The 144179-nt window shown below is 36.4% G+C and overlaps 2 protein-coding genes and 1 pseudogene across 3 annotated transcripts; 2 read left to right on the top strand and 1 right to left on the bottom strand.

Moving 5' to 3' along the window:
* Positions 1 to 38985: 38985 nt before the first annotated feature.
* On the top strand, positions 38986 to 132235 carry DENND4C (DENN domain containing 4C). 2 transcript variants are annotated; one of them, XM_045562557.1, is made up of 33 exons: positions 38986 to 39372; positions 55220 to 55541; positions 62943 to 63195; positions 63971 to 64040; positions 65805 to 65974; positions 70084 to 70322; positions 71831 to 71897; positions 73072 to 73130; positions 74000 to 74144; positions 77485 to 77660; positions 84792 to 84892; positions 85224 to 85442; positions 89597 to 89742; positions 91492 to 91527; positions 91615 to 91745; positions 93096 to 93228; positions 95551 to 95757; positions 97421 to 97549; positions 98683 to 98827; positions 99108 to 99254; positions 103995 to 104117; positions 104963 to 105109; positions 108532 to 109700; positions 112111 to 112282; positions 112953 to 113062; positions 113367 to 113542; positions 117519 to 117701; positions 118827 to 119022; positions 121522 to 121767; positions 122854 to 122971; positions 128671 to 128821; positions 130309 to 130373; positions 131094 to 132235. In XM_045562557.1, the coding sequence occupies exons 2-33, from the start codon at positions 55237 to 55239 to the stop codon at positions 131228 to 131230; spliced, it is 5871 nt and encodes a 1956-aa protein (XP_045418513.1). In that variant the 5' UTR covers positions 38986 to 39372; positions 55220 to 55236; the 3' UTR covers positions 131231 to 132235. The 2 variants fall into 2 exon arrangements, with proteins under 2 accessions (XP_045418513.1, XP_045418514.1); XM_045562558.1 differs by lacking the exon at positions 99108 to 99254.
* Positions 119722 to 120095, top strand: LOC123645980 (annotated as a pseudogene).
* A 2536-nt stretch (positions 132236 to 134771) lies between the features above and the next one.
* Positions 134772 to 138563, bottom strand: RPS6 (ribosomal protein S6). The gene is made up of 6 exons (XM_045562556.1): positions 138472 to 138563; positions 137750 to 137881; positions 136965 to 137175; positions 136628 to 136774; positions 134986 to 135143; positions 134772 to 134905 (listed from the first exon to the last, which is right to left on the bottom strand). Exons 1-6 carry the CDS (start codon positions 138475 to 138477, stop codon positions 134810 to 134812), a joined length of 750 nt encoding a protein of 249 aa, XP_045418512.1. The 5' UTR covers positions 138478 to 138563; the 3' UTR covers positions 134772 to 134809.
* Positions 138564 to 144179: the final 5616 nt, after the last annotated feature.

The following is a 144179-nucleotide window of genomic DNA, read 5'->3' as shown; positions in this document are numbered from 1 at the left end:
GTACAGTGGCACGATCATAGCTCACTGCAGCCTCAAACTCATAGGCTCAAGGGATCTTCCTGTCTCAGCCTCCTGAGTAATTGGGACTACAGGCGCGAGCCACCACACCTGGCTTCACACCTCATTCTTTTTAATAACTGCATGGTATATCACAAGATGCACCATAATTTAACCATTTCCTGTATGATAGACATTTAAATTGTTTCCAACTAAACAAACGTCTTTATCATATATTCTTTCATATATGTATAAAAACTTATATAGGAGAAATCCTGGAAAATACTTTCCAAAGTATCAATTTATATTCCCATCTGGTTCATATCTGAGTCATGGCACCAAGAGAAAAATCATTATTTATTTTTAAAATAAATATTAACAAACTCCCACCAACTGTATGTAGAGCACCTATTCTCAAGCACTTACATCAACATCAGCTATAATCAATTCTTTTCATTTTTGCTACCTGATAATTGGAAAACACCCCAAGACCCTTTCTATCTTAAGTGATCAAGGAAGATTTCACCAAAAAAGATAATATTAAATTGGGCTTTACAGGTAGGCAATACAAACAGAAATATTCAATGAAGGGAAATTTTATGGCATATTTGAAGAAAGATGAGAGACCAGTGAGCTAAAAAAGGCAGGTAAAGTGAAGCTCTATGAGTAAGACTGAGAAGGTAGATTGAGGCCAGGTATTATTAATACAAGGCCTGGACTACTAGACAAATGAATTGAACATGCAGACAGTGAAATCCTGTTGAAGTTTTTGAACATAGGAACAACAGAATGACACACTGAAAGCAATATTTTAGGAAAAACTGTTAAAGAGAAACTCCCACCACTTGACAAGCCTGGCCACTCTTCTGTACTGTACTTCTGTACTTGGGATGAAGCAGCTGTGGTAAAGCATAGCCAATGCTTGATCTAATGAATTACCATTTTAGCCAAGAATAAGCGCCAGAATACATCAGTGACAAAATGAAAAGATTCACAACAATGTTTTAAAACAAAATTTAATTCCTGATGAATTTACTTTATGCAATTTTGGGAAAGAGGTCAAAGAATTTGATTTATGTACCTATTAGTGTGGTAAATTACAAAATGCCTATTTTACCTCTTACCACTTTTGCACTCTTCTGACCTCCATACAATTTGCATTTCTGACACATGAATACCAGGTGTAAGCTGGTAGAAGCCCAGTAAAAAAACAAAACAAAACAACAAACTTCCTCTCTGTAATGCTTGTTTGTGTGAAAATGCAATGAAGTTTATATTTTTTAATGGAGTCCTATGGAAGTATTGTTCCTATTAGATGGCTTGTTTGTGGAGATGTTAGCCAATATTGCGTTCGGGCTGGGTGCGGTGGCTCATGCCTATAATCCCAGCATTTTGGGAAACCTTTGCAGAAGGATTGCTTGAGGCCAGAAGTTTGAGCCCAGATTGGGCAACATAGTGAGACTAGGTCTCTACAAAAAAAAAAAAAAAAAAAAATTAGCTGAGCATGGTGGCCTGCTGCCTGTAGTCCCAGTTACTCGGGAGGCTGAGGTCGAACGATGGCTTGAGCCTAGGAGTTAGAGGCTATAGTGAGCTATGATCACACCGCAGCACTCCAGCCTGGGCGACAGAATTTTAAAAAATGTATACACTATCTTAAGACAAGCACTGAATATACTAAAGCTAAATGCGGGCTAGTTAGAGAACTCACTTATGTCTTTACATTGTAAAATTATTTTAGGTCTTTGTGAGATAGTTTGAAGAGCAGCTATCAAATGGTACTTCTAGCACCAGCCTCCAGTACATTAAACAAGAGATATCCTGGTGTACTCCCAGATCAATTTGCATTAGAATCACTGTAGGTGTTTTTACAAATGTAGGTTCCTAGGCCCTGCATCACTTCATTAGGAAAGAAGGGGGATTTGTGTTTTTAACAAGCTTTGTGAAGGAATCTTTAGCATGCTGCTCCATTGCTTTCTAAAATCAGCCCTGTTTCCCACACCCATACAATCAAGAGAGAATACTGATGTTTCTTTAGCTCCTACCTACTCTTTCCTGTACAGTGACCATATAACATTATCAGAAATGGCATTTGGGGCCCTTTTGTTATGACAAAGGGGTTCATTTGTTGTTCTGTGGCAAACGTATCTAAAAAAAGGCATTTTGGCAGGGAGGGGGAATGGAGAGGTGGAGGACAGGGGAGGCATAAATAATACTCCTCCTCTACCCCAGGACTCTCTCCTTTGCATTGTGTTACCAATGATTCTGATTTAGCTGAGTTAATTTGGTGCACAAAAATAATCTTGTTAAAAACACAGATTAGCCCGGTGCACCTGTAGTCCCAGCTAGTGGGGAAGTTGAGGTGAGAGGATGTCTTCAGCCCAGGAGTTCAAGGGTGCAGTGAGCTATAATTGTGCTACTGCACTCCAGCCTGGGCAACAAAGCAAGACCCTATCTCAAAAAAAAAAAAAGAGAAAGAAAAGGCTGGATCGGTGGCCGACACCTGTAATCTTAGTGCTTTGGGAGACCAAGGCAGGAGGATCACTTGGGGTAAGGAGTTTGAGACCAGCCTGAGCAAAATAGGGAGACCCTCCCCCAAAGCACTGTGCCCCCCCCTACAAAAAATAGAAAAATTACTTGGGTGTGCTGTCACGTGCTTGTAGTCCTAGCTATTGGGAGGCTGAGGTGAGAGGATCGCTTTGAGTCAGGAAGTTTGAGGCTACACACAGTGAGCTACTATCACGCCACTGCACTCTACCCAGGCAACAGAGCAAGACCCTGTCTCAAAAAATAAATAAATAAAACACAGTTTACTGGGTCCTTCCGTAGAGATAATGATATCTTTTTTTTTTTTTTTTTTTGAGACAGAGTCTCACTCTGTTGCCCAGGCTAGAGTGCCGTGGTGTCAGCCTAGTTCATAGCAACCTCAAACTCCTGGGCTCAAGCAATCCTCCTGCCTCAGCCTCCCAAGTAGCTGGGACTACAGGCATGTGGCACTATGCCTGGCTAATTTTTTCTATATATATTTTTAGTCGTCCATATAATTTCTTTCTATTTTTAGTAGAGACGAGGGTCTCGCTCTTGCTCAGGCTGGTCTCGAACTCCTGAGCTCAAACAATCCACCTGCCTCAGCCTCCCAGAGTGCTAGGGTTATAGGCATGAGCCACCGCACCCGGCCCGAGATAATGATATCTTAATCTAGGTGATTCAAATATAGGTAGCCCTCAGAACACACTGTGGAAAACAATGACAAACCTAGTGAAGAAAATCTCCAAGAAACTGTGAAGATGTGTGGTCTCTTTTAAAAATCTAAATACTGGTTACTGACTATTGACAGCTTCATTTTCCCAACAATTGAAAATGTTCCCTGCTGGAAGGAATTGATTCATTTTGGAAAGAGTGTGTTCAGTAATCTCTGAAGCATGGAAACATTTTTTCCATTCTTGGTGTGCAAACAGATTGTTGGCCTTCAGTGAGGCAGGCCCAGACAAAATCTCAGTAGGCCCTTCCAACAGCATTTCTCCACAGATGAAATTAGGTCAAGGAGAAAATTCAGAGCAGTCTCAGGAAAGAAAAAAAAAATCCCTGAAATGCAACAGAAAGCTGGGGTGGGGAGACATCCCACCTGCTTTGTTTGCTCTGGTAAAGGCTGGTGGCTTGTCACATGAACCTCAGGCCTTCCTGTTCTCCGCAGCTGCCTTCTGAGTCACTGTGGGCTGCAGGGGAGGGCCCTCTGTCATCAGGGAACATAACAACCCTATGACTCTTAGGTGAGGCCACTGTGCCAAGCCAATTTAAAAACTAAAGAGCAATTGCATAGCTGCTGATTCTCATTTATTTTAAGAAAGTCTTTCATCTGTTTTTGTCTACAACTGCAAATTAGCAGAAGACACAAAAAATAAGCTAGTAAGTGGAATTCACATCTGGTAAGTGAGAACTGGTGCCAGTCCTATTAGTCACTAAGATCAGGGTGGAGTGTACTAGCAGGGTAAAACATTAAACCAAAAGCAATACTTCCTTGTAACAGTTGGGAGTTGCCTACGAGATCTTTAAATTGAAAATCTAGAGTAGGCAAATACTATAGTTAGAAAAACCAATGCTTACTTTTCTGTTTCCATTGTCCTCAACTGTTGCAGAATATTGTTGGGTATATTATACTCTGTGAATTAAGATTTCTCTATTAAATAGGTTTAAGTTGTAAGGAAGCTTCTCAAAATTTTAAAGCTTTCAGTATTTTTTTTTAAACTAGTCAAGTACAACAGTGATAAGGGGACAAAGATAAAGCTATCAAGTCTTTTCAACTGAGACATTCAAGAACCACTCTAAGTATGAGAAACAACACTGAGGTTTGATTCATTTGAACTTGGATGCTGGCTGTACTCCTTAACCCAATGCCTGGATGCAAGAGGTGCTCAATCAAAACTTAACTGATTTTGTGATCAACTTATTAGTTGTAGAATAGAGTTATAATGATTAACTTCTCTGAGCTTTTACTTTCCCTTCTGCAATCAGGGGGAAACCTTTTCTGTCTACCTTATAGGATGTTTGTGAGGATCAAATGAAATAATGTGTATTGAAATTTTGCTTTCTTGTATCAGAAAAATGCACTGAATATCTTTGAAGGGATATATTAGCAAAAGGGACTAGTGGTCATCTCTGGGTAGGGGAACAGACCTTGGTCATGGCTGGCCAAAAGATTTCCTTTTCACTGTATATACAGTACTTTTTACCATATAGGAAAAAGGTAGATGAAAGAATAGTGTGAAATTTAGCCTTAAATAAAATTTTCATAAAAACACAAAGCATGTTATTTCACTTACATTCAGATCTGTTGACTGCAACACCTTGTAACAGAGTCTAGGTGTGTTCTAAATGAGAATTAAAATTAAACAGTAGAAAGCTGCATACCTGTTAGGATCACATTTATCTGATGAAAGTCAATATCTTTAAACTATGTCATACAATGGAAACATTAGTTCAGAGACACTTGAAAAGACAAGATGGAATGAACAGGATGGAATTCCTATACTGCACTGGAATCTGATATAATACTTGTAAAACTAAACATTTTTTTATACTGGGAAAATCTGAAGTGCAGGAAAAGCAAGACTACTATGAATAACTTAACCTAATAGAAAATATATCATAAGCTTATTATGTACTGATAAATTTCACTCATTTAACATTTTAATATACCTACAACCTCTTTTTTAATTAAAGCTTTGAAATTGGGATGGGTTCACCGAAAACAGAACTATAGCAGAGAATTGCATTTGAAATAAACAGATCCTCACCTGGATATTACAACAGTATGGCAATAACTGCCCTATAACCTTTTAAAAAACAAATCTGGGCTGGGCTTGGTGGCTCACGCCTGTAATTCTAGCACTTTGGGAGGCCGAGGCAGGAGGATTGCTTGAGCTCAGGAGTTCTGGGCTTCAGTGAGTGATGATTGCACCACTGCACTCCAGCCTGGTGACAGAGTGAGACCCTGTCTCTTAAAAATATATAAATAAATAAACAAAAAATCTGAGTAGAAGTGATGGTGAAATCTCTCCTTAAGTTCCTCTTTCTCAATAAACTGTAATTCAGCAAACATGAAACTTCAGTTACCCAGAAAAGGATTGGGTAATAAACGTGTTAATCATAGGCTGGATAGTCATCAGCACTGTCCAAAGAATACTCACCCCTTCAGTAATTCAAAAGAAAATGAAGAAGCAGAAATTCAGGACTTGTTTCCCCATTACCAAAACACGAGAATGTCCATAACCATTATTGAGCATTAATCATTTGAAGATCTCCTTCCTGTTAACCTCAAGAGATTTTCATGTTTCTTCCTCGCTGTCAGGAGATTAGCCTTCTGCCCTGGCCCTGTGCCTATAGTCATAAGTTGATCTTATCCTTAAAACTTAAAAACCCTAGTTTTTATTTTGAAACAAGAACAATGAGGGATACAGCGTGATCTTTGCAAAATCATAGAATTTTGAGCTGAAAGAAACTTAATTTATCTTAAGTAGTTTTTTTTTTTAGCAGAACTATTTTATTCAAACAAAAATATAAGAAGTAAGACAAAAGCTAGACAGCTTTGTTGGAAGGAGCATAGGAATTTGAGGCCTCCCTGCTGGTCTCCCCATCTCTTCCCTGCAGTCCCTCAGGGGAGCCCTAGAGCTCCACAGCACGACTTAAACCATTGAGTTATTCTAACCTTCTCATTTCACAGATTGGTAAAACTGAGACCCAGAGGTATTAAGGGACTTTCTGAGTTCATTGTAAATTTATAGCAGCTTCAGGACCTCTTGTTCATTGTTGTATCTACAGTCATAACAACAAACATTTATTAAATGATTTATTTGGGCTAAGCACTGCTCTACGTGTTTCACTTGCAGTATCTCACTTTTATTCCTTACAATAACCCTTGGAGGTATAGTTACAGCAGAGATCAATGTGATTGATAAGAAAAGTGAGAAGATAGGTAAATAACCCAAGGTCACACGGTCACCATGTTGTCTTCTTAGGCTTCAGTTGTTTCATCTGCAAGAAGGAGCTGGACAAGATAACGTCTGAAGTTGCATGCTAGTGTGCACCTCTAAAATTCTGTGGCCATGATTGCAAGTTGTGAGACTGGTTCTTCCACTATGAATTATTCCTTTAGAACCAATTACACTCTTCTGAGACTCTTAACTATTTGAGTTCTACAAAGGGACATTTTAAGATGCAATTGTTTCAATTTACCAATCAGGGGAGTCTAATAACCTTCTACCTGTGAGCAAGTACTACCATTGATCCAATATTTGTTGATGTAGTAAATGGTATTGTAGGGAATCAGAATATGCCAACCCAAATATACCACTTTGTTATGTTGAGCTGAAGACAATTGAGAAATAGCAGGTGCAAAATAAGCTCTTGGCCCTCCTCTATTTGGCTAAGAGCAGGACATAAATTTCTATTTGTAAAATGTCGTCCTTTCCTCTCCAGGAAAAGAAAAACAACTCTTAATTGTTCTAAACTCTTACCAGCCCAGGCTCTTAGCCCAGGGATCAGACATGACACTGAGAGAGAAATCTACATAGCTAACTTTACTACAATAATCCTATCTTCTATAAATTTATCCCCATATATCTACCTTCCTATAGTTTGCTGCCCCTAAAAGCTTAAACTCCTTTTCCTTTATCTTGTTACTTCTCCACAAATATATTGTTCTTTCTTAAGATGCTAAATAAGTTCCAGGTTTTAACTACCCCTTTGGGTTACTCATCTCTGAGTTTCTCCTGTGTGTAAGTATGCTGCATATATTAATAAAGTCTGTTTTTCTCTTGTTAATCTTTTGTCAGTTTGATTTCCAGGGTCCCAGCTGGAGAACCTAGGAGGGGAGAGGGAAAGGGCTTTTTCTTCCCTTCCCTATAGTTTTATGGTGGTATGTTGTTTTGGTCTTGGTCTTTGAGGTCAGAAAACTATGAAGTGGGTGGTGGGAAAATGTAGAGAAAAAGGCTTCCTTTGAGAAGATTATTCAGCAGAATTAGCAAAAAGATGAGGAATAGCAAAAAGTAGCAAAAGGATGAGTAGCAAAAAGTAAATGGAGTTTAAGAACGGGCAAATGGTAGCAACAGCAGATAATGACTGAGGTAATGTGATAATAGCAAATTTAGAACAATTTCTTATTATGTAAATGGACATAATTCCATTAAGAATAGGCAAAATTTTGCTTTTCAGTCGCCTTGACTAAAAACGTACCTTGGTGCATGAAATACAAAATTTATTACCCCAATAATTGTAGAGGCATTGTGATGACCTTGTAAAGAAGAAAGCAATATTTTTATAAAGATAACCAGTTCTTGAACTCTGACCAATGTATTATACATAGAGATTATTTCAACTGACATCAAAGTAGCATGACTCTTTAATCTTCCTTATTTTGTTGTTTCAAATAACATTTAAACTCACAGATAGTTCGCTACTTCCCTTGGTTTGGATTTCCTGAACACAGGGTTAGATTTCTTATCTCTCTGTGTATACATGCCAACCTAAAGAATAGGTTTTTGTACTGGAAGAATAAAATTACCATGATTTTAAAAATTGACTTCCTAATTCTGTTCTAAGGCTGGGTGCGGTGGCTCACGCCTTTAATCCTAGCACTCTGGGAGGCCGAGGCAGGAGGGTCGCTTGAGGTCTGGAGTTTGAGACCAGCCTGAGCAAAAGCAAGACCCTGTCTTTTTAAAACATTTCTGTTCTGCCTCTGAGTTTTTTTCTCCCTCCCAGCCGCATCCTCTCCTCCACTCACAGTGTAGCCTTTGCTCCAGTAATACCCAGTTTCTTTTCTTTTTTCTTTTCTTTTTTTTTTTAAGTACCTAGTTTCTTATAGTTTCCCAAAACACTATGTCCCATCTCTGTTAACTTGGCACATGCTGTTCCCTCTCCCTGGGACACCTTCTTCTTCCTACTCCCCACCCTATAGGCCTGGCTAACTCCTATTCACCCTCCAGAGCTCAGCTCAATGAACAGTCACTTCCTCTTGGAAACTTTGCTATTATAAAACCACAGTAAATATCTCTGTACATATCTTTTTTTTTTCCTTGCATGTATCTTTGCACACATTCCTGACTGTGCTCTTAGTGGAAATGATTAGAAGTGGAGTTACCGTGACAAAGATTATTCACATTTGCAAGGATGCTAATCCACATAAAAGCACTTTCTTGAAAGAGTTAGGAGTGCTAAAATGCTTATGAAGTCAAACAGTTCCCAACTTGCAAATCAGCACAAACAAGTGGCTTTTTCTGCTTCATTCTCCTTGCCCCTAAGCCCTTGCGCTGCTGAGACCCTTTCCTTTTCATAAATGCCCCTGCTCTTTTCCTGGCGGAGCCTGTACAGATCTGTGCTAGAAATCTCCCCTTCTGCCCCTTCGTCACCCTGGAGTTGTCCACCTGCCTCACCCACCTCCTACCACTCATGATGGACAGAAGCTCCAAGCTGTAGAATATACGATTAAAGGAGCCAAATGGTCAGATGTCAGGAGCTTCCAACAAAAATAACTCAACGCTTTTTAAAAAGTGTGTTTTTTTCTTGTTTGTTGGTTTTTTGTTTCTTGAGACAGCCTCACTCCCTCGTCCTGGGTAGAGTGCAGTGGAGTCACCATAACTCACAGCAATCTCAAACTCCTGGGCTCAAGCTATCCTCCTGCCCCAGCCTCCGGAGTAGCTGATAGTACACGGGCACGACACCATGCCCAGCTAATTTTTTTTTCTATTTTTCAGTAGAGACAGGGGTCTCACTCTTGCTCAGGCTGGTCTCAAACTCCTGATCTCAAGCTATTCTCCTGCCTCAGCCTCCCAGAGTGCTAGGATTACAAGCGTGAGCCACTATGCCCAGCCACAACAAATTTAGTTTAAAGATTTTAATTGGCTTTTATTTGCAATTCCAGAATCAGGCAACACCTCATTCTATGAAATATGAAATAGAATGAGTGTTCCAATGAGCTGAGCATTGCAGGTTGATTTTATATACAGAGAAGGGCTAAGGAGAGCAGAAACAAAACAAAAAGCAGATTGGTCATTTCAAAGTTGTTTTTCTTATAAAGATTAAAGCAGAGTAGACTTTCTTATCATGCAGGCTAAAACGGGTTTGTTTGGGAATTTGGCTATTATCTTTCTTTCTGTCTTTCTATCTCCTGATTTCTGAGAAGTTCAGATAAAGATCTTCTGTGGCATGAAACTTTACCATGATTAACACCATTTTTGGTTTGGTTCACTGGGCTAAGGGCTCAGCAATGGCCAAAGCAATGGCCTCCAATAAATTTTATTTAACATATAGAACATAACCAAAATATAAATTTTTGCTTGCAAGGACACCATTAAGAAAATGAAAAGACAAACCACAGAATGGGAAAAAATATACACAAATCATATACCTGATAAGGGTGTTCTTTATATATTCTAGATATATAAATGATGAGAATGTGGAAAAATTAGAACTCTTATAGGCCGGAGGATTGCTTGAGGTCAGGAGCAAGACTGAGCAAGAGCAAGACCCCATCTCTACTAAAAGTAGAAAAAATTAGCTGGCTGTGGTGGTGCCTGACTGCAGTCCCAGCTACTCTGGAGGGAGGCTGAGGCAGGAGGATCACTTGAGCCCAGGAGGGTGAGGTTTCAGTGAGTTATGATGATGCCATAGTACTCTAGCTGGGGCAACAGAGTAAGACTCAGTCCCAATTAAAAGAAAAAAAAGAAAAAGAAAAAGAAAAAAGAAATCTTATACATTGCCAGAGGGAATGTACAATAGTACAGCTTCTATAGAAAACAGTTTGGTGGTTACTTCAAAAGTTAAGCATATATCACTTAGTTGGGTTGATGGTTTTAAAAAAAATAGTTAAACATAGCATTACCATATGACTCAGAAATTCTACTCCCAGGTATATACACAGAAGAATTGAAAACAAGTATTCAGGTCATGTAGTGGCTCATGCCTGTAATCCCAGCACTTTGGGAGGCTGAGGCAGGAGGCATGCTTGAGGCCAGAAGTTCAAGACCAGCTAAAACTTGAAAACATTATGCTATGTGAAAGAAGCCAGACACAAAAAGCCACATATTAGTATGATTCCATTTAAATGAAATATCCAGAATAAGCAATCCGTAAATACAGGAAATAGATTAGTGATTGCCAGGGGCTGGGGAAAGTGGAATGGGGAGTGACTACTTATGGGTATAGGGTTTCTTTTTGGAGTGATGGCAACATTCTGGATTTAGATAGTGGTGATGGTTGCACAACTCAGTGAATACACTAAAAGCCATTGAATTGTGTAGCTTATTTTTTATTTTTTTTATAGAGACAGCGGTCTCACTCTTGCTCATGCTGGTCTTGAACTCCCGAGCTCAAGTAATCCTCCTGCCACAGCCTCCCAGAGTGCTAGGATTACAGGCGTGAGCCACCATGCCCGGCCCTGAATTGTATAGTTTAAATTGGTGAGTTATTAAATACATAGTATATAAATTATATCTCAATAAAGCTCTTAAATTTACCAAGGCTTGGAGGAAAATTAGTCAATGACTGCATATAATTTCCAATGTAAGTTTTGGAAAAGTATCATGAAAATATAACAAAGGTTGGATAAGATAATGCAGGTCCTATGTTTCTAAATGTAAGTCTTATTTTCATAGCATGAGTTCCTGCATAAGATAAAATGAGTATTTAAATATTGTATTTAAGATTTAGGCCGGGTGAGGTGGCTCACACCTGTAATCCTAGCACTTTGGGAGGCCGAGGCAAGAGCATTGCTTGAGGCCAGGAGATCAAGACCAGCTTGAGCAACACAGCTGAGATACTGTTTCTACCAAAAAAATAAAAAAATAAAAAATTAGATGGGAGTGGTGACATGCACCTGTAGTCCCAGCTTCTTGGGAGGCTGAGGCAGGAGGATCAATTATGCCTAAGAGTTTGAGGTTGCAGTGAACTATGATGAGGCCACTGCCCTCTAGCTCAGGCAACACAGTGAGACCCTGACTCAAAAAACAAAACAAAAATATTGCATTTAAATGTTCTAAGTGTCAGACTTCCTTTCCTTAGCTTTTCCACGATGTAGAATTTTAGCTCTTGCTCAAACTCTGCAATTAAAATGAAAATAGAAAAATGTGACTCTCTTAAACTATAGATATTTAATTAAGACTAATTTGCAGGCATCGTGGTAAAATAAAATGGTTAAAACATTTTTATAGATATAAAACTCATTGTTCAAATGAAATCTAAGTTGGAAGTCTAGTGTGTGAAACAGATGAAAATGTTATGAATGGAGGTGCTTTGAGTTATGGAGGAAGGAAGCCTTTGCCTCCACCCCTCCAGACAAAAACCACTCAGCGAGGGCAGGTCTATGCAGCTCCTTACTGTTTGCTGGAGCACAGTGTGAAAGCTCTGGGGGACTCAGCATCTTCTTCTGTCCCAAATTGTGTAGTCTTTGGTGAGGTAAAGAAACTCCATGGGCCCCTAACAGAAAATTCCTATCTGTGAGATGAAGGAGGTGGAGAACAACTCCTTGAAAGCCCCTCCTAGGGTCAAAGTCTACAATTCTCTGGCCCTGAAACAGCTAAAATAAAGGCTAGCAGCTACTGGCTTCTCAAATGTTTACCAATCATCCCAGAGCTTAAGGAATTGGAACAAAGATCAAAACAAGCCCTGGGCTATCACCACCTTTCCCAAACCTACAAAATAAACAGCAAACCAGTGGATAAAAATGGAGAGTAGGGATGAGGCTTATGTCAAGGTGAATGGTTTGAACAAAGGGCAGCTGGTTTCCACTGATCTTTCTTATCTCTTAGATAAAGACAGTGAATGGGCCATAAATACAAACAAAGAATCTGGTTGCCGGGTATCTGGGAAAGAGGGAGGAGGGGCAGTATTTCACTCCCTGGGGGAGGGGAGCAGCGCCTCAAGCAGCAGCACAGAATGTCCTGAGATGGGAAACTGGCCGTGGGTCAGGCAGCTGTGGGTCAGGTGAACACTCTCACTCAGTCCCCAGAACTGGAAACCTGTTGAAGAGCTGGGGGGTGGGTGGAGCAGAAATTCTGCTGGCCAAGGTGCTGCCGGGGTGTGGAGAGGTTGAACTGAATGAGGGACACGACAGCACTCCTCACACAGAACACCTGACGGAGCCAGCCAAAATACTCCTGATCCCATGAAGTTAGTAGACATCTGCATTGGTAGCTCCTGTGAGTTTATTAGAAATGCAGAATCTCAGGTTTAACCCACACCTACTGAATCATAATCTGCATTTTAACAAGATCCCTGGTGACTGTGCATGAAAGCTTGGGTGTGGCTGGAATATTATCTTCACAAAGACATCAACCTCACTGGCTGTACCTAGTGAAAGGGGAAACCCCTGTACACTCAAGCCACTGTATCTATGAGTTCCACTAATTTTAATAAAGAAGGAGCTAACAGCTAAAAAGCAATTCAGGGGCTGGGCCCGGTGGCTCACACCTGTAATCCTAGCACTCTGGGAGGCCGCGGTGGGAGAATTACTTGAGGTCAGGAGTTCGAGATCAGCAAGAGCGAGACTCATCTCTACAAAACATTTTTTTAAAAATTAGCCAGGCATGGTGGTACACACCTGTAGTCCCTGCTACTCAGGAGGCTGAGGCAGGAGGATTGCTTGAGTCCAGAAGTCGGAGGTTGCAGTGAGCTATGATGATGCCACTGCACTCTAGCCTGGGTGACAGACTGAATAGAGTAAAACCCTGTATTAAAAAAAAAAAAAAAGCCCTTCATGTTAAAAATGATAAAATCATCCTTCAATCCTGGGAAAAATCAATATAAGCATAGATTAATTCTAACTAATCCTGGTATGTAATAGGTAAGAATGGTAATAGGTAAACAAGCCCCTCTACGTGAATCCTGCCACGGTAGGCCTGTACGATACTGGAAAAATAAGAAGTTTATTTTTGGCCCTTTCAAGATTTTGTTTTTTACTTTTAAAAATATTTTAGTGTAATATCTGATACATACAAAAGAATGTGTTACAAAATATAATATAGAATAAACACTATTCATAAGAACAAGAACATTATCAATATCAGGATTTACTTCCTTTTGAGATCGTATCTTACACCAATTTGCTAAGGGGTCTGGCTTCTAGCTACCTAACATTAATGTAAAAGCTTTGAAAAATACATATTCAATAAGGTACTACATGATAATGGCTTTAGATTTTTTACCATCCTAGGGTGTATAGAAATTTTTATAGAATTTTTTCTGATAATAAATGTGTATATGCTCATTGTAGAAAATTTTGAAAATAGGGATAAGTATGAGGAAAATAAAAATTACCAGTAATAATCCCTCTACGTCCAGATAGTTACTGTTAACATTTAAAAATACACACACACACACACACACACACACACACACACACACACGAATACATTTTCACGGCTATCTTGAATTCCTTTTATGACACAAAGATATAAGTCCCTAATAGTGGAATTTCAGGCATTGTGGCAGGCTGGTGGGAAATTAATTAATTAATTGATTATATATTTTTAAAGGCAAGGTCTCGCTCTGTCACCCAGGCTGGGATGCTGTGGCAGGACCATAGCTTACTGAAACCTCAAACTCCTGGCCTCAAGTGATCCTCCCACCTTGGCCTCCCTAAACCCTGGGATTGTAAGTATAAACCACCGCACTGACACGTAGGAAATTTATTTGGGATTAAGGTCTTCTCAAATTGTAGCAAACAAACTATTTGCAATTCCAGAAAGACAGCATTATATTGATACTCCCAGATAGTCAGATATTAGGTAACCCAAATAGCCCCAGGCCCATGATGTGGGTGTTAATAATTTGACATTATAATTCAAACAAGTTGGCATCAAATTCATATACTCACAATAAGATTTTACAAGAGCATACAGCCAAATTCATGTTAAGTAAGCATAGGCCTGATGCCTCATGCATTCACATGCCCACAAATAAGCATGTGCCTAGACTGACAGGTAGTGAAAGAAGCAGGAAAGGTGAACAGTGAGACACCAGAACAGAACTAAGGCAGAGGGAAACATTAGTGCCTCCTGCTAAACTATTCGTGAACCAGACAAAACCATGCTGGTCAGTGTGTCTGTATCTGGAGTGCAAATGAGGAGATGAGCATTCAACGAAAGACAGATTTCAAGTGTGTATCACAGAAATGTCTTAGTTCAGCACTGGCAACCAGTCTAGCAGGTTCTTCTTGTACCCTTGGGGGAAAAGCCTGTACAAACAGATAACTCTTGTACAAAGTCTTTTCAATTAACAAATTCACATTTTCATGTAAGGACCCTCCACCTAAGAAAAGTCTTATCAAGAGATGAAGAATGATGCTTTTCTAGCTGAGCTAATATTTCCTCTGTAGTTTTAGTCTCTAGGACTTGAGAAATAATATCTCAGTTTAAAAGGTGTGTGGGTGGAGCTTGGGGGTGTCAAGTTCAGGAATTTGAATTAAATACAAGCCCAGGATGGAACAAAAGTGAAAAAAAAACATGTGACAGATAGGATCCGAAATGTGAAGAACCAAATAAGCTAAAATCAGAATGCAAAGCTAGGCTCACAAATCAAGTTGCTCAGGAAGAAAAGGCCAATAGTAAGATTCAGAATACAAAGAGTACAGGAAGACTGGTGTCAAACAGTAAAGCTCCTCTATATTTTTCTAAAGAGGGCTAAAAATGTAAACAGTCTCCTACGTGAGTGAATCCAGCAAGCCTGGCTGGGAGATGAGGTCATTTCATTTCTCGTTTGGTCAGAAGTTCATGTTTGTCAGCCAACCTTGACTACACAGGATGTGATAGATTAAATCAGCCAGTATAGGTATTTGGCAAACAATACTAAGCCAGTAAATTAGTACATGTTACATTTGTTTAAATTGTTATATTGAGGAGGAATTCCTGAGAATCAATTTTTAGCTATGATGACTATAGGTAGAAAAGATTGTGTAACTTACTTGGAAGTCATCACTTGTAGATTCATCAAAGAATTACCATTTGTATGCTATGACAAGCTATTGCCAAAAATCTAACAATAATAGCCCAACTTGCAAAGCCACTTGCACATTAATCATGTGCTTAATAGTTTTGCAGGTTTGATGTTCCTATTACAGCTTTGTGTTTCAAGTTCAGCATTCTGGTGAGTGTTTATCCCTTTAGGTTTCATAGCTATAAATTTAGGATCCAAACAACTGGACTTCACGGGTAGGAATTGTCTTTTAATTCTAAGAGTGGTGAAAAAATTTTTTTAAAAAGGAGTAGGAATGGTTAAATAAGAGGTAGATGAAAACATTTTTACCTTCCTCTTCTTTCTAATATAAAAATACACATAGGGCTATTGCTAAACACCATGTTTAAATGATACCTATATCAGGCAAAATTTTATTGAAAACACACACATAGGCTAAATATGATACTTTTTCTACTTTTCAAATACATCTTGGTTTTCTTCACAGGCTGAATAGGAAGGCTTCTTTGAAAAGGTCTCCTGTCAAGATAGTACCCATACATCATACCAAAATTCCTTTGGTAACATGAGCTCAATGAAGTTCTTCTCTATTTTAATCAAGTCCAGACTATTTTCTTTTTCTTTTTTTCTTTTGAGACAGGATCTTCCTCTCTTGCCCAGGCTGGAGTACAGTGGCATCATCATAGGTCACTGCAATCACCAACTCCTGGGCTCAAGCCCACAGGTGTGTGCCACCACACCAAGATAATTGTTCTATTTTTTGTAGAGACAGGGGTCTCGCTATCTTGCTCAGGCTAGTTTCAAACTCCTAGCCTCAAATAATCCTCCTGTCTCGGCTTCCCAAAGTGCTGGGATTACAGACTTGAGTCACTGCACTCGGTCCAGACTATTCTCGCGCTACACAAAATTGCTTTAAGAGTTAATTTAGTTTTCTTAGTTTTTTAAATTTGGTTTTCTTTGTTACCCCCCCACCTAGATTAGCTAAAGGTCCTTATCAGTATCTTCTGACTGCTTTGTTCTCTTTCCACTTGGCATCAGAATAAAGAGATGATAGTCACAAAAACACATCCTTATATTGACAGATCCACAGGGAATCATTAGCTATTCTTTTCTTAAAAAAAAGCAACCTCACTCAGCAGTAGAAATCCAGCTGTTCCGTGTTTGCTTTTGCTCCTTCACAGTCTACTTCTGATAGACTGTCTTATTTTTTCACTTATACCAAAACATACTCTTCATTTAAACATTTTATAGCTTTTATTAGATGATTATAATATGTATTTGGGTCTACAGTTAAGCAAATTGAAGAAAATAAATTATTCATGACCTCACCAACCTTCATGGTGGTTGTCTGCACATCTGTGTGTGCATATGAATATTCACACAGATTTTAAAGGTCATCTTCTGGTGCATATTATTTTTTACCCTGCACTTTTATATATAAAAATATATTTTTTGGCCAGGAGTGGCGGCTCACGCCTGTAATCCTAGCACTCTGGGAGGCCGAGGCAGGAGGATTGCCCGAGGTCAGGCGTTCGAGACCAGCCTGAGCAAGAGCGAGACCCCATCTCTACTAAAAATAGAAAGAAATTAGCTAGACAACTAAAAATATATAGAAAAAATTAGCCAGGCATGGTGGTGCATGCCTATACTCCCAGCTACTCAGGAGGCTGAGGCAGAAGGATTGCTTAAGCCCAGGAGTTTGAGGTTGCTGTGAGCAGGGCTGACGCCATGGCACTCTAGCCTGGGCAACAGAGTGAGACTCTGTCTCCAAAAAGAAATAAAAAATAAATAAATAAATAATAAAAATACATCTTTCAACAACATAATTTTTAATATGATGCATAGCAGTCCATCTTATGATGCATAGCAGTCCTACAATTAAGTTATTGAATATTTGCTATTTTTAACTATTATAAATAATCTTGTAATGACTTTAAAAATTAACTAAGATGTAGCCTTGGTTACTTTTTAGCTAAAATTTCTACAAATGTTTTTGTGGAGGTTTTTTTTTTTTTTTTTTTGAGACAAGGTCTTGCTCTGTTGCCTGGATTAGAGTGCACTGATGGCATCATAGCTCACTACAACCTCAAACTCCTGGGCTCAAGGGATCCTCCTGCCTCAGCTTCCTGAGAAGCTGGGACTATACATGCACGCCACCACACCCAGCCACTGTAATTTTTTCTATTTTTTGTACAGACAGGGATCTTGCTGTGTTGTTCAAGCTAATCTTAAACTCCTGCCTTCAATTGATCCTCTCTCCTTGGCCACCCAAAGTGCTAGGATTACAGGTGTGAAGCACCACGCCCAGCCAAATTTCTACAAATGTATTAAAATATTTGTTGGATAAGAAGGTACACATAGTTTTTAGGCATTTAATAAATACTGTCAAATTACCCTACTGAAAGTACGTATCAATTAACACTTCTACCTGTAGTTTATAAAAGTCTCCTTAACACCAACACCTCCTTTTTTCATTCTTTTCCCCCCTTTGCTAATCAGCTGAATGAAAGGCAATATTTTATTGTTTTAATTTTTTCTCTCCCTATTACTAGTAAATGCAAATATATTTCCCTATATTTGCCATTTTGTATTTCATCTGAATTTTGGGGTCATGATTTTGTCCATTTTTCTTATGTAAATATCACATTTTATATAATTTCTCATGTAAGTGTGCTATTTGTATTTTTATTGATTTGAAAGAGCCATTTATATATACTAAAAACTGTTAACTTTCATATATTTATTATAACTTTTTATGTAATAAAGTCTCCCAAACTGGAAAAATCCAAAATATCCATTAAGGGCTTGATTAAATACATTGTCATTCATTTATATAATAGAATGTACAAGGCATATGTTAGAAAGAGTGAGGTAGATCTGTAAGTGCTGATGAGAAAAAAATGTCCACTATAAACTGTTTTGGTTTTTGTTAGTTTTGTTTTTTTTAGAGATGGTGTCTTATACTGTCACCCAGGCTTGAGTGCAGTGGTGTGATCATCAAAGCTCACTGCAGCTTCAAACTCCTGGGCTCAAGCAATCCTCCCACCTTAGCCTCCCAAGTAGCTGGGAACACAGGCATGTGCCACCGCACTCAGCTAATTTTTAAATTTTTTGTAGAGATGATGTTGCTCAGGCTGCTCTCAACTCCTGGCCTCAAGTGATCCTTGTGCTTCGGCCTCTCCAAGTGCTGGGATTACAGATGTGAGCCACCATGACCTACCAACACTATTTAATTAAGCTCCATCTTTCCCCAATTTTGTCTTATTGTAAACTATAATTTGTGTCCTAAATCTGCTTCTGAGTTATATATTCTGTTCCTCTGATCTGTCTTCCTAGTTGGACACTTGTTTTAATTTTCAAACTTTCAGTAGATTTTAATGTCTGCTAGGTAAACCAGATTAAAAGATAATCTATGGTCTGAATATTTATGATACATATAATGGAAAAGGGGCAAATATTCCTACTATGTCAAGAATTCCATTAAGATGCTTGTAGCTGCAAGTATCAGAAACTTATCTCAAATGGTTTTAAAAATAAGGAATTTTACTGGCTCACAAAAATGCAAGTATAGAGGTGGGTAAGGCTTTAGGTTCTATTTCATTGGTCTTTGGGTCCATTACCTGTGGTTTTCTCTGTTCTTTCCCCACATAAACTGGCTTTGTCTTCAGAGATTGGCTTCCCTCATTATAGCAAGATGGCTTCCGGCAGCCAGTAGAGGATATTGGCTCCCAAACCCTTCCTTTCACTCTAATTGTGCCAACTTAGGTAATTTACCTAACCCTGGACCAAAAACTGTGTCCAGAGTTAATGTTTTGGTGATAATGATTTCTAGCATGAATTATTCCTTGGCAAGAGATGGGATTTCTACAGGACTGACCATTCAGTCCCTGTCCTGTGTTACTTTCCTATAGAATTCTTACATCTTGGATCCTTATACTTAGGACACAGCTCTTATTCCATGCAGTACTTTTGTAAGAATTCTCTAGTATGCAGAAATAATCTCTCATTGTGACTTACCTCACTTATAAGTCTACAGAAGAGACAAAATATGGCCTAGCTGCATGATAGAGCTTCTTTATTTTACTATAATATTTTGATAACAGTTTTATTTCTATGGCTAAATTATACCAGTGTGATCTAGAGACATGAAGAAAACAGATACATTTATTGACAATTTCCTTTTATATATGGTAGCCAATGTCTAAAAAGCATATCCTTACTTAAAGGTCCAAGCTGAAGGCGCTTCAATTAATATTGGCAACATATTATAATTCTGAATCCTGAGTTACTATTAAATAAAATTTACTCAGTGTATTACTTGAAATTTACTTGTGGAAAAAAAATAACACTAGACTGACAGAAACCAACTGTCTTAGTCCATTCAGGCTGCTATAGCAAAAAACCATGTAGCTTATAAACAACAGAAATTTATTTTTCACAATTGTAGAGGCCGGGAAGTTCAAGACCATGGCACCAGGTTCAGTGCCTGGTAAAGGCCCACTTCCTGGTTCAAAGAATGGCCTCTTCTCGCTGTGTCTTCACATGGCAGAAGGGGCCAGTGAGTTCTCTTGGGCCTCTTTTATAAGGACACTAATGCCATTCATGAAATCTCTGCCCTCATGACCTAGTCACCTCCAAAAGGCCTTTTAATATCATCATTTTGGGATTAAGTTTCAACATACAAATTTCAGGGGGCACACAAACATTCAGACTATAGCACTACCTTATTAAAAAAATTTTAATTATAGAATATTTTGTGCAATGGCATAATTTTTGCTATATTCAATAACCTGGAGCTAACAAACTGCTACCTAATAATGACCTGCAAGAGAAAAAGGAAGTGTCTTTATATACCAAAACACTGAGTCTACGTAAATCCAGATAAAATAAATGAGGATAGTGCTATCAAAGGTGCTCTGGGTATAATACTCTTAAGTAACATTTTTTATTTTTATTTTTTTAGAGATTGGCTCTCTGTCTTTTGCCTGGCTGCAGTACAGTGGCCCCATTACAGCTTAATGTAGCCTTGAACTTCTGGGCTCAATCCATCCTCCTCCCTTAGCCTTACGAATAGATTGGACTATAGGCATGCACCACCATACCTGGGTCTCTTGGGTAATAAAAGGCAAAAAGCTATGTTATGGTATTGTTGAGTTTAGTTTTTTTCTGATAGATCTGAATGTACTATTTGAATAGGCTCATAATGAATGATCTGTGATCAGGACATATTGAGGATTTTCTTACATGTAAAAATACACTAGTCAGGACTAACAAAAATGTGCTATACTATTCATTTTTTACTGAAATGACAACTAATAATATTTCTTTCTTTTTTTTTTTTTTTGAGGCAGAGTCCCACCCTGTCACACTGATTGGCCTAGCTCACAGCAACCTCAAACTCCTGGGCTCAAGTGATCCTCCTGCCTCAGCCTTCCAAGTAGCTGGGACTACAGGCATGCACCACCATGCCTGGCTTAATTTTCTCTGTATATTTTTAGTTGTCCAGCTAATTTCTTTCTATTTTTTTAGTAGAGACAGGGGGTCTCGCTCTTGCTCAGGCTGGTCTCGAACTCCTGAGCTCAAACAATCCGCCCTCCTCAGCCTCCCAGAGTGCTAGGATTACAGGTGTGAGCCACGGCACCTGGCCTAATAATATTTCTAATTCAAGTAAGGAGTGGCAATTCTCGGTATACAAACTTTGGGGTAGACAGGGTCACTGGAGGTCATCTGCTGAAAATCCCTGCTTTTACACAAAATGCATCAAAGTTTCCTGTGACCTTCTCTTGGCAGTTTCTTCTGCCAGTGTTTGGCCACTTTATAGGAGAATGTTCCTTCTTAGGAGACCAATAGCCAATGCTCTAGCGTCAGATAGACCTTGGATCAAATTTAGGCTGAAGGGCTCTGTGGTTTGAGCAAGTTATTTACTCTCTCTTAATTCCAGATTCTTTATCTATAAAATTGAGGAAATAAAAGTACCTACACCCCATAGGATTCTTTTGAGTCTTGACTGAGTTAATATATATAATGTAATTATCAAATCTCCTGGCAGCTATTATAATTAATTATTGCTTATCAGTTTTTTGTTTTCTAATGAATTAACTAATTATTTTTAGAGACAGGATCTCCCTGTGCTGCCCTGGATGGAGTGCAGTGGCTATTCACGGGCACCTCATAGCTCATTTAAACCTCAAGCTCCTGGGCTCAAGCGATCCTCCAGCCTCAGCCTCCAGACTAGCTGAGACTACAGGCGCACACCACCATGCCCGGCTAGGAATTTATATTTTTTAAAAAAATTCAGCAAGCTCAACATACAAGTAAAAGTCGTTCTAACACTTTTTTCTTTTTTCACTTTTAATTGGGTAAAAATGCAACTGGCAGCAGAGACGTTGTAGTGGAGAGGGACGGCAGGGAAAGCTAGGTATGAAATAATGTTCTGGCTATGAATTAGGTCTTAAGTAATCAAGTAACTGGGCAAGCTACCACCAGTCCCAACTCCGGTCTCTTGGAATCCTCTTCCAGCTTTTAACTAAGTGTCTTGTAGGCTCCAAGAGTTAGGAGAGTGGTGTAAATAGAATTTCTGGAGAAATTTGCCTTCTTCTTTTAGTTTCTTAGCTAATTGATCCTCATTAGGAGCTATTAGCACATCCAAAGAGGATTAAAAATAGCGATTAAACTTGGTGACTACAGTAAACACAAATGCAATTTCCCTTTGACAAGCTCAAAAAAAAAAAAACCCTCTAATAATCCTTAATGAAGGCAGCAGGCAGCAGTAAATAAACTATTAAATTGAGAATTAACATATCATTCAAGTCAGTTAAGACAGAATTTGCTAACTTGCTGGTCTCTTTTAGGCATTAGTTGTTCAAAGATTCCTGCTATAAGGCCGGGCGCGGTGGCTCACGCCTGTAATCCTAGCTCTGGGAGGCCGAGGCGGGTGGATTGCTCAAGGTCAGGAGTTCGAGACCAGCCTGAGCAAGAGTGAGACCTCCGTCTCTACTAAAGATAGAAAGAAATTATCTGGCCAACTAAAAATATATATACAAAAAATTAGCCGGGCATGGTGGCTCATGCCTGTAGTCCCAGCTACTCGGGAGGCTGAGGCAGTAGGATCGCTTAAGCCCAGGAGTCTGAGGTTGCTGTGAGCTAGGCTGACGCCACGGCACTCACTCTAGCCCGGGCAACAAAGTGAGACTCTGTCTCCAAAAAAAAAAAAAAAAAACAAAGATTCCTGCTATCATAGAAGAATTCATACTTAATACTTAATGCTCTGGACCCAACTCAAAGTACTTTCTTACATGGATTGCACAAGGAAGAAATATGGATAATAACAGTCCCAGAGATTTCAGATATGCTCAGACATATATGCAGCATTGGAGACAGGGGCCAACTGGGGTCTACCTGCATTAGGGTTTCAGTAATCCCAAGGATGGAACAATGACCAGAAACATGGAGGCTGACAGTTAGTGGAGAGAACATACTCCTAAAACTTCCCCCTTAATTTTTTTTTTCTAAGGGACAGGGTCTCACTATGCTGCCCAGGCTGGACTCCAACTCCTGGGCTCAGCGATGCTCCCACCTCAGCCTCCCAAGTAGTTGGGACTACAGGTGCAAGCCACAGTGCCCAGCTTCCCTTAATTATTTGTTTGATTCACCAACAAATATCCACGGAGTATTACTACTATTCTAGGTACCAGGGATACTATAGTGAATAAAATAAAATGCTTGCCCCTTCTGGAGCTTACATGCTAGTAGGGGAGATATATAATAAACTCATATTAATAAATAAGTAGATAATAAATGTCAGAATATGGGTAGAATTTAAAACAGGCCAGATGGTAAAGAGTAATGAGAGTGCTCTTTTAGGTAGGGTTGGAAGGGAAGTGCTCTCTGAGAAGGTGATATTTGAAAGAGACCGGAATGAAGGTAGCCATGGAAGCTACCTGGGAGAAAAGCATTCTGGGTAGAGGGATGAGAATGACAAGGTGGCCATGTGGCTGGAATGCACTGAGCAACGAAGAAGGGTAAGAAATGATGCAACATGCTAGACTCGGAAAATGCTCGCCTGCAGGGGAGAGGGTTCATTCAACTTTTGGAATAGCATCCATGCCATACTATGCCTTGATCCAGAGAAAACTGTTCCAAGTGCCCTGGGAGAAAGGGATTGTAAAAAAGAAACTGTAATAAATGGTAGAACCATATCAGTAATCACTGGAGATGAAAAGAAAAAAGCAGCTATGCATTCGAACCTAATTTTACACAACTCAATACAAATGGAGGGAAGCTGTTTTCCCCATTCTAGTATGGGAACAGGCAGAGTGAGTCAGAACAACTACCACTATACAGTGGCAGGGGACATCAACAAACCAACCTGGGGCTGAGATAGGCCAGAAATTAGAGCAGAAACAAATTCAAATTTGCAAATTGGATAAAAAGATGGTCTTTCTGGTTTTTTTGAGACAGAGTCTCATTCTGTCGCCCAGGCTAGAGTGCTGTGGCGTCAGCCTAGCTCACAGCAACCTCAAACTCCTGGGCTCAAGCAATCCTTCTGCCTCAGTCTCCCAAGTAGCTGGGACTACAGGCATGTGCCACCATGCCCAGCTAATTTTCTCTATATATTTTTAGTTGTCCAGATAATTTCTTTCTATTTTTAGTAGAGACAAGGTCTCACTCTTGCTCAGGCTGGTCTCGAACTCTTGAGCTCGTACGATCCCCCTGCCTCGGCCTCCCAGGGTGCTAGGATTACAGGCATGAGCCACTACGCCTGGCCAAGAGTGTCGCTTTTATTTAAAAATACACATGATACAATTTTATAAGCCACATAAATAGAGGGAAGCTATCTGCAGCTGAGATGCCAGTGGTTTTGCTATTGCCTTGGGATGGAGAGTTTACACATTTACTCTTTCAATAACTATTTATTGAGAGCCTATTGGCCAGATATTCTGCCTAGGTGCCAGAATAAAAATAATTAACATTGTGTTCTGCACTGTGCAGAGATGGCACATAGATTATTTTATTTAAATCTTATAAAAATTCTAATAATTCTTACAATAGCAATAATAATACATTGGTACTATTACTATTCCTATTTAACTGATGTAAATACCAAGGCTTAGAAGAGATGACACAGCAGATGGTGGAGCTGGGATTTAAATACAGGCAGTGTTATGAGTTGCTGTCTTGTTCTTGCTGTGGTATCCCTGTTGTACTCCAAGGTTATTATTGTCTAATGAAGCTTGGGCTAAATGTGGTTTGTTCCACTGACCTTGTATTCATTGCCATCCAGGCCAAAGAGCCCACTTACCAGTGTCCTTTTCAATTCTGCGTTGAGAGCAGTGGCAGGGACAACCATTCTTGCCATATCACTGAGCCATTCATTTACTTGATATGTATTTTGTTCCTTTTCTATATGTCAATCATATTCTTGCCCTTAATCCCAGACCTCAGTTAGGGAGAAGTGTGTGAGAAAGAGAAATGGCCAGGTTGTTGGAGGGAGTTGTGAGGGAGAATATCTAACTGCAGATGGCAGCAACGTGGGCAGGGAGAGATGGGAGGCAGTGTTAGCAAGGGGAGGAAGGGCAGTGAGGTAGTCATACAAATGCCTAATGAACAACTACTCTGTTCCAGCCAGTTTATTTGGTTTTTATTTGCTCTTTCAAAAATACTGCAAGCTTAGTACTTGGCCTGAGAAGTTAAGTAAACTTGCCCAAGTCCAAGCTGGTAAGTTGCAGAGCCAGAATATGACCTCAAGTCTGAAGTGTCACAAAGGTTAAACCATTATGACTGTCATTACTCGAAAAGGTAAAGATATCTATGAAGGACGTATATTGCCATTTTTGCTAAATGCCACCTTGCCAGGCAGGAAAATTAATCTCACAGAAAGCAATGTAGCTTAATTCTAGTAGATGGTCTAAAACTTAGTATTTTTCTTTTTTTAAAAAAGAAAAACTTAGAGATAAGGTCTCATTCATGTCACCCAGGCTGGAATGCAGTGGCCATCACAGCTCATTGCAGCCTCGAACTCCGGGGCTCAACTGATCCTCCCACCTCAGCCTCCCAAGTAGCTGGGACTGCAGGGACGTGCCACGATGTCTAGCTATTAATAAGTTTTTTGGTAATTTTCTTTTTTAGAGACAAGGGTCTATGTAGCCCAGACCGGTCTCCAACTCCTGGTCTTAAGGATCCTCCCCCTTCAGACAGGCACAAGCCACCACACCCAGCTATAATTTGGTGTTTTAATATAAAGGAGAGGGTAACAAACTTTAGGACACTTGATGAGGAAAATTTCACTTTAAATCCAAATTTATGTCGATTATGGTTAAAAACTATATTAGCAAGAAATGTGTTTAAACAGGGCTGCTGCCAGCAGGACAAATAAAGACTTCAGATAATTCTGTTTTGTTATTGAGTGCTATCTCTCAACCTTGTAATATTCTTAGGACATAATATCGCACAACAATAATTTCAGATCAAGAACTTATTCCAGGAAGGATTCCCTCTCCTATAAAGCACGGTAATAGGTTAGTTCTAGGAAACATGACAATCTCCTAGATATCTATGAAATAACAGTAACACATTATTTCCTCCCAAATCAACTTTATATATAACTACTTAAATAGAAATCTCAATATGATCAGTGGTACAGGTTACAGGTGATTCTCAAGTAACTGCTTCTTCAGTTTATGTTACCAAAATTAAAACAAAACAAAAATTTAGGCATTTTTTCAGAAATCTAGTCTTTGTGAATTGTTAACACATTTGTTTGTTAAATTTCCTAGAAATTTGGCTTTATTGAACAGTATTTTGTTGATCTGAATAACATTTTATTCTTTTTATCAAATAATCTTCACAAAGCATTGATCTTGCTAAAAATAGAAATGGCAATTCATTGTAATTATTATTAGGAATATTTTCATCAGAATTCCCACCTTCTCTCCAGCTAATCAGTTTCATCTATGCTTCAAGAATCAGTCCAAATCCCATTCCTTGATGCCTTCTCAGAGGACTCTAGCCCAGTGGTTCTCAAACTCATTTGTCCATGCAAATCACTTGTGAGCTTTAAAAAATACTGATGCTGTGTCCCATCCCAAAAAATTGTGATTTAATTGGTATAGGATGTGGCTTTAGACTTTTTAAAAAATCCCCAAATGACCCTAATGTACAATGAAGTTTGAGAAATACTGTTGTAGCCTTTACTTTTTTCTTACTTCTTCCACTGCATTCAGAGTCAGGACCACACAACCCATAACTGTTTTATGCTTCTTAAGTTTTGTTTTTCAAGTTGCAATTTAAGTTCCTTAAGCTTAGAGATGAGCATATTTTATGATTTTAACTTCTAGCGTGTCCAGCATGGTGTAGACAATAAATGTTTGTCTTGACAGTATGTAAGGCAGCTCAGGTAAACTCAGTTAAAAAAAAAATCATGGGTAGTGTTAGTTTTCTATTGCTGCTGTAACAAATTACCAAAAACCTAACAGCTTAAACAACGCAAATTTATTATTTTGTCATTCTGTAGGATAGAAGGCTGACAAATGTCCCATTGGGCTAAGACCAAGGTGTCAGTAGGGTTGTGTTCATCCTGCAGGCTCTAGGGGAGGATCCACTTTCTTGCCCTTCCAGCTCCTGGAGGCTGCCACACTCTTTGCCTCAGGACCTCCTTCTCCCACCTCCAGAGCCAGCAACATTGCATCTTTCTAACCACTCTCCCATTGTCACACCTCCCTCTGACTCCTTTTGTCTCCCTATTCCACTTTTAAGATCTCCGTCTATCGGGCCCATCTGGATAATCCAGGATAATCTCCTAAAGTCATCTGATGAGCAACCTTTATCCATTTGCAATCTTAATTCTCCTTTGTCTTGAAATCTAACATATTCACAGATTCTGTGGACTAGAGAGTGGGCATCTGGGGTGGAAGGAAGCAATATTATTTTGTCTACCACATGATTATTTGTAGAGTTTGAAAAATATTTAAAAGTGTAAGGCAGAAAATGGAAATCATCTGCACTTTCAAAATCCAAGAAACACACACACACACACACACACACACATATACAACTGTGATGGCACCAGGATGAAAAAGTTCTAGAGAGGGGTGGTGGTGATAGTTGTGCAACAGTGTGAATGTACTTAATGCCACAGGACTGTAAACTTAAAAATGGTTAAAATGGTAAATTTTGTTATGTATATTTCACTACCATTAAAAAAATCTGTGATGACACTATATTCACATTTTTGTGACCTGCCTTTTTTTCCCATTTAATATTTTCTGATCTCATTTTCTTCTGAAACATTATTTTTAAATAGTTACACACCCTATTCTATCATATGGATATATTATTATTTAAGCAGTACCATGGTATTGAACATTTGTTGTTTTTAATTTTTTACTTTCAGAGGTCATAGGTTCTAATAGTTTTATGATTCCTCATTATTATATGAAATTTATTGAATGTAATATGCTTCCAGTGAATCTTTTATTTAAAATAGTGAACATCTAAAACTAGACTATACTCCTTTAAATATTATACAGTATTACATTTCCTTAATTTGTTATGCCAATTTTCTAGACCATGACTATAGTAAAAGGTCCCACTACAAGACATTGATAAACTCACTTCTAATATTAGAATGAAGATGCTGTCATAAATCCTGGCTTTGATTGCAAATATCCCATTTATGAAATATGTACCTCACATTTCCTAACATGTAGACAGCCTGTGAAGCAGGTGCCCTTTCAGACGCCAGTATTAGTAGCGCTAGCATTTGCTGACATACTTTCCCTACATAGTCAAATTACTTGTGATGATGTTAAGATGTTCAACCTCAGCTGGGAATATGAATGTTGGGTGATTCAAATTTTTTGCTTCTCTGTCCATGTTCAAGAAAGACTACGAAAGTGTCCCAAGTATTTGATTTTTGGGTTACAAATAAATTTTAGAAAGTAAGCGAATTCACAAATATAAAATCCATGAATACTAAGAATCAACTGTATATTCAGCTCCTGTTCCTATAACTAACACACAATAAACGATCAATAAATATTTGTCCAATGAAAAGCAGAACCAACTTTGTGGTTCACTTCAGGCAAAAGGCAAACAGCATGGCTTCTTATTTGAAGTACTAAATTCACTTTTGGCTTTATTTTCTTTACCAGCTGCCCTGATTTCTTCATTTATTTATTTTACATCTCATTTCATCTAGCTGTATGTAATTTTGTAAGACACCTTAAATGCTTTGTGGATAAAGGAGAGGCATAAATAAATAAATGCACTGATGGCTGTCAGAAAGGAACTGGTAAAGAAGATGGAAATAGTCATCAAAACAGAGGCTGGTCTTATTGATGATTTTATTTCACAAGAGGCACTGTATTTTGTGATCATCAAATTGATGAAAAAGTGGGCCGAGGATCTTGAAATGGCCTCTCATGCTCTCACTTCTAACTCAGGATAGGCATAGGCCTTCTTTTCAAAGCTCTTTGTTCAACTTGGTCACAATTACCACAAAGGTTGATATGTGAAAGGAAGAACACAACTAAAGGGAAGGTTAACCTTAGCTGGAAGCAAAAGCTGGAAGCCCATGCCAGGCCCATGTTCTTGTGGGGGACATGTGGTTTTCTGGCAACTATAGCTGTTGGAAGTGGTAACTGATGTGCAACTCTGAATGGAGACAACTGGGGAGAGGGTATGAGGTGTCATTTGCTGTAAATATGCAGTTACTTGATTAATTCATTCACTTGTATTTGTTTTTTTTTTTTTTTTTTTTTTTTTTAGAGAAAGGGTCTTGTTCTGTCACCCAGGCTGGAGTGCAGTGGCCAGATCATAGCTCGCTGCAGCCTAGAACTCCTGGGCTCAAGCAGTCCTCCTGCCTCAGCCTCCTAAAATGCTGAGATTACAGGTGTGAGCCACTGTGTTGGGCCCACTTGTAAATAATGAGTATCTTCTATGTGCCAGATTGTTGTGGGAACCAGTGAATAAGACCAGATTCCAACCTGCAGAGAGATTACATAAGGGGAAGTGGTGGTTTCTGCCCAGTCCCTCCAACTGTGGGACTTCTGCCCAGTCCCTCCGAAGTTATCAGTGCTAAGACTTTCCCTTTTATGCCATCATGGCCCCTCTGGATGTCAAAGTTACCCTGGCCTGTACCCTGGAAAACTAAAAAGGGGCAGCTGTTTATATGGACAAGGTGGTTCAAGACTCAGGACACAGGCTTACATTCTTTTAGTCAAGAGCCATAGCTGAGGCTTAGGGGGTGGGTGGTTGGTGGGGGAGGCTCCCAACGCTTAAAAAAAAAATAGAGTCCCCGTTATGTGCAAGTAGCTGTCAATGGAAGGACCACACCCCTCAATGACCAGACACACAGCTAGGTTGTGACTTGACTTCACATGACTTCATGTTGTGCACCACTGAATGGCAATCAATGGTCTGCAGGCAGTGACTGTGTGGCTCCCTGGCACTGGTCTCTGAAGCCTTCCCTGTCTTGCCAAACGTCCCCCTCCTCAATTCCCAGTGGTCCAGGTGATGCCCTTTTGGTGCCACCTTTTATGAGGGTGCAGTGATCTCCCTCTCTACTTATAATAGCTATATTAAGATAATTCACATACTATACAACAGATCCATTTATAGTGTACAATCCAATGGTTTTTAGTTTATTAACTGAGTTGTGCAGCCACGAGGGGTAGTTCTTTTTAAGCCCACTGTTACAGAGTAAACTCTGCCCCATTTCCCCTTCTTTAGGGCTTTTCCTGATAAAAATTCTGCTTCTGTCAGGCAATGTGGATGTTTCTTGACTCACTGGGGGCGGGGGGGAATCACGTACAAGGAAATGAAGAAAAGAAAAGCACAGAAATGAACACTTCAAAAATTTTACTATACTTATATAGTATTAATGAATAAATAGCTTCAGATTGTACTAAGTGCTGTGAAGGAAAGAGCAAGAAATGGTAGTGAGAAATGAAGGGCTGCGTGGTGAAGAAAGTGCTCAGGAAAGACATCTCTGAGGAGGTGATTTTTTTTTTTTTTTTTTTTTTGAGACAGAGTCTCACTTTGTTGCCTGGGCTAGAGTGAGTGCCATGGTGTCAGCCTAGCTCACAGCAACCTCAAACTCCTGGGCTTAAGCGATCCTCCTGCCTCAGCCTCCTGAGTAGCTGGGACTACAGGCATGCGCCACCATGCCCGGCTAATTTTTTCTATGTTTATTTTTAGTTGTCCAGATAATTTTTATTTCTATTTTTAGTAGAGATGGGGTCTCACTCAGGCTGGTCTCGAACTCCTGACCTCGAGCAATCCACCCGCCTTGGCCTCCCAGAGGGCTGGGATTACAGGCATGAGCCACCGTGCCCGGCCTATGAGGAGGCGATTTTGAGCTGAGACTTGAGGAGAATGAACCAGTCACAGAAAGAGTCCCAGGAAAAGGCCTTGAGTCAGAAATGAACTTGGGTGTTAGTGGTAGAGGAACTGCCAGAAAGTCCGTATGTCTGGTATATAGTGAGAAGAGGGGAAGAGTGTGCCTTAAGGATGGAGAAGTAGGCAGGGCCAAGTCATGTGGGGCCGTCAAAGCCATATTAAAGCACTGGGATTTATTTCAGGTGATACAGGAAAACTTTGAGGGTTTTAAGTAAGGGAGTAACATGATTTGATATATGTGTTGAAAATATCAATCTGGTTGCTATATTGGAAATGGATTAGAGGAGGGCAAGCTTGGAAGTAGGCTGCCCAGTTACGGGGCTACTGTCGGGGGCCATTCAAGACATGTCAGCGGAGAATGTCCATGTTCTTAGGACACCCAATTAGAAGAAATTAACAGTTTTGCTAATAACAAATATTGTGAAAGGTCAATATTGTAATGTCTACTTTTTATTTTAAATAAAAAATTTACTGAGAGATAATTCACGTATCATAAAATTCACCCTTTAAAGTCTAAATATTTGGTATATTCATGAAGTTGTACAACCGTCACCACAATCAATTTTAAGACATTTTCTTAACTCCAGAAAGAAACCCCATACCCACTAGCAGTCACTCCCCATTTCCTCCTTCCCCAAGCTTTGGCAACCTTGAATCTACTTTCTGATTGTATGTATTTGCCCATTCTGGACATTTCGTAAGGTTGAATCATACAGTATGTGGCTTTCTGTGATTGGCTTCTTTCCCTTGGCATGATGGTTTGAAGGTTCATTTACAATGTAATATCCATCAATATTTCATTCCTTCTTATAGATTTATTCTTGTATGGATATACCACATGTTGTTTATATATTCATCAGTTAACAGACCTTTGGATTAATTTCTCATTTTGGCTATTATAAATCATACAGTTACAAACATTGATTTAGATATTTTTGTGTGGACATTATGTTCTGAATTCTCTTGGGTATATATACAGGAGTAAAATTTCCGGGTCATATGGTAATTTTATAATACATTTAGGCTGGGTGCAGTGGCTCATGCCTGTAATCCTAGCACTCTGGGAGGCTGAGGTGGGAGGATCACTTGAGGTCAGGAGTTCGAGACCAGCCTGAGCAAGAGTGAGACTGTCTCTACTAAACATACATATATACATATATATATATATATGATATATATTTAACATTTTGAGGAACTCCTAAACCATTTTCCAAAGTAACTGCACCAACCTCTGTGGAAAGCAATATGGAGATACCTTAAACAGATACAACTAGACCTACCATTTGATCCAGCAATCCCATTATTGGGCATCTACCCAAAAGAACAAAAGACATTCTATAAAAAAGACATCTGCACCCGAATGTTTATAGCAGCACAATTCACAATTGCAAAGATGTGGAAACAACCCAAGTGCCCATCAATACATGAGTGGATTAATAAAATGTGGTATATGTATACCATGGAGTATTACTCAGCTATAAGAAACAAAGGTGATATAGCACCTCTTGTATTTTCCTGGATAGAGTTGGAACCCATTCTACTAAGTGAAGTATCCCAAGAATGGAAAAATAAGCACCACATGTACTCATCATCAAATTAGTTTCACTGATCATCACCTAAGAGCACATTTAGGAATAACATTGATCAGGTGTCGGGCAGATGTGGGTGGGGGAGCGGATGGGTGTATACATACATAATGAGTGCGATGCGCACTGTCTAGGGGATGGACACGTTTGAAACTCTGACTGGGGGGGGGCGGGGGGCAAGGGCAATATACGTAACCTAAACTTTTGTACCCCCACGATATGGTGAAATAATAATAATAATGATAAAAAAACAAACAAACAAACAAAAAACAAAGTAACTGCACCATTTTACATTTCCAGCAGCAGTGCTTGAGGGTTCAGATTTCTCCATATTCTCACCAACACTAGCCAGTTTTCATTGTTTTTTTCACTATAGCCATCCTAGTAGATGTGAAGTGGTATCTGATTTGCATTTCACTAATGATGTTGAGCATCTTTTCATGTGCTTATTGGCCTTTTATATATCTTCTTTGGAGAAATGTCTACTCAAATCTTTTGCCCATTTTTAGATTGGGGCATTTGTCTTTTTGAGTTGTAAGAGTTTTTTAAATATATTATGGGTACCTGTCTGTTAGGCCTGGTTTTGTAATCAAATCCAAGACACTGAATATTGTACCAGAAATGCTCCTCCCCTTCAAAAAATAGGTTGGTGGCTTAAATTAGGGTGGTGGCAATGAAAATAAAGAAAAGTTAAAGGTTTTCGGATTTGTTTAGGAGGTATAACACAAAAGATTTCCTGATAGGATGAACAGAGAGGGAGTAGGAACAAATGGGAGGAATCAAGAATAACCCTTCAAAAAAATAATAACCCTTAGATTTTTTTTCTTCTTTTTTCTTGAGCAGATGATTGTACCAGATCCTGAAATGGAGTAGCTTAAAAAGTAATAGTTTTTTGGGGGGAGGTACAAGGCAGGTAAGGGAGAGAATTAAGAGTTGTACTTTGAACATGTAAAATGTGAGATGCTATTTAGACACTGGAGGCAGTGGATGACTGAATCTGTAGCTCAGGGAAATTTGGGACTAGACAAGTTAATTTGAGAGTGAATAACCCATGGATTGTACTAACACCATTGAGATGAATGAATTCATGGAAGGGTAAAGAAGAGGTTGAACCTAGAACAACCAAAAAAGGTTGAAATAGTTCTATTTTACTACTGATCCATTTTAGAGATAACTTTAATACTCATTTCAGTTCATTTCTTCCTTTTCTGTGTGAAAAAAACCATAAAACTAGGGGAAATTTTGAATAGATGTTAAAGCGTATTTAGCACTAGATTCCAATTCTTTTTTTGTCAGGGCATATAAAACAACACTTAGCCTACTGAACTCAGACTGAATATAAACTGGAAATTGCGTATTACTTTTGAGATTGTTAGGCAGTCTCTGATTCTTATGTATCAAATGGAGTCTTTGATCTGATTAATGAACCATCTGTTTTTAGAGGGTAAAACTTCAAAAGAAAGGGTCCCTAAACTACATTCTCTGAAACATGGAGGAAGCTAAAAAAAAGTTAGGACCAAGGCAGCAATGTTCTAGTCTAACAATCAGAGATGTGTGGCAATCTAAAAGCCAGCAGGCAAGAGTATCCAAGGGAATAGAACCATGAGTGCAAAAGCATGACAGGGGACAAAACATCAATATTTCTAGGTTCTTTGTCATAAGAAATTAATATGAATGAACATATGAGCAAGGCACAAGTGGCATATGACTGGAGGCTGAGATGGGAAAATTGCTTGAGCCCTCCAGTTGAGGCCAGCCTGGGCAATATAGTGAGGTTCTACTGGACTACTGTACTATAATACTACTTTTGTTTATGTATTATTGCTTTTATTGTTTTCTATAACATGTTTTTAAAATTAATCTTTGAAATAAAAAACATTTATTTCTGGATCTATAATCAGTACAATTTGCTATGATGTGAGGAATACTAGGACTGAGGCCCAGAAAAAGGAGTTCAGAGGAATTAAGAGTCAAGCTTGAGTCAGGATAGGCAACAGTCCTCTAAGGTGCGAAACTAAGAACATATCTAGCTGTCACGGATGGATATGGACAAGTGCCAGTTAGGGAGATCGGCCATATTTGGAGATAAGTGCTAAAACAGTGCTCAAGTTAGCACAGGCACTAATCCCCAATAGTGGAGAAAGACTGAGAGCAGAGGGACTATTCCATCCACTTATTAATACAATACTATAGGGAGCCCATAAAAGTCAGCTATGGGCAGCAGGTCTTATGTCTCAGATACTCACATAGACTATCTTCCTGCTCAACCCCTCTGCCCATCAGTCCTTTCTCTGTTTTCCTCCTTCTGCTAACCCCATCTGTTCTTTATGACCTATTAGGACATTGTTCTCAGGATCACTTACTCTCCCCCAACTCAAAATGAGGAGCCTTGTTCCAGTCCTTCTCACTCCTAGCCCAGCTGTGTTTGGTCAGTAGGCTTAGAAAAGAAAGCTGGATAAAGAATGTGCTGAGTAACTCTAAGAGACTCTAGATGAGCCCACTCTGATAAAGCTGAGACAGAGCCCTGAGCCAGATAAGATATGGAAAGGGAGCACAAAGGAAAGAATGTGCTAACACTCCCTGTGGAGAGTGCGGTACACTGGGTCATTTAGATATCATATTAATAAAGCAGATCTAGTGTCTCATGATTTTATTTTAGTTAAAACTGTTTCTAAAACAGTGGCTAAGAGTTCCTATATGTATGGGGCACTGGCCCTTCAAATACTGTTTTCCAAAACTAAGAGCGGGGGACCAGAACCAAATAACCTACCAGTCTATAACATGCAGATTACACATCACAAAGTAGAGACCAGGCTTGGATTTTCATGCGGTGGAGGCTGTCCTAGGAAAATAAGAGTGGGAGACTCAATAAACTTTGTTGGGCCCTAATTTCTTCATCTTTCAAATGAGCTAATTAGAATAGACGATCTCTAAATATTCCCCTCAGTTCCAAACTTATGAAATACTGAAAAAAAAAAACAACTTTTTTATTATGGAAAATTTTAAAAGACATAAAAAGTAAAGAACAATGTAAGGAACTCTCAAGTACCAATCACTCCACTTCAACATATGTCCAATCTTTTTTATCTAAATCCCTACTTATGCCCCACACTTCCCCACTGCTATGTATTATTTTGAAACAAATCCAAGACATTATGTGAAGTACATTCTAAAAAATTCTTGGATCAGAGGTACTTGATATATAACGTATCAGATAAAATCGGTCCACTTTTCCTGGATACCTTATCTTACTGCAATTGCAAACACTATCATTAAGGTATTAAAGTAAGCTTGGATCAGCATTATGGGATGCTAACTGATATGTAGAATGAACCCAGCCATATTCACTGGAATATGCCTTTAATGAGCACTTGCTACTTTCCAGCTACTGTTGTGTTGTATTAGTTATCTATTGCTGTGTAACAAATTACCCCAAAATTTTGCTAGAAAGAAGAAACACTTATTATCTCATAATTTCTGTGAGTAAAGAATCCAGGAATGGCTTAGCTGGGTAATTCTGGCTCAGGGTCTGTCAGGAAGCTGCAATCAAGGTGTTGGCTGGGGCTGAAGTCATTTTAAGTCTCAATTTGGGGAGGATCTACTTCCAAACTCATTGATGGGGCTGCCTAATGACATGGTAGCTGGCTTCCCCAACAGTAATCCAAGAGGATGAGAGAGAGAATCCACGACTGAAGCTGCAGTCTTCTATAATCTCATTTTGTTAGAGACATCTCATTGCTTTTGATGTATTCTGCATGTTAGAAGCCTCTCAATAAGTCAACCTCACACTCAACAGGAGGGCATGAACACCAGGCAGCAGGGCTTGCTGTAAATCATACTGAGAAGCTGCCTATGACATGTGCTGAGTACTGATTATTTTATTTTATTTTTTTTTTAATTTTTAATTTCTTTTGAGACAGAGTCTCACTCTGTTGCCCTGGCATCAGCCTAGCTCACTGCAACCTCAAACTCTTAGGCTCAAGCGATCCTCCTGCCTCAGCCTCCCGAGCAGCTGGGACTATAGGCATGCACCACAATGCACAGCTGATTTTTCTATTTTTAGTAGAGACAGGGTCTCGCTCTTGGTCAGGTTGGTCCTCCCTCCTCGGCCTCCTAGAGTGCTAGGATTACAGGCGTGAGCCACCATGCCCAGCCCTGAATATTGATTATTTTTTGAGAGACTACCATATATGGTTTACTCTGCTAGGTTCTAGGCATCTGGAAGAGAACATGACATGTGAACACACATAGGTAATATAGGTTACCCCTGCACTCACAGGCAATGTTTAGAAATTTTGAAAAGAAAAAACAGAAAGATGAAAATGATATAGCATGCTACAGCACCAAAGTTGGCTACCTAAAATATCTTGTGTAAGAACATTTTCAACATTTCCATTCAACTCCTTTGCATTGCAGATACACAGAAATCTGCAGTGACCATGCCTAGTCAGAAAGCAGCAAGAAACTGCTTTTTGCTAGAATATCTGTATTCCCCTCTTCAATGGGCTGATTCTTCCTATGCATTCTTGTATCTGCTATGTAGGCTCAACAGAAACTGTGGTACTATAATGATTACAGCAATTATGTTGTTATTGGGCTCTCCAGCTCCCTTCCCACTTTTTAGACAGTCAAATATTTATATATTAAAATTAAAATGAACTTTTTTCAGTCCTGAGCCCCTAACAGTGCAGTTGAGAAGGGGGCTGAATCAAGAACCCCCAGACCTAAGAACTGCTACCTCAAATGAAAAAGTAGGCCCAACACACACAAGTTCATTCTTGAGATTCTGGGTGGAAATGGCAATGAAAATCTATGGCAAATCTAGGGAACAATTAAAATAAAAATTTAAAGTAAAATTAAATTAAAAATTAAGTAAAATTAATTTTCTCACAATGAAAATAGTGAGAAAAATTAAATAAATTCTCAAATCCCACATAGTAAAGTAAGAAAACTCAATCAAGTGGAAGATGTACACTGACTTCATCCATTTTTCATTTCTGTGAGGGCAAAACAAAAACCTAAGAAAAAAAAAACTGAGAAAAGAGGAATAAACTCTCAATTTCTGAGTGTTAATAAGAGGTACCTATTAAGAAATCTTGCCTATATTAAATAAATTTTTTTTTTTGAGACAGAGTCTCACTCTGTTGCCTGGGCTAGAGTGCGTGCCATGGCGTCAGCCTAGCTCACAGCAACCTCAAACTCCTGGGCTTAAGCGATCCTCCTGCCTCAGCCTCCCGAGTAGCTGGGACTACAGGCATGCGCCACCATGCCCGGCTAATTTTTTCTATATATTTTGAGTCGTCTGGCTGATTTCTTTTCTATTTTTAGTAGAGACAGAGTCTCGCTCTTGCTCAGGCTGGTCTTGAACTCCTGAGCTCAAACGATCCTCCTGCCTTGGCCTCCCAGAATGCTAGGATTACAGGCGTGAGCCACCGCGCCCGGCCTATATTAAATAATTTTAAGCTAATAATTAATTTGCATTTTGGGAAGAAAGAATAAGTCCACAAACTAAATTTCAAAGTATTAGATCCTTTTTAAAACTTCTGCTGTCCAGATTGTCAGGTCAAATTGACAACCGTGCATTTATGACCCACGTTCAATCTCACACTTTTTAGCAAAATTACAGATTTAATAAGCAGAGAGTAATTCTCAGGAAAATGATCATTATGTATGCGAATACTCACCGGATATGCACAAATCTTACCAGTTCTAATTCTGACCTGCCACGGAATCTGTGAAAGTCATTCGCCAAGTTTTTTTTCCAAGGAGGTAAAGTTCTCTTAATTTATTTCAAACCATTTGCTTCTTCCTGAACAACTAGTTTTTATTCTTTCTCACTTACTGTGATAACTTAAAAACGTCCAAAAACATCTTGCAAAATTTGCATTACAGCAAAACGACCCTGCAGGCATCTGTGTCGATAAGGAGGCTACCCTTAGAAGGAGAGGGTACTGATTATCTAAATGAGCGATTTCCACATTTGGAATCCCATCCGAAATCTCTGCAGAAGCAGCGAAAGCGAGCGCGGCCAATGACTCACAGAAGGCGCTGTAGCCAAGGGCTTCGGGGAGCGCCCGCCCGCGGGTCTCTCCGGGGCCTCACAGCCGCCAAGTCGTGCGTGGGAATTCTAACTCCCACTCTGGGAAGGAAAGGTAACGTTCCTCCCGACACACTCCTCAGTGACCTTCAGCACTCGGCCTCACTTTCTCAGTCTCTCAAGACCCCAGAGGGGCAGCCGCCACCTGCCTGAGGCCAAGGCAATAACCCCACACGAAGAGCCAGAGCCCCGCAGGACGGGGTGCAAAGCAGCGCCCTGAGCGCTTCTTCCCAGCTCTGTTTCTGCTCCACCCGCCACGCGAACGACCAAGCAGGGATCGCAGGCCGGGGGCTGAGCCCCGACGGGGTCGCGCGGCGGTGGGGGGAACGGAGCCGAGGCCGCGCGGCGGCGGCCGTCCCCGGGGCGGAGCTTGGGGACGCCCCGCCCCCTTCCCCACCCCTCCCCCACGCCCTTTTCCATCCGCCCCCGCAGTAGGAAAGGGAGAGGGAGGAGGGAAGGAAAGTGCTGTTCTGTGGAAAGGGGCGGAAGGAGGGGGAGGAAAAAAGGGAACAGAAACATGGCGGTCAGCTGTCGGGACGGCGGCGCGGCGGGCAGCTCCTAGGATACCTGCCGCCCGCGCCGCACCGCGCCGCAGCCCCGAGAGCCGAGGCGCCGGCGCGGGCTAGCGCTCCGGGCCGTTACCCCGGCTGCAGGCGGCGCCCCTCAGGACCCGGCCCGAAAGGCGGCGCAGGCGCAGATCGGGCGGTAGCGGCGGCTGCTGCCGGAGCAAGTCCCCTTCCCTGCCCCGCCAGGGCGCCCAGGCCGCGGACTGGCGCTTGCATGCCCCAGGAGGGAGCCGTGTCGGGGTGGCGCTGACGGAGGAGCCGGCGGCAGGTGAGGCTGCGCGCGGCGCGGGGCACTTCGCGGAGAAGCCCTGCGCGGTCCCTTTGCTGGGGCCCGCGCTCCGGGGCGGGGAGGGTGCCGGGCAGGTAGCAAGCAACAGGGAGGGCAGAGTTCCCGGTGGCCGGCCTGTGGGGGTCGTGCAGGAGGCGGAGAGTGGCGGGGACTGGCATTCCCGGCCTAGTTTCTCCGCGGTTTCCGGGGGCGGGGAGACCCCGGAGCCTGCGGTATGTGCTGGGGCAGAAGCTGCTCCTGGAAGGGCCTCCACGCGCCGCCTCCTGGGCCCGAGAACCACTTTCGTGCTAGCGCGAGGGGTCTGGGCCCTGGGGACCGCCTGGGTAGGAGTAGGGTGGGGAGGGCGCGGGATCGGGGGTTCCCTGGGGGGGGCAGGGGCTGAGAGGGCGGAGAGCTGGGGTCGGGAGTGGGGAAGCGTCTCGGGAGAGGTCGGGGGACCAAGGGCCTCGGAGGACTGCGCGGGGAGAAGAGAGGACCTGGGCAGGTGTCGCAGGTGAATTGAGGACATTTCCTCCTTTGCCTTACGGTGGCCAATCCTACGGGCTTCTTTGTCGGGGATGACTTTTAGGAAGGCTGGTTGTTTTCAACTCCAGAGTGACTAAAGAGACATAAAACCAACTAATGAGACCCTAGTGCTGACTCTTGCAAAGAGCTGCAACTTCTTTTGCTTTGAGGATGCTGTCATGTCTTTTTTCCTCCTTTTTGTTTTCTTCATAGGCCTTTTCCCTCCCGAAGACCGAAGACCGTGCTTAATCAGAACAAATAAGGAATGACCCAGTTTTTTTAAATAGTACCCCCTCCTCCTCCCATTATGTGTTTGTTTCACACGGGAAAATTCAGGACAGTTACCGCAGTTATTTGAGCAAGTGTAAGGGAAAGTGTCATCTGCAGTAGTGAATGAACCCTTAGCTGTCTCTGTACTCCTGCCTCCGAGAGATTGTCAAGCTTTGTAGCCCCAGAAGTTGACCTCTTGGGCCTACTTAATTGTGTGCAAACCCCTGTTGAGACTCATTCTTCCCAGAACCCAATTTACCCTTGAGTAGGTCTTCCCTCCCAGTCTGGGTATAATAGGAAAGGGGAGGATGTTAGTGCTAAGTTTTCAATAAATATTTGATTTGAGGTGATCATGTGTATTAAGCTATCTGAAATGCAGAGTGTTGTATGATTTTTCTGTGTTCACGCGATAAGAGCAAAATTAGTTGCACAAGGAAAACCTTATCTCTGAGCATTAAATGATACCTATTCTTGATCACTATAATCATGAAAAAAACCCTTATATTTTCTGCCCTGTTCTTTGTATTACTGTTAAAAGAGTTGGTAAATTGCTTTGTTTTGGTGTAAGACTGGGAACTCAGCAATGAACTTAAATTTGTATTCATGAACATAATCTGCCTTTATATAGGCTTACTTTGACTCATTTTTCTGGTAAGGGCAAAGGGTTTTCTGCCACTCAGTCCACACTTTCCCTTCATTGGTATCTTTGCAACCATTTTGCAAAGTAGTTGATGAGTTTGGGGTCTAATCTTTTGTATTATCTATTTTAGTGAACTTGATCATATGTTAGTTGACTTTGGCCAACTTGTATAGTGTACAGTACTGCTTTAGACTTTTTGAGTTGGGTAATGGAAAAGCTATGGTGTTAGAAATATTGAAGTTGTATATTGAAGTAATTTACTCCTGTATAATTTGTAAATGAGTGCATTCTGTTTTTGAGAGTAAATACAGTATTTTGTAGTATAAACTTGAGCTTTTAGTTGAAGAAATTGGCAGTAGAATTGTGTGGAGACTGTTCTTAAAATGCAAATATTTTACATTACAAGGATGTGTAGGCTGTAACAATTCATGGTGCCAGACTTGAAAGGTTATTTGATTGAGGTCCTCTCTGTAAAGAAACATGTTGAGGATATCTGCAATAAAAGCTAATTTGTAGCTATACACTAGAGATTTTGCATAATAAATAATAACTCAATAAGACACGTTTGCTCTTTATGTATCTGCCAGTTAGGACCAAAACGTCTCATATTTTCATTAGAATTTCCTGCCAAGACAAATACTGATTTTGCATTGGCTTTGCTGCTCAATTCGGAAGTAAGGTTTCAGTCTTATGTTTGCATCTTAAGTACAGGTTGTAAAAGTAAAAAAGAAAGCTGCTGAGTCAGTTGGCAGGTTGTTTCATTTGGTCTTTCTGATTTGCAAAATGGGATTTCTGTCATAATTTGAATTTTGAATGTAATATGCTTGCTGAAGCTTAGATAATAAGGGCAAATAAGCTTTTCCTAATACATCAGTTAAGATGTTATCTTCTTTAGGCTGGTATCACAAATTGTACCTCCTCTTTCAGATTTGTCAGTTTGTCAGATAGACTTGTAATGGAATGCCTCGCTGGAATGGGAAATTCCTTTATAAGAGTTAAAACTTGGAGAAAGAATTTCACATAGTACTGCTGGTATGAAACAGGTCTTTAGCATCAGATTGTAGGAATTTCAAAATGAGGTAATTTTATTACTTGAAATTTAAAACAGTATTTTTGTGGGAAGAAATTAGTTTATAAACTTGAAAACATTTTCTACATGTATAAGTATATGGGTATGATAGAGCTTAATGTGGTATTTGAAATTTTTTTATTACAAAAATACAACATGATTAAAAGCAAAATTTTTAATTATTCCCACATACCTAACATTTACATTTTCCTGTATTCTGATCCTATTATACTTGTATAATATAGTAATTAGTATTAAATACTGATCGTATCTATACTTGTGTGTAATTTTGTGGTTAATGTTCATATAATTGTCTTTTTAAACTTAACATGTTTTCCCTGGTGCTGCATATTACTGTCATTTCATGGCTTTTTAGTAGTCCAAAATTTTTTTGCCATCAATTTTGGTTTGTCTCCTTAAATCCTTATGATTATATTAAAGCTGTGCGTTTCTGACAGTGCTACGTTAACTATTGTGTTCTTAGTGTATCCTATCAGAAGGCTTGTAATATCAATTTGACTTATTAGTGATGTTTACTTTGATTACTTGGTTAAAGTACTGGCTACCAGATTTCTGTAGTAATACATCTTATCCCTTTGCAATTATTAGTATCTCCAGAGAAATAATTGGAGATTGTATAAATATCCTGTTCTACAGCAAACTTCCATCCAGTGGTTTTAATATCCTTTGATAATTCTTGCTTGAATCTGAATACTACGATGACTGTAAAATGATTATTTTCTATCATTCCTCTACTTTTTTTTTTTTTTTTTGAGACAGAGTCTTGCTGTTGCCCTGGGTAGAGTGCAGTGGCATCATCATAGCTCACTGCATGCAACCTTGAAGTCCTGGGCTCAAACCATCCTCCTGCCTCAGCCCCCCAAGTTGCTGGAACTATAGACATGTGCCACCCGGCTAATTTTTTCTATTTTTGATTGAGATGGGGTCTTGCTCTTGTTAGGCTGGTCTCCAACTCCTGAGCTCAAGCAATCTTCCTACCTCGGCCTCACAGATTGCTAGGATTACAGGTGTGAACCACTGTGCCTGGCCACATTCCTCTGCATTTATTAGTTGGCATTCTATTGTGAAGAGCTTTCCCTTCCTTCTCTGTCCTTCATTCATTTGTTTAATTTTATCATATTGGTGTAGACTCAAGGCTTTAAAAAATCAGTTTACTATAATCCATTATTGTCATTCAATTTGACGTAGAAATTGTCCATAGTTTGACCAGTGGCAGACTGTTCAAGCTAGTTCCTGTGTTGTTTTGTTAGGACCCCATTAGTCTTTGAGCAATACTTTTTATTTTCTTATGTCAGATTTCTAGATGTATTTTCCTTGCCCGGCCCTGGAATTGCTGTTTTTCTAAGTAGCTCTGGTGCCTGTGGAATTGAGAAACAAAGACTTAGATGCTAGATATATTTGTTGCTGTTTGGGTGAGTGACATTGCCTCTGTGGTGTTTTTTAGCAGACAGAACTAGGAGACACACACACACACACACACACACACACACGCGCGCGCGCGCGCGCGCGCGCGCGCGCGCGCGCGCATATACACAATACATTTTTAACAAGCTTTGTTGAGAAATAATTCACGTACCGCACAATTCACTCATAATGTAAATCATATACTTCATGGGTTTTCACTGTTGTCACAGAATGCTCAGCCACACCATAATCAATATTTTGACCACTTGCCTAGGAGTGGATTTGCCTATTCCGGACATTTCATGTAAGCGGAACCATACTATATGTGGTCTTTGTGATTGACTTCTTCCACTTAGTATAATGTTTTCAAGATTCATCCATGTTGTAGCATATATCAGTACTTAATTCCTTTTTATTGTTGAATGATGTTTCATTTTATGGATATACCACATTTATCCATTCATCAGTTGATAGACATATGGGATGTTTCCATTTTTTGGCTATTATCAATAATGTTCACACACAAAATTTTCATTCCTGAATAATTTTAGATTTACAGAAAAGTTAAAAAGATAGTTGAGAGAGTTTCTGTATTCCTGTATGGTTAACATTTTATATTACTGTGGTATATTTGTCAAAACTGAGAAATCCACATTGGTACATTGCTGTTAACTGAAGTCCAGACTTTATTTTAATTTCACAAGTTTTTATATTAACGTGCTTTTTCTGTTCTAGGATCCAACTCAGGGTACCATATTGCGTTTTAGTATGTATGTGTCTTAAAATCATGGGTTCATATTGATACTGCTGATTCCATTCTTGTCTATAGATGCTTTCTTACCTACTCTCGTCTCTTATTTGTATCCCTTTTCTTACAGTAAGAACTCTGGTTTCCAACAGTTGTTCAGTCATAGAGTACATACTTAATAATTTCAGAATTACTGTATCCATACCACTATAAAAAGCAAGCCTTCTAAGTAAAGGTCAAGATTTTCTTTTTTTCAATTCTTTATGTTAGAGTACTGTGTTCAAAAGTTATTTGGATTAGTTCTTTTTTCATTCCCTTCTGTGTCGTTATATTATCAGTTTAATGTATAGTTAGGTTCATTTGCTCACATATCTTTTAGTGGTGAAGATAGACATTTAACCAGCCCAGCATATTTTTTTCTGGAGTTTAGAAGCTGTTCTCCAGACTTTTAACTGCTAGAGTGAATATACCCTGCTTATGTGTTTTGTTTGGACTTCTTAGTATTATATTTAAGAATTATTAATTAGTTGCCAATATTTTAAAACTTGGTTATTTACATGAAAATCTTGATTTCTGGCTTCTCTTAAAAAGACAGAAAGGAAGTTGTGATTTTTTTTCTAGTTTGTTTGGCAGCTGATTGGATGGATCCTACTAGTAGTGACTGTCTGCATTCTCTCTAGTTCCCACGACTCTTAATATCCTTCCTGACCTTCTTTAGGCATATGTGTTTGCAACCCTTCTTTACAACCCTCCTTTACAAAATTTTCAATGGTGGGTACCACAGTAGAGAATTACATTGCTTTGTGTACTGAAAGAGGAACTGATTTTATCTGAAATGATTTCAGGTTTGTAGTTCCATGACCCAGCCAGTCTAACTGATCTTGATCATGTTTTCTAAAGGGAACCACCAAGCCCCTATTTTAAATTGCTTAAATGTAGCAAATAACTCTGATAAAACTGTATTTTCTTTGTGGTTTAACGAAGTACATTGTTCATTTAGCACAGTTTGAGACAGCAGGGAACACACAGATATTTTTGAAGCTTTAAAAAAATTTTTTTGTTACAATGAGAGGAATTGTGTAAACTACATTTAGTCTTAAAGATTGAAGTTAATAACGTTTTGTTGATAGTAATGGAATTTATTTATTAGAATGCATACTGTTGTAAATTGTAAGGTGACATACAATTGATTCTGAAGGATTATCTTAGCTGTAGTTGGAAAATGAATTTTAATTATTAAACTACGTATCTAAATTGATTTTTATAAGTAATTTTATTTTAATTTTTCTTCAGAAGCTTTTTAATACAAAGTATTGATAAGGGTGTAGAGAAAAGGGAAAAGGGTACAAGAATTGTACATTGTTGGTGGGTATGTAAGTTGGTGTACTCGTTATGCAAAACAGTATGGAGGTTCCTCAGAAAGTTAAAAATAGAACTACTCTACAATTCAGCAATCCCATTTCCAGGTACATATCCAAAGGAAATGAAATCAGTATCTTGAAGAGATATCTGCACCCACATGTTTATTGCAGCATTATTCACAGTAGCCAAGATACGGAAACAGCCTTAATGTCCAGCAAGAGATGAATGGATAAAGAAAACACACACACACACACACACACACACACACACACACACGCACACACACACAGAGTGGACTATTACTCAGCCATAAAAAGAAGGAAATCCTGTCATTTGTGACAACATGTATGAACCTGGAGGACATTATGCTAAGTGAAATAAGCCAGAGATAGAAAGATAATACTCATAATCTTATATATGGAATCTAAAAAGTTGAACTCATACAAGTAAAGTGTACAAGGGTGGTTGCCAGAGCCTGGGGCGAGGGGGAGTTAGGGGAAATGAGGGTTGGTTAAAGAGTACAAACTTTCATTTATAAGATGAATTCAGGGCAGAGGGTGAGAGGGTGGGCGTGGGATAAAAACTTATCTGTTAGGTACAATGAACACTGTTATGATGATGGGCACACCAAAAGCCTTGACTTAAGCATTATACAAGCCATCTATGTAACAAAAACACTTGTACCCCGTTAATTAATATTTTGAAATTAAAAACAAAAAAAAAAGAAAAAGAAATGAAAACACATGTCTGAACAAAGAGTTAACTCAAATGTTCATAAAAGTTGTATTCATACTGGCCAAAAACTGGAAGAAAGCCAAATGTCTATCAACTGGTGAATGCTGCAGTCCCCAGCCACCGGGCTGCAGACTGGTACTGGTCCGTGTGTGGCCTGTTAGGAACGGGGCCACACAGCAGGAGGTGAGTGGAGGGCTAGCGGAGCAAAGCTTCATCTGTATTTATAGCTGCTCAACATCGCTTGCATCACCACGTGAGCTCTGCCTCCCCACCCCGCCCATGGAAAAATTGTCTTCCATGAAACTGGTTGCTGGTGCCAAAAATGTTGGGGACCACTGGGTGAATGGATAAACAAATGGTGATAATAGCATGCAATTGAATGTTCTTCAGCAATAAGAAAGAACTAACTACAGTTATACATAATAACATGGATGAATCTCAAAAGCATTATACCAAGTATGAGATGCTAGACACAAAAGAATGTATACTGTATGATTCCACTTAAATGGAATTCTAGAAGAGGCAAAACTATAGTGATAGAAGAAAAGATGAGTGGTTGCCAGAGCCACGACTGCAAGGGAACATGAGGAAATTTGATGATGGAAAGGACAGCAATGGGGATGTTCTATATCGTGATTGTAGTGGGTGCTTAAACAACTGTTTGTCAAAACTCAAAACTGTATTAGGTCATTAAATATGAAGTGTCCAATTTTGAATCAATAGTTTATTATATCTCAAACAAGAAGCAGTACAGTCACATAATCAAAGTATGTATCTAAACTATTGACACAGTTTTGTCATCTTAATGGTAGCTTGTTTATGCCAGCAGTGAAGAAGCCTGGAGAGCAAGTGGCAATGAAATAGAGACAGGAATTTTTCACAGCTTGTTGAGAATTGAGTATTTTTTCTTGTAAGTAGTCCAAAGTTTGGAAGAAGTGGTAGTCAGTTAGTGTAAGGTCTGGTGAACACGGTGGTTGACAGTTTAGTTTCTAAGTCCAGTCTCTGTACTTTGAACAGTGTTGTTTGTGCAACATGTGGTCAGGCATTGTCTTGCAAGAGAATTGGCCTATCTCTATTGATTAGGCTTGGCTGTTTAATTGCAAGCATCCTCATCATTTCATCTAATTGGTTGTAGTAGGCATCTGCTGTAATCGACTAACTAGGTTTTATGAAGCTGTAGTGGATAATACCAGTGCTGGACCACCACATAGACACCATTAACTTTTTCTGATGAATATTTGGTTTTGGACTGTGTTTCAGCACTTTATCCAGTCATTGTGCCAAATGCTTGTGATTCTCAAAAAGAATCTGTTTTTTATCACACATAACAATAAGGTGTAGAAATGGTTTGCCTTTATGTTCTGACAGCAAAGAAAGGCAAGCTTCCAGACAATTTTTCTTTTGACATTTGTTTAATTTATGTAGTAGCTATCTATCCAGCTTTTTCCCCTGTTTTACCTAGTCTAATATTGTTAGAATAGTATTGTCAAACTTTGTTGTTAGTTTATGCTTCGGTTGAGATGAATTAACTTCCAGTACAGTTTTTAATTTATCATTACCCACCTTGGTCTCAGGTCATCCATGTGGCTCACTTTTAAGATTAAAATTACCAGAATGGAACTTTTTAAACCGTCAACGTACTGTGTGTTCATTAGCCATATCCTTTCCAAACACTTAGTTGCTATTTTGAGCTGTCTGTGTTGTATTGTTTTATGATGGAGCTCATATTTGAAAATAATACGAATTTTTGATTTATCTGTGGTTGTACAAAATTATTCCAAAAAAATTTGAAAGATAATCACAAATCAAAATGTGTGTTTGAAAGAATGGGGATATACCTTTACCATAAAAATAAAACAAGAAGTGTCAAAGTGAAATGTCACAGATATTAGCAGTCAAACTTATTACTTATGGAAATCGGACATTTCATACTTAATAATAACCTACTATAATTAAAATTGGTGAATTTTACTGTATGTAATAAATAATACATCAATAAAGTTGATTTTTAGATCTTCAGTCTAATGTTCTCCCAACTGAGCTATTTCGGCTAAAGTTGATTTTTAAAAAGAGAAAAAGATGAATTTAAATTCTGGGAATGGTACTGTACAGCATGGTGACTATAGTTAATTAATAATACTGTATTGTTTACTTGAAATTTGATAAGAGAACAGATTTAAAGTATTCTTACTCCTTGCCCCACAAATGGTAATTATGGGTGGTAATGGATGTGTTAATTAGTTTGACTGTCGTAATCAGTACATAATGTGTATATATACCAAATCATCACATTGTATACCTTGAATATATTCAATTTCTGTCAGTTAAATGGTTTTTTTTTTTTTTTTTTTGGCTGTACTGTTTATTCTGAATTTTTTTTAAATGTTTTAAAATTAGAAAAACCATCAAGTGCTATTACCTGTTCATCACTAATGTTTACAATCAACATTTTCATATATTTAGGTAAATCTAAAGACATACATACATTTTGTATGAGAGGAAAGTATTAATAAAATCAATTTGAAAATTTTAAAAAAGCTTTTGTTTAATATAGACTTATTTTTATCAGAGATAAAGAAGGATAATTTTTTACCATCATTTCATAATGATAAAGGGGTTGGTTGATTGAAAGCACGTTACAATCCTTAATGTTTATGCCCTTAATAACAGAGCTTCAAAATATATAAAGCAAAAGTGATAGATTGAAAGGAGAAAAAGACAAATCCACAATCACAGTCAGAGTTTTTTTTTTTTTTTTTTTTTAAGAGGCTCTGTTGCTCAGGCTTGAGTGCAATGGCATGATCATAGCTCACAGTAACCTCGAATTCCTGAGCAATCTTCTTGTCTCAGCCTTCTGAGTAGCTGGAATACAGGAGTGTGCCACCCATCTGGCTAATTTTTAAAAAACTTTTCTGTAGAGACAGGGTCTCATCATTGCCCAGGCTGGTTTTGAACTCCTGGCCTCAAGTGATACTCCCTTGTTGGCCTCCCAAAGTGCTGGGATTACAGGCATGAGCCATTGCACCCGGCCCTATAGTCAGAGATTTCAATGCCATTTTCTTACTAGTTGATAGGACAAGTGGAGAGAAAGTCAGGAAGGGTGTAGTGGTCTTGAACAACTCCCAGCTAATTTTTGTATTTTTTTTTAGAGTCGTGGTCTCTCTCTGTTGCTCAGGCTGGTTTCAAACTCCTGACCTTAAGTGATCCTCCCACCTCAGCCTCTCAAAGTGCTGGGATTACAAGCATGAGCCACCATGCCCAGCCAGGAATTGAATTTATAGTTAAAAATCTACCCACAAAGGAAAGTCCAGGCTCAGATGATTTCACAGGTGAATTCTGTCAAACATTTAGGGAGGAAATAATACCAGTTCTATATAAACTCTTCCAGAAAATTAAAGTGGAGGAAATTCTTCCCAACTCATTCTATGACGCTAGCATTATCTTGCTACAGACCAGTATTCCTCAGTAACATATATAAAATCTCAAACAAAATTGTAGCAAATAGAATTCAGGAATATATTAAAAGGATACTATATCATGACCCAGATGGTGTTTATGTCAGGAATTCAGGGTTGGTTTATAACTTGAAAATAAGTGTTATTCACTGTATTACCAAATGGAAAAAGAAAAACTGTATGGGCCAGGCGCAGTGGCTCATGCATGTAATTCTAGCACTCTGGGAGGCCGAGGCAGGCGGATTGTTTGAGCTCAGGAGTTTGAGACCAGCCTGAGCAAGAGTGAGACCCCCGTCTCTACTAAAAATAGAAAGAAATGATCTGGACAACTAAAAATATATAGGAAAAATTAGCCGGGCATGGTGGCACATGCTTGTAGTCCCAGCTACTCGGGAGGCTGAGGCAGTAGGATTGCTTGAGCCTAGGAGTTTGAGGTTGTTGTGAGCAAGGCTGACGCCACGGCACTCTAGCCTGGGCAACAGAGTGAGACTCTTGTCTCAAAAAACAAAAACAAAACAAAACAAAAAACAAAAAACTGTATGATTTCAGTAGATACACAAAAAAGTGTTTGATAAAATCCAACATCCATTCCTCATTAAAAAAAAAAAGTCTCAGAATACAAAAGAACTTCCTCAACCTGATAAACAGCATCTATGACAAACCTACAGGTAACATAATTTACTGGTGAAGGGCTGAATGCTTTCCCCATAAGATCTAGAACAAAACAAAGTTGTCCAACTCTCACCATATCTCTCTTTGTCTTTTCTGATCAAATAAATGTGTATTAAAACTACCTCCCTACACCAGTTTTACTCTACCAAATTAAACATAATTACAATTACAACCCTTATTGGGACCACAGATACATTATTTTGTTATGGTAAATCTGTGTATTTGTTTCAAAAGGCAAGAAGGTAACATGTAAGAAGGTTATACAGGAAGCATGTAAGAATGGTCATACAGGCAACATGTAAGAATGGCTATACAGGCATTTATGTATTCTGATCTAGAAAGCTGACTCCAGGAATTTAAAACTCAGCAGAAACCCAAATGTTTAATATGGAGAGATACTTACTGATGTATTCTTTAAAAAAAATTGTGGATGGAGCTGGAGCCCATTCTTCAAAGTGAAGTATCACAAGAATGGAAAAACAAGCACCACATGTACTCACCACTAAATCGGTACTAATTGATCGACACTTAATGTGCACATATGGAAGCATTCATTGGATGTCGGGCAGGTGGGAGGGAGGTAGAGGGGATGGGTAAATTCACACCTAATGGCTTCAGTGCACATCGTCTGGGGGATAGGCACGCTTGTAGTTCTGACTCAGGCAGTGCAAAGACAGTTTATGTAACCAAACTGTACCCCTGTAATATTCTGAAATTAAAAAATAAATTAAAAAAAATTGTGGTAAAATATTCCTATTATTTTAACCATTTGTAAGTGTGTAATTCACTGGCACTAAATGCATTGACAGTGTTGTGTAACCATTGCCACTATTTATACCCCAGACTTTTCTATTGTCCTCAACATAAACTCTGTATGCATTAAACAACTTCCCATTTCTTCCTCTCTGCAGCCCCTGGCAACTGCTGTTTACTTTCTGTCTTCATGAATTTTTTTTTTTTTTTTTTTTGGAGACCGTACAGTGGCGTTATCCTAACTAACTGCAACCTCAAACTCCTGGGCTCAAGTGATCCTCCTGCCTCAGCCTCCAGAGTAGCTAGGACCATAGGCACGTACCACCATGGGCACACACCACCATGACCAGCTAATTATTTCTGTTTTTGATAGAGATGGGGTCTCGCTCTTGCACAGGCTGGTCTCAAACTTCTGAGCTCAAGTGATCCTCCTTCCTTTGCCTCCCAGAGTGCTAGGATTACAAGCATGAACCACCTTGCCCAGCCTGTCTTCATGAATTTGACTACCCTAGGGTAGAATTATACAGTATTTGTCTTTTTGTGACTGGCTTATTTCATTTAGCATAATGCCCTCAAGGTTTATCCATGTTGTAGCATGTATCATAATTTTATTCCTTCCCAAGGCTGAATAATATTCTATTGTATGTTAATATTACATTTATCTATTCATCTGTTGATGGACACTTGGGTTGTTGTCACCTTTTCTTTTTTCTTTTCTTTCTTTTTTTTTGTGGTCTAGGTGAGTTAGGTGTTGTCACCTTTTGACTACTGTGAATAGTGTTGCCGAGACTACTGTTGAACATCTTTTGATGTGCCTATTATTGGTTTTGGTCACCATTTCTCTCGAACATTGTAGTGGATGTTCTAGCCAGTCCAATAAGGCAAGAAAAAGAATTAAAAGGCATCTTTATTGGAAAGAAAGAAAAAAATTCTTTATTCATCAACACATTATTATCTATATAGAAAGTCTAATGGAACCTACAAAAACAGCTCTAGAACTAATAAGTGACATTAGAAAGATTGCATTATGTAAGATCAATATATAAAAATCAATTGTATTTCTATATAGTAGCAATGAACAATTAGAAATTGAATTAAAAAGAAAACTATGTCATTTACAATAGTGTTTAAATTATTAAGTACTTAGTGATAAATCTGGCCAAAGATGTGAAAGACTTGTATGCTGCAAAGTATAAAACACTCCTGAGAAAATTTTTAAAAGCTGTAAATAAATGCAGAGAGAAAACCTTGTTCATGGGTTAGAAGACTCAATATTGCTAAGATGTCAAACCTCCTTAAATTGACCTATAGAGTCAAAGCAATCCTATTTAAAAATCATTGTAGCCTTTGTTTTTGGTAAAAATTGACAAGTGGATTCTCAAATGCTTATTGAAATGCAAAGGACCTAATACAGTCAAAAGTTTTGAGAAAGAACATAGCTGAAAGCTTACACTGCCTGATTTCAGAATTTATCATAAAGCTACAGTAGTCAAAGCCATGTAATAGTACTGGCGTAAGACAAATAGATCAATGAAACAGAGAATCCAGAAATAAATTGGATTGGCACATATTATGCAGCTGATTTTTAAAAATTTATTTGATTTTATATTTTGAGATGGGATCTTGATATGTGGCCCAGGATGGTCTTGAACTCCTGGGCTCAAGTGATCCTCCTGAGTAGCTGGGATTACAGGCATGCCACTACACCCAGGTAGCCAATTGATTTTTGAGCAAATGTATGAAGACAATACAGTACAGAAAGGATAGTGTTTTCAATAAATGTGCTGGAAAAATTGGGTATCCATATGTAAAAAATGAATCTTGATTCACACCTCACACCATATATAAAAATTAACTCAAAATGGACCATAGACCTAAATGTAAACATAAAATTATAAAACATTTAGAAGAAAACATGGGAGAAAACCTTTGTGACCTTGGATTAGACAATGATTTCTTAAATACGACACCACCAGCATGATCCATAAAAGAACAGATTGATAAACTGGAATATATCAAAAATAAAAAACTTCTCCTTTTCAATAGACACTGTAAGAGAATCAAAGGACAAGTCACATACTAGGAGAAATATTTGCAAAGCATATGCCTGATATGACTTGTTTCCAGAATACACAAAGAACTCTCAAAACTCAATAACAAGAAAACAAACAACTCAGTTAAAAAATGAGACAAAAGACACAAACAGAAACATCACCAAAGAAGATATATAGATAGAAAATAAGTACCTAACAGGATATTCAACATCATTAATCATTAGAAAAATGCAAATTAAAACCACAGTTTGATATCCCTATATACCTAGTAAAATGTCTAAACGGAAAAGACTTACCTAATAAAGTGTCGAAAAGGATGTGGGACAATTGGACCTCTCATATACCTACTGGTGCGAATGTAACATGTTTTTTTCTTATTATTTTATTTTATTTTTTTATTAATTTTTTCCCCTAGGGAATGTAAGATGATACATTCACTTTAGAAAACTATTTGGCAGTTTTTTAGAACTATATATACCTACTAGATAGTCCAATCATTCCATTATAGGAATTTACCCAAGATAAGTGAAAGCCTTTGTCCATAAAGGCTTATACATGGGTGTTCATGGCAGCTTTATTCGTAATATCTTCAAACTGGAAATGACCCAAATGTCTATTAATATAGATGAATGAATAAATGTATTGTGGTATATTCACACAGTGGAATACTACTCTGTAATCAAAGGCAATAAACTACTAATAAAAGCAACAGCATGGATGAATCTCAAAGTAATTATGAGTGAAAGAAGCCAGACAAAAGAATACATACTGTATGATGTATAAATTAGAGAAATTATAGTGACAGAAAATAGATCACTTGTTGCCTGGGGAGGAGAGATAAGGAAGAGGTACAAGAAAATTTCTGCCAGGTGTGGTGGCTCACACGTATAATCATAGCACTCTGGGAGGCCGAGGCAAGACCCTGTCTCTACTAAAAAATAGAAAAAAAGAATTAGGTGGGCAACTAAAAATAGAAAAAATTAGCTGAGCGTGGTGGCATGTGCTTGTAGTCCCAGCTATTTGGGAGGCTGAGGCAAGAGGATCGCTTGAGCCCAAGAGTTTGAGGTTGCTGTGAAGTAGACTGATGCCATGGCACTCTAGCCTGGGCGACAGCGAGACCCCATCTCAAGAAAAAAAAAAAAGAAAAGAAAATTTTGACTGTTTTTTTTTTTTTTTTTTTTTTTTTGAGACCGTCTCACTCTGTTGCCCGGGCTAGAGTGCCGTGGCATCAGCCTAGCTCACAGCAACCTCAAACTCCTGGGCTCAGGTGATCCTTCTGCCTCAGGCCTCCCGAGTAGCTGGGACTACAGGCATGCGCTACCATGCCCGGCTGATTTTTTCTGTATATATTTAGTTGTCCAGCTAATTTCTTTCTATTTTTTTATTAGAGACGGGGTCTCACTCTTGCTCAGGCTGGTCTCGAACTCCTGAGCTCAGATGATCCACCCACCTCGGCCTCCCAGAGTGCTAGGATTACAGGCGTGAGCCACTGCGCCCGGCCAAAAATTTTGACAGTTGAGGGATGTGTTCACTATCTTGATTGTGGTAATAATGGTTTCACAAGTGTATACATTTGTGAAAACTCAACAAATTGTACACTTTAAATATGTGTTTTATTGTGAATAAATTATAACTCAATAAAGTTGTTTTTAAAACAAATATTTAAATCTTTAGATGCTTAATTTTTTTTCCTTTTTTCTTTTTTGTTTTTCTGTTCTCTATTTGGAATAGAAGATTAATTTTATTTTTAGAAGTATTGAGTTTAAAGGTAATAGACATATTCACTCTGTTTATATTCTCTAGGTTTCTGCCATGTAGCATCTAAGTCACTTAATGTGTATTTTATATACGTTTTTTCTTCTTTGGTTGTAGTTTCTTATGTTCTACCTGATAATTATATATGAAATATTTAATGATTCCTAGTTGTGTTGCAAATGAATTGATGCTGTTAATTTGTACTTTGTATTAGGTAAAAGCTGAAAGGATAAAAGCAGTGTCCTTCTCAGAATGACAATTTGATTGTAAATCCAACTGGGAAGTGTGCTGGTTGGTCATTGTTAACGCAAGGATATTATAATTTTAGTGAGTCGGGATGAAGTATTTTATTTAATTGATATCTTTTTCTCCCCTCTCTTCTAGGAAATAAAATAGCAGCCATGATAGAAGACAAAGGACTGAGAGTGACAGACTACTTTGTCGTGGCAGGTCTCACTGATACATCTACTCTTTTGGATCAAGAAATAAATCGTTTAGATACTAAGTCAACTGGGCCTAAAGCTCCAATTACAGATATTGCAGTTATTATCAAATCAGCTGGGGAGACAGTACCTGAAGGTTACACCTGTGTTGAAGCCACTCCATCAGCTCTCCAAGCAAACTTGAACTATGGAAGTCTGAAAAGCCCAGAACTTTACCTCTGTTATAAGAGAGGGAGAGATAAACCACCCCTTACAGATATTGGGTATGGTAACTTATTTTCTTTTGCTATCTTGAAGGGAATAGAACTTATTTAAAGTTCATGGGAGTAGAAATTTGAAATCCTTGATAGTTTTATTATTATTTGTTACTATAGGATCAAGTATAGTAATGTATTACATTTCAGTGTCCACCCTTACTGAATTTCTCTGCATTGTACTTGAATTGTTAGATTATTTCCTTACAAAAGAATATTGAAATCAAGGCACTTAGACCCTGAAATGTTATTACATTTCTGTTGTACTTAACAGATAAGCTTATTAAACATGAAAGAACAAGAAGCTATAATAAAAGATACTATAATTTTAAGGTGCTGGATTATATTAATGTAATGAGTTTTTTGTGAAGCCCTGAACTCATTTAACAAAGGAGCAGTCCTGTTTTAAATACAATTGTGCTGTATGGTTTTTAATGCTGGGAGGAGGGTGTTTATAGCTCAGGAGTGTAGTTTTGTTTTTATAGATGCATAATAGATGTGCATAGTTTTAGGATACATGTGTTAATTTAATACATTCATATAATTTGTAAAGATCAAATCAGTGTACTTGGGATATTCATCATCTTAAATATTTGTCTTTTCTTTATGTTTAAACCATTTGAATTCTACTCTTCTATTTTAAAACAAAATAGATTATTATGAACTGTAGTCACCCTACTAAAAACTAGGTCTTGTTTCTTCTATCAAACCATGTTCATACCCATTAGTCAACTTCTCTTCATTCTCTCAGCCCCTCCAGCCTTCCTGGCCTTGGGTAACCACCTACTGGGTACTCTCTATCTTCACGAGATCCACTTTTCTAGCTCCCACATATGAATGAATAAGAACATGCAATATTTGTCTTTCTGTGCTTGGCTTATTTCACTTGACATAATGACCTCTAGTTCCATCCATTTTGCTGCAAATGACAGGATTTCATTGTTTTTGCGGCTGAATAATATTTCATTGTGTATATACCACATTTTTACATTTTTTTCTTTATCCATTCATCTGTTGATTGATTGGCGCTTAGGTTGATTCCGTATAATTTTAACTGAGGTGAAATGATATCTCGTAGTTTTTTTTTTTTTTTGAAACAGAGTCTCACTCTGTTGCCTGGGCTAGAGTGCCATGGAGTCAGCCTAGCTCACAGCAACCTCAAACTCCTGGGCTTAAGTGATCCTACTGCCTCAGCCTCCCAAGTAGCTGGGACTACAGGCATGCGCCACCATGCCCGGCTAATTTTTTCTGTATATATTTTTAGTTGTCCATATAATTTCTTTCTATTTTTAGTTGAGATGGGGTCTCGCTCTTGCTCAGGCTGGTCTCAAACTCCTGAGCTCAAGTGATCCGCCTGCCTTGGCCTCCCAGAGTGCTAGGATTACAGGGGTGAGCCACGGCGCCCTGCTCTCTCTTCTATTCTTAATTAGTTTAGCCAAAGATTTATTGATTTTGTTTATCTTTTCAAAATACCAACTTTTTGTTTCATTAATCTTCTGTGTTTTTTGGTCCCAATTTCATTTACTTCTGCTCTGATTTTTATTTCTTTCCTTCTGCTAATTTTGGGTTTGGTTTGTGCTTTTTATTTTTTTGGTTTTACTTTAAGTCTTTCTACTTTTTTGATATTATAGACTGCTTTTGTTATATTCTGTAGATTTTGGTATGTTGCATTTCCATTTTTATTTGTTTCAGGAAAATTTTTAATTTCCTTCTTAATTTCTTCATTGGCCCATTGGCCATTCAAGAGCATATTGTTTAACTTGTGCACGTGTGTTTTCCAGAGCTCCTCTTCTTATTGATTTCTAGTTGTATTACATTGTGGCCAGAAAAGATACTTGTTATGATTTCTACATTTTTGAATTTGTTCAGACTTGTTTTGTGGCCTAAGATATGGTCTGTTCTGGAGAATATTCTGTGTGCTGATGAAAAAGAATGTGTATTCTGTAACATTTTGGTGAAATGTTCTATAAATGTCAGGCCTAGTAGATGTAGTGTGTAGTTTAACTCCAATGTTTCTTTGTTGATTTTTATCTGGATGATCTATCCATTGAGAGTGGGATGGTACAAGTCCCATACTATTATTACATTGCAATCTTTCTCTCCCTTAGATCTATTAATGTTTGTTTTATATACTTTGGAGCTTCAGTGTTGTGTGCATAGATATTTATAATTGTTATATCCTCTTCCTGAATTGAACCCTTTATTAGTATACCGTGACTTACTTTGTCTCTTCTTAAAGTCTTTGATTTGTAGTCTGTTTTATCTGATGTAAGTATGGGTACTTCTGTTCTTTTTTTGCTTTCCAGTTGCATTGAATATCTTTTTCTATCCCTTCACATTCAGTCTTTGTGTGTCTTTATAAGTGAAGTGGGTTTCCTGTAGGCAGCATGTAGTTGTTTCTTATTTATTTATCCATTTAGCCACTCTGTGCCTTTTCATTGGAGAATTAAGTCCATTTATTTTCAATTTTATTATTGATAAGTAAGGATTTACTATTGCTATTTTTCTCTTGTTTTCCTGTTGTTTTGTAACTCCTCTCTTTCTTACTTCCTTTTTAATGTTATCCTCCTTTGTGGTTAAGTGATTTTCTCTGATAGTATGTTTTAATTTGTTTCTTTTTATTTTTAGTGAATCTTTTATAGGTTTCTGTGTTGTGGTTACCATGAGGCTTATAGAAAATATCTTCTAGATATAACCAATTATTTAAAGAGATGACACCTTATCTTAGATTCCAAAGAATAGAATAGAAACAAAGAAAAAACAAAAAATGCTACACTTTAACTCTCTCTCTCCCCTACATTTTGACTTTTAGTTGTCTCAATTTATATGCTTAGTTGTCTCAATTTGTATGCTTTTATTTACCGATCTGTTAACTGGTTGCTGTAGCTGTTAATTGTTTTTGATAGATTTGTCTTTTAGGCTAAATACTAGGGTTATGAGTGGATTGCACACCACAATTACAGTATTAGAGTTTTCTGGGTTTGTCTGTATATTTAATTTTACCAGTGTGTTTTATACTTTTAATTTTTTTTTTTTTTGCATGTTAGTGCTTTTTTGTTTTTTTTTCAGATTGAAGAACTCCTTTTAGCATTCCTTGTAAGACATGTCTGATGGTAGTAAATTCTCTCAGCTTTTGTTTGTTTGGGAAAGACTTTATCTCTCCTTCATATTTGAAGGATAACTTTGCTAGATACAGTATTCTTGGATGACAGTTTTTCCTTCTCACTCCACCCCACCTTTTAGCAATTTGAAAATGTTCCACTCCCTCCTGGCCTATATGATTTCTGTTGAGAAGTCTGTTGCCAGATGAATTGGAACTCTTTTATATGTTTTCTTGCTTCTTTTTCTTGCTGCTTTTAGGATCCTCTCTTTGTTCTTGACCTTTGAGAGTTTTATATTCTCTTGGGGTAGTCTTATGTGGGTTAGATCTGTTAGGTATTCTAAGCCCTTCTTGTACCTAGATATTTATATCTTTCTTAAATTTTGGAAAGTTTCTGTTATTTCATTGAATAAGCTTTCTACCCCTTGCTTTCGCTCAACTACCTCTTAAACACCAAAATTCTTAGATTAGGTCTTTTGAGGTAATTTTTAATATAGGTGATCTTTGTTGCTTTTCATTCTTTTTTCTCTTCTGACTGTATTTTCAAATATCCTATCTTTTATCTCATTGATTCTTTCCTTTGATCTATTCTGCTATTGAGAGCCTCTGATAAATTTTTCAGTTCAGCAAATGTATTTTTCAGTTCCAAGATTTCTGTTTCTTTTTATTATTTTAATCTCTTTGTTAAATTTCTCTGATAAATTTCTGAATTGCTTTTCTGTGTTATCTTGGAGATCACTGAGTTTACATAAAGCTTATATTTTGACTCTTGGTCAGAGAGCTCACCACATCACTGTCTCATTGGGATCAATTACTGATTTGGGAAGATCATGGTTCTCTGTTTGCTGCTGTTTCTTGTGGATGTACATCTATGCCTTTTCACTGAAGGATGAGTTATTTATTCCAGTCTTCTCTGTCTGATTTTCTTGTTTTGTTTTGTTTTTTTTTATTGGATATATTTGCTTAGAGGTTCTTTACCTCTAAGTCACTGCCTCCTTTTTGGCTCTAGGTGGCACCTTAAGTCCAGATTAGCCTTGGCTCTAGTAAATAATCAGAGTACTGCTCTTCCAAAACGAGTGAAGTCTCAAAGGGGATATCCCGGCAGTGTGAGAAAGCTGGCTAGGGGTTTGTGCCCAAGGGGTGGGTAGGACAAGCGATCTACCTGCATTGGCCTCCCAGTGGCTTCCATTTAAAGTCACCAGCTGCTTTAGCTCCTATCAAGAAAATTAGCCTGTACTTTTGAAGCTTTGAAGGCAGCAGTTGACTTCTTAACTATGAAATCTTAGGTGGCATCTTCTTCCAACAGAAGGCTGTTTCATGTACATTGAAATTCTTTTGTTTAGTGTAGCCCCATTCATTAATTATCTTAGCTAGATCTTGTGGATAATTTGCTGCAGCTTATATCAACACTTGCTACTTCACGTTGTATTTTTATGTTACAGGGAAGTCTACTTTCATTAAACCTCATGAACCACCTTGTTACCTTCCAATTTTTCTTCTGCAGCTTCCTCACCTGTTTCATTCTTCATAGGATTGAAAAGAATTAGGTCCTTGCTCTGTTTTAGGCTTCGGCTTAAGGGAATGTTGTAGCTGGTTTGATCTTCTATCCAGACTACTCTATCTATATCAGCAATAAGGTTGTTTCTCGTTTTTATTATTCATGTGTTCTCACTGCAATGGCACTTTTCATTTTCTTCAATAACTTTTCCTTTGCATTCAGAACTTGGCTAAGTGTTTGGTGCAGGAGACCTAGCTTTCAGCCTGTCTTGGCTTTTGACATGCCTTCTTTACTAAGCTTAATCATTTCTAGCTTTTGATTTCAAGTGGAATATCTGAGACTCTTCCTTTCACTGGAACATTTAGAGGCCATTGTAGGGTTGTTGATTGGCCTAATTTCAATATTGTTGAATCTCAGGGAATAGGGAGGCCCAAGGAGAGGGAGAGGGAGAGAGACCAAGATGAAGGAATGGCCAGTCAGTGGAGCAGTCAGTATACACATTCATGGATTAAATTGGTTTATTTGGGTATAGTTCATGATGCCCTAAAACAATGAGAATAGTAATACAAAGATCACTGATTACAAGTCACCATGATAGATACAATAATAACAAAAACATCTGAAATATTGTTAGAATTACCAAAACGTGGCATAGAGATATGAAGTGAGCACATGCTGTTGGTAAAATGGTGCCAATAGACTTGCTTGGTGTAGGGTTGGCACAAACCTTCTATTTGTAAAAAATGCAATGTCTGGGAAGCACGGTAAAGCAAAGTACACCGAAACAAGGTATGCCTGTATGTAACTAGGAGTAGAATTTCTGGGTTAAATGGAGACTGTGTGTTTTATTTTTTTATTTACTTTTTTTTTGAGATTGAGTCTCACTCTGTCTCCTGGGCTAGAGTGCCATGGTGTCAGCCTAGTTCACAGCAACCTCAAACTCCTGGGCTCAAGCGATTCTCCTGCCTCAGCCTCCCAAGTAGCTGAGATTACAGGTGCATGCCACCATGCCCAGCTAATTTTTCAGTTTTTAGTAGAGACGGGGTCTTGCTCTTGCTCAGGCTGGTCTTGAACTCCTGGGTTTAAGCGATTCTCCTGCCTCAGCCTTCCAGAGGGCTAGGATTAGAGGCATGAGCCGCTGCCTGGCCGAAACTGTTTTACTCTTTGAGGAATTGTCAAACTGTATTTCTAAAGTGGTTGATTTCCACAAGTAATGTTGTGAGGATTCCAATTTCTCCACATCCTCACCCCAACTTTCACTATTATGTGTCTTTTTGATTATAGCCATCATAGTGGATGTGAAGTAGTATCTCATTGTGGTTTTGATGTCCACTTCCATGATGGCTAATATGTTCAAAATCTTTTCATGTGCTTTTGGCTATTTGTATGTCTTCTTTGAACAAGTGTCTATTCAGATTCTTTGTGCCTAATTTTAAAAAACAAGAATGTTTTATTTTTAAATAATTTTAGTTTTACATAAGAGTTGCACAGTTTGTATAGAGAGTTCCCTTATATCCTTCACCTAGCCGTGTGCCCATTTTTAAATTGTATTATCTTTTTATGTTGTGTTACAAGAGTGCTTTACATATTCTGGAAAGAATTCCCTAATTAGATAATGATTTGCAAATATTTTCTCATAGTATATGGGTTGTCTTTTCACTTTCTTCATAGTATCAGTTGTATCATGGAACTTTTTAATTTTGATGAAGTCCAGTTTATTTTTTCTTTTGTCGCTTGTGCTTTTGGTGTCATATCTAAGAAGGCTTTGTCTAACTCAAGGTCAAAAAGATTTATTCCTGTTTTTTTTTCCCAAGAGTATTTTAGTTTTAGTTCTTATATTTAATTGTTTGATCTATTTTGAGTGTGGTATGTAGTATAAGGAAGAGGTCCAACTTCATGCTTTTGCCTGTGGATATACAGTTTTTCCAGCACCATTTGTTGAAAAGACTATTCTTTCCAATTGAATTGCCTTGGCACTCATCAGAATCAATTGAGTGTGAATGTAAGGGCTTAATTTTGGACTCTTCATTCTGTTTTGTTGATCTCTGTGTTTATCCTTATGCCAGCATAACATTGTACTGATTACTGTAAATTTATAGTAAGTTTTGAAGTAGGAAAGTGTGAGTTCTCCAACTTTCTTTTTCTTTTCCTTTTCCTAGAATGCTTTGGCTCTACTGGGTCCTATGCATTTTCATATGAACTCACAAATCAGGTTGTTAGTTTCTTAAAAAAAAAAAAAAAAAAAGAAAGCAGCTGGAAGTTAGATAGGAATTGTATTGACTTTGTAGATCTATTCGGGTAATATTGCCATCTTACCAAATATTGTCTTTTTCTCTATGAGCATGAGATGTTTTGGCTCCTAGCACTTTAGTTTCTTTAAATAATGTTTTATAGTTTTTTTGGTTAAAGGTAAAAATCTTACAGAAATTATGAAGGAAATTTTAGTGAAAACATCATAATATTTGATGAAACTTCTAGGAATTGTCCTGAGAATGTTTTTGGTATTGTCCCTTTCTTTTTTCATGTTTCTTGTAATAAACAACAAAAAAATCAAGTTGTTCAATCCTATATACCTCTTAAAGTATACTTCAGTTTTTGAAATAGTTCAGAGATTTATAGTTCCCAAAGTTAATAATTTTAAGTTTGGATTGTAATTAAGATTTGGGAAGCAATTAATAGACCCTATTTTTTTTCATTCAGCTAGAGCCTACTCAGAACAGATTTTTTTTATTTGTTTGTTTTAAGAAGAAAACTAGCATTAATCTGAAATGTATGTATGTATATATCTATTTCTCCCCTCCCTGCCATGCAGAGTTTTATATGAAGGGAAAGAACGGCTCATTCCAGGATGTGAAGTGATCCAAGCCACGCCCTATGGTCGTTGTGCCAATGTCAACAATAGTTCAACTACTTCACAAAGAATCTTTATCACTTATCGAAGGGCTCCTGTAATTCGACCCCAGAATTCCTTGGCTGTAACTGATATCTGTGTTATTGTAACCAGTAAAGGAGAAACACCTCCTCATACCTTTTGCAAAGTTGACAAAAACTTAAATTGTGGGATGGTAAGAATAAAGCTTTTTCATTTTCAAAATTTCATACGAAAGCAAGAGGGGGCTACTTTTTGGATTCCTGTTTACTGTAATTTACTCTCATTTTATATTTTTGTGATTCTTGTTTTTATTATTTTTACCTCTCAAATTTTCATGATTTATAATAATTTTTAACATCCTATCTGATGGTTTACCATAATTTCATCCAGAGAAAGGATACTTTAAGTCAGGGAGTTTTATTTATTTATTTATTTATTTTGGCAAATTCTAATATTGTCTGTTACTTTTTTTTTTTTTTTTTAGAGACAGGGTCTCATTCTGTCACCCAGGCTAGAGTGCAGTGGTGCACTGCAGCCTCCAGCTTCTGGGCTCAAGTAATGCTCCTGCCTCAGCTTCTTGAGTAGCTGGGACTATAGGCATGAGACACTATGCCTGGCTGATTTTATTTTTTGTAGAGATGGAATCTTGCTGTGTTGCCCAGCCTGGTCTTGAACTCTTGGCTTCAAGGGCCTCCCAAAGGCTGGTATTTAGGCGTGAGCCACCGCACCCAGCCCCTTCTTTTCTTTATTTTAGTGTTTTCAACTTAATGCTTTGCCATTATTTTATACTATGTAGTCTATTAGATAAAGATAAGTTTTATTTATTTTTTTATTTCTGCATATTATGGGGAAGATAAGTTTTAAATAGACTCTCCTGAATAAATAATCAGAATCTTAAGATGATATTCAATAAAATCAATTTCTTTTCACTCTTTTGTCTTTTTATAAACCTAATTTATATTTTACAGTGGGGTTCCAGTGTGTTTCTGTGTTATAAGAAGTCTGTACCTGCTTCAAATGCAATAGCATATAAAGCTGGTAAGTGAATTAAAAAAAAATTGTCTCTATTACTGTAGTTATTTGTGCATATTAACATTTGGCTAGAAGAGACAGAGTACGCTTCTTTATGTAGTTTGAGGAATTGATGTATTCATAAAATTAAATTGCCTATAATTTTTAGCATGTAAAGGTATAAGTTTTCTTAAATGCATTATATACTATAAGATATATTAATATACACCCCCCCCACACACAAAAACATGCTGTTAATTAAATTTAAACTTTTATCCAAAGAAATCATATATGGAATAAACATTCAAGTTTTGGTCTACATTAATAGATTTAACAATTTAATGGAAAATTGCTTACTCTCTGACCTTTTATATTTTGGCAATCAGAAAGGTGTCAACCTGCATCTTTACTTCTTATATTTCCTTCTCTTATCTCTGTGTGTCTGATTTGAAACCATATGTTACTTGCCATGAAAGGTGGAGTTGCTTCCTTTATCCCTTGTTGCAAAGAATCAGCTATGTGGAGGAGAGGAGGGCCTGAGAAACTTTTCTGCCATGAAGTATTTGAGAAATCTATCGCCACATTGTTACTGCACAGTAAAGTGTCAAGGGCTGTAAAGATTTAAGTGTGACCTCTTCATCCCACTGGTATGGTGGGATAAAAACTGAAAATACAGGTATGCTCCAGTTGTAAATAGAAGAGATACTGGAATACTTCTTTGTGAAAAGAAGCAGTGCCAATTAATTTTTGATTATGCACAGTTTTTAGAGTAAAGTTTTACTTCAGGAAAGTTAGGCAAACCCATACCTGAAAAATCTTGATTGTCCTCATAAAAACATTCACACTAATGAATCAAACCATTTAATTTATAATATAAAAGTAAAGGCAACAACTAACAACTATAAAATTCAGTAGTATTTTTAAATGTGATACTGTTAATGCTTCTGTAATGTGTTGATTATATGTAATTTTCTATTTTTTTTTTTTTTGGTGGGGAGAAAGTATCACTTAAAAAAAACTTATAGAAAGCAGCTCTGTGAAAGTATTCAGGTATTTGATATGATATGCTTATTTTAGAATACAGAGTTTTTGAGACTAAATTTGGACTCAGTTTGAACTACTGATTTTGAAGTGTTTAGCTTAGAGGTGGTTTGTGTATTGGTGTCATTAGAGGCTGGTTAACCGATGCCATCTAGCTACTTTATTCTGAAGGGACTTTGTTGTGGTACTCAGAGTACCCCCTGCTCCTGTTTTCTGGGTCTCACACACTCTGTACTCAGTCACAAGGGTTTCTATCTTGTTTACTGCTCATGTTGTATGCCTTTTACAGTGCTTCTCAAGATGAGTTTAGGGGCTGTGATAATTTCTGTTGCCTTGGCATTATTTCATAACAGTTGTCCCTTCTCTGAATTTTTTACAGAAGACTAACTGAAATAGTTGGTAAATTTTTCTGTATGTTTCTTACCATTCTCCACAAGGTGTTGGCATATGTAGAAGAAAATACAGTAAGACTGGTGATCAAGATTGGTTGAATAGACTCGTGACTAGTATATTTAATACATTTCTATGTTATAATTAACTATAAGTCCATGGGTAAAATAAAAAGGGTAAATTTGTTAATTTATTTTAATTTCTGTTATAATAAGAGAAAAATTGATTTTGAAACTTCACACAAATTTTGCCATGAAATTTGGTATTGGAATATTCTATTAATATGTATCATATAGTAATATAATTTATAGAAAAGTAACTATATTTAAAGAGTTCATCATTGTCTCCTTTCTCCAAAAGGTTTAATTTTTAGATATCCGGAAGATGACTATGAGTCTTTCCCGCTCTCAGAATCTGTACCTCTTTTCTGCCTTCCTATGGGAGCCACTATTGAATGCTGGGATCCTCAAACCAAATATCCACTTCCAGTTTTTTCAACTTTTGTCTTGACAGCTTCTTCAGCTGAAAAGGTATGTTTTTGCCTTATTGATTAAACCTATTTTGTCTATGTTTTTATCCCATAAAATGGTTATTGTAAGTTATTTGTTAGGATTATTTATACATGATACATTTTGGTTTAAAAGTATACTGTAATGCCCAAGATGAAAAGTCAACATGAAAATTGGTATCAGGATACTGATACTCCTGGAGAAATAACAGAACTAATATAAAGTCTCTCTGGAAAGACACTCCCCAAACCTAGGTCTCAAGATGAGGTTAAATTCACAGAAGATGTCACAGAAGATGTACCATAGAAAGAATCAGGAAGACCTAATTAAAATCTGAATTAGACCCTCAAGACGTTGAAATGATAGAATGACATTATAAAAGATGTTATAAATTGAATATATAACTGAAATGATTTAAGACCTAATAGAGGGGCTCAAAATATCAAGGAAAGAACAGGGTATTTTGTAAAATAAATAGACTGGAAAAAAAATCAGATGTTTAGAAACAAAAAATGTGGTCCTCAAAATAAAAAATTCAGTGAATATTTTTTTTTTTTTTTTTGAGACAGAGTCTCACTGTTTCCCCCGGCTAGAGTGCCAAGGGGTCAACCTAGGTCACAGCAACCTCAAACTCCTAGGCTCAAGCCATCCTCCTACCCCAGCCTCCTGAGTAGTTGGGACTATGGGCGCATGCCACCATGCCCAGTTAGTTTATTTTTTCTATTTTTAGTAGAGACGGGGTCTTGCTCTTGCTCAGGCTGGTCTTGAACTCCTAAGCTCAAGCCATCCTCCCACCTCGGCCTCCCAGAGTGCTAGGATTACAGCCGTGAGCCACTGCGCCTGGCCCCTACCTCTTTTTATATCATAGTAATACCATGGAACACCAAAGACAAAACAACCAGAGAGAAAAGACATACTTATTGTCTTATATAAAACATGTATAAATATAATAATTTCATAAATATAATAGATTAAAATAACAAAAGAAGGCAAAAATAGTATTCAGAGAAAAAGCAGATAGTAGCTATTTAAAAATGGAAACTTTCTTGGGAAATTTGATAAAATAGGCAATTTTATTGAAAAATATAAACTGACTCATGTGGATTGAACAAAATATATCTGACTTCATTCTACAGGCTGCAAGTCTATAACTACTATAGTAAAGGTATCATATGTAAAGTGTCCAGCACAGTGTCCAGATCCAGAACATAGTAAATACAGAGTGAAGGTCAATATTGTATTAATTAGATTGCCTACAAGTAAACGCATTCGTTAGCTTAATAGTGATTTACAATTTCTCTTGTTGAAAGTAATAAATATAACCGGAAATTTTAAGATCTTCAGACACTTAAAGAGTTACCAAATTTACTTTGACCTCATTGAGATACGAGTCCTGGGTGATCTGCTAAGGTTATTCATTGGTTAGGGGATATCAGCACGTGAGCATTGATGTGTATGTAATTCATGTTCATGCTTTGTCATATTGCTTGTTAAAAACTTTGAGATCACTTTGAAATAATTATATCTGGGAATGTTGTTTCTGTGAAGGCAAGGGTTAATTTTGATATATATAATTACTAGTTACAAAATTTATAAAATACAGAGCTAAGGATTAATTTGTTGGGAGGAAGGGATGGCTATAATGATAGGAATGCTTCACAGAGGAACAGACAACATAGTGGTATTTTGAAGAATGGACAGATTAGAGGAAGCACCAAAGCTGAACAAAATGTACCAAGGCACAAAATTATGAAATAGTGTATGTGCCTGGTACTGTAGCTAGCTCTGTGTCATTGAACAGGAACAGGAACAGCAGGTACTATCAGGAATTGAGAACATCATGCCATTTACATGGACTGTGACATTTGATCTGTAATGGGAAACTTTTGAAGGATCACATTATTATCTCTCAAAGACTGTGTGTCTCCAGTGTGTTTTCCACTCAAATACTTCCTCTCAGTAAGACCAATTAGGGCTTACTGCAGTAGTTGTTTTGATATATGGTGAGTGAAAGAGAAATTGACAATGACTTCTAAATTTCCAACTTGGGGATTGGGTAGCATTACTGAGTGAGATTGAGAATATTGGAAGAAGTGTGCAGATAGTGAGTTCACTTTTGAAAATATTGGTTTATGATGCCTGTTGGACATCTAGGAGGAGATTATTGAGTAGTCATCCAGAAAGTAAGAGTCTGGAGTTCAGGAAAGAGGTCAAGTAGACCTAGAAAGAAAGGTTTGTGTTTTATCTGTACAGTGATTATAATTAAAGCCATGAAGTAATGCAATTTTCCAAATAGAAGAGAAACATGAAGTTAGATTCTTGGGAAATGCTAATATTTAAGTGATGGGCAACATAAGTGGATCTAGTGTAGGAAAGAGAGAAGTAGCCAGAAAACAAAGAGAAATTTGTACTGTCAAAGATATCAAAGGAGTAGAGAGTATCAAGACAGAGGAATATATCATGTGTCAGAGAGAGATCAAAAGAAATTAACCACTGAAAGTGCTTCAGTTAGGAAGTTTTGAAAATCTTGATTAGAATTGTTTTGGTGGAGATGGAAGGTAGATTGTAGTGGATTGAGGTGAAAAAATAGTTATCTAGTGTGAGAACAAAGATGTCAGTAGATTAAAGGTGCTTGACCAAAAGGTCTAGGAGGAAAAATTAAATAAGGCCATATGAAGGCTCATAATTTGAAAGAAGCTGAAGGGATAAAGGTAATAAAAAGTTTAGATGTGACTGAAAACAGGTATGCCTTGTACCATATGTAAAAATTAAGTCAAATGGATCAAAGACCTAAACTTCAGAGCTAAAAGTGTAAAACTCTTAGAAGAAAACACAGGGGAAGTCTTCATGACATTGGATTTGGCAGTGATTTCTTGGATATGACATCAAAAGCGCAGCTAACAAAAGAAAGCATATATAAATTGGGCTTCATCTAAGTTGAAAACTTTTGTTCGTCAAGAGAGTAAAAAGACAAGCCACAGAAGGTGAGAAAATATTGCAAATCATGTATCTGATAAGGTATTTGTATCCAGAGTATATAAAGGCCTCCTATAATTCTACAGTAAAAAACTGAACAACCCAATTAGAAAATGGGAAATGACTTGAATAGCTGTTTCTCTAAAGAAGACATACAAATGGTTAATAAGCTCCTGAAAGGATGCTTACTAATCCCCTAGGGAAATGCAAGTGAAAACGACAGTGAGATACCACTTCATACCCACTAGAATGGCTATTTTAAAAATATAAAGTAAGTATTGGCTAGGATATGGAGGAATTGAACCTTTGAACATTGCTGATGGAAACGTAAAATGTTGCTCCTACTTTGAAAAAATAGTTTTGCAGCTCCTCCCAAAGTTAAACATAGAATTGCCATATGATTCAGCATTTCCACACCTAGGTATATACCCAAAAGAATTGAAAGCAAGGACTCAGATACCTGTACACTAATGTTCATAGCAGCATTATTGACAATAGGCAAAAGGTAGAAACAACCCAAATGTCCATCATCAAATGAATGGGTAAACAAAATGTGGTATGTACATGTGATAGAATATTATTCATTCCTTAAGAAGGAATGAAATTCGGATATATGCTGCAATATGAATGAACCTTGAAAACCCTATACTAAATGAAATAAGCCAGACACAAAAGAGCAAATACTGTATGGTTTCCCTAGAATAGGTATATTTGTAGAGACAGAAAGTAGAATAGAGATACCAGGGGCTTGGAGTTGGGTTGGAGGAATGGGAAGTTCATGTTTAAGGGGTACCAGAGCTTTTGTTTGGGGTGATGAAAAACAAATGTAATTTGAAGAAGGTCATTAGAGTGTATTCTCTAGGTTAGGAGCTAGGTAAAAAATTTCACTGTGTGGTTAAAAATGGAAGCAGGTTATAAGAAGGTACCATCCATTTTTTTATAAGGTATGTGGTTGAATGTATAATTGTAGTGAAAAAATTCTAGAAGGATTTATATCAAAATCTGGTTGTCTCTGGGATAGAATTTTAGGTGAGACTTTTCTTTCATTTATCTGTATGATATGTACTCCAAGCAAATATTTCTTGTATAGTAAGAGAAAAAGAAAAGTTAATTTTTAAAAACAAATCTTATAACAGAATTCTATTACTCTGTAGGTATACGGAGCTGCCATCCAGTTCTATGAACCTTACTCTCGGGAACTTCTAACAGAGAAACAGCTTATGCAGCTGGGCCTGTTGACACCTGTGGAGAGAAAAATTGTCCCCAAATCCATCAATTCAAACAAATGCATTTGTTTACTCTCACACTGGCCTTTTTTTGAAGCTTTTAGAAAATTTCTTATGTTTATCTACAAACTTTCTGTGTCTGGACCACATCCTCTTCCCATTGAAAAGTACGTATAATGGTTTGAGAGCTATCTGGTGAAAAACTGGATGTTTGTTTCATTTCATTGTTTGTTTAGCAGCAAAGTTGAACGGGAATGACAGTCACATTCACCCTACTTTTTACTTATTCCCTTTTTCACCTCAATCATTGGCTGTGAATTTAAAAGACGCTGATAAGGATGGTCAAATAATCTTTTGAGAACTCAGCTGAAGAAGTAACTCCTATAAATTGTATTGTGTGTGTGTTCTTCTTCCTGTTCATTGTCTAATAACTAAGAGAAAAATAGTTATTGACACAAAGACATACACTGCCTCCCCCAATACAAGTGGCCATTCCAAATTCAAACTATAAAGCATCTCTAAACTGATAGTAAGGGTGAATTAATTGATATTAAAAGTGAGGTTTTGGTTTGGCATTGACAGACTTCTTGCCTTCCCTTTGATTTGTAATTTCTTTTGTTATGGAAATCTTTTGTAAGCAAGAAAAATATATGTGGATCTACTGTTTTTTAAACCATCTTTTCTGATTTCTAGTGGCACATTGACTTTTGTTTATTATAGTATATACTTTATATACTCTGCTAACAAACCAAGAAGTGTCAAGAGCTTTGTGTAATGTGTTAAAGTATGTGTAAGCATAGATTTTTTTCTTACAATTTAAAAAATTTCACATTATAGCAGAAAGAATAGATGTGAAACATATTAGTTTAGTGGAGAAGGTGGGGATAATTATTAATACCTGAAGGTTTTAAAATAATGCTTTTCAAAAATCAACTTTAAAAATAGTGAAATACTGTGCATAAACTCATCACAATTTGATGTAGAAATAGAAATACGGTTTTAATATTACTATACTCCTGGAATGCGAGTTTAATGGTTCATAGTTTTAGATTTAACTTTCAGCTGTCAGATTAATTTAAACCTTTTTGAAGTAAAATTTAAGGTTAGTGACAAGTTAGCAACTTTTTGAAAAATTAAGATTCTCTGAATAGTTTGTGAAAATAAAATCAATGTATGCAATCAGTTTTTTTCTCAGTTGAAGTAATACCTGGCATTTTAGTGGCTCCTAGGAGCTGAAAACTTTGAAGAAACTTAAGAAGCATTATTTATAGGTAGAGAAATAGAGTGGGTAGGTGGTTTGCCCAAAGTTACAGTAGGAAATCTGGGATTCAATTCTGTATTAGTGTTAATTCATTATATCACAGTAAGTTGCTCCCTGTACTGATAACCAGGGCTGTAAGTTAGTTTCTTTCGTGAAAACTATTTTCATATTTATTTTTCTGGTAATAATGGATTTAAGTGTAGATTTCAATAATGGAAATACGTTATTCATTTCAGAAGTTTAATGGGCATGAATGCATTCATTTATACTAAGCAAATTTATTTATTTTGCATAAGTTTTAGATAAATGGCTTTGTCATATCTGAGATGATATATAGTGATATTTAAAATTTGTTAAAATCTATGAATCATTTTAGAAATGTAGTTATGATCTTTATTTCAAAATTTTTTCCAGGCACATTTCACATTTTATGCAAAATATCCCTTTTCCTTCACCACAAAGACCAAGAATCCTTGTACAGGTAATCAAAAAAGAGTATATTTGGGGGGAGCTCTGCATATATTCATTCCAGTCATTGCAGAATAGATTCTACAACCCTTTGGATTTGAGGTGGAGCAATATGCATTCAAAAGTCCTTGGATTTCCTGTATTTTATAGCTTTATTGAACAGCCATTCTTACTGGGTTTTGGATTTTGATGTACAGAATTGGAATAATTATAATCCTTGGTTCATGATGTTATCATCATTGATCCATGCATGGCTTTTATGTAGCTAATTTTAATAACATAAAACCCAGAATTTTTTTATGGGCATGTTCCTATATCACAGTGTCTAATATGAAATAAGAAATGAGCTATGGTTGGTGTTGGTAGCTGAAAGTCTAAAATAGTGCTTTTCAAACTATGCTAAAGGACCAGTTTCTTTTTATTTCAAATAAGTGGCAGACCTAAATAGATATACAGCTTGTGACATATTCAGCTTACTGTGTGAGATCAGTATAGGCAGAAACGGTCCGTACCGTGTCTATAGAAATGATTCCACTGATCACATGCTTGGATGTGGGAGCAAACAAAGTTAGATTGCCATAAAAGTTGCTTAATGTTTTTTTGCTCTCCATTTATTTACTATCTCTTCCTGGACCGTAACAGTTTATATGCTGGCACTTTGAGTAGCACTGGTCTACAGAAAAGCAAGCTATTTAAAAATTTTTCTAAGACATTCTCGACATTATACATGGTAGAATTAAGTTAGATATTGTTGCTCTTGAATGTGTTTCAGTTCAGCAAGTATTAATATATGTCAGGCAACTGCCAAATGCTTACCAGTTTACTCCAGCCAGGCACTGGCACGAGCCTCTAATCCCAGCTATTTGGGAGGCTGAGTAGCTTGAGCCCAGGAGTTCAAGACCACCCTGGGCAATATAGTGAGACTCTGCCTCAAAAAAAAAAAAAAATTATTCCATAATTTTTAAAAAACTATTTTAACCAATTAACTGAATCAAAATTCAGTCAAACCAACCATTTAACTAAAAAGAACTAATATAATACCTCTAAGTAAATACAGCTGTCATTTTATATTTTAGCATGTATCAAAAATTATCTGCATATTAAACCATTTTCTGTTTTACCCTTGATTTAAATATTTAGATTTCAAAAGTGGTTTGGTTAATTCATCTCTTTTTTTTTTTTTTAAGCTGTCAGTCCATGATGCATTAATATTATCACAGCCAGTTTCTACACCTTTACCACTAAGGTAATTAATAGTATTTAAAATAATATATTTATTCACTTGGAGCAGAATGCTTTAAAATATTTTAGGGTTTAGGATAATAAATGTTATTTTACAAACAGATAAAGATAGCTTTAATGTTTCTAACTTTGATAACTGGATGGATGGTAGGGCTATTTTACAAATGGGAACACTTAAGAGAGTTGCAAGATTGGATATAGGGAATATCCTTTTTCTCTCATCTCTGCTTCTCATATCCAGTTCATAACTAAATGTTCAAGGTGAACTGATTTTAACCTCCTAAATGTCTTGAATCCATTTACTTCTCTTAATCTGCAGCGCTAGTCTCAGCTAGTGTGATTTCTCACCTGGACTACTTTGGTGACTTAATTGGGACCCATTTACTCTTGTTCCTTCAGTTCTTTATCTACCTTGCAACCAGTGTGTCCTTTTGAAAATGTATATATAATTTCAGTTTCAGCCTAATCTCTTGCTGTTTTTACCCCCTCCTCTACTATGCTTTGGTTACAGTAGACTTATTTCAATTTCTTGAATATGACAGTAGCTTTTTTTTGCCCTAGGACCTTTCCATTTGTTGTCTCCTACCCCTACCCCTTCACTTTCACTCCTACTTCCATTCTTTTGAGCTCAGCTCAAATGGTTGTTCTTCAGAAATATCTTTCCTGGTAAATGCCCTTTTGTTACCAGAGGATGAGTTTAAATCACCTATGTTATTCCATCTCATTAAAGTTGTTACTTTTCATTAAGTAAATCAAGACTTGAAATTAACAGTAAATTCCCAATATATTAATTCTTAGGAAATAATTTAACAAGCCAGTCTTAACATGTTTTAGCAAAATATTTCACAGTTATCTCTTTCCCTCTTTTTCTAGTGGAGCCAACTTTAGCACCTTGCTAATGAATCTGGGTCCTGAGAATTGTGCAACACTGCTGCTCTTTGTTTTACTTGAAAGTAAAATCCTGCTGCATTCTCTTAGGCCAGCTGTATTGACTGGGGTAGCTGAAGCTGTTGTAGCTGTAAGTATAGAATTTTCTTTTTAGTACCAAATTACTGACAGGGAAGTTTTACTCTAAAGGAAAGTTTTCTTTTAAAAAAAAGCAACTTTAAAAATTATTGGCCTAGTAAAGGTTTAACATAAATATAATCAGGTGGCAAAGAAAAATAGGAGGTATAAAGAAAACAAAGGTGATTTTTATTTGAGGAAAAATGCCATTTCTCATTTTTCACATTTTAGAGTTCTCCAGAGAATAAAAACTATATGATTACATAATAATAAAACTTGTGAATGAAACTGATTGAATTAAATGAGAGGCTCTGGCCAATTTCAGTTACAATGAAATTGTAATTTATCATGCAAATGAATTACAGGTTAATTTCTTCCCATTTTAACTTTTAATTATTGTGAGCCAATAATATGTAGGAAATTCTAAGTGATTGTGAAATAGTATAATATAAAAGGCTTAGCCTTAGCTCTTGTGGAAAGCATAAATAAAAATTAAATCCAGTCCTCCCCCTGCTTAAAACCCTTTAATGGCTTCCCATTGCACTTGGAAAGAAGTCTACTCACGTAGGGCTTTATAGGCCATAGAACTTTGGATGTTCCCTTTCTCCAACTCTATCTCCCATTGTTGTTTAATGTAAAATAGTTGACTCTGCTCTTTTCTCTTCCCCATTTTAAGAATGTAAGTCTCTTGGAAGTAAGGACCTAGTCTCTTGTTTACCCCTGTATTCTTAGCACTTGTGATAGTTGCCTAGCATGGAGTAGGTTCTTAATAAATACTTGTTAGAGCAACAAATGGGGTATGTCTCCAAGATCTTAATCTGGTCAGAGAAATGCTGCTAGGACAAAAAATAATAACCATATGAGATGATTTATAGAAGGATCCTCATCAGGCATTACTTTTCCAAGTCTCTATGTGAAAGCAAAAATTGTTATAATGTATAAAGAACATAAATATTTGTTAATGAACTGACCAGTTTTAAAAATTTCCCGCTCAAATACTCATTTCTAAAATATTAGTGTTTATCCATGTTCCTTTTTCAGAATCTTTGTGTCCCAGTCTCTTGATTGATTTTAGCAATACCGTGCAAGAACAGGTGGAAAAAAAATGCCATGTGGAATTGGTAATCTTATGAAAAATGCAAGATTATATGAGGTTTATGTAACTGATGTTAGAGAGCTGTCTGGATTGCATGCAAAGTCATTGATAAATCAGGATTTGGTAGTTAGGCCAGTTAACATTTGAAGAACAGAAAATTGAAAAGAGTGATGACAGGATAAATGCTTCAAAAGGAAAATGACCTCAATATCAGGGAATATAAAAGAGTATCAAAGAATTAATGGAGACCCATAGCAAAAATTGATGAAGCCCATAAGTACTTTGTAAAAGATGACCCTATTTATGATTGTGTTGAAAAAGTCAAAGGTAAAGAGAAGGATGGCACATTTTGCTGTCACATAGTTTTATTCCAAGGTTTCTTACATAGTTGCAGGTATAACATACCTTTTGTTGAATAGAAGATAGTCAGTTTTCACTCAAGGAAATCTGAAGTTCTGGCAAGGTCCTGTGGGAGCAGCTCTGCCCCTCAGCAGTCACATCTCATTTTCTACCACTTTTCATGCTTACTTGCTCCAGCCATACTGGCCTCCTTGCTACCCTGCTGCATATTAGGCAGTTCCCATACCTTAAGGCCTTTGCCCTAGCTGTTCCTTCTCTTTGAGGCACCCTTTTCCTAGATATCCCCTGGACTAAATCCCTCACCTTCAGGTTTCAGCTCAGTTGTTACTTCTTAATGACGCCTATCCTGTTTGTCCTAATACAACCTGTTTTCCCTCTCTCTTGCTCTGTACTCTAATCTCCTTCATTGGCTTTACTTTTTCACTTTTCTATAGCACTTCTTGACGTGTAGGTTGAATATGTCTTACCTGAAGTGTTTCAGACTTGAGACTTTTTTGGATTTTGGAATATTTGCAGAATGTACACTGACTGGTTGAATATTCCTAATCTGAAAATACAAAGTCCAGTGAGCATTTCCTTTGAGTGTCATGTTGGTGCTCAAAAAGTTTCAGATTTTGGATTTTCAGATTAGTGATACTCAACCTGTATTATATATTTTATTTATTATGTCTCCTATTTTCTGTTTCTTCCTGCTTGATCAGGCATTGGCAAACTATGACCAGATCCTGACTGCCACCTGTTTTTGTAAATAAAGTTTTATTTGGAACATAAACCATTTATTTATATATTTTCTGTGACTGTTTTCATGCATGGCAGCAGAGTTAAGTAGTTGTGACAGAGACAGTATAGCTCGCAAGGCCTAAAATATTACCATCTTTTACAGAAAAAGTTTGCTGACCCTTATCCTAGACTGTAAGCCTCATAAGAGCAGGGATCTTTGTTTCATTCATTGTCATCCCATCGTGTAGAACAGTGATTGGTACATAGTAAGTTCTCAAATATTAAGTAAATACATGAAGACAAAAATCCCAGTCTTGTATAACCATGTAATAACTGGCAGAAGTAGTAAGTAGGGATTTCTTTGTGGTAAGGAATGATGGATAAGGGTGAGAATTGAACTGGACCTTGAAAGATAGAGAGGATTTTTATAGTAGAGGAAAAAAAATACCAAGAATGATTAAAATTTTAGTATCAACTGATTATTTAAAAGTTTTTAATCTTTTTTTTAACTTATCAAAGACTTGTCTTTTTTAAGAAAAAAAAGCGCACTATACCGTTAAAGTTGAGCTTTGTAAAGGAAAACTGGTAAAGATTCCTGAGGAATGTTTTATGTTGACTATATTTTTGAGATGTCAAGCTTTGCTGAAGTTGGATCATTTTCTACGATTACTTGAACAGTTAGGAAATTTTTTTGTTGAGATCATCAGTTGACTATTACTATTCCCAAGGGAATCATTAGTTTTTTTAAAAATTCTTGATGTTTTTAGTTGGATTTTGGTCAGAGGTTATTTTGAAAATTAATAGGTGGATGGAATGCATAAGAGTTAAAGATCGTAAGTTTGTTTTATGATATTTTGGGCAATGTTATCTTTCTGCTTTGACTCTTTCCATAAAATGATGGTGTGGATTTTATATAGGTATTACAAGAATTAGCATGCAAAGAGCTGTTAGTATTTTTATCATGCTTATGATCATTGTCATGCTTGAAAATTTTAATCACATTGTTTCATAGTATTGCTTAGTAATATTTTATAGTCATTTAGTTTTGGAATAAAGTTTAAAGTAAAAAAAAACTAGACTTAACTGCTTTTCAGTTGTCCTTTTTCAGTAATATTAATTATATAATTTTTATTACAAATTAAAAATTTGGTTAATTTTTTGAAACTTTTTTCCCCAGATGATCTTTCCATTTCAGTGGCAATGCCCATATATTCCCCTTTGTCCTCTTTCGCTGGCTGCGGTGCTTAGTGCACCTTTACCGTTTATAGTTGGAGTTGACTCAAGGTATTTTGATCTTCATGACCCACCACAAGATGTTGTTTGCATTGACTTGGATACAAACATGTTATATGTGTAAGTTGATTCATTTTATATTATCTCCCATTTATATATTTCGCCATATATAATTACATCTCTTTGAAAGCATCTATGAATATGGTATTTTTGAAAGTTGTTAATAAATCTTCATCTTAAATGCAGCATTTCTCAACCAGGGCAGCTATCAGAATCTGGGAAAGCTGTATGTTTTGAAAAAAACTGTTCAATATTATAATAGTTTATGTTTGGGTAATAATGTTAGCAGTAGACAGGAAATATTTGTTTATCAAAAGAGAATATGCATTTGAAAAAAATGGTTAAACACTGCTTTCAGAGCTCAAGAAATGATATGGTTTCTAGGTTTAATTCAAAATCCATATGTAAGTAAGATAGGTTTACCTGCTTGAGATAAAGTTTAATCACAACATTGGGTGATTTTGCACCTTTTTCTTAGTTGTCAGGATTTGAGTCTTGTAAGGATCTATTCTTCACTGCATAGAAATTGATATTAAAAATCAGTCATAGTTTGTGTTTGTTGGAGGTGATAAATAAGTACAGCAGTGGTATAGCTTAGAGTTCAGAGAGTAGCATACCACATTAATAAAAGAAGTATTAGTAACTCTGGATGGATACTTAAGAGCTACCCTCTTTACCCCCCAAAAGTGGGAAAGGGCGGTAAAGTATTGAAAATTCTGTAGTGTTGGTGCCAGCTTCCAGGTCCTGGAACACTTTTATTCTTTACTGTTTGAGATTGGCAGAAAAGGGATAGAGAAAAATTTGGGGTGAGGTCTAAATGGTCACAGCAGTAGAATTGGTTGGGAAAGTGTCTTTATGTGAACCAAAGGAATAACTTATGGAAGGAGGAAAGCATTTACTATAACTTAAAGTATAATTTTGAAATGGATCTACCATTGTATTTTTTTTTTTTTTTTTTGAGACAGAGTCTCGCTCTGTTGCCCGGGCTAGGGTGAGTGCCATGGCGTCAGCCTAGCTCACAGCAACCTCAAACTCCTGGGCTCAAGCAATCCTCCTGCTTCAGCCTCCCGAGTAGCTGGGACTACAGACATGTGCCACCATGCCCAGCTAATTTTTTTCTATATAGATATTTTAGTAGGCCAAATAATTTCTTTCTATTTTTTTTAGTAGAGACGGGGTCTCGCTCTTGCTCAGGTTGGTCTCAAACTCCTGACCTTGAGCGATCCACCTGCCTCGGCCTCCCAGAGTGCTAGGATTACAGGCGTGAGCCACCGTGCCCGGCCTACCATTGTATTTTGAAACTGAATAGCTGTAGTGGCTCTGTACTATGTACATTTCAATTTACTTGCACCCTGAAAGTAATCACTTGCATGAATTACATATTTTTTTGTAGCATACATTTTGTTGTTTATCAGCAGCTCTCCCTGAGAAACAGTTATTTTAGGAATGTGTTCATTGTGGTGCTTTTAGAAATGATTATTTATGAAGTTGTAACTCATAATTTTACCTTATTTTATTTACTATTTGAATAAAATAATATTGTGGAGATTCTTAATTTTGCCCAGTTTTGAATAATGTCTATAAAATTTCTATTAATCAAAACCTTGTTTTCTAAAATAACTTTGAACTGTTTGCACAGTTGTACTTACGGAATTATGAAATGCTTTAGATACTTGAAGAAAAGTATAGAATAATGTAAGTAAACTCTCATCTATCCACCATAATCTTTATTAAGAAATAAAATGTTACCAATAAATTTGAACCCCCTGGATAGTCCTCCACAAACATATCTTGCTCCTTTCTCCCAGAGGTAACCATTATCTTGGATTTGGTGTTTATTATTTCCATGTGTTTTAAAAACATTTATTATATATGTATTAATCTAAATGAAATTCTATTTTTCATACTTTATAATTTTTTTCTATGTAAATAGTTTTCTGTAAATTGCTTTTTTGCTTAGCATTCTTTGTGAGGTTCATCCATTGATACATGTATTATAGCTTCAAATATCATCAATGTTGATGGACATTTAGGTTGTATTTAGATCCCGGCAATTATAAATAAGGCTATTCTAATTATTGTTGTACATATTTCCTTGGGTACCTGGGCAGGAATTCCTCTGAAGCATATACCTGGAAGTGCTAATGTAGGGAATGAGCATCATCAACTTAATAGCTAATACCAAATTACTCTCCCTAATTTACTCCCTCTTCAGCAGCAGCTGAGAGTTCTCTTTGTTTCTTATCCTTGCCAACAGTTGTGGTCAGACTTTTAAATTTTTTTACTAATTTGATGGTAATGGTATCTCACTGTGGCTTTCATTGCCATTTCCCTAATTAATAACGAATTGAGCATTTTTATTTCTTTTTTGCCCTTTGGTTTTCCTCTCCCATGAATTGAATGTTCCCTTTTTTTAGGTGCATTTTGTGGATTGTTTGGCTTTTTCTTTTGATTTGTAGAAATTGTGTATATGATCTGGAATTAATTCTTGATCTGTCACACGCATTGCAAATAGCATCTCCCACATTATGACATGTTATTTCCTTGTGTTTGATGTCTTTTGATGAACAAAAGCTTATTTTAATTTATCAAATTTATCAGTTTCTTGTTATGCATTACTCTTTTAGGTTCTTGTATATGAAATCCTCTGCCTTGAGGTCATGAACTATTATCCTGGTTGTTCTTAAAGTTACAGGGTTTTACCTCTCTTATTTAATTCTTTTATTCAACTAAACTTGATGTTAGTTTATAGTGTGACATAGAGACACCACCTTTTTCCCACATGAATAAATAATTGTCATACAGACTGTTTATTGAATAGTTACTTCATCTGTTCCCCACTAGTCTTCAGTGTCAACCCTATTACATATCAATTTTCATGTTTGTGTGGGCATGTATCTGGGCTTGTTATTCTGTTCCTTTGGTCTGTGTCAACCTCTTACCAGTATTACAGTTTATTAATAACTTTAAGTTGTCTACAACTGCGATCCCCATCCTAAGACCATACCGGTACCTGTCCGTGGCCTGTTAGGAACCAGGCCACATAGTAGGAGGTGAGCGGCAGGTGAGCAAGCGAAACTTTATCTGTATTTATAGCTGCTCCCCATTGCTAGCATCACCGCCTGAGCTCTGCTTCCTGTCAGATCAGTGTCAGCATTATGGTGAGTTGTCTAATTATTTCATTATGTATTGCAATGTAATAATAATAGAAATAAAGTGCATGGTAAATGTAATGTGCTTGAATCATCCCGAAATCATTCTCACACCCCACCCCCTCCAAATCCATGGAAAAATTGTCTTCCATGAAACTGGTCCTTGGTGCCAAAAAGGTTGGGGACTACTGGTCTACAACATGGATAAACATTGAAAACATTATGCTAAAGGCCTTATATTATATGATTCCATTTCTATGAAATGTCCAAAATAGGCAAATCTGTAGAGGCAGAAAGTGGATTAGTGGTTGCCTTGGCATGGGGGAGGTGGAAGTATTGGGGGTTAGGGGTATGGGATTTCTTTTTGAGGTGATGATAATATTTTAAAATTGATTGTAGTGGTTGTTACACAGTTCTGTGAATTGAATAAAAAGTATTGAATTGCAGACTTCAAATAAGTAAGTTGTATGGCCGGTGAATTATATCACAGTAAAGCTTTTTAAAAAAATAAGTCATGATATGAGTTGGCAAGTCCCTTTACCCCTGTTCTTTAAAGTTGTTTTGCTTATAATTGGTCTTTTGCATTTCCATATAAATTTTAATACCATCTTGTAAGCTTCACACAAAATTATGTTGTGATTTTCGTTAGAATTCTGTTGAGTTTATAGATCAAATTAGAGGCAGATGACATCTTTTTGACATAAAGTGTCCCTATCCATGAATGTGGTATTTCACTTCATTAATTTTTTAAAAGGTTTTCAATAAACTTTGTATTTCTGCAGAAAGATCGTGCACATATTTTGTTAGATTTATTTATTCCTAAGTACCTTATGGTTTTTTTTTTTTTTTTTGAGACAGAGTCTCACTCTGTTGCCCGGGCTAGAGTGCCATGGCGTCAGCCTAGCTCACAGCAACCTCAAACTCCTGGGCTCAAGCGATCCTACTGCCTCAGCCTCCCAAGTAGCTGGGACTACAGGCATGCGCCACCATGCCCGACTAATTTTTTCTATATATATTTTTAGTTGGCCAGATAATTTCTTTCTATTTTTAGTAGAGGCGGGGTCTCGCTCTTGCTCAGGCTGGTCTCGAAATCCTGACCTCGAGCGATCCTCCCGCCTCGGCCTCCCAGAGTGCTAGGATTACAGGTGTGAGCCACTGTGCCTGGCCTATGATCAGTTTTTGTAAATATTCCATGCGAAAGAGTCCCTAGAAATTGACAAAAGACCAATGATCCAATAGAAAAATAGGCAGATTATGAAGTCTTTTCACAGAAAAGTAAAAATTATGCTTAAATACCTTATGCATTATAAGAGAAATGCTACATCAGTTTTACACTTAGAGACTACTTTTTCACTTTTCAGATTTGCCAGAAAAATGCAAAATGAAATGCTTAGTAGTATACTATTACTTTGAGGCTGTTGGGAAATGAACAGTCTTTTACATTGATTGCAGTAGGAGTGGAGTATATACATGATCGCAACCTCTGTGGAGGGTATTTGGCAGTGTTTGTCAAAATTACAAATGTATATGTTCTTTAACAGTTCCACTCTTAGGAATTTATCCTAATGTTTCATTTTGCATAAAGTGATGTTTGTTCAAAATAGAAAAAAAATCCAGATGTCCCAGACTTGTTTAATGGTATGTCCATACAATGCAGTACTACTGTAAACAATGAGGATGCTTTCTATGTTGGGAAAGCTCTCAAACTATATATTGTTAAATGAAAAAAATCAAGGTCTATAATTGTGTATTATAGTGTGCTGCTTTGTGCAAAAGAAAAGGCAGGGGATAATTATGTATGTATTTGCTAGTTTTGAAATAAAGAAATATTAAAAATATGCACAAGAAACTAGTATTATCTTTTGGGGGAGTGAGGGAGCTGAGCAGATGAGGAACAAGGGTATGTGTATATGTTTTAACTTAGTTTTGAGCTGTAAGATCATACTAAATACTAAAAATTCCCAGTGGGATGGTGGGTTTGTCAATTGTATTTATAGCTACTTGGACATTGCTTTATATACTTAAGGCTGTGTTACAAGGTGCACTCAAGATCAAAATTGTTCTATTCAGCTAAATGAATACTATCATTTAGTTTTTTTAAAAAAATTCTAATGCTCGTTGTGTTAGTCTGTGTTTTTCTTCTGACATTAATATATTATGTACATATTATATTTGGTATGTCCTTTTCTTTTAATTTCAAATTTTATATACTATATAATGGGCATTAAAAATCTAATCTGACATTTGTCTTTTAATTAAAAATCCACTGTTTTGCATGTATTGTTATGTAATTGGACATTTATCTTTCTTATTCTGTACTTTGTATTCTGCTTTTTCAGTACTATTTTTCTTTTTTCTCTTTTGGATTGAATGAGTTATTCTATTTTTCCTTTCTGCTTACCTAAGTGTTATATTGTGTGTGTGTGATTGTGTGTGTGTGTATAATTTTATATCCCTTTAATGGTCCCCCTTAATATTTTAATTTTAATATGGATACTTAAAACTTAAAATTAACATTTTACCCTCCAGTAGAGTTTAAAATACTTTAACATAGACTTTAGTTGGCAACATCCCTTTACTTTTAGTGGTACAAAGACAATGACTTTTTACAATTGATAGCTTTTTAAATTAGATGAAATGCACTTTATCAGCTCACAACAGCCCTGTATATTATGTACATTATTATCCCCATTTTGCAGATAAGAAAATTGAGTAACAGACTAGTTAAGTGATTCATACAGAGTCACACAGATAGTAAATGTTAGGGCCAAACTGATGATAATCCAGACGGTATTGACAATGTTTAATTCGGGGAGAGGTGTTAAAAGATAGCACTAAAATATTAGACAGTGATTACGTAAAATGAGAGTAGATCAGAATTAAACTTGACATTCTGTCACTTTTAAAACATGTTACAGTTTCAGAGATGTTAAAATAAGTGCCTTTTAACAGTACTTGGCACACAGAAAGTATTAGCTCTTTATTAGTCAGTTGTCCTTCCAGAGAGGATATTATATTTGCTTCTCTGCTGGTGGTATTACCAGCCAGGGAACACTTGAAGTTAATTATTTTGACTTGGAGTTTCTTGGACCATACTGATAGTACACAGTCAAACCCTAAACCCATTAGGCGGTTTCTTGTAACAAGAAATTTCTCGAGATCCATGCCACTCCACCCTCCAGTCAAAATCCAAGCTGAGCCAACCTTTCAAGGGTCCCAGTTTAAATTTGGAGGTCTCAGTTCTAACACCTTACTTGGTGGGACTAAGACTTTGTCTCCTGTTCTCCTAGAAGCCTTTGAAATCCAAAGCTCTGTGTTAATGCTCAGGGCAGACTGGCCTTTGTGTTGCTCTGAGTTTTCATTCCCTAAACATTTCTCTGATTTTCTCACCAGCTGAGCTATGAATTTAAAAGAATGTTTGTTATATATATGACAACTTTTTAAGAAGAGGGCCTTTTGGGCAGTTGTGTCTGATATATTTTGTATTCTTGGATTATAAAATTCTGGAAACATAGCTTTCAGTAATACCTCTTAAAATGGCATCTCTGCGTCTTTTGTTTTTAGTGCTTTATGATCACAGATTATATTAAATAATAATGTTGTGATTTATTTATTTTTTAACCACTGTAAGGGCCAAATAAATGTACTTTTAATACTTATTTAAATTCCAATTGCTCTATTTGGGCACAGAGTATTTAGAAGCCTACCAATAGGTAGTTTGAAGTCTCAAGTCAATTAGTTTTGACACTTAAAATATAATAATTCTAAAATATAACTTTTGAAGCTATACTTCATTGTTGTGTTCCTGAATTGAACATTGAAAGCTGTGTTGGAGAATTAGAATGAGATGACCAGATTTGACTGAGGTTGATTGAAATGAAAAGAGAACTTCCTTGAAACCACTTAATCAAATTGCCCATATCGATTGTAACTGGAGTGAAAACATCCTTTCCATTTTCTTTTTTAATTTTGACATAAAAATTTTGTTTAGTAAGAGCAGATTATGAATAACAGATTTTATTAATTTTGTTCTTAATAGATCAGATGAAAAGAAGAACATGAACTGGAAACAGCTTCCCAAAAAGCCATGCAAAAATCTACTTAGTACCTTAAAGAAATTGTATCCTCAACTATCTTCAGGTAAATATGAGAAAAAAGGAATATTATTAATGAAAGAATGTATATGACAAAATTCTTCTTAAATTTAAACATAATTTTGGCCTGCTTAAAAAGACTCATTACTTAACAAAATTCTAGTAATAAGTCAATATTGTTCATGATTTTTTGAGCATATTTTCTGTGCCTTGCCTGCTTGAGCCTCCCTGCTAGTTTCTGTCAGTGATCTTCTTATGTAAATGGAGAGAGGAATTTCGAGAAGTCATGGGCTTTATTTTGGTTATTTCCTCAATTGATCAATCATTCTAGATATTACTTTATATATTAATACCATTCTCTGTATTTACTTCGTCAGTTCACCGAAAAACTCAAGAAGGTTCAGCAATTGAGATGACTCCAATTGAAGCAGATTTCTCCTGGCAGAAGAAGATGACACAACTTGAGATGGAAATTCAAGAGGCATTTTTGCGCTTTATGGCATCTATTTTAAAAGGTTATAGAACATATCTCAGACCAATCACAGAGGCTCCTTCCAGTAAAGCCACAGCTGCTGATTCATTGTTTGACCGACAGGGTGAGAAGCATTGAAATATAATTGCTTTTTATTGAAGTGAAAAATATTTTCTATTTGATATTACTACCAAGAAATATTTATATTTAAGCAATTCATATTAAAGTGTAATTACCTTCCATGTATTTATAACCTAGCTCTATGAACAGAAACATGTTGCTAGCATTTATCTTCCCTGTGTGTCTGTCTTGTGTCCGTATTTCCTCTTCTTGCAAGGACACCAGCTTTATTGGATTAGGGCCTACCCTAATTACCTCATTTGAACTTAATTACCTCTTTAATGACCCTATCTTCCAAATAGTTACATTCTGAGGTAGGAGAGGTTAGGACTTTAACATATGAATTTTGGGGGGGACACAATTCAGCCCATAACAACATGTTTGGGAATAAAGATTTAATGGTACAATTTGACCAGAGTGATGAGCTGCAGCACTGTTGTGGAAAACAAGGCTGAAAATAAGATTAGGGCTCAGATTGTGGGTAGTCTTAAATGCCAGACTATGAATTTTCCTAATGGGCAATAGTGGGACATTAATTAATTAATTCTCTCTCTCTCTCTGAGTGACATTAACTAAAAGGAATTTAGAAAGATACTTACTGATTTTCTGAGGCGCCTAAGGTTTTTGTTGTAAACAGGACAGCATTTGGTCTATTAGGGGATACAGACATTAGATAATAAAATAATACAAATACTAGTTACATTATAATAAGGGTTGTGAAGGAAAGTATTGGTTACAGTGAGAATGCTAACAAGGTCAAAGAAATGTTCCTTGAAGAAATAACAATTAAGCTTGGGCCTAAAAAAGGAATTAGTGAGGGGTTTGAGGTCAGCTTTTTATTAGGGATAGTTTCACAAACAAAAAATATAGAATGATATAATGTACCATTGTATAGCCATCTACCAACTTCATCATTTTTGTTTCATCTATCTTTAATTTACCCATTTTTTAAAAAAGTATTTTAAACCAAATTCCAAACAGGATATCATTTTTCCCATAAATTGTTATGTTTCCTTTAGAATTTCCTGGATGTTATTTGGTTTTGGCTTTTTGGCTGATTGTATCCTTATGTTGTTATTTAACATTTCTTCTATCACCTTTATTTTTTATAAACTTGTGGTGAGATTGAGAGCTGCACTGTCCAGTAGAACTACAATGTAAACCACATATAATTTTAAATTTCTTAGTAGTCACAATAAAAAAAAAGTAGGAAGTAGGAGAAATTAATATTAACAATATATTTTCTCTAATATATGCAACACAATAGAATTTTGAATGTAATTAAATTTTAAAAATTATTGAAGTCTTTTACATTCTTTTTTTCACACCTAAGTCTTTGAAATCTGGCATGTATATCATACTTAACAGCACATCTCAGTTTGGATCAGTTACATTTCAAGTCCTGAATTGCCACATATGGATAGTGGTTACTGAATTAAAAAGTGCAGATCTACAGGCTTGATTACATTCAGTTCTCTTGGCAAGGAGTACCAAGACACACGGTGCTCACTATTACCTCTTGCATCATACTGAGAGGCACATACATGTCTGGCTGTCTGACTTTTAGAGCTCCTAGGTTTAAGTGTTATCAGCCTCATTCATTCATTCATTATAGTTTCCTCATCAGCCTTTCACTTAATTGTTTTAGCAGCCTTTACTGATAATTGCCTAGATTCATTAGAAGAAAGAAAAAAAACTTTTTATTATTACTGTGGAAAATAATTTATTTCTATTTTATTTAAGCCTTTCTCTACTAATTAGTATCTCCAAGGGATGGGGATGAGGACCACAGCATGTGGAACACCCCGAGGCATGAAAGAAAGAAAGGCTGGCGAGAAAAGTGTCTCAAACACTATGCTTGAAAAGAGGGTGTTAGCCGTATTATGCAGGATCTTTTAGGATCAGTAATAGTTTCAGTCTTTATCCTAAGAGTAACTGAAAGCCTGTGAAGGATATTTAAGTAGGCAATAGGATCAGAATTGCATTTTTAAAAAATCAGCCTGAGTATTTAAAAAAAAAAATCTCATTGGCAGAGATTTCACTGGAGGCACTGAATTATGGATCTGCTAATTAGGAGATTAATATATTAGTCCAAGTGATCATTGGAGGTGCCCTGGATTTGTTGGTGGTCATGTGAATAGAAGAGTGACTTTTAGGAGGTAGATTGAAGTAGGTAACTTGGTGATTGAATATGAGATTCAAGTAGAGGGAGATACCAATAGTACCTTTGAGGTTTTTGTCTTTAAAAACCAAGCAAATGGCCATGTCCTTTATTGAGAAGTGAAACAGAAGAAAAAAGGGAAAAGGACGTAATTATTTATTAAGGAAAAGTTTTTTGTTTTTTTGTTTTAAGATGGAAAAGAAAGACTGTGCTGATGAGAAGTAGCTAATGGACAGGAAGAGTTGTGCTGAGAATATTGGAAGGGGCTGGAATCCTGAGCTCATGTAGTGGGGTTTGTCTTTACATAGGAGGAGGGATATATCCATTGTAAAAAGACAGGAAGATTCATAGATTTTTGTAGTGAGATGGTGTAGGTAATTCCCATTTAATGTTCTTCATTTTTTTTTTGCAATATAAAGTAGGATCATTTGGGGATGGTGGCCAAGGACATGGAGAGTGGGGAGAGCATTTAAAAATTGGAAATAATTGTGAAAACATGTGTAGAGGGAAATTAAATTGATTCCAAAAATATAGTAAGGTTGCTGATCAGGGATGAAGGCATAAATGCTTCTGATCTGTCTCATTGTGAAACTTTTTTTGCCCTTAACTTGTGCTCGGTCACCCTAATACACATCTAGAGAAAGCAGGCATTCCTCAAGGGGTGGGTTAGGCTAGGTGGGTTTGACCAAAAAGACAAAAGAGCAAAAGTATTGAGTGTAAGAAAGGAATTGAAATGATGAACGTGGACATGGAACCAATGTTAGATAGGGAGAGAAGTAAAGACAGAGAGGTGTAGGTAGAGGTGAAAGGGTCAATGGATTGGAGAGTTCAATGAGTACACTCCCTACTTCCCACTCCCCGCAAAAAAAACCAAAACCCAAATGCTTGGTAGAAGTGCTGAAGTAATCCCAGATAGGTAGGGGTAATGGGGCTGAGAATAATGTGAAAATTAGAGATTTAGGAGGCACAGCTATTTTGAGTGCTAGCAAGGAAAATTCAGGGAGTATGACTATGTGTAGAAGTTGATGAGTGAGGTATGAGAGACCATAGGATCATTGAAAATTAAGGAATTAAGAACCAGAAGTGTTGTGTGGTTTGTGCATGTGGGTGTGGAAGAATGATGATGGCAGGAATTGGAAAGGAAGAAACTTTGAATCAAGTTCCCTGGTCTTCAGTGAATGAAGAAGAGTGTCCCTGAAGTCAATAGATGACCATGGTTAGTAAAAGGTGAAACAGGAAAAGATGGAACAGCCAGATATTTGAATCTTATATAAGCAGAATTTTTTTCAAGATGATACTGAATGAAATGGTCTGGGGGCATTGCAGAGGAAGGACATTGACCCTTAGGAAATTGACCAGAGGCTCAAAAGTATGCCCAGTATCAGAGTGAGCTATAGGGCTAGAGGTTCCTTATAGGGAATCTAGGTTTCAGTGAAAAGGTTAATGGTTGAAGTTGTTTTTTTGTTTTGGTTTGTTATTTTGTGAGGTTGAACTATGCAGAAGGAGCTATATGTGGTTACTACAGATTGAGCATTCCTAATCTGAAAATCTGAAATCCGAAATGTTCCAAAATCTGAAACTTCTTGAGTGTTGACATGATGCTGTAAGTGGTAAATTCCACACATAAGTACTTAACACGAACTTTGTTTCATGCACACAATTATTTAAAATATTGAATAAAATTACCTTCATTCTATGTGTATAAGGTATATATGAAACATAAATGGATTTGCTGTTTAGACTTGGGTCCCATCCCCAAGATATCTCATTATATATATGCAAATATTTCAAAATCTGAAAAAAAATCTAATATCTGACACTTTTGGTCCCAAGCATTTTGGATAAGGGATACTCAACCTGTAGAAGCACCTATAAATATGAATATATATAAAGAGAATGTAATGTAGATAAACTACAAGTTTAAAAGTGTTTACTATTAATATAACATCTAGTTCCACTTTAAAATTTGAATTTAATTGTAATTTTGTTTTCTTTAGGATTTTTGAAAAGCCGAGATCGTGCCTATACAAAATTCTATACCCTTTTATCCAAAACACAGATTTTTATTCGTTTCATTGAAGAATGCAGTTTTGTAAGTGATAAAGATACTGGATTTGCATTTTTTGATGACTGCATAGAAAAGGTAAAAATTTGTCCTGTATGCCAATGTTAAGAAAAACCAATGTTAAAAAAATGTTTGGCCTTCCTCGCACTCTGGGAGGCTGAGGTGGGTGGATCGTTTGGGCTCAGGAGTTTGAGACCAGCCTGAGCAAGAGCGAGACCCTATCTCTACTAAAAATAGAAAGAAATTAGCTGGACAACCAAAAATATATAGAAAAAACTACAAGCATGGTGGCACATGCTTGTAGTCCCAGCTACTCAGGAGGCTGAGGCAGGAGGATTGCTTGAGCCCAGGAGTTGGAGGTTGCTATGAGCTAGGCTGACGCCATGGCACTCTAGCCGAAGGAAACAGAGTGAGACTCAAAAAAAAAAATGTTTGGCTTACCTGTACAATCATCGTTATTGTTAGCTCAAAGTGATCTGAGGAAGATAGTATAGGGGTGTTGTGTGTTTGTGTTATAGATTCTGGGCTTAATATAAGAATCTATTTTTTTTTTGTAGTATCAAGTTTTTACACATATAGCTACTTTTTCTCTTTGATTGTTTGGTTTTGTAGCTATTAAGTACGAAGACTGTTTCATAGTTTAAGACTTAGGTTTTTTAATTAAAAAATTTAGTTTTATGGGTAGTAGAAGTCCTGTGTTCTTTTGTTTTAATGTCTTTCCAAATGCTTTTGCTAATATTTTTTTTGCCCTAATGGAGACTATTTGGAAATATGTTAAATTTTAAAGCTTTACCCTACCCATTATAAGGAAATTTGATTCTTGACAGTGATGGCTCAGTTATATATTTTTTCTATTTTTTTAATTTATCTTTCAACTTACTCGGCTTTCTTTGTAATATTTTTTTCTAATTTTTAATAGGGTTTTTTGCTAAGTAGATCTTGGGGCCAATTGTTTATATAAACCACATATTGTAGAAAATTTGAGATTATATCCAAAAAAGGTAGACTATTATGACATTTTAATTTTTATGGGCACCTGATGATTCATGTGCCTCAGAAGACTTGAATAATTTTCTCCCATTCTATCAGTGTGATCTAAAACTCCAGTGATATAATTGTTAACAAAACTATTCAACATTTTTGAATAATTTTTTAAATAAAATTGATACCTGGGTGTGGTGGCTCATGCCTGTAATACTAACACTTTGGGAGGCCAAGGTGGGAGGATCACTTGAGGCCAGGAGTCTGAGACCAGCCTTTGCAACATAGCAAGGCACTGTCTCTACAAAAAAAAAAAAAAAAAATTAGCCAAGCACGGTGGCATGTGCCTATGGTCCCAGGTACTCAGGAGGCTGAGGCAGGAGGCTCACTTGAGCCCATAAATTGAAGATTACAGTGAGCTATGATCATGCCACTGCACTCCAGCCTGGGCAACAGAGTGAAACTCTGTCTCTTAAAAAATAATTGATATTCCAACATCTTCCAGTTAGATGGGAAGCTTAGATGATGTCAATCATGAATGCAGGGGTTTAATAATGAAATTTTTTATCTGAAAGGCCAGATTCTCCTGTGATTGGCCACCTTTTTTTTGTTTGTAAATAAGGTTTATGAAATAACTAATCAAAATAAATTGTTTTCTATCCTAATAGTCACAAGATAAATATACTCTGTCCTAAGAGTATAGGACCTAAAAATACATTGTGAAATGTTTTATATCTACCGGTATTAAAAAAAAGGATAGTTTTTTTCTAAATCAGAATTTAAGATAAAAATCTCTATTAAATTCATAGTGGACATTTTCATTAAGAATCTCTTCTTTTTTTCTAGTTGTTTCCTGATAAAGGCACAGAGAAAACAGAAAAGGTATTTTTTTCTTAAACTCAAGTATTGAAATTTCAGAATCAGATTTTGTTTATGTGCAAATTAATTGGAGAAAATAATTATTTTCAGGTTGATTTTGATTCAGCTGAAGATACCAAATTGATAGAACTAGATGATTCACAGAAAAGTGAGCACACTGTATTTATAATGCCACCAGAGCCACCTCCTGATGATGGAAAGGACCTGTCACCAAAGTACAGGTAGCAGGAATTTTTTTAAAAGCTGTTTGGACACAGTCTTATAGTTTATTTTTTGATTTTTTTTTGCGATTATTACTAGAAATTATAAGTATGTATGTATCATATGGATATATGTGTGTAAGAGTTCATCTTGTATATAATATATTCTTTGTAACCTGTGTTTTGCCTTTAATAGTGTGAATCTTTTTCCATGCCATGAAATATTTTTGTGACTTATCATTTTTAATGACCACATTGCATGCATTTATTGTGATTTATTTAACTAATCACCTATGAATTTGTTTCTAGTTCTTTGCTATCTATATCTTTGTATACATACAAAGTTATTTTCTTGGATTCCTAAAATGGAAAGTAAAATAAGTACCTTCCTAAAATGTGGATTAATATATAACCTCACCAGGACTGCATGAAAATGAGGAGTATGTATCTGGGATTGAGTGGCTTAAATACTATATTGATTTCATGTTAACTATAGAATTCTTTTCTACTTTGGCTGAACTGTTAGAAATTGGAATCCAGATATTGACAAACAAGATAAAATCAAATAGGGAGAGGCATTATTTTTTAGAAGAAAATTGGCCAAAGGAAATAAGACAATTCCAAGAAGAAATCCAAAGTCAGTAATATGAAAATATATTCAAGTTTTATACTATTCAAAGAAATGCAAACCAAAATGATGAGTAGAAGTATTTTTAACCTATCAGATGGGGGATAGGTTGTCCTACTAGATGGAATATATGTTTAAGTATAACCTTTTTGGAAATAATTTGATAGTGATTATAATAATTTTAATTCTCTGGATAAACATCAACCTCATAAACTCTAAGAACTTAAGCAAAAGTATTTACAAAGATATATATACAAAGATATTTAATTGTAATAATTCAGAAATAACCTAATAATGTCCAGTAGTGAGGAGTTGCTTAAATTATGGTACATCCCTAAAGTAAAAATATATAGACTTTTTTCTTTTAAATACTAATGAAGGTAATTTTATGAAGACAAACATAAAATTATAGTGTACTAATTTTTTTCATATAAATTTTCATCAAGTACATGGATCCGCTGAAAGGATTATTAATACCTCTGTTAAATAAGAGATCAGGGTTTTCTGTTCTTTAGGGATTGGTTGAAATTAACAAATAGGTTTGGGAGGCGCCAGAGTTCCCATGAAGGTAGTCTATCTTATAACTATGTCATCTTATGTTTTTGAACAAATTTTTTTCATATAATGATTTTAAAGAATAATATTGGGTACTATTTGAGGTTTAGAAATATTTGCCTAAATACTGGAATAATAAGAATGAATGTATTTTAAATCAGCACTTCTATTTTTGCTTTTTATTTTAGTTATAAATACTTTCCAAGACTGGACCTTAAGCTTTTTGACAGACCACAGGAGTTGAAACTTTGTTTTAGTAGACACCCTACTGGGAATAGCATTACAAACAGTCCAGCTCTCATGGCTAAGAGAACTAAACAGGTCAGATATTCTTTATCTAATACATGTTAATTTAAAATGTAAAATATGTATTTGTGATACTCAGCTCATAGTTTAGAATTATCACCCACAGCAACCATTTGAAGACCCACTATGGTTGTTACTGAATTAAATTAGTTTTCTTGCAGTGCTACTTAAAGTATTGAGGCTGAAGTTTTTGAATGCTTATGTTCATGCTTTAAGTGGGAATCTTTGGGAACCGAATATACTTTATTAAAAACAACTTTGTTGATATATAATTCACATACCATACAATTTACTCACTTAAAGTATACTATTCAATGGCTTTTGGTATATTCACAGAATTGTGCAACCACCACCATAAGTAATTTTAGAACATTTTCATCACTCTTGAAAGAAAGCCCACATCATTTAGCCATTAATCCCCAATTCCTCAGTCCCCCACAGCCGTAGGCAACCACTAACCTATTTTCTGTCTTTATAGATTTGTCTATTTGGGCATTTCATATAAATAGAATTGTATAATATGTGTTCTTTTGTGACTGCCTTCTTTCATTTAGCATGTTTTGAGGGTTCATCCATGTTGCAGCATGTATCGTACTTCATTTCTTTTTATTGTTCAATAATATTCTATTGTGTGTATATATACCGCATTTTATTTATGCATTCATGGGCATGTGGGTATTTCTTACTTTTTGGCTATTATGAATGATGCAAAAGAGTATTTGTGTACAAATGTTTGTGTGGATATATGTTTTTATTTCTCTTGGGTATATACCTAGGAGTAGAATTGCTATGTCATATGGTAACTCTATGTTCAACCTTTTTTGAGACACTGCCAGGCTGTTTTCTGAAGTGGCCACACCATTTTTACATTCCCACCAGCAGTATATGAGGGTTCCAATTTCATAACTTCTTTGTCAATTCTTATTATCTGTTTTTTTATTATAGTCTTCTAGTGAGTGTGAAGTAGTATCTCACTGTAGTTTTAATTTACAGTTCCCTGTTGGCTAATGTAAATATACTTTATACCAAATATTACATTCTAAAGGGAGTTAAGGTGAGTTAACTTAGAACAACTTAGCTTGCTACTATTTCTGATTTATGTATAAAGAACTAAGCTATGGTTAGTTATGAGTTAAAATTAAACATCCTTTATACAAACAACTGACATTTTGGGGGTCTTCAAAACATGGAAAATTTTAGAATAAAATTCTTAGTTCAGGTTCTACCAATTTTTGGATAGTCCCCCAAATCTTAGATGTATTTAGAGAATTTCCTAATTTCATATAGTTCGTTTCTTTTAATGTTATCTGAAGGGAAGACTAAAGAATTTTTTTTTTTTTTTTAACTGTTACCAACTAAGTAATGGCAAGTTTCTAAAATGGGAGAATTTGGCTACTCAACCTCTAAATTTCACTTTCAGCAGAATTTTTTTTCTTTATGCTAGCAGCTGGAAATTAAAAAGACCTTAAGATCTTGAAAAATCTAGGACATATATTTTCAAATATATTTTCACATCTCATGGAGATAGAGTTCAAAAGTAAAATTAACACACCAAGATCTTTTTATTTAGAACACATGCCAGCAGAGGAATCTTTAGTGCAAAGTATACAATGGCAGTCTGACTTAGCTGGAAGACTCTTAATTGCTGGGAGTATGTATGGTTTGATAAAGCTCAGCAGATGATTTTGATACCTATTCTCCCTTCCACCTAAATCAGAATGAAAATCAGACTAGAAAGCATGACTATTAGACTATTACATAGGAAAATTTGTATTGACTGCAAAGGAATAGTTCTTTTTTTAATAAATCAGTCAGTGAGGGAATTAACACAGACTGTAGCTGGGGAGGGTAGAGTAGAAATCTTGGCGGGAAATAGCCTAGGGCATTGTAAACTTTGACAGGGAGGAGTGAGAAGAATATCACTTTTCAGGATTGGGGATGAAGAACTCATAGCTACAAATGGTTAAATCTGGAGTGCGTGGTTTTAGTTATCCTTTCACCCATCAAACATGAGTGCCTTCTGTGTGAAGGGCATCTTATTAACCATTATAAGAATATGAATGAATGATCTTTGCTCTTAAAGCATTTCTAGTCTGTTAGGAGACACATGCTTGCCAACAAATAGTTGCACTGTAGTATGAAGTGTTACTGTAAATGAATGTTTAGGAAACTATGTAGTACTAAGTAGGAAGCCACTCACAAAAATAAAACTATGAAATGCTTGATTTTAGGATCAAATTTTACATTAAATTCTCCTCTCCCTTTTCCTTCTCACTTCTCTCCCTACCCTAATGTATTTCAGCAAATACCACAATATTTTATTTATTCTCTTTCTAGGAGATAAAAACGGCTCATAAATTGGCGAAGAGATGTTACACAAATCCACCACTGTGGGCCAAGTGTCTGTTCAGTCATTGTTACAGTTTATGGTTTATTTGTCTCCCAGCCTATGTTAGAGTTTCTCATCCTAAGGTCAGAGCACTTCAACAGGCATATGATGTACTTATTAAGATGAGGAAAACAGATGTGGATCCACTAGATGAGGCAAGTATGACAAACTGAGTCATTGTTACTAAGATAAATTTTACTTTTGTACTTAGGTCTCAGTTGCTTTAAAGTGTTTTCAAACATTTTCATTAAGCAAGAAAGGTAAAACAAAACTATTACTCTGTTTCACAGAGCTAGCACATATTGTTAATCTTAAAATATATTTATTTAAAAATTACTGCTTTGGAATGAAGCAGAGACCTCTTTACTTAGACCAGATTGTTTGCCCTTGATAAATAGAAAATAATATTGATTTCATTTTGTTCTTTTTTTTTTCTGAGACAGAGTCTTTCTCTGTAGAAAGAGTCTTGCCCAGGTAGAGTGCAGTGGTGTCGTTGTAGCTGACTGCAATCTCAAACTCCTGGACTTAAGCAATCCTCCTGCCTCAGCCTCCTGAGTAGCTGGGACTACAGGCTCGTGGCAGATGCCCGGCTAATTTTTCCTTTTTTTTTTTTTTCAACAGAGACAGGGTCTTGCTTTTGCTGAGGCTGGTCTCAAACTCCTGAGCTCAAGCGATCCCCTCCTCCCTGCCTAGGTTTTGCAGAGTGCTAGGATTACAGGCATGAGCCACCACGCCTGGCCTCATTTTATTCTTCATGTAACTTAATTAGGGAACAGATAGGGAATAGTATTTTAGTAAATGGCTTTCCACTTAGGACTTGTGTCTTAGGGTGAGTTACATAGTCTGTTCGTGCTTCAGATTATTCATCTGAAAATGTAGCCTTGAGTTTCTCAACTTCGGCACTATGGACATTTTAGCCCACATAATTGTTTACTTGGGGGCCTGTACTTCATTGTAGGATGTTTAGCAGCGTGCTCCTACCCACTAGATGCCAATAGCATCCCTTTCCCCACTACAGGTCATGACAGTCAAGATTGTCTCATTGTCACATCTCCTGGAGACCAAAATTGCCCCTGGAGAACCACTAATGTAGATAATAATAGTGCTTTCCTCAAAAGGTTAATTTGAAGGTTAAATTGGGTAATATACATAAAGTGCCTGGCTCTTAGTAAACACTCAGTGAATGATGCCTAAAACATTTTCATGTATTATCTCTCTTAAGCCTCAGAACCATCCTAAGAGGTAGGTAATGATATCATCCAGTTAATGGTTGAGGAAACTGAGGCACTTGGTTTTTCTCTATGCTACTTTTCCCTTTAAAAACTATTTCTGGTGTTAACTATATATGATATTTAGAACCACATTAGAATTTAAAATGAAAAGTCTTTGCTAATAATACTACAGTGTACTTCTCATTCTTTTTAAGGCAAATACTGTTTGTTCCGCAGGCATTCTGGAGATGCTGTTTTTAATTCCTTTGGCATAGAATATAAAGCATAGTGGGCTATGCTATTTTAATCATACTTGATTTTAGAAATGAATTACTTTTCAAGTTATGGAGAGTAATAGCCATTCTCTTTGTGTAGATTTAGTTACTCAAACAAATGGGACATGTGCACATAGTTCTTAGGTGTGATAGTTGATAATACTTCCATTAATGAATAGGTTTTAAAATAATTTACTAAGGTACTCAAACCAGAACAAAGGAGAAAATAGTGCTTAATAACTTTCTGAAAATAATTGAATAAAGTCACTTAAAAATCTCTACAAATAGACTAATGTGCTAACTACTGATGCTTTCCTATCATCTTTTGTTAGGTATGCTATCGAGTAGTAATGCAGCTTTGTGGACTTTGGAGTCATCCTGTTTTAGCAGTGAGGGTCTTATTTGAAATGAAAACTGCTAAGATAAAGCCAAATGCTATTACTTACGGTTATTATAATAAGGTAAGTAGGACTGACATTAGTAAATATGCTGCTTATGAAGAATGATAACTTTTTATACCTTTTATTATTCATGAAATTTCTCACAGGTGGTTTTGAGGGTGTAATTCTTTTTTTAATTGACAAATAAAAATTGTATATATTTATCATGTAGAACACGATGCTTTGAGAAATGTATACATTGTGGAATGTCTACATTGAGCTAATTAACATGTGTTACCTCACGTACTTACCATTTTTTTTGTGGTGGGAGCACTTAAAATCTACTTTGTTAGCAATTTTCAAAATACAGTACATTGCTATTAACTGTAGTCACCATGTTGTACAATAGATGTCTTGAATTTATTCCTCCTAATTAAAACTTTGTATCCTTTGACCAACATCTCCCCAACCTCCTGAAGCCCCATAACCACCATTCTATTCTGTATTTCTATGAGTTTAACTTTGTTAGTTTCCACATATAAATAAGATTATGTAGTATTTGTCTTTCTGTACCTGGCTTATTTCACTTAATATAATGTCCTCCGGGTTCATTCATATTGTTACAAATGACAGGATTTCCTCATTTTTGAGGGCTAACTAGTGTTCCATTGTGTATATATATCACATTTCTTTTTCTGTTCATCCATTGATAGATACTTAGGTTGGCTATTGTGAATAATGATGCAGTGAACATAGGAGTGCAGATACCTCTTGCACATGCTGATTTTATTTACTTTGGATGTATACCTAGTAGTGGGATTGCTAGATCATGTGGTAGTTCTATTTTTAATTTTTTGAGGAAACTCCATACTCTTTCCTTATGAGGAAGCTCCATAATGGCTGTACTGATTTGCATTCCCACCAGCAGTGTGCAGGGGTTCTGCTTTCTCCGCATGCTTGCCAAACATCTTTTGTCTTTTTGATAATAACCATTTTAACAGATGTGAGGTGGTGTCTCATTATAATTTTAATTCACATTTCTCGGATGATTAGTGATGATGTTGAGCATTTTTTCATGTACTTGTTGGCTGATTATAATTCTTTATATGTGTGTACACATATATATACACACACACACACACAAACATAAATACACATATATGTATGTATTTTTAGAATCAGACATTCCTAATGAACATTATTTTTACCTTTAGGTAGTTTTGGAGAGCCCATGGCCTAGCAGTACCCGCAGTGGTATCTTCTTATGGACGAAGGTACGGAATGTGGTACGTGGCTTGGCACAATTTAGGCAGCCGGTTAAAAAGACTGTGCAAAAGTCACAGGTCTCCTCAATATCAGGTAATACGTGTGATTGGAAATATACTTTCTTGCTGAACCATAACCTCTATAGGCCTATGGGTTTTTAATTATATGAAGTAGAAAAACTTAAATGAAATCTGGTGGATATTTTCATATACAAAGACAGATTATCTTAGTCCAAAATAATTTTTGGTGTTTTTTTTTTTTTTAGAAATTTAGAAGGTGTTCTGCAACTGTAAATGAACTGTGGGTCATTCATGTTTAGTTTCAGAGATTATCAATGCATGAGTTGTTGAACTGCTGTTGTCCTTATCTTTAGTTCTTCAGAATGCCACAGGTGGAAGTGATGGGGACACGGTGAGCCACTGTAGCGTGGATAGTGCTAATGATGCTAACAATGGGGAGCACACAGTCTTCGTCAGAGATTTAATCAGGCTTGATTCCATTGATAATCACTCTAGCACAGGTACTAAAACCAGGATTTTACTAACCCTTCACTCACTCTCACGTTATGTCTTTCTTTTTTCAAAAAGCTTTTGCCCTCCTTGAGTTTGTGTGATATGAATACTTTAAAAGTACTGTATGTTAGTAAGAGAAGAAATTATACCTCTACAGGTCATTTCTGTTTATTTCCTAAATTAATTTTGGAGTTCTGTGCACAGTGCTCTAGGGTGATGCTTCTTTATATTTGTTCATCATTAATTTGTGAAGGTATTTGATATAATTATTAGGAATTGGTGAGCTAATGAACATGCACATGAGTGACACAACTTGCAAATTTTTTTATTAAATGGAATATATATCTTAAAACTTAGATTATGAATATTAAGAGGGAGGAAAATAAGTCACACATGATGAGAAAAAGTATTTATTTAAATGGCACTTTTTTAAAATCTGAGAAGCAACAGAAACTACTTGTATGTACACAGCTATGGGTATAACCTCTGTTCTCTGAAATTAGAAATAAGTGTAATTAAAGTAGCACATTGGGCAAGATATATATGTTGCACATCTTTCTTCTTGTGTTGTGTTTTTGTTGTGGTTGTTTTTAATATCTCAAGCCTTTCTTTAAAAAGAATTCTGAGTCTAATTCCTGTGCTTCATCTGATAAACTTGTCTCAATGACTGAAGTTTCCTTTTCTCTGCTCTTTGTTGCTTTGCTTTTTTGCTCTTTGCTGTTTCTTGGTGCTGCATTTGTCCTTGGCTGTCATGGTATGGGGTGCAGACAGACTTGTATGACGTGAAGCTATGGATACACGTGTGCATTAATTCTACCCTTGAATGTTAACCACTTCAGGTAATTTCCTGTTTATTAGGTTAAATTTTGCTGCCATGCAAGGGTGGGGGAAAGATCTTTTGTTGTACTTTATTGTTACAAGTGGAAAGCAGTTTTCATTCTCTTGGCTTTTCTCTTTCAGATGATTGTAATTATATATAGAATGCTGAAAATATCCAACTAACATTTTATCATCAATTTGTAAAGCATACTTGTTATCTTGAAGATATATTATACCTTGCTATAATTCTTATTTTGAGCTTGGTTGGTGGCATCGTTGTGTCAAATAGTGTTGTGGGCATTAAAGAATTCATTGTTTCAGTTGTTGAGATAGTTGTTGATTTCCAAAACTGGTCTACTGAATTTTTGTGCTAAAAACTACCTTCCCATAATTATAGGAGCATGTATAAATTATTGAAAGGCAACGTAAGTCTATAGGTTATAATCCTATTTGTGATTAACTTTCTTAATTTATAATCCTGTTTGTAATTTAATAAGTAGGAATTATTATGAAACTTTCATTTTAAAGCAACCTTATTTTGCCTGTATTTTTTCCTAATACTTGTAGAAGAAATGAGTTTCATGTACAAAAAAACCAAGAAAATAAACTTTTGGTATGCAACCAGTTTATCAATAATAATAATAATAATATATAAACACCCACCCTTATTCCTCTAGCTTTTTAAGTTTATCTCATTAGAGAGGCAATTTAGTCCTTTAATGGAAAAAAATGTCTCCTAATAATCCTGGGTAATTGGTATAAAGATTGCAATAGATGGGGAAGAACCTTCAGAGCCCTCTTTTGTATATTTCTTTCTTCCCCCTCCCCCCTCCCTCCTCCCCCCCCCCTCCGTCTGTCTGTCTGTCTGTCTGTCTCTCTCTCTCTCTCACTCTCACTGTGTCGCTCCTTTTTTTTTTTTTTTTTTTTAAAAGAGATGGGATCTCACTCTGTCACCCAGGCTGGAGTGTAGTGGCACAATCATAGCTCATTGCAGCCTCAAACTCCTGGGCTTAGGCGATCCTCTCACCTTACCCTCCCCAGTAACTGGGACTACAGGTGTGAGCTGCTGCGCCCGGTCTATATATTTCTTTATATTAATTGTTGCATTTCAAATGGCTGAATCCAAGACATTGAATTTACCGTGACTATGTGTCTTGATAGGGTTTCTGGTGATATCATTTGATACTTTTGGAAAGTCTTCCAGACCAGACGCTTAAGTTGCTCATTTCATTAAGGATTATCTCATGGAATCTTTCCGCTTGGTACCTGATACAGAGTCACTTAGCTGTTAGGGACATATTTGCGTTTAATGAATTTACCCAGTTCCCAGTCTAGTGTTCATTTCATGGCACCATATTGCTTTACCAGACTTTTTGGGGTGCAATAGGAAAGTGACTGAAGTTAGTCATTCTATATGAAATTTTTTTTTTTTTTTGAGGCAGAATCTTGCTCTGTCCCTTGGGCTAGAGTGCCTTATTGTCAGCCTAGCTCACAGCAACCTCAAACTCCTGGGCTCAATCAGTCCTCCTGCCTCAGCCTCTGGAGTAGCAGGGACTACAGGTACGCACCACCATGCCCAGCTATTATTTTCTGTCTTTAGTAGAGATGAGGTCTTGCTCTTGCTCTGGCTGATCTCAGACTCCTGACCTCAAGCAATCCTCCCGCCTCTGCCTCCCAGAGTAGAGTGCTAGGATTACAGGCATGAGGCACTACGCCAGCCAGTCATTCTGAGTAGTGATATTTAAAGACGTTTAATTCCTTTGTTATATAGCAAACCAAAGTCTAAGTGGTGGAAAGTGGAAGGTATTACATATTTTATGTGTCTTTGATTGACATCTTTATACTGATTTCTCTACTAACTGGTCTTAGTTTCAGTTTTAAATTACAGAACTTTAAAGCCAAAACAGACTTTTGAAAAACTATTTTAAAATAGTTTCAAACATATAAAGAATTTTCAAGAATAATACAAAAACTCTTGAATATCTTTTGTCTAGATTCACTCATTTTTAGTTTCCCACATTTCGTTCTGTATGCATACACATATCATTATTTTTCCTAAATCATGTGAGCAGGTTACATATGTTGCCCTTTTACCTCTTAATACTTAAGTGATATTTTCTCTTACATAACCACGGTTTAGTTACCAAATTTAGGAAAACATTGATACACTACTTTAGTCTATAGTCGGTATTCCAATTTTGTCAGCTATGGTAATGTCCTTTGTGGTATTTTGACCCCTTCTCTTTAGTCTCCTGTAACCTGACACATTTCCTCAGCCTTTATTTGTCTTTTCGTGACTTTGACCTTTCTGAAGAGTTCATTTTAGTTATTTTATGGAATGTTCCTTACCATTTGAGTTTGTCTGATAATTCCTTGTGATTAGGTTATGCATCCACAGTGCACTGCGTAAGTGATGTCATAGCCTTCTCAGATTAACACTCCCTGCCCCTCATTGGTGATGTTAATTTTGATCACCTGGTCTCAGTGTTGTCTGCTTTCTCTGTGTGCAGTTAGTATTTTCCCTCTTGCAAGTAGTAAGCCATCTGTGAGGGGATACTCTGAGACCATATGATAATATCCTGTCTCATCACTCTTTCTCTTAAATTTGGCATCTATTGATGATGCTTACCTGAACCAGTCTTTACTGTGATGGTTACAAAGTAATGATTTTGCCAACTGTATCACTCCTTTCACTTTTAGAAGGTGGCATTCCAGTGTATGGAAGAATTTCCCTTCTCCATTTTTTTCTTATTAATTTATTTTTAGTGTGGATTCATGGATTCCTATTTTATTCATTGAATTATACTCCATTACTGTCCCTATTTGATCTTCAAGTTATCCCAGTGTTGGCCAATGGGAGCTCTTTTAAGTTGGTTTTTATGTCCTTTAGACATGCCCCCATCATGTTTTTGAGCACTTCCTTTATGGCACAACAAAATATCCCTGGCTCAATCTTGTACCTTCCCTGCCTGAGCTCTGGAATCAGCCATTTCTTCAGGGATCCTAGGTTCCTTTTAATGGAGAATAGATTATAGAAACCAGGATCTGGGCTCTACGTATGTTCACTGCTTCCAAGGTGTTACTGCTTCTAGACTCTTTTTTAAGCAAGCAGAGCTAGAAAATATGTACACTATACACAAAAAAATAATTCCAGAATTGTTACACCCACTCCCCTGTGCAAAAAAAAACAAAAAAAAACCTAGTATGCAGTTCAGGATTTGACTGTTACCCCTTGTCTTAGGATATACACTCAATGTGTTAAAAAAATATTAATAACTTGGATTAGTTCTCACATGACCCTTTCAGTCTGGGTATGTTATTCTTATGCAGTATAATTTGTTTCCTTTGTTTCTCTTTGCATTCAGTTTTAGCCTTCCTCCCCCACTTTATTGGTTTCATTTTTCTGAATATATATAAGTACATTACATCTCTAAAAATAAAAACAATATGATAAGCCATAATTAGAGAAGTTTCCTCCTTTATTCATTCCATCCTGTTTTCCCACACCCCTTGTATGTAATCATTTTTACTGTTTTCTGATTCATCTTTCTTGCATTTCTTTTTGCAAAAATTAGGAGATACATGTGTATTTTGTTCCCTTTTCTTTCTTAAACAAAAGGTAGTATTCTATAGACAATCTCCAAAAAAGACTTTTCAAAACATACTGTCCAAATCTCTTTAATTTACAGATAAGGTAATTAAAGTTCAGTGCTTCCAAATGGGTAATGGTCTTTAGTCTTTGATGTTCTCGTTTCTACTGTTCTTTGCTTCTTGTCATTGTTTTTAAAATGTTCTGTGTGCCTTGTATGCTCTTTTGTTCCCTTTCTCTAAGTTTATGTAGATCAGTGGAATTTTCTTTTGATATTTTATATGTGAAGTATACAAGTATATGAAAACATTTATATGTAAGGCTGCATTCTTTTTAATAGGTGGTCAGTCTGACCAAGGCTACGGGTCTAAGGATGAACTTATAAAGGATGATGCAGAAATTCATGTGCCTGAAGAACAAGCAGCAAGAGAATTGATAACTAAAACAAAACTGCAAAAAGAAGGTTAAGTACTGATATTTATGAGCTTTACTTAGAGAAAAATACCTGTATTAATTAAACATTTATCTTATTTGATAATTTTTGGTGATAATTTTCAAAAATGTAAGGTCTGGCTAATAAGATATTGTATTTATTATATAAGGTAGATTTTGGTAGTCTCTGAATTTTAGAATTTAAGAGACCTTTAGGGACTTTCTAGGTCAGCCCTTAATTTTGCAGGAAAGTACAACCTTTTGTGGTATTTGCCAAACCTACTTTGTGACAGAACCAGGGCTAAATTTTAAGTCATAAAAACATATTTCAGTGTTCCTTTTTTTAAAACGTTCTTTTACTAGAAGTTCTTCAGATATCTAAGTGGATATTTTTTCATTGGTAGATTAAAAATATTCTGTGTGGTTTTCCTGTTTTTTATAGGACTCATTAAGGTAGAGATGAATTATTGTAATCATTTTATGGAAATACGGAAGAATATTTTGGCAATAAGATATTCTTCCTATTCTCTTCACAAAAATGCAGTTTCTTTCAGGATGTTACTTATTTTATCCTCCAGAGTTATGCAGAAGCAAGCCTCTCTCCTACTTTCCGGGTGATGATGAGGAGAACTGAAGGCCAGAGGCTTAATTGATTCACTCGAGAACATGCACCTTAGGATTATTGAACACTAAAACAAAGCATTTCAGTCAGTGTTGGTGACAATTATGGCATAGAGTAAACCACACATAATAAATCAGTAATAAAATAGATACTCCTTTTGGAGAAAAAATGCATACAGTATATAAGTATCAACATATGGTGTCTGTTCAATATTAGAAACAGTAGGAATAACATCCAAATATTTTTTTTTCCAGAGGCATGTGATGTTTCTTCTGTTGTGGCAAAACATTCACAACCTAGTCTGGAGCCTCAGAGTCCTAGTGAAGCTCCTGCATGGGGCAATACTATTGTGAAAGTTCCATCTGGTATATTTGATACCAACAGCAGGAAAAGTAACACTGGTGAGTCTTTACATATTGGTTATTAAATATTTAAAATACACTTCCACAGACACCTATGTATCTTTAATGACATTAAATTGTTGACTTTAATTATAATGTACATGCCAAAGAGCCAGAAGTGACTATAAGTGGGCTAAAAAATATTTAAAATTTTGTTACTCAAAGGTATTTAATTTTTAAAAGGAGGGGTACTTAGTGTGTTTAATTGTTATTTGGAATGTCCTTTCCTGCTGTAGTGCCTGTTCTCTGTTTGGTCACTCTTTCTCATTGTAGATAATGAGAGTATACTGTAGGGCCTCCTATATGCATTAAGAACAGAGAGGCAGTGATGTGATCAAATCCCAGAGGGCTTTTGTGCGTGGTATTTCCTATCACTGAAGGGAAATGAAAGAAAAATACTCATATCATTTCCACTCTACACAAATACATTAGTGGGTCTTTAATTTGGGCCCATTTGTTATAGGTACGCTGAACCACTTCTTGTTTATGATTAAATATTTATAATAAATAATGCTGTCTGTGTGACTCCCTTGAATTTGAGTTTACTACTTTCGATTGTATTGTAGGCCTCGTAAGTACCAATAAAGCATACATCTAAGTATATGATTTTATTTTATTTTATTTTTTCTAAATTTTTAAGAAATAAATTTTATTTTAATAGCTTTATTTTCTTTTGCTTACCACTATACTAACAAGGATAAATATATGATTTTAAAGGACAATGAAATTGGCCTGTGTCTTTTGCCCTTTGTTAGTAGTAGCTTCAATTTACTTCTCTAAAGTCTACTGTCTTATCTGAAAATGTATCTATCTATCTTGGATGGCTTTACAGAAATTAATTTGTTCAGCTTCTTAAATGAATGTAAAAGTACTCCTTATTCTTAAAGTCTTTTCTGTTTGTATTTACTGTGATACCAAGTTCATTACTTTTTTGGGGTAGTACTCAAGAGGTGGGTCTAAAGGTTTTTTGAAAGAAGAATTTTTATATATGTTGTAGATCTCATTTTCCCAACCCATTGATAGTAAAGTGGGTCGGGGAGAGGAGGGCAGAGTTTCGTGATCAAAGGTTTAGAATCCTCTGAGTATTGAAGTAGACGTGGCCTGGGGACTGGGGTGTTTCCTTCCCTTTTTACTCATCTTATTTTCATATCACATCTTGATATAGGAATATTTATTCTGTTAAGAAAGAAGGGGGTGGTAATGGGGCTTTTGCCAGTATATCAAACAAATTCATTTTAAAATTGAATAAAATTTCCGCTAAATTCCTGGAAATACTATGAGGTTTAATATTTGCAAAGATCTGTTTCTCAAATACGGAGAACAGTTTTCAAAGCAGGTACAAATTTTTGAGTTCTAAAATAGGTTAGTTTAATTCCCTTAAAAGCCTTAAAAATATCTCTAAATGCTTTTTAGTAGTTCTGATTAATTGATATGATTATGACTAGTAATTAGTACTAATTGGAAAGATTAAAATAATGTTGAAATGAATTTGGAAGTTTTAAAAAAAGCCCTTATCAAAGACAGCTTTCTCCTCAAAGCTCCCAGATCATTATGCTTTTTAAAAAACAAATGAGAATCTTAAATATGAGTGGGTAGTGTTTTAGTCAATTCAGGTTGCTGTAACAGAATTCCATAGAGTGGGTGGCTATAAACAATATAAATTTATTTATTAGAGTTCTGGAGGCTGGAAAGTCTGAGATTAGCATATCATCAGTATGGTGTGTTCTGGTGAGAGCTCTCTTCTAGGTTACAGACTACCGACTTCCTACTGTATGCTTACGTGGCACACAAGGAGAGAGCTCTCTGGGGTCTCTTTTATAACGGCATTAATCCCACTCATGAGGGCATCACCTTCATGACCTAATTATCTCTCAAAGGTTCCACCTCCTAATACCATCGTGTTGGGGTTAGGATTTCAATGTGCGGATTTTAGGGAGCACAAAAATTGAGACCATAGCAGGTAGACTTAAGTTATAATAAAGATTCAAATAGGAAATAGCTTTTGGTATTAGAGTGGAAAAAATTGCATGGTAGCAAAGACTAAAAGACTGCTTGCTTCCCACAAAGATAGGGGAGGGGAGGGAGGAATGCCACTAGCATATTTTTGCTCTACTTGGTCAAATAAGACCTCTGTGAGGGCTGAGATCACGTCTGTTTTATTTACCATTGTATTCCTAGCACCTCACGTAATTTGTTGAAGGAATGAATGTATCTGAAAAATTTTTAACTACTCAGATTTTATTACCCTTCTTAGAATTTGCCAATTCTAAGCATTCCATGTTGGATTCTTTTACTTTGAAGCAGTAAGGCTTTGACTATAGCAAATATACAAATCCTCTACTGTTACACATTTGCTTTGTGCAGAGTAGATTCCTGGCAAGTATTTGTTGAATTGGATATATAAAAGGTAACATAGAAGAGATTATTTTTTTTAAGTCTGCTTTTAACCTCAGAATGTGTTTCTTAAATTGAATGTAAGACTCTTAAAATGTAAGAAATAAGAAGAGACCTATGTTTATTGATAAATGTAATATATTTTAGCAAACTATATAGACATATCCAGCATATATCACATGAACTCTTTTTTGTTTTTAAGTCAGACCATGGCTGAGCATGAACTCTTTTTTTATAGGTGTATATATATGCATAGAGGATGAAAGGCAGGTTATACATTAAAATGTTATCTCTACCTCATCTACAATTAGAATAAAAAAATAATAATAAAAAAAGTGTTATCTCCAGGAGGCAGATTTGAATAGCTTTTGGGGGTACTTTTTTTTGGTATATACCTTTTATCTTTTTTATGCCTTCTAAATGTTCTGAATTTTTTGCTCTGATTATATGTCACTTTCAAGTAAGGAAAACAGTAAACATTTTTTTTTTTTTTTTTTTTGAGACAGGGTCTCACTCTGTTGCCCAGGCTAGAGTGCCGTGGCGTCAGCCTAGCTCACAGCAACCTCAAACTCCTGGGCTCAAGTGATCCTTCTGCCTCAGTCTCCCAAGAAGCTGAGACTACAAGCATGCACCACCATGCCTGGCTAATTTTTTCTATATACTTTTAGTTGTTTAGCTAATTACTTTCTATTTTTAGTAGAGATGGGGTCTTGCTCTTGCTCAGGCTGGTCTCAAACTCCTGAGCTCAAACGATCCGCCTGCCTCAGTCTCCTAGAATGCTAGGATTATAGGTGTGAGCCACTGCTCCCGGCCAACAGTAAACATTTTAATAAAAGTTACATTGAAGCCAGGCATAGTGGCATGTGCCTATAGTCCCATCTCCTTGGGAGTCTGAGGCGAGAGGATCATTTGTGCCCTGGCGTTCGAGACCAGCCAGGGCAACATATCAAGATCCTGTATCTATTTTTTTAAAAAAGTTACATTGGAAAAATAGAGATTCACTGTTAATATTTTACTGTCTCGTTTAGGTAGTACATCAAATGTGCTATTTTCTACTCAAGATCAAGTTGAAGATGCAGTTTTTGGAGAAGTTTCTAATCTCAAGAAGAATGGTGATAGAGGAGAAAAAAGACAAAAGCATTTTCCAGAGAGGAGTTGTAGTTTTAGTTCTGAAAGTCGAGCAGGAATGCTGCTTAAGAAGAGCAGTTTGGATTTGAATTCAAGTGAAATGGCTATCATGATGGGAGCAGATGCCAGGATTCTGACAGCAGCATTGACGTGTCCTAAGACCTCTCCACTTCACATTGCAAGAACCCATAGCTTTGAGAATGTTAGCTGTCACCTGGCTGATAGTAGGACTCGTGTGTCTGAAAGCACTTGGGATCCTGAGCACAGTTCATCTCCGGTGCTAGAGATGCTTGAGGAAAGCCAGGAGCTTTTAGAGCCTGTGGTTGATGATGATGTAGCTAAAATCATAGCTTCAGAAAATATATATGATAGTCTACAAAGTGATAGTAACAGTAATCAGCCAAGCGACTTAAAAACAGGATCCAAAGATATGATGAATAAGAGAAGTAGTTTATATGGTGTTGCCAAAGCTGTTGAGAGGGAAGATGTTGAAACTGGACTAGATCCTTTGTCGCTTTTAGCCACCGAATGTACAGGAGAAAAAACTCCTCATTCTGAAGATAAGGTGTTTTCTCCAGTTATTGCACGCAATCTGGCTGATGAAATCGAAAGCTATATGAACCTAAAAAGTCCCCTGGGTAGTAAATCTTCCAGTATGGAATTACACAGAGAGGGAAACAGAGAGTCTGGCACCACCACTGGGCTTATTCACCCTTTAGAGAGGAGATCAAGCCTACCTTTAGAGCCTGGTCTACCAGCACAGGAAAATCCTGAAAGTGAAAAGAGCTCCCCTGCCATGTCCAAGTCTAAAACTTTTACTGGACGTTTCAAGCCGCAGACTCCCTCTCGAACGCATAAAGAACGTTCAACTTCTTTGTCAGCGCTAGTGCGTTCTTCACCACATGGCTCATTGGGCTCTGTAGTAAATTCTTTGTCAGGGCTAAAGCTGGAGAGTATACTCTCAGGGCCCAAGATGGATGTCCTAAAATCTGGTGTGAAACAAGCAGCAACGGTAGCCACTAAGATGTGGGGAGCTGTGACATCTGCCTACAGCTACTCAGATGATGAGGTAAGAGTGTTTATGTGTGTAGTCTTTCCGATATTGGAAAGTTTATAGTATCTTTTAAAAATACATGTATTATTATTTAGAGATTTCTGGTAACTTTTGTTTTTATATTTTAAAACTTTATATAGATTTGGTTTCTCTCTTGAAGTAATTTGAACATATATGTAAGGAAATTAATTAATATAGAAATAGAATATCAGGACCACTGTATAATTCCATAGATCGGTCTAAACTACAATATTAAGCTTACTTCTTTAAAAGTGTTAATGACTAATATTTGAAGTTAATAATTCCATATTATATTTGCACAGCACTTTACTTTTCAAAAACTTGTACTTATGTTATCTCCTTAATATATATGAAATCAATCTGCAGTTTAATCCACAGATTTCATACTGCATGACAAAAATGATTAAAATGTCTAAAAAATCATTATAAGTAAAGTTAATCATTAGATCTTTTTATGAAAATAGAATTGGGGAAATTTTGCTTATTTGTTTTACAGAAAAGTTAACTAAAATCTCACCTTGTGTTCAAAGAATTATATAGTACTTGAGTACTTTAATCTAGTAGAAAATATCTTTAATGTTTGCTATTATTGTAACAAACAGTATATTCTAAATACTGTTATAAGCTATATATCTGTTTTTGTATGTAAGTATGTACACACACACACACACATATATATTTGTTTAATTTTCATAACAACCCCATGAGAGTGGTACTGTCGTTATCCTCATTATGATTTATGAGGATAAATTAGCTTTCCAAGATCACATAACTAGTGAGTGGTAGATCTAGGATTTGAAGTCAGAGAGGTAGGTTGTAGAGTCCATGCTCTTACCTAGAAGCAATGTCTTAGGAGAAGATATCAAAGGGCAATATATTAAAAGGGGGCTGTCCAGAAAAAGCAAAGCGGTGATGTCTAAGTTGGGGTTTGAAGGATAAATTTGAAATTTTAGGTTAGTCAAAGCAGTAAAGTGGCCACAAGGATATATCTGAGAGAGTAATGTGAAAAACAATGGAAGCTTAAAACATCATGCATTTTCAAGGTCATATAATTAATTTCAAATTGTTAAAGGTACTAAATAGGAATTAGAGACATGGGAAAAGAAATTGGACAAGTAAGACTTCTATACCATTTGAAGGAAAACACTATTTTATAGGCAAAATACTAATTGAATTAAAAGTATAGTATTGAGTGCTTTAAGACAAACTGCATTTTATGTTTAAGAAGCTAGCAAGGTCAGTCAAGGAAAGGCAAAATAAAATACCTTCCAAAGTGTCTTAACCTGGTATTATGATTTAAAAAAACCCAACAGGGTGAATCCTTTTATTTTTGAAATTTTATGTAACAATGTTAAATTAAAAGCAAAAATACTTTCTACAGAGTTTTTTGGACTTGGAATGTATGACATTGTAAATTCCAAGTAGTTGTGGATCTTGTCTTTTCTCTTTATTGCTATAGCCCTGGCACTAGTAGCAGGGCCTGGCATGAGGCAAATAAATATTTGCAAGTGAAGGAATGAATAATAAGTCTACAAAATGTTTATAACTTTTATCCAGAATTTAAGGAAATAATTAGGTATATGTGTAAAAATAGCTCAAAGGAATTCATCAATGTAATTTATATAAGATTTAAAAGCATTTTGAGTGTTTAAGCAATAAGGGATTTATTAATACTAAACACGTAATAGTATATCAGTAATATTTTACAGGGGTTTAAACAACATAGAAGAAAATGTAATGACATAAAAATAAATTACATGAGAATTATCAAAATATTTTCTATCTAAAGTTTCAACAGTCACTTAGAATGGTTAAGAGCTACAGTGTTTTTTGGAAGTTTATTTGTATCTTATGCCTCTAACGTTGATATTTGTTATTCTGAACAATCATATTCTCAGCTGAAATTCTCACAACAACTTTATTTGAAAAGACTCATATTACCCATATTTTTAGATGATATAATTAAAAGTTAGAGAATTCATTTCTGTAAGGTCACACACCTACCTAATCTGGCTATCTGACTCGAAAGCCCCTACTCTACTTGTACTGGGATCTCTGATTCCATTGGAGACAATGAGTCATTTATTTTATAATAGACTTAATATAATAGACAAATAGAGTTCCTTTATTTTATATATTGAATATTGAGAGATACCCAGACCCCAAACATATACTTGGAGCACAATACAATCTCTTAAAGTATTGTAGGTTATGGCTTGGATGTCTTAGGGTGTGGAAGGGAAGTTCCAAATAATAGTGAGAAGATTTCATGGTTTTGAAAAATTTGGAGATGATGATTTGTTTAAGTATTATAGAGTTTAATTTTGAAAAGGATAGAGTGAGTATATTCCCATTGGAGAAGGTATTATTTATATATGTGGGGTTTTATTCTTTTTAATTAAAGGAGGAAACTAATAGAGATTACAGCTTCCCAGCTGGCCTAGAAGACCATATGTTGGGGGAGACTATATCGCCTAACACAAGTATCTCGGTCCCCAGCGAACTTACCCAGAGCAACACAAGTCTTGGCAGTAGCAACAGCAGTGGAGATGTAGGAAAACTGCATTATTCAATAGGTATGGGGAAGAACTGTCCTTTATTTGTCATTGCTTGTTTTAATTTAGATGCCTATAACTCTCCCCTCAATAAGCTCCATTTGTTAAGATGATCTGATAGATTTTTAATAATAGCTGTACCTTACTATCTATTCAGATTTTGTATGATCTATAAGTACTGTAGTCACCTTCTGTGTTTATTTTTAGTTGTTTATATTTGTGGATTGTATCATTAGTTCTTAAACTTATGCATGCATCAGAATTATCTGGGGAATTTGTTTAAAAATGTATACAAATTTGGGAATGCATATTTTTAACCAGCTCTCTGGGTGAATCACATGTACAGTAGAGTTTGAGAATTGCTGGGTTGTTCCATTGAAATTTCTTAGCTCTGTGTTACTTTCAGAAATTGTATGCTGTGAATTCTGTTCTTTTTCTTCAACTTTTATTATGAAAAATTTCAAATGTCCTGAAAAGTTGAAGGAATTGCATAACGAATAATCATATTCTCCACCTAGATTTAATTAACTATTGTTAACTTTATATTTATGTGCACATACATTTTTATACTGAACCATTTGAAAAAAAATTGCAGACTTCATGATACTTTCCCCCTAAATACTTTGGCATGCATTTCCAAAGAATAAGGACATTTCCTGTATAAGGTGTTATGATGCTTATTCCTCTCCAGGTGAAGTTCCACTTCCAAGAGGCATGAAAGGGCAAGATTTTGAGAAATCAGACCATGGTTCTTCTCAAAATACCAGCATGTCTAGCATCTATCAGAACTGTGCAATGGAGGTAAAAGTTCTGTGTTCTGCCTGTGATACAGTGGCTGTAAACATACTTTTAATTTCAGAATGGCATTTAACAGGATTCTATGATGCCTTCATAGAAAGAATAATAAATAAGTCATTTTGTTGAATTTGCTTGCTGTCTTATGTAAGTAAGACAATGAACTGGTAGTTTACCTGTAAAATAATAGAACTGTTAATTCCAAATATGATCAATAGAATAATAAAATCTTACGATTATCTCAAGAGTTAGGCCTGTTAAGGTTAATTTTACCATAGGATTCTCCATGTCTGCGTTTTTCTGTTCTTAGGTTTTGATGTCAAGTTGTTCACAGTGTAGAGCTTGTGGAGCTTTAGTTTATGATGAAGAAATTATGGCTGGATGGACTGCAGATGATTCAAATTTGAATACAACCTGTCCGTTTTGTAAAAGCAACTTCTTGCCTCTTCTCAATATAGAATTTAAAGACTTGAGAGGCTCTGCAAGGTTAGTATTATAAAAGCTCTCCCTCAAGAGTAAGTGCCCCCACAAAAGATATGACTCCTAGGGGAAGAGTGAAATATTCATGATGTGTTCCAGGCGTGCCTTTCCTTTCTACCCCTCGCTTTCAGATTTGAATAGAAAATACTAGTAATGTGGGAGACTACTTTTCCATTTTATTTACAGTAGGATTATCAGTAGTAGTTAATGCTTAGAACTAAACTTTATTTATCGATAATTCAAAACTTAATAGTAGGCATTAATTTCAAGCCTCCTGCCTCTGTGACCTTAATTAGGTATCCTAGAAGAAAAAAGGAAAAAAAAAATATATCAATTTTTCTCTTGTTGCCACTTTCACTTTCTAATAGTGCTTTGGACAGTTGAAATGGACAAATTCTAGGTAATAGAAAGGAGACTAGCTAGTCTATAATCAGATATTAAGTAATTGAGAGTTTGATAACTGTATGCTGACCTAAGTGATTATGCTTACTTTATTCTGTTTGTTTTATGGAGCAAATGAGCTTTATGTTATTATCTTATTGCCTGCCTTTAGCTACTTTTTTTTTTAATCTTAAATCGTAGAGGTGTTTTCTTTCTATTTTTTTCTTTTAGCTTCAGGCATGGAGCTAAGTCAAATCACACTGTTTAATTCCTGACACACTATCATTATTGGTCTGTGCAAGGGCCCTCTTGTTTATCCTCCTTCCACCATTCCACTCCTACTACCTTATTCAACAAAGACACTGACTCTGCTCTGTGTGATATATCCTTATAAAAATATGTAGGGTTATTTTGTGTATGTGTTTTTACCTTATATAATTAAAATAATGCTGAAAATCTCAGTTTATTCCTTTTTAAAAACTGAGTTACTGTATATACAACTACTTTATTCCCTTTCTCCTGTAGGAAGTTAATACATCATTTTACTTTTCTATTATTCTAATGTTGGCTACTTTAGTTTCTTTCAATTCTGTGTTACTACAAACATTGCTGAAGTAATGTAGTACACTACAAAATTCATAACTCCTTTTGGACTTGTAAAGTAGTTTCTCTCAGAAAAATATATTTAGGAGTGAGATCACTGAGTCATTTCTTATGTGATTTTAATAAACACTGAAAGATTCTTTCCCAGATGGGTACCCTCCCAAAAGTAGTGCCCAAGAATTCTCATTTCTGTACAATTTTACCAACATTTGGTATTACCACTTTTCTTTCTTTTTTTTTTCCATTGAGATATTTTATTTGTAAGTATGTATTACATCCCTAGAAAAAGAATCCTAGGATTTTCCCTCCTGTGTGTTTTCCCTCTTGCTTCTTCGTGGTCCGTGATGCCAGTACAATGAAACCAAACTGGCAGGATGACAGCAGATTATTCTGCCATTTTTGTAGATCTTTGAGTTGCACATCTCATCTGGGGCTGATTACTCCACACTTGTTTAATCTGCCTTTGAAGTTCACAACAATTTTCCCAGCTCCGTGATCATCAGTGATTTCAAATTTGCCAATGTAACCATGGTTCGTTACCATAGTTAGAAATCGGATTATGACAGCCTAATAAGAACCTTTTGTTTGCCTCTCTTTTTGGCATTGTTGATGCTCTTAAGAGCATCAGCCAGGACATTCATGTACACCATTATGGCAGCATGGAAAGATGGCAGGAGCAGCAAGGGCTCACTTTTCTAATTTTGGCATTCTAATGAGTATAAAGTAGTATCTCATTTTTGTTTTAATTTCTCTCAGTGCTAATAAGTTTGAGTATCTCTTCATTACTTGTTATTCTGGCATTTTCTATGAATTACCTGCTTGTATTCATTGCCCATTTTTCTGTTGAGCATTCTTTTTTAAGAGACAGGATCTTGCTGCTCCGCCCTGGCTGGAGTGTGGTGGTGCAATTGTACCTCACAGTAGCCTCCAACTCCTGCACTGAAACAATCCTCCCACCTCAGCCTTCCAAGTAGCTGGAACTACAGGTGCACGCCACCACACCTGGCTAATTTTTTCTTTTATTTTTGTAGAGCCGGAGTCTCACTATGTTGTCTAGGCTGGTCTTGAACTCTTAGCCTCAAGTGATCCTCTTGCCTCAGCCTCCCAAAGTGCTGGGATTACACATGTGAGCTACCACACCTGGCCTGAGCATTCTTTTTATTATTGCTCTGACTTGGAATTCTTGGTATTAATTCCTCTAAGAGAAAGCATTAATTTTGATGTTATCATCTATTAATTTTCCACCTTATGATTTATATTTTTGGAATCTTGTTTTAAAAGTTGTTCACCATTCCTATGCCATGAAAATTTTCTCCTTGTACATTTTTCTTTACATTTTATTTTTGATATGTACGTCTTTAATCCATCTGGTGTCTACTTTTATGTATGATGGTAGAGATCCAGCTTTTATTTTTCACTATATAACAAGCCATTCATCCCAATATTGTCTACTAAATAACCTATCCTTTCCTCATTGGTACGTGGTGTTATCTTTATCATCTGTCAATTCTCATGTATACTCTGGTTTTGCTTTTTCTTGTTTTTGTTAATACCATATTTTTATTACTCTGTGTTTGTGTTACATCTGGTTAGTAGGGTGAGTTCACTCTCTTGAATTTTTTTTTCTCTGTTCATTCTTTCCTGTAAATTTTTAGAATAACTTTGAGTTCCTTAAAAAAAAATCTAGCTGGAGTTTTCTTTGAGATTGCATTAGGTTTATAGACTAACTGGGGAAAAGCTGACTTTTTCAATATTACTATCTTATCTATGAGTCTAGTATGTCTCTACATGTTTTTCAGATCTTCTTTTATGTCCTTTAACACAGGTTTAAATTATTCTCCGTAAGTCCTGTACTTTTTTGAGTTAATTGTGGTTTTCCAGCTACTGTGATAAGTAATTTATTTTATATTTTCAAATTAAGTATGAAAGAGCATTTGAGTCTCTCCCCCCATATGGATGTTATGGAAAATTTCAAATTTACAACAAAGTTTAAAGATTTTTTTTAATGAACACTCAAATATCCCTCCCTGTATTTTTTAATTTACATTTTACTGTACTTGCTTTATCATTTATCTATCCTTCCTTCATTTTATTTTATATTTTTATTCATTTAAAAGTAAGAAGTAGATATTAGTACATTTCTCCCATAAAGACTTTAGCATGCATATCATTAACTAGAGTTCAGTGTTTATTTACAGTCTTTTGAGGTAAATTTATATACAATAAAATGTACAGATCTTAAACGTGCCATTTGAAGAGTAAATGCATATATTTATGCAAATCAAACCCTTACAAAAAATTACCATTATCTCAGAAAATCCTCTAGTGTTCCTTTTAAGGCCCTCTCCTCACCCAGTCACACCTAAGGGGAAAAGGAGAGAGATCACATGGACATTAACTAATGAACAGAGAAAAAAAGAAATGACTAGAGACAAAAATAGACATTTATAAGTGAAAAGGGGGGCATTATAAACAGTTATAGGTTAATATATTTTATCTATTTTTTAAAGACAGTCAAATTTACCAGTGGGGTATACCAATATACCAGTTTACCAGTATACCAACTTTAGTGATACTAATATTAATAAATTATGATAACCCACTGTCATCAGATTAATACATTTCAAAATACTGCTGTTGCTGCAGCTTTTATTTTTTTTAACTTGGGGAATTAATAAAATATTTTGCTTCCCCTCTTCCTTCATAGCTTTCTAATGGTTCTCAAAAACTGAAGGGATCTTACATTGGACTACCTCAGACCTTTCATTTGAAAAGTTTAAGATAGTAGGAGAAGAGAAAATGAGAGTGAGGGGGGAAGAGAGAGAGAGAGAGTGTGTGTGTGTGTGTTTGTGTTTGAAATAGGCAGTATTTCCCTTATGGTTTGTATACTTCATTAATGACTGCTTTATCATAAAACAATTCCGAATATGATGAAATTTAGAGGACTCAAGAATTTTTAAGGTTTTTTGTTTTTTTTTTTTAACTACTCCATATTTAGCTTTTTCCTGAAACCAAGTACCTCTGGTGACAGTTTACAAAGTGGAAGCATTCCACTGGCAGGTGAATCCTTGGAGCACAAACCTGTATCCAGTTTACCAGAACCTGACTTGATCAACTTTATGGATTTCCCCAAACATAATCAGACCGTAACTGAAGAAACAAGCTCTGCAGTTGAGCCAAGGTACCACAGGGTAGAGAGCTCTCTTTATAATAAGTTGTGTACCTTTGTAAAAATTCCGTCTTTAAAGACATCGTGACTCTTTTTTTTTTTTTTTTTTTTTGAGACAGAGTCTCCCTCTGTTGCCCGGCTAGAGTGAGTGCCGTGGCATCAGCCTAGCTCACAGCAACCTCAAATTCCTGGGCTTAAGCGATCCTCCTGCCTCAGCCTCCTGAGTAGCTGGGACTACAGGCATGCGCCACCATGCCCGGCTAATTTTTTCTGTATATATTTTTAGTTGTCCAGATAATTTTTATTTCTATTTTTAGTAGAGATGGGGTCTCGCTCAGGCTGGTCTCGAACTCCTGACCTCGAGCAATCCACCCGTCTCAGCCTCCCAGAGGGCTAGGATTACAGGCGTGAGCCACCGCGCCCGGTGACATCGTGACTCTTGTAGGCTTAAGTTCTGGCATTTAAAAAAATTTAACTTTTCACTACCACATAGTGTTTAAATATCTAATGGATGAATGTGATAATCCATTTTTGAACTAAATTTAATGTTTGACAATGGTCTTTTACAAAATGAACTTAACAGTAAAAAATATTTCCCCCTTAATGTAGTCATTACCAATTTGCAGAGAAGTATTTATTCTCTTTACTATGAAGTACACATTTTGCTCTTAAATATTGTTTGAATCATGAGAGCCTGTTGTATGCTAAGTATTATGCTAAGCACTAAAAATTAAAAAGTAAATAAGATCTAGTAGATTATGGCCTGGTAGAGATTAAATACTCATCAATGACTTTACTGTACTTATTTGCATACAGTATACTTCTAGGTGATTTTTTTAAATAAAGATGAAATAATGTTTGTATAAAGCAACTGAATGGGCACTTTGTCTTTTTAAAATAATCCCTGTAATGTACAATATGTCGTATTCCCACCCCTCACCAGAGTCATCTACTCCATCCTGTTCTTCTGATCAGTTTTACAAATATGCTTGAAGAAAATTTAATTTTTAAAAGGCAGTATGGATTCTTCTCAGTTATATTTAGTATACTGAAGATTCATTGTAGTAAATACTGTAGCTCTACAGGTTTAGATTATTTTCAATACAAACAAAGCATTTCTTCTCCATTTTTTTAAAGTGATGAAGTAAAGAAAGCCAGTGGAGATGTCCAAACTATAAAAATTTCATCTGTGCCTGATAGTTTATCAAAGCGAAATGTATCTTTGACTAGAAGTCACAGTGTTGGAGGCCCCTTGCAAAATATTGACTTTACCCAGCGACCATTTCATGGCATTTCAACAGTTAGTCTTCCAAACAGTCTGCAGGAAGTTGTGGTATGTAATAACATTGTAACTATACTGTGTGTGCATGTAAGTATTTGTTAGAACATTATATAATTCTTCTTTAGTAGACTTATTTTAATAACATGCAAAATGATAGATAAGAATTTTGGGGGTATGAGTGGGTGGGGAAATTAAAAAAAAAAATTTCCATAAACAAACTAAGAACTCTAAGTTTAATCTTTTTATTAGGGAGAATTTCAAATTTGTACAAAAAGAAACAGAAGAGTATAATGAGTCCCTTGACCCATCATTTAGCTTCAGTAATTTCTACTTTATGGCCATTCTTCATTTATGTGTACCCTCCTTCACTTCTCTTTTCCTAGATTATTTTGAAGCAAATTTTAATCATATATTCCATTTGTAAATATTTCAGTATGTATCCCTAAGTGATGGGGATTTAAAAATATATATAATCACAATGCCATTATCATACAAAAAATATAATTAAGTTATTCAGTTTGTTCAAATTTCTGATTGTCTCAAAAATGTCAAATGCGTATTTGTGTTTGTGTTGTAGTTTGAGGAATCAGGATCAAATAAAGTCCAGGCATTGCAGTTGGTTGGTAGATTTTTTAGTCTTTTTAAATCTGTAGATTCTCTTTTTTTCCCTTGCAATTTATTTGTTGATAAAACCAGTTCATTTGGCCATCTTGGAGCCTGTGGAGGTCTGCTGGGAACACAGGACTAAAAGGCAAATATGTCTGGAAGGCTGTGGTCGAAGGCCATTTTTGCTGGCTATAAGCGGGATCTCTGAAACCAAAGAGAGCACACAGCTTTTCTTAAAATTGAAGGTGTTTATGTCCGAGACGAAACTGAATTCTATTTGGGCAAGAGATGTGCTTATGTATACAAAGCAAAGAACAACACAGTGACTCCTGGTGGTAAACTAAACAAAACCAGAGTAATCTGGGGAAAGGTAACGGGCCCATGGAAACAGTGGTATGGCGCATGCCAAATTCCTAAACAACCTTCCTGCTAAGGCCATTGGACACAGAATCCGTGTGATGCTGTACCCCTCAAGGGTTTAAACTAATAAAAAGTAAATAAATAAAAGTGGATTTGTGCCCTTGGGGGGGGGGGTAAAAAAACCAGTTCGTTTGTCCTTTGGAGACTAGAGTTTCCCACAATCCAGATTTTGTTGACCACGGCCCTATAAGTTGGTATTTGTATCTAGAAGCTTGATTAGATTTAGGGTCTTTATTTTATTCATTTGTTTTTGAAAGAATTTTATCAGTGATGGTATGTTTCTTTTAGCAGTGAACATAAATTATCTTTGTGATATTAGTAGTTATTAATGCCTCAGTGCCTAGATAAAGTCATTGGTTAGGAGCTATAAAATGATGATAGTCTAATACTGTCATTTCTTATTTATTATATGGAATACATTATAAAGAGAAACTTCCTCACATCTTCTGTTTGGTTTTTCTAAAGATGCAATTTATATTGGAAAGGCAGAATAAACATTTGATTCTTTCCTTTTATTTCCCAATTTTCCAAATAATGAGTTGAGTCTCAATTATTCTCCAAGGTAATCAGTTAATTTAGGGGAATAGGGTATCATGAACTTGTTGATTTAAACATTTATGTTTAAATCCATTGCTGTTTTTATCTTTATTGATGCTTATATTACCCAATCTTTGCTCAGCTAGAAGCCTATGTAAGTTAGCTTATTAGTCCTCTTGACACAACTCCTGTATCTTTTTTGTAATTTTTTAAAGCTTCCTTGCTTTCTTATATGACAAGATGTTTCATGCTTATGTTAGTGTATTTTTTTCCTCAGAGCTAGAATCAGCCATTTCTCTAAGAAACCCTGGTTCCTTGTAGAGGGAAATGATTCTGGAGAGCTCAGTGTGGCACTAGGGTATTCTTCATTAATGAATTGGTCATAAACATTTTCTCCTGACTATATTATGCATAACTTACAAAGTTTAGGTTGGGTTTTAGTTTTTCATGCCTTATTTCATTTCAGTTATAAAAATGCTATTTTTTTAATTCCTTCAGTTTTTAGTGCAATCAAATATAAAAACAAGTTAAATGTAATTTTAAAAGGAGTCAACAAAGAATATTAATACAAAAAATTGCCCCATTGTAAACAATTGTTCTAAATTGTTTAGAATTGTAATAGAAAGAACGTTACATTTTTCACATACATATATCATTTTGAAACAACTGAAAATGCAAGTACTTCTTATAAAAATTTGAAAAGAAAAATGAATCATACACACAAGCCATTGCTCTTATCAACATGATAGAGAAACTGTTTTAAAGGGCGTATTGAAATGTGGATTATTAATTTTCTTGTGCAATGATTTAAGAATATTTAAGATTAAGTATTTTTTTTCTTTCATTCATTAAGGTGTTCTATGTGTAACAATGGTCACGAAATAACTGATTTTCAAAGGATAGGGACGCATAATCTCACTGAAAAGTACTATTAAGCATACGGAATTAAACAGATAATGTTCACTTCTTTTTGTATTGTTTTTTAAGGATCCTTTGGGAAAAAGGCCCAATCCTCCACCTGTTTCTGTGCCCTACCTGAGTCCTCTAGTGCTTCGTAAAGAACTTGAATCTTTGCTAGAAAATGAAGGTGATCAGGTGATTCATACATCCTCTTTCATCAATCAACATCCAATCATTTTCTGGAACCTCGTTTGGTATTTCAGACGTTTGGACCTTCCAAGTAACTTGCCAGGACTTATCCTCACATCTGAGCATTGTAATAAAGGTGTACAGGTAGGGTACTATCTTCTAAACTTATATTCCATTGATATTAGTTAGGTTGAGGCTTAACTTCAAGCTCCTGAAAATATACAACAACAATAGCTTAACAAGATAAGTTTATTTCTCTCTTACTTAAAAGTTTGGATAGGCAGTCCAGGGAAGGTGCAGTGTTAGGGCCCTGAGATCCTTCTATCTTTTTGATTAGCTGTACATCACCTCTATTTCCAAGTTCTACTTCTGGTTCAGGATGGCTGACTACCTCCAAGCCATCATATCACATTCTAGCCAGCAGTAAGGAGAAAAATGGATAGAGGAGAGTATGTCTTCTTAAGAGACAGCTCCTGGAATTGTACATAATATTTTCACATACATCTCTTTGGACTAAACTTAGTTATATGGTTATATCTAGCTGCAAGGGTTTCTAATAAAAATAGCTTTTATTCCAAACTGTCATATTCCCAATTGAAATTCTCACAACAAACCTTATTTGAAAAGACTCATGCTATCCATATTTTTCAGATGATATAATTAAAAGTTAGAGAAGTAATTCACATACTTAACAAATGATGGAGAGTCAAGATCCTAATCTGGCCACCTGACTTGAAAGCCTCTACCCTACTTTATCCGTGAGTCCACTGGAGACAGTGAGCTTCTCGAGTTCCCCTACTATATAATATTGAATCTTGAGAGACACCCAAACCCCAAACGTATACCTGGGGCACAACAGAATCTTCAAGTATTATAAACTGTAGTTGGACTAATTTATTTTAAGTACTAGTAGTTCACACAAAATTATCTGGTAAGTTAGTAGGAACTCTTGTACTTTGATTTAAAAATTTTTTGTAATGGTGATTAATCTTTCATGTGCCCAGTATGCCAGTTACCAAGTTGTCATTCCAGTCCTTGAAAGTCAGAATGAGAAACTTACACCTCAAAAAAATAACAAGAACACTTATCATCTGACATTAATAAAAATTAAAATTTTTGTGTAGAATTTTAGGTCCAGAATTTTGAAAGAACTCATCTGTCAAGTTTTGCAAGAGCCACTGTTTAATTATTATACTTAGGATACTAATAATATCTATTGATCTCTTTTAGCTTCCTCTGTCGTCTCTGTCCCAGGATAGTAAACTTGTATATATTCAGCTGTTATGGGATAATATCAACCTTCATCAGGAACCAGGAGAACCTCTGTATGTCTCATGGAGGAATTTTAGTAAGTAAAATAGAGTTAAAGACAGACTCAAACTAGATACAGCCCAGATCTCATCCACAGGTGAATGGATAAGCAAATTGTGGCATAGTCCATCTGTATACTATTCAATAGTAAAGAAGAATAGACGACTGAAAAATAAAAAGAATGGAATTAAACAGAATTAAATTTCTCTAGAATTAGAGGAAAGCAAATTATTTTGCTTTATTTTAAAAAATTTCAGTTAATTCAAATTAATTTTGTATTATACTGACCTATATACTAAATAACTCTGACAGTTCTCAATTGGAGTCGAGTAGGTTTTCTGTGATTTTTCTGTCAAGTACCAATTCGGTTGGGTATTTTGAGAGTAAATTCTATATAGTGGAAGAGTAATTTAGGTATATTGGTATAGGATTATAATTTCAGTTATATTGATGGGTACTGGCTGGTCTCAGAGATTCTGCCTTCATTTTTAATCTTTTATATTTAGAACATATTTTTGCAAGGGGTTTAAAGAATTACCATTCATGTGTTTAGAAGCCTTATGAGTCAATAAGAAAAACACAAATAATCCAGTAGGTAAATGAGCACATGATATTAAGGTAGTTCATGGAAAAATATGTTAAGTGACTTACAAACCGTATTAGTTTGCTAGGGCTGCCATAATAAAATACCACAGACTAGGTGGCTTTAACAACAGAAATTTATTTTCTCACAGTTCTGCAGGCTGGAAGTCCAAAGTCAAGGTGTCAGCAGGTTTGGTTTCTTCTGAGGCCCCTCTTCTTGGCATGGAGATGCCTGCCTTTTAGTTATACCCTCAGCCTTTTCTGTGTGTGTGCATACATGCACATGCACACATCCTTGGTGTCTCTTTTTCTAATAAGGACACCAGTCATATTGGATTAGGGCCCCATCCTTATGTCCTCTGTTTAACCTTAATTATTTCTAAAGGCCTTATTTCCAAATACAGGCACATTGGTATTTAGGTAGGGCTCCAACATACAAATTTTGAGGGGACACAATTCAGTCCATAACATAAATGTATGAAAAAATGTTCCTTCACATTGGTATTTAGTGAAATACAGTTTTATTTTTTAAAAAAGGAAATACAAACTTGTAATTATCAGGTTGGCAAAAAATTTTCAAGATTAGTAATATTCAATATTGTTGAAGATGTGGAAGGAAGAACAATTTGATATACTGTTAGAAGTATAAAGTGCTAAATTTCTGGAGAACAATATGGCAAACATAATCCAGATTTAATATGTGGATACCCTGTAAACTTAGGAATTGCAATTGGAGAACTCTGTTCTACAGAAATACAGTATAAAGCTGTTTGTATTAATACAAGGATGTTTACTGCAGGATTTTATATAATAATGGAAAAATTTAATGTAAATATTCAACAGAAGAATTGTGGTAAATTTATGCTATAAAATATTGGCAGCCAAGAAAAAGAAGGAGGGATGCCATTGTATATTGAGTGAAAAAACACAAGTTACAGAACAATATATAATCCTTTCCCTTTCTTGTAGAAAAACAAAACCACAAAACCAAAAATGTATATCTGTATATTGAATATATGCATAAAATATTTCCCAAACTTTAATAGAGGCTACTCAGAAAAGAAAGGGAAATAATCTTTATTTTATACTGTTTTGTACTTTTTTCAACAATCCATCACTACTTTGCAATTTTTTTACTTAAAACTAGAAGGAAAAAAATGCTTTCCCTTGGTGTATGCCAGTCACAAAATTATGATTAAATATATTATAAACTATTTTCCCTTTAATTTTTGGTTTCAGTTATGATATTTGAATGCTTTTTAGGCACGAGCAGAATAACCTTGAAATTTATGCTAGAAAGAATAGAATTAGAACTGCCATTTCTTTAGTTGTTTTCCTGTATCTTTTGAAATAGACAAGTGTTTCAGATGTTCTGCAATTTGTGGTAGCAATAAAACTTGGCACTCTCAAGAATGGCCATGCTTCTTTACTCGATTGGGTGCTTTAAATGAAAAATTAGCATACTTATAACATTAAAAGACATACGAGAATTAAGCGAGATGATTTCCGGAATGGCAATATGAGGCACTCTGCAGACTCCCTCCCCAGTGAAACAACCATAATTAGTGAAATTATTTTTTAAAAAACTAACATTTTGGAGATTGTCCTAAGACTATAGAGCAAATGAAGAAACATTTATTTATTTATTTTTTAAATCTACTAAATCTTATTAAAAACAGCAAGTTTCTGAGGCACTTGAGCCACAGCTTGCTAACCATGCCCCCAGCTTTCCCCCCTTCCCCACCCCCACAGCTCCTAGTCAAGGGCTATAGCATCTCTGTTGGAAAAGCAGGCTGCCAGCATTTCTCATCCTTCCAGCTCTGTATTGCAGAGGCTAAATTCCTGGTGAGTGTGGCCAAAGATGGGAGTTCAGTCCTTCCACTTACCCGCCATTCATAGGGCAGAAGCTATACCCTAGTTGCAGCGGCAGGCTGAGACTACTGGGTCTCCAGTTGTTCTCACTGCAGCTTACTCATAGGATAGAGATTTCATGCCAGGAGAGAGGCAAGCTGAAAAGACTCCATCTAGCACCATGCTCATAAAGCAAGAGTGTCACTCTAAGAGAAGGGACACTCACTATTCCCAGCCCCAGCTCCAGAGCAGTGGCTTAGAGACTTTGCCTAGAAAGAGAGGACCACCATAAAAATAGAGAGCTCTGAAACTCTCCCTAAAGGAAATGACTTTATTTAGAACACAGTGTGAAGAAGTTCAAGCCTAAGAGCACTCTCAAAAACAGTGGAGCTTTTGGTGAGAAGACTGGTATTACCCTGATAGAAAAACCGAACAGGCTGGGCATGGTGGCTCACGCCTGTAATTCTAGCACTCTGGGAGGCCGAGGCGGGTGGATTGCTCCAGGTCAGGAGTTCGAGACCAGCCTGAGCAAGAGTGAGACCCCGTCTCTACTAAAAAAATAGAAAGAAATTATATGGCCAACTAAAAATCTATATAGAAAAAATTAGCTGGGCATAGTGGCTCATGCCTGTAGTCCCAGCTACTTGGGAGGCTGAGGCAGTAGGATCGCTTAAGCCGAGGAGTCTGAGGTTGCTGTGAGCTAGGCTGACGCCACGGCACTCATTCTAGCCTGGGCAACAAAGCGAGACTCTGTCTCAAAAAAAAAAAAAAGAAAAATCGAACAAAGATACCATATGAAAAGAAAATCCAAAATCAGTATCACTTATGAATATAGTCATAAAAATCTTCAACAAAATATTAGCAAGCTGAATCCTGCAATATAGAAAAAGGATTGTACACCATGACTAAGTGGGATTTATCTCAGGCCTGCAGTTTCAGTTTAACATTTGAAAATCAATTAGTATAATACATCATATCAATAAAGGACAAAATCCATGTGATCATCTCAGTAGGTACAGCCAAAGCATTTGACAAAATCCATCACCTTTTGTTTAGAATGCTCAATAAGCTAGGAATAGAAAAGTACTTCCTCATCCTTATGATGGGCATCTATGAAAATCCACAGTTGGTATCATTCTTAATGGTAAAAAACTAAATGCTTTCCCCATAAGTGCTGAGACAAGACAAGGATATCTGTTTGTGCCATTTCTACTTAACTGGAGGTTCTAGCTAGAGCAATTAGGCAAGAAAATAAAAGGCATCGAAACTAGAAAGGAAGAAGCAAAACTATCTCTACGTACAGATTATATGATCATGTGTGTAGAAAAATTCTAAGGAATACATACACACACCACACACGCACACAGAGACAACATATTGGAACTAAAGAATAAGTTCAGCAAAGTTGCAGGATATAAGATTAATATACAGAAATCAACTGTGTTTCTATACTTTGAACAAATAATTGAAATTGAAATTAAGAAAATAATTTCCTTTAGAATAGCATTAAAAAGAATAAAATATTTAGGGATAAATTTGACAAAAGAGCAAAACTTACACTCTGAAAACTGAAATCACTGTTGAAAGAAATTAAAGAAGACCTAAATAAATGGAAAAAAATCCCATGTTTATGGATTGGAAGAGTTAAGATGACAGTAGTCCTAAATTGAACTTACAGGTTGAATGCAGTTTCTGTCAAAATTCTGGGTGGCTTCTTTGCATGAATTGACAAGCCTATTCTAAAATTCTTACTGATATTCAGGGGACCCAGAATAGCCAAAATAATTCACCAGAGTGGGCAACATAGAGAGACACTGGCTCTACAAAAATTTTTTTTAAAAAATTAGCTGGGCACATGGTGGTGTGCACCTGTATTCTCAGCTACTCAGGAGGCTCATGTGGAAGGATTGCTTGAGTCCTAGAATTCAAGGTTACAGTAAGCTATGATTACACCACTGCACTCCAGCCTGGTGGACAGAGTAAGACCCTGTCTCTAAAAAATAAATTAATTAAAAAATAAAGTGTACAATTGAGTAATTTTTAGTATATTTAATTGTGTTCAACCAAAGAAACAACACTGCTATGGATTTTGATCCTAGATCTACCTGCTAAATTACAGCGTTTGAATAGCCTTGATTTACATGTTAGGCTCTGACTTTAGAGTCTAACGCAAATATGGTATCTTGTTTACATGGGCTAATTGTATGATTTGGGAATTATATCAAACAGTGCAATTGCATATATTTAGCAGGTAGAGGATCAAAACCCGTAGCAGCCAGTATTTCCTGTTGTTATTCTAACAGAGAAATTTGCTATTTCTTTGGTTGAACATGAAGTATGACTCATTGCCTTTATTTAGGGGTTGTATTATATGAATAATACAACATTGGTTAAGACAGGCACTCAAAATCAGGCTGATTGAAGACCTATTGGATACATTTTCCATCTCATGTTAATGTGGATATAAATAAAATCATATGACTTTTGAAATTACCTGCATTAAAGTTTTCCCTTTTTCCAAGCCAAGCCCACGTTGCTGAATTTGTATATGTTTAATGTTAGTATGATTCAAATCCACTCTACCACTGACACACTTTTTTTTTTTTTCTATTGAAACTGGGTCTCGCTGTGTTGCTCAGGCTGGTCTTGAACTCGTGAGCTCAAGTGATCCTTCCATGTCAGCCTTCTGAGTAGCTGGGTCTACAGGCACATGCCATCTTGCCCAGCTTGAAGTACTTTTATAATCTATGAAGTCTGTATAAATGTCTGTTCTTAATAGTTCTAGAATTACTCTTGAATTAATTAGGATTAGACTATGTTGTATTTAATAGAAAATAAGAGGCTTCAACAGATAAAGATTATTCTTTCACATAAAGAAGTTATGAATTATGTCATGTTGTACACCATAAATATATACAGTTTTTGTCAATTAAGAAATAAAATTTTTTAAAAAAGTTACTTATTAGTCTAAGACTGGTAGGCAAGTCCTGTCGTCAGGAACCCAAGCCCTTTCTGTTGTGTCTGCTTTACTCTCAGTAAAGATCACTTTGTGGTGGCAACATGGCCGCCTCACATCCCAGCCTCAGGCAGTAAGCCATAGTTGGGGGAGAAGGGCAGAGGGACAGTTCTCCTATCTGAAAAATAGGAGCAGGAAAAATCGTGTTTAGCTGAGTATAGTTGCCACATAATTTTACTAGTAAGGGGGAGGTGATATTGAATAAGCATAATAGAAAATGCCACAACTCTGGAAAATAACTTATTTAATAATTGAGAAAATTTTATCTACTGTGTTCTTTTTGTTAGATTCTGAAAAGAAATTGTCTCTCCTGTCAGAGGAACAAGAAGCAACAAGCACTTTAGTAGAAACCATTAGGCAGAGTATTCAGCGTAATGATGTTCTTAAACCCATCAACCTGCTTTCACAGCTAATGAAGCCAGACATGAAAAGACAAAGGTAATAATACAGTATTTTTTGCCTGGTATGCAACTCAATAATTCTATTTTTAAAAAATTTATTTTACTTTTAAAATATCTCTACTTGTAAAACAAATACATTGCAAAACATCTAATTGTTTTAAAAAGTGGTACACAGATATATGCATTCATACATGAACACAAACACATAATAAAAGTAGGGGAATAGATTAAATTTTAAGAAGATAATTCATGGATGTCTAAAATGTACTGTCTTTTTGGAAATACTGTTGTTCTCTGGAAACCTATAGTTAACGCTGATATATATATATATACACATACACACACACACAGACACACACACTACTTGCTCAGGCTCTCTGATATCCACATTCTTTTCTTGTTGGATGTAAAAGAATATGGGATTAGGAGTAGAAACAATTTAGGAAAGTGGTAGAAGCAGTGAACTAAAAGAATGTGGAGCTCTTCTGACCCTGTTACTATTATCTGCTAATATGCTAGGATTAGTAGTACCCATTCCCCCCTCCGTGTAAGTGAATTTTGCAGTGGAAGCTTCAGAAAAGAGGGCGTAATCAATTATATCAAACATTACTGATGTTTCCAGGGTCCCCCTCAAGTTTTCTTTACTCATGACAACTTTGAATGTAATCTCAGAAGTAATAGATTAAGAATTGATAATAAAATGGATGGATCCACTTGTAATCTCAACAGTTTGAGGTAGAGATGACTATCACAATCTAAAGAGTAGCTTGCTTTAAGCATCTGTAGTTTATAAGGGCAGTAATATTGGAAATGTCATGTTACAGCTTCTGAAGCTTCTAAAGAAAGTTACGTGAAGTGTTATTAGAATCAACATTATCTTCTAACTTTCTTCCTATGTAAATCAGTGCATTTCTTAAATTTTCCTCTCTATTTTTAACAGCTGAGTCATGAAGCTCATTTTTAGTGTTTCATTTGTGAAATTTTTATATTCACAAACCAAATAAAGGTGATTTGTCCTTTGCTGTTGGATTAATAGTACAGAGACCATACCACCACCTTTCACAGTTTGTGTCCAAGGGTTTTACTCATAAATTAATCTGTTACTTTGTAGAGTGGCAGAAGATGAAAGGAGACTCTGCTTTTGCATATTTTAATTAGAAATTTAAAAGTTATGTGTTACTTATATTGTTAAAAAATTATTATAATAGAGTTAAAATGAGCCATTTTGTTATTGGTGTGAAGCTTTATGCCCATTAACCTTTCCTTTTTACCTTTTCAATTTGAAATAGAGACTCACAGGAAGTTGCAAAAATTGTACAGAGTTCAGTGTACCCTTCACTCAGCTTCCTGCAAAGGTGACATCTCATATAACCATAGTATAATATCAAAACCAGAATATTGATGTACATACATTATTGTTAACTATATTACAGAACTTAGTCTGTTTTCACCATTTTAAAAAAACATGCATCTGTATTTTCATACTATTTTTCCACTAACTTTTAAAATATATTTGTTTTATAGGAGTTTGTACAGAGAAATCCTCTTCTTATCATTAGTGTCTCTAGGAAGAGAGAATATTGATATTGGTAAGTAGTTAATGAGAGATTGCTAAAGCAACTTCTTAGTTTTCTAAAGTAATTTTTAAAAATTGTAGCTAGTGCCGGGTGCGGTGGCTCACGCCTATAATCCTAGCACTCTGGGAGGCCGAGGCGGGTGGATCGCTCGAGGTCAGGAGTTCGAGACCAGCCTGAGCGGGAGAGACCCCGTCTCTACTAAAAATAGAAAGAAATTATCTGGCCAACTAAAAAATATATATAGAAAAAATTAGCTGGGCATGGTGGCACATGCCTGTAGTCCCAGCTACTCGGGAGGCTGAGGCAGTAGGATCGCTTAAGCTCAGGAGTTTGAGGTTGCTGTGAGCTAGGCTGATGCCACGGCACTCACTCTAGCCCAGGCAACACAGCGAGACTCTGTCTCAAAAAAAAAAAAAAAAAAAAATTGTAGCTGGTATATGCCAATACTTCACTTGCCTTTAAAAGGATTTCTACATTTAGAGCTGGGCATGGTGGCTCATGCCTGTAATCCTGGCAATTTGCGAGGCTGAGGTGAGACAACCACTTTGAGGCCAGGAATTTGAGACCAACCTGGGCAACATAGTGAGACCCATCTCCAAAAAAAAATTAAATTGACCAAAAAAAAGGATTTCTGTCTTCAAATATGTAGTTATGTAATTTGACTCAGTATCATTTTTAAATGAATGGCTTTTATTAACAAATTACAATTGCATTTTTGAAAATTTCTTTCAGAGGCTTTTGACGATGAATATGGAATTGCATACAATAGTCTGCCTTCAGAGATTCTTGAAAAGTTGCAGAAAATTGATGCTCCACCAAGTATCAGTGTGGAGTGGTGCAGGAAGTGTTTTGGAGCACCTCTCATTTAAATAAAGGGATTTATTAGAATTTTGAACACATAAGGCTGGGGGAATAGAGTCAATCTGGAAACATTTAAGGTTTTTTCCAAATCCTAAGAAATGGTGAAAACTGAAATGAAGTAACTTTGGGGGCAATATATAACGAATTGTAATTCATACTGAATCATCTCTAAATGTAAAATGTCATTAAAATGTCCCAGGGTTTATTGACACTGAAGATTGTCAACTCCTGAACTGTTTCTCTGCCTCTGCTGAAAACCACTTTGGAATTTCTCAGTATTTGTTGTAGTTAGATAGAAATAATGAGAAACCATATTCATTAGAGGCATTTTGTTTATATTTGAAGCTGTTGGGTTTGGGGACTGGCAAATTAAACTTGCCTAACCCCCAAAACAAATGAAATTTCTCAATTATAAGAGCAACTATTTGTGTATGTGTGTATATGTGTGGGGCTGTGTAGGTATGTGTACATACAGCCATATTATAATGTATATTTATTAAAATTCTTAGATTGAGTATTGCAATAGTCTTCTGAAAGGGTCCCATTGACTATTAAATAAATGACTACTATTAAACTCATCTGTAGTCATTAATTTCAAAATTACCTGAAAGTCTGATGACAACTGCCTTTCCCTCTGACTTTGAATTTAATATATCTTTACCTTTCATATCATGTATTATCTTGCTTAATGGATTATATCTTAAATATCCAGTTATTTCCATTCTCATCCCAATACCTTAATTTGCAACAGCTTTAAAATTAGAATAAATGAGCCAGTCATCAGACAGTTAAAATGAAATTAAATCAGCTCCCTAATAATTAATGAAATTAATCAGAGCATGTTTTAAATGCTAAAATGTATGTCATTGGACCTGAAATCTTTGTTCAGGCACATGAATTGTTGGTATTAGTCACTTTTTAAAACCTGTGGGATAAACTTGCACTGCACAGTTGTTTTATTCTTGTATAATATTTAGATTTATATGCTTGTGAGTAAATTGTGCATTTGTAAATACTGTTTTTAAGGTTGAATCAATTAAGTCTTAAAACTTTAAAGCTTATTGAGCTTGTTGCCAGTAGGTTTAAGAAAATCATGACCTCACATGCCTTACTTTGACATTTATCATGCCTTTTGTTAAAAACGTCCCTTAGGAACAAGTTTGCCTTAACACTCTGCGTGGTTTAAGAAGCCAGTGGTTCTATGTGCTCGTTTACAGTAAATTTATGCAGATGATTCAATCATTGACACAAAAACTTTACTTCCATGTGGTGGAGTTAACAGCACAACTCTGCTTTCTACCTGGTGTAACCTTTTAAAAACTGTAGTTATTATACTAGTCTTTCAACATTTCAAAGGTTATTCTGACCTATGCAGAATTATAGTCTGAATTTTTTTTGTTGTTATTGTTTTGAGACAGTCTCGCTTTGTTGCCCGGGCTAGAGTGAGTGCCGTGACGTCAGCCTAGCTCACAGCAACCTCAAACTCCCGGGCTTAAGCGATCCTACTGCCTCAGCCTCCCGAGTAGCTGGGACTACAGGCATGCACCACCATGCCCGGCTAATTTTTTCTATATATATTTTAGTTGGCCAGATAATTTCTATTTTTTTAGTAGAGACAGGGTCTCGCTCTTGCTCAGGCTGGTCTCCAATTCCTGAGCTCAAGCAATCCACCTGCCTCGGCCTCCCAGAGTGCTAGGCGTGAGCCACCATGCCTGGCGTTGTAGTCTGAATTTTTTGTGAAAATGCAAAGTGAAAGAACTTGTCAGAAATTATGTACAATTTTCATTACCTTCAAAATGGATCTTTTGCACTGTCGCAGAGTATATATTTTTGCAACTTAAGACTTGGTACTAGTTTTAATACTTAACACTTACTGACCCAACACAAAGTTTGGAATTGCCTTGCATATAATAAAAATTGAGGTTGAATAAAATGAAAAATTAAAGTTGCTGTGCTTGTCTGTTACATTTAAACCTCCTGAGATCTGTAGGATTAATGTGAATCTTTGTGATATTTAGAATTCCAGTATTTTTTTATTTCTTCTCTGTAGTCTTCACAACTGTTATTTACCAAAGCACTTCCCTTTTAAAAAACCTATAATGAAGCTTACATGTTTAGGCTATATCAAATTATCTTTCCTAATACTTTTTAAAATAACATTTGAAATAACTTTCAGCAATTATACCTTGAAAACCTTGGTCTGTTGCTGCTACTTGGATGTTAAGGACTGACTTGTATTAAACTGCTTAAAGGCTTTTTCCCAAGACCAACCACAAAAAAAGTACCACTAAAAATTTACAGGAAAAAAAAAATCACTCATCTATGGAAAGACTTAGAAATGCTTAGAATGATTTGTAGCACCAATGAAACTTTAATCCTGATAACTTCTAAAAGCAATCTTCAATTTAGTCCAGATTATATTGGTTTTGGGTTTGATACTGATTTATCTTTAGATGCATGTTGTAGGTTGATTACAACATGCCTGGCTAATAACTAATAAACATGAATTAACAGGCTCCCATAACTTCAGGATATTCAGTTGCTACCCTTTTACATTTCTGATACACATTAGTATAAGATTGGACCTTTATTGTTTCATAGCTACACTCATTGAAATCAGAGTAGAGTGGTTCTCATGTTTTGTGCACGCACCATAATCAACCAGGTACTGCTTAGTACTAAACTCCAGGCCATATACCAGACTTGCCTTGTGGCTTTTAAGTTACCGTGGCTTATCAGTCCTTTTTGCTTTGGACAGTAACAGTACATTTCCCCCTTTTGCTTTTTAAATTTTTCAACCCCCATTTTAGCCAGACCCCTAGGTGATTCATATGTACATTTAGATTGTGAAACACTGCTTTAGGCTCTGCGTATTACCTATAGTTAAAATACATACTAACTAGCAAATAAGGAGCTTGTATTACATCCACCAACCATAAAACCAACTGTGCCTTAAGATCCTGCTATTGTCTATGTTAGAATAGTTACTATAGAAACTGGCACATTAAGAAAAACATACTAATACTTTGCCTTTGTTCATTTTTCATTGATGCTATAGTGTTCTTATATAGGCACAGTCACCTTTCCAGAGTGTGAAACAGAGAAAAACACAAATAACGATTCACTAGAATTGAAAAGCTTTGTTAATGCAATAAATTTGCACTGGTTTAAAAAGCTTTCAAGTGTTTTAACAAGCTATCTTTTAAAAAAATACGACAAATGTCCATCTTCACAAGGGCACTTTTTATGTATTAAATTGTGTATAATAGATGTTTTAAAAAGCCATATTCCTCAAAATAAACTGTATAAGAGATGAATAGTCCTAGTCATTTATTTCCCTTAAGCTGTTTGATGCCTTTCTGAAAAGGCAGATGTCTTACACCAAGAATCTTTTTCTGCGCCACCCATCCCCTCAAAAGAAACCCTTTATCCTGACTATCTCTTCTACCACACAAGTCAGTCTGATTTTGTCCACCAGTGGATTGCTGCATACATTTTCTTTCTAACTTTCTTGTTATATCATCAATGAAAAAGGCAGTAAAGCAGATGTAGGATATGGTCTTATTTATTATTTAACTCAAAAAATCTTATTTTTGGCTAGACTCAGACTTAGAAGTAGATGCTCTCAGAGAGGACAGCCTACGTCTCTTGGCAATCTGTTCCTGGCGCTTTTCTTTGGCCTCCTAAACAAAATAAAAAAGCAGAGTTAAAAATGCAAATCCAAAGCCACCCTGACTTTTCTTTCCCCAAATCTTAGGCTTACCTTCATTCTCTTGGCCAAAAGTTTAGCATATTCTGCAGCCTCTTCCTTATTTTTCTTAGTACGCTGCTTCTTCAGAGCAATACGCCGACGTTTATGTTGCAGGACGCGTGGAGTTACAAGTCGCTGAATCTTGGGTGCTTTGGTCCTAGGTTTCTTACCTAAAAATTCAGATGGTTCAATCATTTCAAGCATACCCTTGTTCAGGATCCACTTTTAAAATGTTAAAAACAGAGCTAAGCTTAATCAAATTAACAGTGCCTATGCAATTTTGAAGCCTTTCAAATGAAATCTGAACTATTTTACAACTATTCTAAGATGTGCTAAATACGGTCAAAATATAAAGAAAACTAAAGTCCTGAAAAATAATGAGTCTAATCTTACTACGTCAGTGTCTTTACTAAAACATAGTGGCATGATTAAAACAATCTAACTGTGAACATAGTCATCTGGTCTTTGAAAACTACATAAACCATTATCTACTTCTTCATCCTACCATTTTATGCTTGCTTCTCTATTTCCCATGACTGTTCCTGCCAATTTAGGGGAACATAACCATTTACATCAGAATGTATAGCATGTTGTTTTTTAGTATCTTCATTTAGCCCTTCTGATTTGTACTCCAAAAGTGCTTATGGATTATAGATCTACTTTGGAGCAAGAGCATTCATTTTGTTCATGGAAGGTAAACATTCTAAGATTAAATACCAAATTATTCAGGTTCTGCTAACACATTAGATAAACCACTCTTACCACAGATACAAGAGCCATCTTAAAAACCACATTTTTATTACACTGATGGTATTTCCACGAGTGAGATTATGGGGAAACTGCCATATATTTGCCAATTACGTTTTTTGCTATGTTAAGCTTCATGAGGGCAGAAATTTATTTATACCATGTCTTCAGCACCTGAAATAGTAGATAGCACATAGCAGGTGCCCAAATGTTTGGAATGAATGACTATAGAGCACCCTATATGCTAAGTGCAGGTGTAAGTCACACCAGTCATGAAAACTAAAACACTCTTATGCACCACTGCTGCTGTGGACCTCACTGGTATTATTAGGTATGTTGCCTAATAAATATATGGATATAAATTCTGAAGAGAGAGAAAACTTCAAACCCACAAACAGCTGCTCCCTAGTATTTTGGGTGGTAAGGTATTTTTCTTAACTTCTAATTCTCAAAACTCTTACTATTGTTATCCATTATCAAACAGATGAGGAAACAAGTTAAAAGAAACTTCAGTAGATGAAAGCATGTATTTGTTTTGTAAGCCAAAAAATAATTTAGAATCTCTATGGAGAGAGATTACGAAAGTGTGTGAAGGTGAGATCATAGTCCCATAATTTGCCATCATTCTTGTAACTCCTAAACCTAATCGCAGTGAATTTAAAATAAGCCATCTTTGGACAAATACATACGTCAGTGACTCAAGAAAATCACAACACTCTACATGGCACTAAATATAATAAGAATTAGTATCAGAAGTGTTATTTTGATCCCCCCAACAGTTTCCTAAAAATTTAGACTTCAGGTGCTACTGCCCCCAAAGGAGACTTTATCTTCTAATATGTACACAAAATGCTAGTGACATATTACTAAAATTAAGCAAGCCCTGAACTGCAATAATCCCTCCTACCTTCTTTGTTTAAGGGCTTCCTTACAACATATTGGCGAACATCATCTTCTTTAGACAGATTGAAAAGTTTGCGGATTCTGCTAGCTCTTTTGGGCCCCAGACGACGAGGTACTGTAGTATCAGTCAGTCCAGGAATATCCTTCTCTCCTTTGAACAAAGACAAAAATTTAATTTAACAACTTCCTTATAATTAAGAATCCTAAATTAGAGGGTTAACGTTAAATTGATAATTTGTAACTGTACTCCTCAAAGTGTGAATAATGCAAATGAAAAAGCATTTGGATAACTGCCTTTTAATCAATTTCAACAAAAATTGAATAACACCAGTAAGCCTCACCTTTTTTTACAATAACCAAGTTGAGAACGCTCAGGTTGGCATCCACAATACAACCCCGAACAGATTTGCGTTTTCTTTCTCCAGTTCTCCTTGGTCTGTAACAGGAATGCCCCTTACTCAGTAGCAGGCGAACACGGCCATGGGTCAAGACACCCTGCTTCATGGGGAAACCTTGCTTGTCATTCCCACCACTGATTCGGACCACGTAACCCTGCATGAATAACGTGAATACAAAAACGACACATTTACTATTCCAAATTTATATAAAGTACAGGATTATGGCTTCTATGAACCACACCTCTACTTGAGGGATTACAATTCCTTAAGATCAATTTGAATAAGCAAGTCAGTGTTTCTTCTGGTCACTAAGTTTTCTCTACATTTCCAATTTGCCAAGTTCAATTATCAAGTTACATTTCTAACCTATGTTTTATTGGAGACAACAACACTAAGAGGACGAAGATGTCCAAGAAACCAAAATACCAAAGAGCAACTAATCAGAAACCCTTCTTAGCACTTAAAAATAGCCTTTGGGGACTGTTAGGACATTGGCCGAATGCAAAATGCACAGCAAGAACTATGTTCATGTAAACTTTATACGTTTCCTGGCTTAATCTACATAACCCCTCCAGGTGACAGCTCAACTTTATAAAGTGACATTTGGAGTAACTTACCCAAGGTCAGAATTCAGAACCCAGAATTTCAACCCCATTCCAAATGCCAATCAACAGCGTTTACCATCTTTCACTTAAAATATCTGCAACAACTTAATGGCCAATTTTTACCTTCCATTCTTCACCCAGAGCGTCGGCAGCAACTTCCGTGGCCATACGCTTCTCATAGAAAGTACGAAGTTTGCGTTCATCGTCCACTTCAATGAGTTTCTGGCAGCCAGTGGCTGGGAAGGAGATATTCAGCTAAGGATTAAAAGGGAAAAAAAGCTTAGCAAACTACCTACACAGGTGTTTGCACAACCACCTACAAAAGTAATTCCATTGCAAAAAGCCTTTCGTGTCACCTACACAATCAGCAGACAACGTGAAATGCCGCTTTTAGTCACTCGCGGGAAAGCACGTTGAAAGCATGATAACGCTCAACACACGCCGCACTTAAATAGAACACGTTTTCCTTCAAGCTCCACGGAATGACTCCGGGGGCGACCGCGCTCCGCAGTCGTTCATCGTCCGGAGCAAGGAGCCCGACCTAAGTAGCGAGGCTGAAGAGGCGCACGCCAGGCCTGCCGCAAACTGGGCAGCACGCCCGCACGCGTCCCGGCCGGGCGCGAGGACGCCACCATGGCGCTCCCGGCCGGGGACAGCTCCAGCAGCAATCGCCCGCCATCCGCTCCCCGAAGGAGCTCCGACTCCAGGAGGACAAAGCTTCTCCTGCTTCAGACCCTTCTCCACCTAGGGCCAGGAGCTTAGAGTGCTGAGACTGCGGCAACTCCGCGTCTAGGGCTCGATATGCCTTCCTCAAGCCTAGTACAACACCCGGCGCCACTTCCTACCTTCATGTTGAAGCTGCTGATCGCCTCCGAGGCGCCACGAAAAAGAGGCCCGACTTCCGCTTCGTCCAGGTCACATAGGCGCTTTCAGTTCTCGCGAGATGAGCAGACGCCTTGGCTAGCGGAAGTGAGTGCAGTGGGCGGTACTTCCTGGGATGAAGGTATTTCGCTGTGTGCAGGTAGACTGTGTGGGCTGAGGGTTTACAGGTGCTTCAGTAAGAGAAGTCTGGCCAGGACACCCCATGTTTAGTTTGGGGTGTTAGTCCCTCCTCTGCCTAGTCTTTTCCGCGCTCGGTGGGGCTTGTAGGTGGGCCCCGGCGGAGCCCGAGTTCGTTCCAGACACTCTGCCTCTAATGGTACCGAAGCAGGAGAACAAGGACTGGGGTTCAGCTTTTCTCTTGGACTATTTTGTACCTCAGCTACAACCGAAGATTTCCTCTTCGGGAGCGTGTCCTGCCCTGGTCCTGGCGATTCACAGCAAGACAGCGTGAAAGCCATGGTTTGTTTTTCACTTAAAAACTGGATGATCCGCTTTGCTTTTCAACCGCTTTTCAGTCTACTTTGTCCTATCACGGAATGACACCCTCAGTTGCCTTTTCGCGCAAGCCAGTGGCCGCGGTTACCCCAAGTCCAGGCAGCCATCGGATGTCTCCTAAAGTTTCTCTGCTTGCTTTCTTGCCTCTACGATCTTTTTAAAACGCAAAATTATATCACTCCCCTGCTAGAAATGCTTTCTTTGCTTCCCACTGCAGTTAAATACTGTCCAAACTCCTTTCCATGGCTTCACAAACTGTCCAGTCTCAAATTTACCTCTTGTTAATCGCTAATGCCATGCAGATCTTTCAGATTAAATGTCGCCTCCTAAGAGAAGACTTTCCTAACCATACTACCTAAAATAAACGCCCCCGCCCCCCCCACGCCTCTTCTCTAGCATAGTACTGTTTTCCTTTATAGTACTTAATCATGATAAATAAGTGGTTTGTATATGGTCTGTCTCTTCTACTAGATGATAAATTTGGTCAGGGCACACATCTTCATTGTGGTATACTCAGGACACCACTGAGTGCATGACACATAATAAGAAAGTGCTCAGTATATATTTGTTAAATGATCATAACCTCAGCTCTGGTGTGTAATTGTATTAGTCTGTCAGAATGTGGTAGTATGGAGCCAGCCAGCAGAGGGAGAATAAGTGAATGTATTATAGTAAATCTTGTATCAACAATGATGCAACTCTTACTAGTACAGAATGATGTAGAAAAGGTACAGTGCATTTGATTAGTCCTCTAGAACATTGCTGGGATAACAGAATGGGAACCCAAATAATCTAACTCTGAAGCATGTTCTTTCTTTCTTTATTTAGAGATGGGATCTCACTATGTTGCCCAGGCTGGCCTTGAAGTCCTGGGCTCAAGTGTTACTCCACCTCAGCCTTCTCAGTAGTTGGGACTACAGGTATGTACCACCTGCACCTGGCTTGAAGCCCACATTCTTTATTTTTTAAGCTGCACACTATTAATTGTATTGAAGCCCACATTTTTAAATCAGTACCTTGAAGGAGGTAACAGTCATTGTCTATTATACATTTACTCCATATTTTTTCTTTATGAAAAAAAACTATTCCAAGGAAACAAGAATATGTTTACTTTCCAAGATTATTACATACCATCTTATGCTTTGGTATCACAAAGTTTTGAATTTAGGCCTGCTTTGTCTTCAAAATTGAACAATTCTACTAAATCTTGTTTGATCATCTGACGTTAATGCATAGAATGTTGGTAAAATGATGCTTTTTAAAACCTGTGTACTGGGAGGCTAAGGTAGGAGGATTGCTTGAGGCCAGGAGTTAGAGACCAGCCTAGGCAACATAGTGAGAATCAGTATCTACAAAAATAAAAAATAAAAAAATTAGCCAGGCATGGTAGTGCATACCTGTATTCCTAGCTGCTCAGGAGACTGAGGCAGGAGGATCTCTTGAGCCTGGTAGTTCAAGGATGCAATGAGCTATGATACCACCACTGCACTCCAGCCTTGGTGACAGACCAAGACCCTGTCTCTAAACTAATAATAATAATAATAAGTAAATAAATGAAAAAAAACCTGTGTAGTGTATGTATTTTTTTTGTTACTGAGGTGAAATTGACATAATTATTTTAAAGCGAACAATTCAATGGCATTTAGTACATTCACAATGTTGTACAACCACTACCTCTATTGAGTTCCACAACTTTTTCATCATCCATTAAGCAGTTGCTCCTCATTCCCCATCTCCGCCAGCTCCTGGCAACCAACAATCTGTGTTGTCTCTGTGGATTTATCTATTCTGTATATTCCCTATAAATGGAATCATACAATATGTGACCTTTTGTGTCTGGCTTCTAATGTTTCTCAGTTCATCTGTGTTGTAGAATATAGCCGCACTTCATGCCTTTTTATGGCTGAATATATTCCACTGCAATTTGTTTATCCATTCATCCATTGATGGACGTTTGGGCTATTTCTGCCTTTTGACTATTGTGAGTAGTGCTGCCATGTTTGAGTACCTTTTTTCAATTCTTTTGGGTGTATTCCTAGAGGTGGACTTGCTGGGTCCTATAGTAATTCTATGTTTACCTCCTAGAGGAACTACAAAACTGTATTCCACAGCAGCTGAACCTTTTTCATTCCTACCAGCAATGTATGAGAGCTCCAATTTCTCCACATCCTGGGCAACACTTGTGATTTTCTGTGGTTGGTTTGTTTATTTGTTTTCTTATTATAGCCATCCTAGTGGGTGTTATATGGTACCTCATTGTGGTTTTGATTTGCATTTCCCTAATGAGACGTATTCATGTGTTTTTCGGCCATTTGTATATCTTCTTTGGAGAAATGTCTAGTCAAGCTCTTAACCCCATGCCATTTTTTGGCTCTAATTGTTTTTATTGAGGTATTGGTGGTGAGTTAATGTGAGGCAAAAAAACTGTGACCCAGGTTTATTTCTTTTCTTTTTCTTTTAAAGCATTTTGAATGCATTTTTAAATTGTGGAAAAAAATATGCCACCAAGTTTATTATCTTAACCATTTTTATGTGTACACTTCAGTAATGTTAAATATATTCAGTGTTGTGAAACAAATCTCCAGAACTTTTTCATCTTGCAAAATGGACACTCTATACTCATTAAACAACTCCCCTATTTTCCCTCGCCTCAGCCTTTGGTAACCATTCTACTTTCTGTCTCTATGATTTTGACTACTCTACGTACCTCATATAAGTGGACTCAAACAGTAGTTATCTTTTTGTGACTGCCTTATTTCACTTAGCATAATGTTCTCAAGATTCATTCATGCTATAGCATGTGACAGGATTTCCTTCTGTTTTAAGGCTGAATAAAATTCCATTGCATCTATATACCACATTTTGTTTATTCATTTATCTGTCAATGGACATTTTGGTTGCTTCTACCTCTGGCTATTGTGAATAATGCTACTATGAACATGAGTGTGCAGATATCTTCAAGACCCTGCTTTCAGTTCTTTTGCATATGTACCTGGAAGTGGGATTGCTGGATCATGTGGTAGTTCTATTTTTAATTTTTTGAGGAAGCTCCATACTGTTTTCCATAATGGCTGTACCAATTTATAATTCCAACAATACAGAAGGGTTCTTTGCCCACTTTTGAATTGAGTTGTCTTATTGAGTTGTAAGAGTTCCTTACATATTCAGAACACTAAACCATTATTAGATATATAATATGTAAATATTTTCTCCCATGTCCTTTTCATGCACTAAGTTTTTAATTTTGATGGACAATTTTTTAAATTGTTGTTGATCAGACTTTTGGTGTCATTTAAAAATAGATTGTGAAAACCAAGGTCATAAAGATTTACCCCTCTGTTTTTAAATCTAACCTTAAAGATTTACCCCCATGTTATGGTTTTAGTTCTTGTATTTAGGTCATTGATCCATTTTGAGTTTTTTAATATGATGTGAGGTAGGGAGTCCAACTTCATTCTTTTGCATGTGGATATCCAGTTGTTCCAGCACCATTTGTCAAAGAGACTATTCTCTCCCTCATTGAATGGTCTTGGCACTCTTGTTGAAAATTAATTGCCATAGTGGTATGAGTTTGTTTTTGGACTCTTAATTCTATTTCATTGGTTTATATGTCTATCTTTATGTCAGTGCTACACTGTTTTGATTACTGTAGCTTTGTAGAAAGTGTCAAGATAAGGAAGAGTGAGTCCTTTGACTTTGTTCTTCTTTCAAGATGGGTTTAGCTCTTGAAGATCCCTTCCAATTCCATATGAATTTTAGGATCAACTTGTCCATTTCTGCAAAACATGCAGTTGGGATTTTGGTAGGGCTTGCATTTAATCTGTAGATCAATTGGGGAGTTCTGCCATCTTTACAATATTAAGTCTTCCAACCCATAAACACAGGATGTCTTCCCATTTACAGCCATGCACCACATAACAATGTTCTGGTCAATGATGGAATGTATATATGACAGTGGTCCCATAAGCTAATGGAATGGAAAATTCCTATCACCTACTGACATCTTCATGATCCTGACCCTGTGTAGGCTAGCCTAATGTGTGTGTTTGTACCTTAATTTTTGGCAAAAAAATGTTTAAAAAGTTTAAAAAATTAAAAATTTTAAAAGTAGAAAATAGCTTATGGTATAGGCATATAAAAAAAATATTTTTGTACAGCTGTACAATGTGTGTTTTAAGTGTTATTATAAAGAAGTAAAAATTAACAAATTTAAAGGTTTATAAAGTTAAAAAGTTACAGTAAACTAAGGTTAATTTATTATTGGAAGAAAAATAATTTTTATAAATGTAGTGTAGCCTAAGTGCACGGTGTTTATAAAGTCTGCAGTAGTGTACAGTAACGTTCTAGGCCTTCACATTCACTCACCACTCACTCATTGACTGACCCAGAGCCACATCCAGTTCTGCAAGCTCCATTCATGACCATTTTTTATCTTTCATATATTTTTACTGTGCCTTTTATGTTTAGATATACAAACCCTCACCATTGTTTTATAGTGGCCTATAGTATGTACTGTAGTAACATGTTGTACAGGTTGTGGCCCAAGAGCAACAGCCTAGGTTTCTGTAAATATACTGTAGATCACACAATGATGAAATTTCTGATCAACAAATTTCTCAGAATATATATTCTCCATCATTAAGCAACACACAACTAAATTTAGGTATTCTTTAATTTCTTTCAGCAATGTTTTGTGGTTTTTGGTATGCATGTCTTTCCACCTCCTTGATTAATATTATTCCTAGGTATTTTTTTCTTTTACATTCTATTTTAACTGGGATTGTTTTCTTAATTTCCTTTTTGGATTATTCGTTCTGGTATATTGAAATAATTGATTTTTTAGCATGTTCATCTCATATCCTAAAACTTTCCTGAATGTGTTTACCAGCTCTGATAGTTTTCTTGTGGATTCTTTGGTATTTTCTACATATAGGATCATGTCATCTGCAAGTAGAGATTTACTTCTTTCTTTCCAATTTTTATGCTTTTTGTTTATTTTTCTTGCTTTGTTTTTCTGGCTAGAACTTCCACTCAATGTTGAATGGCAGTGGTGGAGGCAGGCATCCTGTGTATGTAATCCTAATTTGAGTTTTAAAATTATCTGAAAACTTTTGAGGAATACACACAATAGCTGGGATTTCAACTGCATTTTCTACATGGTCTTTTTTTTTCATTA

This window comes from Lemur catta, chromosome 10, assembly GCF_020740605.2.
Source record: "Lemur catta isolate mLemCat1 chromosome 10, mLemCat1.pri, whole genome shotgun sequence".
Lineage (NCBI taxonomy): Eukaryota > Metazoa > Chordata > Mammalia > Primates > Lemuridae > Lemur > Lemur catta.
The sequence above is the reverse complement of the archived record's forward strand: the minus strand, read 5'-3'. Positions and strand labels throughout refer to the sequence as shown.

What these genes read in the sequence shown, in the direction of transcription:
- RPS6 (XM_045562556.1), bottom strand. An exon ending in CTCTGGGTGAAGAATGGAAG is followed by an intron (nt 137,176 to 137,749) that starts GTAAAAATTGGC and finishes TTATTCATGCAG; the next exon opens with GGTTACGTGGTCCGAATCAG. An exon ending in GAAGCCCTTAAACAAAGAAG is followed by an intron (nt 135,144 to 136,627) that starts GTAGGAGGGATT and finishes CTGAATTTTTAG; the next exon opens with GTAAGAAACCTAGGACCAAA.
- DENND4C (XM_045562557.1), top strand. Translation starts at nt 55,237, where the DNA reads ATGATAGAAGACAAAGGACTGAGAGTGACAGACTACTTTGTCGTGGCA. An exon ending in TGCAATAGCATATAAAGCTG is followed by an intron (nt 64,041 to 65,804) that starts GTAAGTGAATTA and finishes TTTCTCCAAAAG; the next exon opens with GTTTAATTTTTAGATATCCG. An exon ending in TGTCTCATGGAGGAATTTTA is followed by an intron (nt 122,972 to 128,670) that starts GTAAGTAAAATA and finishes TCTTTTTGTTAG; the next exon opens with ATTCTGAAAAGAAATTGTCT.